The following is a 115701-nucleotide window of genomic DNA, read 5'->3' on the forward strand; positions in this document are numbered from 1 at the left end:
ACGGAGGTGCCGTTCCCCTCACAGCTCCGTAGGCAAGCACCATGGTCTTGTAGCAGATGCGAGCTTCAACTGGAAGCCAGTGGAGTGTGCGGAGGAGCGGGGTGACGTGAGAGAACTTGGGAAGGTTGAACACCAGACGGGCTGCGGCGTTCTGGATGAGTTGTAGGGGTTTAATGGCACAGGCAGGGAGCCCAGCCAACAGTGAGTTGCAGTAATCCAGACGGGAGATGACAAGTGCCTGGATTAGGACCTGTGCCGCTTCCTGTGTAAGGCAGGGTCGTACTCTGCGAAAGTTGTAGAGCATGAACCTACAGGATCGGGTCACCGCCTTGATGTTAGCGGAGAACGACAGGGTGTTGTCCAGGGTCACGCCAAGGCTCTTTGCACTCTGGGAGGAGGACACAACGGAGTTGTCAACTGTGATGATCATGGAACGGCCAGTCCTTCCCCGGGAGGAAGAGCAGCTCCGTCTTGCCGAGGTTCAGCTTGAGGTGGTGATCCATCATCCACACTGATATGTCTGCCAGACATGCAGAGATGCGATTCACCACCTGGTTATCAGAAGGGGGAAAGGAGAAGATTAATTGTGTGTCGTCTGCGTAGCAATGATAGGAAAGGCCATGTGAGGATATGACAAAGCCAAGTGACTTGGTGTATAGCGAGAATAGGAGAGGGCCTAGAACTGAGCCCTGGGGGACACCAGTGGTGAGAGCACGTGGTGCAGAGACAGATTCTCACCACGCCACCAGGTAGGAGCGACCTGTCAGGTAGGACGCAATCCAAGAGTGAGCCGCGCCGGAGATGCCCAACTCGGAGAGGGTGGAGAGGAGGATCTGATGGTTCACAGTATCAAAGGCAGCAGATAGGTCTAGAAGGACGAGAGCAGAGGAGAGAGAGTTAGCTTTAGCAGTGCGGAGAGCCTCCGTGACACAGAGAAGAGCAGTCTCAGTTGAATGACCAGTCTTGAAACCTGACTGGTTTGGATCAAGAAGGTCATTCTGAGAGAGATAGCGAGAGAGTTGGCTAAAGACGGCACGCTCAAGAGTTTTGGAGAGACACACACACACATACACACACACACACACACACACACACACACACACACACACACACACACACACACACACACACACACACACACACACACACACACTATTCACCTGTAACAACGTAAAGATTACTTGTCAGCCTATGAGGCATTTCTAGGATTTTCATTAGACAGTGTACCTCATTGATGCAATTGGGTTTCTTTCTGACAATGATAGTGGCTGTCAGCTAATCTCAACAAAGGTTAACGGGACAGTTCAGCTAGGTCTATATGCCTCAATTAAAGTGAATAGAAAATATATTATTTTATTTGGTGCTTATCCATCTATTCATTTGGGGCATGTAGCTGGATCTACGCAAACATTGCCGTGGGACATGGAATCATAATGACATTAGACTACTTTTGAGGTCTGAAAACGTTATGATTTCGAACTGAACTGTCCTTTTAAAGACAGCATTGTATATTTGTGTATGTTACCCTTTTCTTGGAATTCATATTCCAAGTCATGTTTACAGAAGACTAATCATATTAAAGGTAATCTCGGCAACCCAGAACCAAATCTTGCTTGACCGCTGGCTTCCTGCCAGCTTATAGATTTGGGTCTGGGGGGAAAGGCTGAGATGTTTCGCCAAGTACAAGTGGCGGAACTTTGGCGGACAAGTCGGTAGCAGACAAGTAAACTTCCCCTCCCCTCTTAAAGCCTCAGTCAAGTCTATGGGCCAAATGAATCCCTCCTCTTTCCAAAATGCAAAAGACGGCAGCCAGGTGTAGGTGAACTCATGCAAAATCGTGATTGGTCCAAATAAACAGTGACACAAAAACCAGCGCACCAGTAGAATTGTTCCTCATAATACTCATATCTCACAGAATATGGACAGATGTACCATTTTACAGTTTTATGCTATTCATGTTGTTTATTGCTGTGTTTTGTGGCGAATTGCGTTACATTTTGCCCACACAGCTCACTAATGTAGGACCACTGACCTAGTTCAAACAATGTAATGTAACTAAAAAACATATTTGAACTTATTGTACCGCATGCTGAGAGGCTGGTTGAGGGGTATTATTTATTTATAGTTTTTGAAGGCCAAGCCAGTATTCACAAGTTTGAGAATTGCGAGCGTTGACAGTTTTCTCCTTGAAAGGCTGACAGGTTTGAGGCTGTATGTCTCTATGCTCTGCAAATATTCCAAATCAGCAACTTTGGGGAAGGATGTTTGGCAAACCTTTGAAATCTGTATCCTTAATAATTATTGAGAAATAGGCTAACTAATTAAAGTTTGGAAATTTGTGACATTTTGGCCTTACCCAGGCCTTATTTTAGACACTACAACGATAAAGGCCAAAATGTCACAAATTTCCCAAATTGAATCAATTCCTTCTCAATAATCATGTTGGATACAGACTTATGCAAAACATCCTTCCCCCAAATTACCTTTCTATGGATTGGTAATGGATAAAAGCACAAGAACTACAGCACTTAGGTTTGTCCTCTAATGCACTGCCCTTCAAAACTACCACATCCATGATGCCATGGGATACATTTGTGCTTTTGTGCTTTGTGATGCTCAAGGTACATAATAGAAGAGGGGTCCCTTAACCACAGATCTAGAATCAGATAACCCTACTCCCAATTCTAACCTTAACCATTTGTGGGATAAAAAAATATGTTATACTGTATCAGTTTTTAGGAACTTCAATGTCATTGGAGGAAGGGGAGGACCATTCCTCCTCTATTTGAATTTAAGAAAAAATTAAATATATACAGTACCAGTCAAAAGTTTGGAGACACCTACTCATTCAAGGGTTTTTCTTTATTTATACTATTGTCTACATTGTAGGATAATAGTGAAGACATCAAAACTATAAAATAACACATATGGAATCATGTAGTAACCAAAAGGAGAGTGATGGAGCGCTGCATCAGATGACCTGGCCTCCACAATCCCCCGACGTCAACCCAACTGAGATGGTTTGGGATGAGTCGGACGGCAGAGTGAAGGAAAAGCAGCCAACAAGTGCTCAGCATATGTGGGAACTCCTTCAAGACTGTTGGAAAAGCATTCCAGGTGAAGCTGGTTGAGAGAATGCCAAGAGTGTGCAAAGCTGTCCTTAAAGCAAAGGTTGGCTATTTGAAGAATTTCAAATATAAAATATATTTTGATTTGTTTGTGTGTTATTTCATAGTTTTGATGTCTTCGCTATTATTCTACAATGTAAAAAATAGTAAAAATAAAGAAAAAACCTTGAATGAGTAGGTGTTCTAAAACTTTTGACTGGTAGTGTATATATATATGGGGAAAAACATAATGTTAGATTAATCTATACTGAATAAATATCATGTCTTGTCACTAAATACAGTATCTGGATAAAAACACTGTTTTGCAATACAGTATCTGGATAGAAAACTGTTTTGCGATGGTCTACAGTAGTCTCAACAGCACACCCTATTTTCTGTCCTCCTCTAGGTTCCTATTCAGTATTTAAAAACTTTATAATTTACACATTCCTGAATTCCCAATAAGTATGTTTAGCCAAATAGTTTGAAACCTCTCTGGTTTAACTGTTCATTTAAATAGCTGATGACGTGGTTACATCAATACGCGAATATTTAACGTTAGCTAGCAAGCAAACACAATCTGATTACACTTACGCTCAGTGACTTTCAACGTGGCACCATCATAGGATGCCACCTTTCCAACAAATCTGTTCTTCACATTCTGCCCTGCTAGAGCTGCCCCTGTCAACTGTAAGTGCTATTATTGTGAAGTGGAAACGTCTAGGAGCAACAACGGCTCAGCCTTGAAGTGGTAGGCCACACATGCTCACAGAATGGGACCACCGAGAGCTGAAGTGCGTAGCATGTAAAAATCATCTGTCCTCGGTTGCAACACTCACTACCGAGTTCCAAACGGCCTCTGGAAGCAACGTTAGCACAATAACTGTTCGTCGGGAGCTTAATGAAATGGGTTTCCATGGCCGAGCAGCCACACACAAGTCTAAGATCACCATACGCAATGCCAAGCGTCGGCTGGAGTGGTGTAAAGCTTGCAGCCATTGGATTCTGGAGGAGAGGAAACGCGTTCTTTGGAGTGATGAATCACGCTTCACCATCTGGCAGTCCGACGGACAAATCTGTGTTTGGCAGATGCCAGGAGAACGCTACCTGCCCGAATGCATAATGTCAACTGTAAAGTTTGGTGGAGGAGGAATAATGGTCTGGGGCTGTTTTTCATTGTTCGGACTAGGCCCCTTAGTTCCAGTGAAGGGAAATCTTAACGCAACAGCATACAATGATTCTGTGCTTCCAACTTTGTGGTAACAGTTTGGGGAAGGCCCTTTCCTGTTTCAGCATTACAATGCCCCCGTGCACAAAGTGAGGTCCATACAGAAATGGTTTGTTGAGATTGGCGTGGAAGAACTTGACTGGCCTGCACAGAGCCCTGACCTCAACCCCATCGAACACCTTTGGGATGAATTGGAATGCCGACTGCGAGCCAGGCCTAATCGCCCAACATCAGTGCCCAGCCTCACTAATGCTCTTGTGGAAGCAAGTTCCAGCAGCAATGTTCCAACATCTAGTGGAAAGCCTTCCCAGAAGAGTGGAGGCTGTTATAGTAGCAAAGGGGAATGAGATGTTCAACGAGCAGGTGTCCACATACTTTTGGTCATGTAGTGTATGTCTTGAATGTTCCCTACTGTTCTACTGCTTTCGGCACCCGTATGTCTTCATCTATTCATTTTTCTATAGTTATTAAAGTTATCGGTGGGACATTTTGCAAGTTTCTGGTCAAACTACCCACCATCGCTGTTTTGAAAGGTAACTTGGGGAGAATGAACAGATAACCGTTCAGAGCTCTTGTAGTAGCAATTGAAATCTTTCACATCCAATCAAATGATTGAATGAACTGACATGGGCAATTCAGAATATTTTTTTATTTGGGAGCAGATTTTGGGGAGAGACAATAATTGTTGCTAGATACTGGTGTTAGGTGCTGCTTGCTGATGTAAGACTTAAAGGGGCAATCAGTAGTTGAAACATTAACAAAGCACCATCCTGCCACTGTTTCAGTAAAAGGCTAAGGGATGGGGCTAGAGAAATGTAACCACTCTCAAATTTATAGACTTAGCTATGGATGCAAGGACTGACCATCCAATATATAAAAGTATAAATGTAACCATTGTTTGAGGCTATGCAGTGTTTTACATTTACTTTGTTTACAAACATTGGAGTAAAAAAGCATATATTTTGGGTTCTGATGGGGTGCGACAGTTGAACTAAGCTCATGAGGCATTTATAAGTTATATTCTTCATGAATCAATCAGAACATATCATCAATTTATAAGTACAAAAATGGATGTAGCAACTGCAGATTGCCGATTTAAACAAATTTGCACTTTGGTGCTGTAGCGTCAAATTAAAATGAGGTATTTTTCCAAATAATTTACCAAGTCTAAATCTGACATTGATATGAATTTACAGAAACACACAGTATGCTCTACCATCTGCAACGGGACACTTGAACTCATCAAACGTACTCTCTCTGGTGGTGAATAGTGGTACTGACATAATTTCTACTTCTGTGTAACCTCCATTCATTTGCACTTTGTTACAGCACTGTTACTGTATGACTACGAATATAAGCCTTGCTGGATCATGACTGCTTGTTAGTTAAGTTGTCCATTGTTAGAAACAAATGTAGATGTCCTCAATAATTCCCCACCAAGCTAGTGGAAAGATTCAAGCACATCTTGGATGGAGACAGTCTGTGAAAACAGAATAGTATTTTTTTTTTACAACCCAGTCGACTCTAAAGGATCTATTGAACTTCAAAGAGTGGTATGAAACTGAAAAGTTGGTAGCAGAGAATTACAAACTATGATTGCATTATTAACACATTATTATGATCAACAAAATAGTTGTGGTTTGGTAGTCACTATAACTCAGTCTATGGCCAGTAGATGGCAATGTTATCTATAATACATTTACAGTACATTTTAGTAGACGATCTTATCCAGAGCAACTTACAGTAGTGAGTGCATACATTTTCATACTTTTCCCCTGTGGGAATCAAACCCACAACCCTGGCATTGCAAGTGCCATGCTCTACCAAGTGAGCCACACGGGACTAATACAAAAGCATCGTAACAGTGGTCACCAACTCTGGTACTGTTAATACTTTTGCTCAAGCCCTGCACTGAAACACCACATCCAGCTGACCAACCATTGTCTCCTGAAAAGTGTGTAATTCCTTCAACCTTCTGTCAACTGACCTTAAATGGCAATGATTAAAAAACTACTGTGAAATGACACTGTGTGCCTGCCATTGCTATCATGTAGGCCTATAGCAGGGGTGGACTCTGTTACACATGATACAAAGCAAGGACAAATCTAAACTACATTTGTGGTTCAAATGTTTTACAGTAAGTCATGTGGTAATACTATCATGTTGACTGTACTGTCATCTTGCAGTTCTCTAAACTTAGCTTATCTTCTATGTTTTTGTCTATGTAATAACACATATGGAATCATGTAGTAAGCAAAAAAGTGTTAAACAAATCCAAATATATTTTCTATTTGAGATTCTTCAAATAGCCACCCTTTGCCTTCATGACAGCTTTGCACACTCTTGGCATTCTCTCAACCAGCTTCACCTGGAATGCTTTTCCAACAGTCTTGAAGGAGTTCCCACATATGCTGAGCACTTGTTGGCTGCTTATCCTTCACTCTGTTGTCTGGACATCAGAACAGCGATTACTCACCTTGAATTGGACTAATAATTTTTCTTTAATGAGTCAGACGAGAGGGATTTGCTCCAGACACCCGATAGGGCCCTCATCCCCGTCATTCGCAGTAGAAAGAAAAGGAGATATCGCGGAAGGAGATCAGGGTGCTTGGTAAGGATCCGGCGACGAGTGGCTAATCTGCCTTTGCCATCGATACTATTGGTCAATTTACAATCACTTGATAATAAAGTGGACAAACTACAGGTACGAATATCCTACCAACGGGACATTCAAAACTGTAATATCTTCTGTTTCACCGAGTTGTGGCTGAACGAAGACATGAATAACATACAGCTGGCGGGTTATACACTGTATCGGCAGGATAGAACGGCAGCCTCTGGTCAGACAAGGGGTGGCGGTCTATGTATATTTGTAAACAACAGCTGGTGCACGATATATAAGGAAGTCTCAAGGTTTTTCTCGCCTGAGGTAGAGTATCTCATGATAAGCTGTAGACCACACTATCTACCAAGAGAGTTTTCATCTATATTCTTCTTTATACGGCCATAAGCAAACAGGAAAACACTCATTCAGAGGCGGGAACGTTATTGCAGGGAAACCTAAATCTGTTTTACCTCATTTCTATCAGCATGTTAAATGTGCAATCAGAGGGAAAAAAACTCTAGACTACCTTTACTCCACACACAGAGACACGTACAAAGCTCTCCCCTGCCCTCCATTTGGCAAATCTCACCATAATTATATTCTCCTGATTCCTGCTTACAAGCAAAAACTAAAGCAGGAAGCACCAGTGACTCGGTCAATAAAAAAGTGGTCAGATGAAGCAGATGCTAAGCTACAGGACTGTTTTGCTAGCACAGACTGGAATATGTTCCGGGATTTTTCTGACGGCATTGAGGAGTACACCACATCAGTCACTGGCTTCATCAATAAGTGCATTGATGACGTCGTCCCCACAGTGACTGTACGTACATACCCCAACCAGAAGCCATGGATTACAGGCAACATCCGCACTGAGCTAAAGGGTAGAGCTGCCGCTTTCAAGGAGCGGGACTCTAACCTGGAAGCTTATAAGAAATCCCGCTATGCCCTCCGACGAACCATCAAACAGGCAAAGCGTCAATACAGGACTAAGATCAAATGGTACTACACCGGCTCCGACGCTCGTCGGATGTGGCAGGGCTTGCAAACTATTACAGACTACAAAGGGAAGCACAGCCGCGAGCTGCCCAGTGACACGAGCCTACCAGACGAGCTAAATTACTTCTATGCTCGATTCGAGGCAAGTAACACTGAAACATGCATGAGAGCATCAGCTGTTCCCATTCTCATCGAAGGGGCTGTAGTAGAGCAGGTTGAGAGCTTCAAGTTCCTTGGTGTCCAAGCACACCAAGACAGTCGTGAAGAGGGCATGACAAAACCTATTCCCCCTAAGGAGACTGAAAAGATTTGGAATGGGTCCTCAGATCCTCAAAAGGTTTTACAGCTGCACCATCGAGAGCATCCTGACTGGTTGCATCACTGCTTGGTATGGCAACTGCTCGGCTTCCGGCCGCAAGGCACTACAGAGGGTAGTGCGTACGGCACAGTACATCACTGGGGCCAAGATTCCTGCCATCCAGGACCTCTATACCAGGCGGTGTCAGAAGAAGGCCCTAAAAATGGTCAAAGATTGTCTCCTTCTTGGTAAAATAGCCCTTACAGAGCCTGGAGGTGTGTTGGGTCATTCTCCTGTTGAAAAACTAATGATAGTCCCACTAAGCCCAAACCAGATGGGATGGCGTATCACTGCAGAATGCTGTCGTAGCCGTGCTGGTTAAGTGTGCCTTGAATTCTAAATAAATCACAGACAGTGTCAACAGCAAATCACCCCCACACCATAACACCTCCTCCTCCATGCTTTACGATGGGAAATACACATGAGGAGATAATCCGTTCACCCACACGGCGTCTCACAAAGACACGGCGGTTGGAACCAAAAATCTCCAATTTGGACTACAGACCAAAGGATTGCTCGTGTTTCTTGGCCCAAGCAAGTCTCTTCTTATTATTGGTATCCTTTAGTAGTGTTTTTTTGTAGCAATTCGACCATGAAGGCCTGATTCACACAGTCTCCTCTGAACAGTTGATGTTGAGATGTGTCTGTTACTTGAACTCTGTGAAGCATTTACTTGGGCTGCAATTTCTGAGGCTGTTAACTCTAATGAACTTATCCTCTGCAGCAGTGGTAGCTCTGGGTCTTCCATTCCTGTGGCAGTCCTCATGAGAGCCAGTTTCATCATAGCGCTTGATGGTTTTTGCGACTGCACTTGAAGAAACTTTCAAAGTACTTGAAATTACGTATTGACTGACCGCCATGTCTTAAAGTAATGATGGACTGCTTATTTGAGCTGTTCTTGCCATAATATGGACTTGGTCTTTTACCAAATAGGGCTATCTTCTGTATACCCCCCTACCTTTTCACAACACAACCGATTGGCTCAAACGCATTAAGAAGGAAAGAAATTCCACAAATTAACTTTTAAGAACGCACACCTGTTAATTGAAATGCATTCCAGGTGACTAGCTCATGAAGCTGGTTGAGAGAATGCCAAGAGTGTGCAAAGCTGTCATCAAGGCAAAGGGTGGCTATTTGAAGAATCTCAAATATAAAATATATTTTGATTTATTTAACACTTTTTTGGTGTTATTTCATAGTTTTGATGTATTCACTATTATTCTACAATGTAAAAAATTGTAGAAATAAAGAAAAACCCTTGAATGAGTAGGTGTGTCCAAACTTTTGACTGGTAGTGTACTTTACAGCTTACTGCATTTTATATAACAGTGTGACCTTATGTGAATTCAGTCAAACCCGCCATAGCAAGTTTATTTACTAGCGGAGTCTGAGTCTGTGCACAGTCTTACACACACACACATACACACTACCTTTTCTGGAAATCCGAAGACATCTACCTTTGAGCAGAGCCTAACTGTTAGTAATAGTAGTATAATATCCAGGAACATTCTGTTATTTTATTTGGGGACATATGGGAAAGAGCGTTGCGCTACATGTGGGTTTTATTGAATTGAGCCCTAAGTTTACAGATGTAGGAGCTTAATTTGAGCTAGTTTGCTACAGAAGGAAAATAATCCTGCAGCAACAGGAAATGTGAATTATTATGTGGATTATAATTAATGGACATGTTTTTGTAGGGGTTGATGCATTTTTCATTAGGGCAAATCAAGTCTGACATTTTATAGTGGAAATTGCTAACTTTAGAAGCCTTTTTAAATCTCGAATAGCCTACAGGTTTGCATTTCCTGCTGTGCAGGAAAATTCTCGGCAACAAAAGAGTGATCAAATGAAGATTGTACATCTATATGTAAGAGAAGGCCTATATAAAGTTATTCAGCTGTATGTTTTTTAAATACCAGAGGCAGTGTGTCATCCATATCAGACTTTGTCTATCAGTCTATTGATCATGACTCACCTCTATACATTATGAAGTATGTCTCTACCTTTTAGAAATGTGAGAGTAGAGCGACATTGCTATTGCATATTGCTCTCTGGCCGGGCAAGCAGGCAAAGGAACCACAGAATAGAGGTCATTAATGTTATACTATGGATTATGGTGCACTCAGTGTTGGTGTGTGGTCAATGATCATCTTGGTTTGATGATCATCTTGGTTTGTCATTGAAATGACACAATAAACTTTCTCTTGGATATAGTTCACATAATCTAGGACAGTGATAGTAAACTATACGTTAGGATGACTGTCATTGTCATATGGTTTAAAAAAATATTGAACAGGTTCATTGACCTAAATGACACCCAGCAAACACATGGCAGCTTTTGTTTCTAGAAACAAATATGTTTGATCCTATTATGTTCTATTTGCTACTGCTCTTAAATTTCCTGTAGCTTCTTTGTTTCCAAATGACCAATGGTATTATATAGGCCTGTTATATAATTGGGTAAATATATTGAATATTGTATTTGTAGAAGCAAATACCTCTTGCTGTCAACAGCTAGGAATGTTCTTGATTCATCTCACAGAATGCCATTATCATTAGGCCATTATCAGCGGTTTGTTTGTCTATATCTCATTGTGGATGTTGTCATTGTTGATATGGATGTTGTTGTTGTCGTTGATGTTGTTGAACATTCCTCCTGGCCACGTCTCTCAACCATGTACCATGACAGAGAATGTGTGTGTATGTGTGTGTTTGTGTGTGCATGTGTGTAACAGAGAATGTCCAGTTATTCCACTCCACCTTGCCTGACCACAGTGACCAGTGGAAAACTCCACTGTTTCTGTCCCTACCTCCATTAGAGCTTTAGTGATCCCAATGCCTTTCTCAGCTCTTATCTCCTACCCTGGGATAGCCTGGCAACAAGGCATCCCTCAACCCCTCCCTCTCCCTCCCTCCCAGCCAGCCTAGACTGTTTACTCTCTCTGGGGGTTAACATTTAACATTTACACCGGAGCACCACAGCTGACTGCAGCATCAGAGATAGTGGACAGCAACTTCCCAAGTTACTTGGCACTTTGGCTGGCAAACCTTTGAAGTGAATTGAATTGTATGATGGGACCTCGGACAGTTGGTAAGGGCTACTTTTATTATGTGAAAAGTGTTGATTTTAGGTTTACTGAATTTGTTTTAGGTTTACTTGCTATGGCTAATGTAATATTGTGTCTCTTGTTAAATCATAAACATTGGTGTTGTTCACCTTTATGAGTGCTGTGAATACAATGGTATCACAAGTGACTGTGGAACTGTTTTCAATGGGCTCTTATTGGGCTCTTATTACATTTTTTTTAATGATCACATTTATTCGTTTTTTTTTTGTTAGATTGAGATCAATTTGATTGATGCCGAATGATAGATCAGTCCAATTATATTCAACCATAAATTAGAAGAGATACAGAACATAGATGAAAGCATTTTTGCATTGAGTTTGACTGGGGGTGAATTTGACATTTATTTGATGTGCCATCATAATAGTATGCTGGTGATTGTTATGTAACTAAGTGTAGTATCTATAGCTACCTGGATAGGCTGGTAGATACACATTAGCTTGTCAGGAAGTGTTATTATGATATCAATCAGGTCAGGGAGTGTTCATCAGCACATTGTGTGGCTATATTTGATTAGCAGCAGACGCTTAGTTCTTTCAAAACACTCAGATATGACATGGTAGGCAGTGGGTTATGTGGTGTGTGTTAGTGTTCTACCGTAGATACTACAGCACAGTAAACAGTTCTGAAACTGGAGTGTATGTGTGTGTGAAATCTCGGAATGAATAACATGGTGGCTTCCTTTTGTTATTAGTGCCTTTTTCCTCTTGGTACACTTTGTCAATCACTCTCAATCATACAACATGCCAATGTTCTCTCTGTGTGATATCTCTATATATTATTATTCTCCTTCTCTCAGTCACTCCATCCAAGGAAAGAAAGGTGGTGTCTCGGGGGCATGATAACAGTCGTAGTAGTGGCAACAGTGGGTATTGTAACAGAGGTCCCATGCTTAACCCTACCTCACCAGTGCTGTCAAACCCCAAATCAGGTAAGAGTCTCTCTGGTCTTCACCTAAAGCTGTATCATGTCCTCTCTACTGTACAGATTCAATGTAAACACCAATGTTCATGATTACACTGAGAACCTGCTAATTATGTGTTTGTTCCATTGACAGTGCTGAAGAGACAAGTGAGTCCAGAGGAGCTGCAGAGACCAGGAGGTCCATACATAAAGAGGACGTTTACGGTACGTTTCCACAGTGTTATCTCTTATTCATGCTAAAAGCATGAAACTCAACCAAATATCAATAAAACCTTTTTCATGAGTACATTATATTTGTGATTTTATAGAGTATTTTCTTTGTAAGTAATGTGATAAATCTTTCTCCAGATTGTTGGTGATGCGGTGGGCTGGGGCTTTGTGGTCAGGGGGAGTAGGCCATGTCACATCCAGGCAGTGGACCCCAGTGGCCCTGCAGCAGCAGTAGGAGTGAAGGTGAGCACCATGGCATTGTGGGACATGTAGTGCAAAGAGCCGCTCCAGTGCCTACAGATTGATAGCTTTGTCAAATCAATATATTTGTTAGATGGGTAATCAATAAACGTCTCCTCTGCTGTATGCAGCTCTCATAAATTCTCTTCAGTACGTACAGTATTTGACCAAAGTCTGTTTTCCAGGTGTGCCAGTTTGTGGTCTATGTCAATGGTCTGGACGTCCTGTCTCTGGACTACAAGATGGTCAGCAACCTCATCCTCACTGGACCGCGAACCGTGGTCATGGAGGTTATGGAGGAGTCTGATTGTTGAGGATGAGGTTGTATTGTATTTGGTTACAGTCAACTTAAGGCCTCAGTAACCCATTGGCTCTTGGAGGCGGAAAGCTTAGAGTAAGAATGTGGACCATTTCGGCCCAAATAAATCCATAGAAACCTTATGACCTTGATATGGAGCAAATCTTAGCTACATCTTCGACCTGAGACGGGGGTCACAGCAACAGTGACTCCACAGAAACCTGATGAGCCCCATTGTGAAGCCATGTGTGCTTACATCATCAGTCTGAGACTCTGACCAGTGTTCCGTGGTTAACATGGACCAAGTTTGTGTTTTTGTTCTCTCGCGGCGGTTTAGACTTTTGACCTGTGCGCCTACTCATTGCCATCCCCCTGCTGTTTGCTTTTCCATCCACTCCCTCGTATGCTCCAATGGAGGGTTCCTTCCTAGAAAGACAAGTATTTAGGGAGTTGTTGATAAGTGAGGTGGCACATACTGTAAACAACTCCACGCTTTCTGACGTGGCAGATGTGTTTCTAAATAGAAGTTGTTTTGTTGAATTAGCTTTGCATTTTGCTTTGAATATGTTTGGCATTGAATTCTTAAGTTTGGTAGCAGGAGCAATTTAAACCTTGTATTCATATTGGACTGAAAATAGCACAATACTGTCAAACTACAGACCACTTTCTAGCAGCATAAAAAGGCTTGGATGTCATCTTGGTTTCTGATTCCACTGCAATGTTTTTGGAAACCCATAATACTGATAAAAGTTCAAATAATCAATCAGTAGTAGCCTATCAACATGTTAATCTTTTTTTATTTTTGAAAAAACTAATTAATGTATTATGTCAAATGGAAATAGGTTATTGCAGTGACATTGTGCATTTTGTAAAATATTTCAAGTGTAATGCATGATTACATGGTCCAACATAAGGTATGAAGGACCAAAATCACTAAAGGATTTGTACTTGTATATAGCCATATAGCCTGACCCTATACATTTGCCATGATCAACTGATCTTTAGAGGGTATTAGTGCAGCCAGGCCAGCAAAGAGTATCTACATTTGTGTTAGTGTTTGATCAGTGTGTAAATATTCAAATTAGCCAATGAATTAATAAAATAAAGTAATTCAATTCAAAATATTAGCAAATGTGTATTTGAATGTATCAATGTTTATGATTTTAAAGCAATTATATAATTCATCACGCAAATAATCAATCTTATAATCTTTTTTTTTTTAAAGGAATCACATCTAATGAAGCAAATTATTTTAGCAACATCACTGGACAAAATCATATTTTCATCCAGATTATGGCTAGAATTTTTACTCTGCTTCAATCTAATGGCAATAAAGTGAGAGCATTTATTGAACCATGGCAGGAACTTGAAACTGCAATAAAAGTTGAAATTACCTTGAAGATCAAGATCGAAAGGATCACATTGGCATTCCTAGATTAAGTGGCAATAATATCTGGTTAAGGAGTGCATGGTGCTATAATATCTGTAGATGGCATATGAACTACAGTATAAGGAACAACGTTCAACAATGTAAGCAGAGCCATAGACTCTATATGGCTCTGACCACCAGGTGGCAGTATGTACCACATATACAACTCGTATCCCCAAATTGGATCTCATTGACTAAATATCCAAATCTCTTTTACAGGCTTTTTCCTGTGAAGACCTTTTCAGTACTTTAAGATGTTGTTTTTTTTGTCATCATGTTTGTTTGATGTCACGTTTGCCACAATAATATTACAATCAATTGATCACATTCATTTATAAAGCCCTTTTTACATCAGCAGATGTCACAAAGTGCTTATACAGAAACCCAGGCTAAAACCCCAAAGAGCAAGCAATGCAGATGTAGAAGCAAGGTGGCTAGAAAATACTCTCTAGAAAGGCAGGAACCTAGGAAGAAACCTAGAGGGGAACCAGGCTCTGAGGGGAGGCCAGTCCTCTTCCGGCTGTGCCCGGTGGAGATTATAATAGTACATGGTCAATAACAAACCACAAGCTTTTCCTCTGCATTATATATTTTTTCCTGCATTATTATTAGAGTTGCTATCACTACAGAGTAATAGAGGGATACTAAAATATCCAGATTTGCGCCTGTTAGTGTAGGAAATGTATGTTAAAATAACTCTCTTGAGGGCATTAGAGGGGTTAATGGGTCAAGGGCTTAAGTGCAGTAGCATGGAATGCTCTTTAGATGGGTCAGGGCTTGTGTCAAGGGCAGAATTGTGAGCTATTTCAAACTCCATCTAGTGGGGAGCTCAGCATTATAAATGCACAAATGCACAAGGTATTCAGAACCAAAAAGAGTAACAGATAGAGTGTAACCCAGAGCCATGTGTAACCATATCCTACTGCAACTACTGTGACTACTGTCAATCCCATAACTGCAGGAATGTGAAACCCATAAGGGGCCTCCAATAAAGACAGCTGAAGAGGGATTCCACTGGTAATAGATTTTTAAAATATTATTCTTTATCACCTCTGTCATGACCATGACCTTGCTGTCATGGCGATGCCTAAAACATGGCGTTTCTAACTACCCCTCTGTGCTTGTAGAGAAACATTCGACATCGGGCCAACTGGGAAAGGTGTGTAGCCTGAGGGGCTCCTGTAGCCTAGCCCCTAATACTGCATGGGGTTACCCATGCTAACACACTGTACTGCATTCAGTCACAGCCATCCTTTAGTCAATGACGTGTTAACTGTCCACTGATGAATGAGCACAGGTTTGATGTGAGATAGTCTAATCAAAACAGCTATCCCGAAGTTACTCAGATAAGTCAAAACAACTATATTTTTCAATATAGTGTGTTTGGAACCATTTAATTAAAAAAATACAATATTAATTGTGTGAAACATTAAACTTGATTGGATATTCATTCAAAAAATTTTAGGCTGCATTGGAGTGCCATCCCACTCATAACACCATTGTGGCAAAGGGTTAAGGTTAGGGCTAGGTAAGGGTTATGGTTAAGGTTAAGGTTAGGGTAGGGGTTAAGGTTATGGTTAGGGTTTTCGGGTAGGGATGTCCCAAGGATCCTAGGATTCCTCTGACTCTTAACTTGACATAGATTTTATGAAAGGCATTAACACATTTGATGTGGTCAAGATAGGTAGTTAGTTTATTTTTTAACAAAGTCACTTTCCAGAAATTATTTTATCTCTTACCCAACCATTCAAATAAAACATAGACTGATGGAACATATTTTGGTTGCATAAGCATAAGATTGATAGACACTTTCATACATGTCCCATTGCATATTGAGCCAAGAACAACTTGCTGCACCCTGATGATAGTGACAGCCAGATAGATGGAATGCAAACAAATAACAGAGCAGAGATGAGGATGGAGATATTACAAATTGAAACCTTGAAACCTGAAATTGGTTTTGAGAGGACTAGGCTACTCAGAAACCATGCATGTAGCAGGTTCACATGTAAATATTGTTGTTATAGGCCTACATAACAACACTTATGTGTGTGTGTGTGTAATATAATAATAATAATAATAATAATAATAATAATAATAATAATAATAATAATCTAGACTATGCCAAGATATCATATGGCTGGCTGATTAAGCTACCTAAAATGTTTCAGCCACAGTATATTCTCCCCTAAGAAGAGGAACGAACAATTGCACGTAGGTAGCACTCGTGCTGTCTAGAAGAGCGCGAAAAAGACATACTTGAAAAAAAGCTCGCCGACGAATGGTAAAAACAGAGTTTTCGCAGCTTGTCACCTCTTTTATATTGGCTGCAGCCGAAACACATTTATCTGCCTCAATCGAGATTAAACGAGGTGAAGGAATGAATAGCTCAAGGGCTGGGTGAATGAATAGCAGCGCGGGATACACCCACCTTCGCAAGTCTGAAACTGAAGGAGCGCGAGCTGAAGATAGTTTGCCAACAGCCGGCGAAGGAAGACACGCATGAAGGGTCCATTGGGAGCAATATTACCTGTAAACATATGTTTTGAAAAGGTATGAGATATTTTCTTTAGTTTGGGATAAAGTCAGTGTATTATTTCTACACATTCAAAGTAGAAGTGGTAGGAAGTGGAACCTCACCTGTCATGCGACAGTGGTGGTCGTGGGGGCGCATGTTTGACAATTTATGCAAATGTAGTTTAGTCGATGTACTATATCTATTGTATTTCGTCGATACTGTTTGTTTATCTAATTTATCATTAAAATATAATGTACAGTCGTTTTCAATGTTTTCCTAAATCTGTAGGCCTACACGAACCATCATCGAGGATAGTTGACTACTACTGGGGTTTGCCTGTAGGTTACTCCTGCAATTTCTCAGAATGCTAAGATTAGAAGGCTATTTAGGCTATTTAATAGCTGAGGAGAATGATTAGGCATAGAGAATTGGAAGTGCTGCTTTGAAATGTCAGCTAGCCTAATGATTAAGTATTCCTGTTGAAATGTTTGCATAAGTTTGAGATAAAGGTAAAGGTGTGACATATTTTATTTTACATCCTCCAATTTTTTGAGAAAATAGTCATTCATTTTACATAATTGCCTGCATTTTATTCCTGCCACAGTACTCTGCAGGAGCATGCCACGTTTCAAATATGCTTTGAGTGGTTTATGGGTGTCAGTATGGTTATGTCAAAGTTTAGATGCTTTGATGAGTTATTTCCAAAGTTATTTGAAATTTAAATAGGAATCAACTTTTGTATCTACATTCTTTGGAGTTGATCAATGATAGTAATTGTATTGCTCTATAACTTATAGGGATGTGAATATTTCCCTTTCAAGACGATTCGACCATGTGTTTGATGTATTTGATACCATTCCACTGATTCCTCTCCAGCCATTACCACAAGCCCATCCTCCCCAATTAAGGTGCCACAAACCTCCTGTGCTAGATACATGGGCTCCAAAATGAGCGTTTTAGTTTGAAATGATTAGTTGCGAATCAGTTTGATTAGAGAACGAGTCGATATGATTAGGTTTGATGTAATAAGATTGGATGCACTAACATTTGTTGCATAAACACATTAATTGTCCATTCTAAATTAAAATCTGCTGCAGATGGAGCTCATGAGCTGGGCCTCTCTGAGCTGAATCTGTCTCAGCTGACATCTGTGTGTGTGTGTGAGTGTGGTGTGTGTAAATGATGTATGTATTTGGTGTATGTACTATGTAGGCACCTTAGCTGAGTCATAAGGGAGACTAGGCATCTACCATTCCAATACCACTATCAGATTAGTGAGGGCAATGTAGCCTTGGTTCTGAAATCATCACCCACTCATGAAATTGCCAAGTGTTTGAGCTAGTAATGTGTCAATATTTGTCGTTTACAAATTAGCTATGACATAGCCAATCAATATATAGCACAACTTTGGATTTCACCCCCATCTCAAAATGGAATGGTTTTGACCGTTTGGACGTTTTAACTGAAGGATCTTCTCTTCTCCTCTTGCTTCGACCATGCAGTGCTTCTCGCAAAATAGGGTTACTGTCCTCACTCTGAAATGATCAACTTTACCTTGTATATCAAAAAAATTATCATATACACTGATTGTTTAAAGTAAAACTACCAAAACTATTGCTGATGGTGAACCTGAACAATCAAAACAAAATCTATTGTAGTAAGCGCCGTTCAGCAGGTATAGCCAGATCAGAGTTCCCACTGGGCACAGACCTCAGTTCAACGTCTAGTTTTGGGGTCCACATGCAAAATGACTTTTAGATCAATGACACAGTTACATGCAGTTCGACACTGAAGGACAGGACGCATCGGTTGTCACAAAATATTATAGTTTTTTTTTCAGAAGGTAGAAAGAATGTAATATGAGCAAAATACATTTGTGAACCAGCGATTTGTAACGTTACTACATTTGGATCTGTTTGGATTCCGCAGACCTACGCACTTGTATCTTAATCGTGGACCTATGCATATCGGTGAATTGTTACATCCTTAAGAACCAATTCCATTCCTTACTTTGAAATTGCATTAAAGGGATAGTTTGAGATTTTCAGTCAAGCTGTTCCTCTAGACCAGCCTTTCTTAAAGTATGGGTTGCGACCCAACGTGGGTTGCGGACCTGTTCATGCTGGGTTGCGACGTGTCAGAGTAAATGTATAATTATTTTATTCATTACTAGAATTGATTTGGCTAAGTGCAACTGCGCTCTCTTTTTAGTGCGCTCTCTGCTAGTATCGGTGTCTCTGCTCAGTTTGGCAGCTGCGCGAGTGGGAAGATGAAGATGAACAATGATCAGGTCTACTGATCTTACTGAACAAATTATTTGTGAAAAAAAGTCTATGTTGGAACTTTTGCTGTTAAAATACAATAAACTGATTGAAGCAAGATGCTTTTTAAGAAAAACACTCTCACAGTTCTGGGTTGCTCCTCTCTTTCTTGTCTAACTGAAAGCAGTATATGTTCTGATCCAGTTTGGCACAACATACCTATGCGAGTCAGGGTTCTCAATTCTGCTATACTTTTTTAAAAAAAACAGTAAAAGTACAGAAACAGACTCAATGCTGAGCATGACCTCAGGGTTACACTATCAAAAGCTGAGCACAGAATATACATGCTTGTTGAAAACTTCAACCAGCCACACACCTCTCATTAGGACTGTGTGTGTGTGTTTTCTGGTCTACATCTGTGTGATGTGATCAATCAGTTTATTCCAATTCAGAATAAAAATGATTTATGGTATTTTAACAGCAACAATTCCAACCTAGACAGATATATAAGGGTTTTTAATGGGAGAAAATAAACATGATTAGCTATTTATATGGGTATTTCATTTCATTGTTATTTGTTTTAGTCTATATTGCATTTGTCTTAGGCATATGGGCAATGAAATGTACCGATATGTACGTATAGTTGCATGCTTTGATAAGCTTGGGTCTCAGGAAAACACAGAATTTCTAATTTGGGTCCCAGGCTGAAAAAGTTTAAGAACCCGTGATCTAGACTTCCAGTCATTTCGTTAACGCTAGTTAGCATTGGCTCGCGACACTACCTCTAACTTCCTTCATACTGGACGCAGATACATAAAAATTGTATCCACAAGTTCATCTGACTCTGGGGAAGTATAGATAATGATGATCCCATTAATAATGGAAGTTATTTATTTCCAATAGCATCAAGCATTGTCATTCCCTTTGCTGTCTCCTCAGGTATTCTGAGCTCCTCTTCTATACCAGTGTGAAGGATGCAAGCTATAGGACTGAAGATGTGGGTATGGAGTCCTGTACTCTGTCTGGCTCTTATCTCTGTCTTACCTGTGCCAGCTCAGGGTCAAGGTAAACACAATTATATAGGCTGTTTCTTATTCTTTGTCGTCCTGTGTGTGTCTTTTTGATGTGCAGTTTTTGTCGAAGCATTTGTCTTTGTGTCACTGTCACTTTGTGATTATTTTACTTCGAAGGGAAAAGTCACTATTTTCTGGTAATATAGGCTCATTTTTGTGTGTAAAATCACATCATTAACATTCCTTTTGCAGTTGACTCAAGTGCTTTCAGAATATGCTTTGACATGAACTATCTACCCTTATATATCTGCCTTTGACCTTAACCTTGTTGATGTGAAGACGAACAAGAACTGCATCCTCAAACAGCTGCAGTTTGTTTATCTGGGCTTGTCTAGACAACGTTGCCCAGTCCTCAAGTAAGCATTTCACTGTAAGGTCTACACCTGTTGTATTTGGCGCATGTGGCAAATACAATTTGATTTGATTTGATTTGATTCAAGTGAAACAAACTACAGCATTCCTGTGCTAAGAGTGGACTCTGCACTGTGCTAACCTGGGCTACAGTATAGTGCTGCTTTGCGTTGTATTGTAGCATTACACCTTGGACAGCATCCATTGGGTTTCGGCGGAAGCCTTCTGCTCTGAAGGGCTGCCCTCTGGTTTAAGGTAAACAACCTGTCCCTTTTACAGGTCAGGGTGGGCTGTCAGTGGGCTTCTATAGAAGTTTCCTTCAAAGTACACCACAGAGGTTTAACTGAAAGCATCCGGACCTTAAGGCGATAAACAAGGGAAGGAGGTCTGGGAACACATGCCACTGTCACCCAGCGGCATGTGGCCACATGCCCATCCCTACAGTGTCAGTATCTCACCCAATATGGCCCTCCTTATAACACATTTTCACAGATAATTTAAAATGCATTACACTTTCCATGTCTGACTTGTTCCAAACTTCCCATGGGTGCTTGAGGCCTCTTAAACCCTCACCAGCCTGCCGGCTGTTTGCGCAAGACAGCTATGAAAAATATATAAGAATTTAAGCCCATCTTCACACAGGCAAGTCCTTAGTCTTGTAGATGTTATACTACTAGTCTGTTCTGGAAATGTGCAAATTAATGAACCAAGTCTCTGAAGGTAAAAAAAAAAACGCACACAAACAACACACTTTCTAATTCTCTTACTCGGGGAAGCGACATTCTTCAGAGAAGACGTATCTTTTTTTCAGAGAGAGTTAAGCCCTGCTGAATACCCACCCCCCATTTTCAGGTTGGTGAGCTCGGTACAGTATTATTATTCGCCTGTTAGCACCATGCACCATCTCCGGGCTCTTTACCCTCCGATGAGTTACTCCATTCTATGTGCTTGATCGTATTCTTTCCCTACCTTGATTGTATTCTTTCCATACCATTAATGTCTGAAGGTATTTAAAGAATACATTGGCAAAATATATCTTGCCTGCTCTTAATGAGGACACAAACAAGACCAGTTTGTGGGACTGTTTGCAGTTCTTTCCATTGTTACCAAATTGGATGGGAATGTTTTTTTGGGGTTTGTTTAGTTTTTCTCTGGGATTTGGTAATGCCTATTATTGCCTGCTTTGCAGAGCTGATGGGATGTTGACCCAAGAGGAAGTGGTGAAAGTGGTATATCGCTCGACTTGCAGATAGATATCTTCTTGAAGACAGGAATAAATGCTATTCCAGTGCCTTTCAATTTGTCGCTGCTGCAATTGAAAAAAAAGGCACATTCTACTCTGAAAAGGCCCCAAAGTAAAGAGCACACTCTTTGTAATACAGTCTCAATTCGACTGCTCCGGCGAAATGCAATCATGATGAGATCGGGGATGGTACTTTAATGCTGAGATAAGTGCTGCACAAAAGACCCCCCATCAAAAGAGATATGAGCGCTATCAATGGCAAAGGAAGGGAGAGAATGTGACTTTGCTTTTAAGTGACATCTGTGGTACTCTTTGAATCTGTATCTTTTTAATTTGGCCAAGATACACTCTTTTAGGACTGTTGAAACACAGATGGAGAGTGCCTGTTACCTTGCCAAACTCTGGCTGGAGTTCAATCTAGCTGCTAACTGTTTCATAATCACTTTTAACTGGGGAATCTCAAGTTTCATGCATTTCAATTGGCTAAAAATCTTTTTTCAAAGAACATTGGTTTTTACACCTGATTGAACCCCAACCACTGTCTTGGTGTCATTAACCCTGCATTGAATATTACTATAGAATACTATATACAAACGCTTCTTGAGTTAGTCAGTTATTGTCTTTTTTTGTCTAGTTGCCACCCCACGAAGACTTCGTTTCAAAGTCCTGAGCGCAACCCAGCTGCTTGTGTCATGGAAAGAACCGAAAGGAGACTTTGAAAGCTACAGATTTATTTATAGCACACAATCAGGTAAGGTCCAGCAATGAGAACAAATGATCAAGTTAGGATTCGGCCTTGAAGGATGCTCTCTAACTTATGTTGCGTGTTTCACAACAGCTTCATACTTGCAGTGAAGAAAACATAATTACATATCAACTATCAATCAGATGATAATGTAATCAAACAACCATTTTGTAATCTATATTAATCACTATGATTGATGCACCTATTAGGCGATTGACTCACTGTGTAGTACAGCCTACCATTTCACTTCTCATGTTGTTCTTAAGGAAACATATTTATAAATGGCCAATTCTCAATGTATAGATAGACTCCATGACATTCCACCATGGCTTTTACTTTGAGTCCTTACCTGCAGCTAGGGGGAAGCTGCAGCTCCAGTGGCTTGCCTGGCCTTGAGCTGGTAATGTAGTAAGCGTCAGATAAGACCCAGTGAGCAGAGCACAAGCAGCTGTATCTAAACTGCCTGAGGCGGGCCGGGGCGGGGGACACAATCTCATCCCACCCCTGGCACCCTGCTGAGGAGCACATCTCCCCACCAAGCCAGTTTCATTTGGTGAACTTCTCTTCATGCCAGCTGCAGCATGGAGGATATTTCATCCGTTTTCTTCCAGACCTGGGTTCAAATAGTATTTGTTTGTCTTTTTAAATGCTATGAGCTCTTGATCTGCCTGCCTGGAGTATCCTATGGGTGGCGAGGTTTGCACTTTTGGGGCTATTCCGTTGGTTCCTTTGAACCAGACAAGCTCAATCTAGCGCAGCTGAAGTATTTGAGTATTTTAAAGAAAACGAATGCTATTTGAAACCAGGTCTGATTTCCCTCTTCTCTCTTTCTCTCCACCCCTGTGGTTCAGTGTTTGTCATTGCTCAGAATGGCATTCCAATTGCGGAGTCAGTCAGAGTTTTCATATTCCGTGTGGGTTGAAATGGGAGCTCATGCGAGAGGCTAGTCAATGAGCCTATGTTCATTGAAAAAGAGTTGCTTTGACAGAGAGCGACACCCGCAGACATACACAAATCATCATGATTGGGGTGAAATTGAATGCAGCGCTGGATTGTGGGTAGTAATACTTACTCCCTTCTCCAACACTTAGGGCTCTATTTTAACAAACCTAATGCAATGGTAAATCTTAGCGCTGGCAGTAGCACTATAGGTTTAGGGGTTTGTCAGAAATATTTTTGCTATTTTCACAACCAGAATTATTGGCGTAGTAGCTGGCGGTGGCACGAAAGGGGTGGGGTTTGATGGATAAATAAATTGGAGGTGTGACGAGGGCTTGGCCACTCACTGCCAATCAACATGCTTCATGGCTTAATACTGCATTTCGTTGTCCCAAAATCTGTAGGTTATTGATAGTCTTTGCGTTGTCGTCAACTCCAATTCGGGTGGTGGCACTAAATATTCTCATCCTAGTCCATTGTGGATTGATACTACAGTTTATTAAATAACTTAGGCCACAGTAATGAGTAATTGACAGTCACATTGTTGAAATTGGCTTCAACGAGCATAGGCCTAAATATATTTACGCATCGCACTTACCACAAATAAAAAATACTAGGCTCCCATAAATTGTTTTGTATGTGTGAGGCACGTTCTCAATAAGCAAGATATAGCCTACCCTTAATATGATGTTATAGGACTGGCTGGATAATTTGAATATGTTTGGTGGAGCACGTCTTTGGTAGCCGGACAAGAGGCGCTCTTTGGAAATGGGGATGAATACAAGCCGAATGGAGTATGCATTAATACAGCTTTGGTGATTAAGATGTATTTCAAAGCGGTCTCACGGGCCAAACCCTTTATCGATAGTCTTGACTACTTGGTGAATGCATTGGGCAGGACAAAAAAAACTGCCTTCATTGAGAGGAGGGGAGGCTATGCTTGGTTTTTAATCAAATGAAACGAAATGGGATTTTGGCAAATTGGAAAATTGTTGCACGTTTTTAAGGGCACACCTCAGATATTGCCACCCCTCCCACCTCAGCACAAGCGAGCTCATATAAGAAAGGTCAATTACCAATCCTGGCGCAAGTGTTTGAAAATAGCAGAGCGCCGGTCGAAATTGCCAATGAGCGTGCTTTTGACACTGCGCTGGCTTAACACCAGACGAAAATAGAGCCCTTACACTCCCATTTTTGTCAGGTTTCAAAATGCACATTGACTTGACCGTTATAAGATGCAGGGTAAGATAAGTGTGATCACTGTGCATTTCTGATGCATTATGTATCATGTATACTGAGTGTGCTGTAATCACACAGACATTTTGCTGAAAAATATAAAATATCAGTGCTTTTCAAGTATGCTGTGGTACATTCGGAAGTATTGGTCAATAAAACCTATGAATGACCTATGATGGGCGCACCCCTCACTAAATAATATTTTTAATCATCTTTAAGCAAGATCTGACAAGGCTTGACACCCCAATTTCTACAACATGCCCACACACTTCCATTTGCAACATGTTGCCTTCAGGCCGTGCTTAGCAGATATACCATAATTGTAATAAAGGAGGAACAGTACGTGTCAGTGAACCTGTGAAAGATGAGTGTTAAATGTCAGGATAATTATAATTCCGTAGTTCTGTTCTGATATGCAGAACAAGAATGATGAAACTTATGCATACAGTGGGGGAAAAAAGTATTTAGTCAGCTACCAATTGTGCAAGTTCTCCCACTTCAAAAGATGAGAGAGGCCTGTAATTTTCATCATAGGTACACGTCAACTATGACAGACAAATTGAGAAAAACAAATCCAGAAAATCACATTGTGGGATTTTTAATGAATTTATTTGCAAATTATGGTGGAAAATAAGTATTTGGTCACCTACAAACAAGCAAGATTTCTGGCTCTCACAGACCTGTAACTTCTTCTTTAAGAGGCTCCTCTGTCCTCCACTCATTACCTGTATTAATGGCACCTGTTTGAACTTGTTATCAGTATAAAAGACACCTGTCCACAACCTCAAACAGTCACACTCCAAACTCCACTATGGCCAAGACCAAAGAGCTGTCAAAGGACACCAGAAACAAAATTGTAGACCTGCACCAGGCTGGGAAGACTGAATGTGCAATAGGTAAGCAGCTTGGTTTGAAGAAATCAACTGTGGGAGCAATTATTAGGAAATGGAAGACATACAAGACCACTGATAATCTCCCTCGATCTGGGGCTCCACGCAAGATCTCACCCCGTGGGGTCAAAATGATCACAAGAACGGTGAGCAAAAATCCCAGAACCACACGGGGGGACCTAGTGAATGACCTGCAGAGAGCTGGGACCAAAGTAACAAAGCCTACCATCAGTCACACACTACGCCGCCAGGGACTCAAATCCTGCAGTGACAGACGTGTCCCCCTGCTTAAGCCAGTACATGTCCAGGTCCGTCTGAAGTTTGCTAGAGTGCATTTGGATGATCCAGAAGAGGATTGGGAGAATGTCATATGGTCAGATGAAACCAAAATATAACTTTTTGGTAAAAACTCAACTCGTCGTGTTTGGAGGACAAAGAATGCTGAGTTGCATCCAAAGAACACCATACCTACTGTGAAGCATAGGGGTGGAAACATCATGCTTTGGGGCTGTTTTTCTGCAAAGGGACCAGGACGACTGATCCGTGTAAAGGAAAGAATGAATGGGGCCATGTATCGTGAGATTTTGAGTGAAAACCTCCTTCCATCAGCAAGGGCATTGAAGATGAAACGTGGCTGGGTCTTTCAGCACGACAATGATCCCAAACACACCGCCCGGGCAACAAAGGAGTGGCTTCGTAAGAAGCATTTCAAGGTCCTGGAGTGGCCTAGCCAGTCTCCAGATCTCAACCCCATAGAAAATCTTTGGAGGGAGTTGAAAGTCTGTGTTGCCCAGCGACAGCCCCAAAACATCACTGCTCTAGAGGAGATCTGCATGGAGGAATGGGTCAAAATACCAGCAACAGTGTGTGAAAACCTTGTGAAGACTTACAGAAAACGTTTGACCTGTGTCATTGCAAACAAAGGGTATATAACAAAGTATTGAGAAACTTTTGTTATTGACCAAATACTTATTTTCCACCATAATTTGCAAATAAATTCATAAAAAATCCTACAATGTGATTTTATGGAAAAAAAATTCTCAATTGTCTGTCATAGTTGACGTGTACCTATGATGAAAATTACAGGCCTCTCTCATCTTTTTAAGTAGGAGAACTTGCACAAATGGTGGCTGACTAAATACTTTTTTTCCCCACTGTAAATGGTACATTTTAGATACATAGCTACATTCCCTTAAGTGCTTCAATGCTCTGCCTGGCTACACAGCAGGCTACACAGTGAGTGCTTTCTCTCCTGTTTTCTTTTAACAAACAGCCCTGTTAAGTTGTTTTTGAAGATAGAGACAGTTGAGTGAGTCAAACTGAGGTTCTTCATGTCCTGTGGGTACTGCTTAAAATAATTCAGGTGTGTTAAGCGCAGAGGCCTCTCTTTACTTGTCCTGCAGCAGCCGTTTAGCCGCTGACTAGTTCGTTTACTGCCAATATACCCCCGTAGCAGTAGTATCCTTCATTGCAACTAGTACGTCAACTCAACATCAATACCATTCCTGACATTCCACATGAAAAGGAGATTTCAAAATAGTCGAACTCAAAATAAAATGATGGTAAACTCATTTTCAATAGAATGCATTTAACAAACAATCAGAACACAAGTGAAAACAATTTCTTGAATATTGACAAAGTTTGGTCTTGTTTGTTACTTTCTCCCAATGACAGATGCAGAGGAGACTGAACTAGAGGTGACAAAAAAGGAAGCCAAAGTGATCATAGACTTAGATCCCAGAAAGTTGTACACAGTCAAGGTCACTGCTGTGAAAGGTGCTCAGGAGAGCAAGCCACTCCTAGGAACATTTGAGGGTGAGAAGAGCCTTTGAACTTTTACAACTTATTCCAGGATTTAATGAGGTTGTTTAATCAAAGGAAATAGCTGGTCTGTGTGATTGCCATTGTTCAAACATCTTTGACAAAATGTATTCTACAGTATAATGTGTCAATGGAAATGTATTTGGTTTGTTTCAGCCCAACTTTCAGAGCCTGACAATGAGAACGTACAGCCCCAGAATGTACGACCCAAGAACCAGAAAGACACCAGTGTCACCGAGGAGAACAATGAGATATCTGAAGGTAAGGTGGAAGGTATGAGTGACCAACCTCTGAAATCTGGAAATTGCCGTGGCTCAGTCTTCAAATCACAATTCAAAACCTGGATTTCAACCAAGATTTCAACATAGAGAAGATTCACTTGACAACATTCAGGTAAGTTGAAACTCCAGAGGCCTCTTGGTTGGTGCTGAGGCTATCCCTGGCGGTGGAGTGGACTGCTGTAAATTTTTCATTGGGAGTGGATGCGACAATTAGAAAACATTGCCCTTGTGATATTTTTGTTTAAACTTTTCTGAAGAAGAAAGGCCTTGAATGTGATCCTCATTCCCACTCGAACCCAGGATCTAAAAACAGGAATGACAAAGTTTACAAACATTCATCATGAACCACCAAACATGGATGTAGATGTCTATACAATTTTCAGAGAAGATACAACAGTAAAATACACACATAAATTACATCAAAGGAATAGTGCATTAACCCTGATACAAAACTGTAATGTCATAAGAGTCTACAGTGATGTCTCAGGGCTAATACTGTATAGGAGGATTCAGCCCCAACTGAAATAACCTTTACCCTGACAGATGTTATGTATGCAATAGTTGCAGAGGTGTTTTAACACGCACTTCCAGTTGAGTTTAAACAGATTAAAGAGACCTAAGGGACTAAGTATAGATTCTTTGCAAAGGATTGATCTCAAAGTGTATAAACATAGGAGTTGTCTGCAAGAAACCAATTTTCTGGCACACTATTGCACCTTGTCTGTATCCAGCGTCATTTAAAAAAAACAGCGATATTGCAAGAGCTGTTGGTGGGCTGAAACAGGCTATTAGTGGGAGATTTAGGAGTTTGTTTTCAGACAAAGATCGTAACAGTGTTTATGAAACTCCTGTGGTGTGTGTGTCTCATGGTGACTTGGACCTCGTCTGTGCTTCTGGCATAAAGAGCTATGATTTGACCGAGGTGTCAAAAAGTATTTGAGGGAAGGCTTTGCAGTTATGGAGTGTGGTGTAAGGATCCCTGTGGTGCTTTGAGATCTGCGATGGATCACCTGCCGTCTCTTAAAATGCCTATGGGTAAAAGACAGAAGGGGGAAACTAACTCAAATATAATGATGCTGCTTTGCTTTCTCCCTCACTCTTTCTCTCTCTTTTCCCCCTCTTTCTTTTCCTCTCAAGCTCTCATTTCTTCCTCCTCACTGTTTCTCTCCTTTTTCTCTTTCTTCCTCCTCCTCTCTATTCTCTCCATCTCTCTCCCTTTCTCCCTCACTCACTCTCTCTGCTCTCTCTACTCTCCCTAGCTCTATCCATTGCATGTAGACAATTGACACAGGCAGCTATCTCCTTGACCACACTTGCAGAATACCATTGCTATGTTATCACGGGGCCCATTCAAGGACGGCTCCAGCCTTGCTAAGTAAACCCCCTATAGCTCCCTGCCTGGGTGTGCAGGGATGCCAGAGGGCATACAGGCCTGGCAGACGCCTCAGTCCCACACAACCTAGCACTTAGCTCCATGCCTACCCTCTCTGAACTGGGCCCAGGAAGGATATTAGACCCTGAAATGTATGCCCTAATTGAAACTTCTGGGGCTATGCTCCGCAGAGTCGGTGCTTCCGGCGGTGGCGAGGGTGTCATAAGGGACACATACAGGTGATTAAGGCCGGATGACTCATGCGTCACCATGGCAGCGCTTATGTTGTGCAGGGGCTGGGGTTTGGGACCAAGGCTCGGGGGTTGATTGACACATTTTTTTGCTAAAAATAATTGCTGTCAGTCAGTTAAGGGATAAAATGGCGTAGTTTACAGTTGAAGTCAGAAGTTTACATACACCTTAGCCAAATACATTTAAACTCAGTTTTTCACAAATCCTGACATTTAATCCTAGTAAAAATTCCCTGGTTTAGGTCATTTAGGATCACCGCTGTAGCTCAGTTGGTAGAGCATGGCGTTTGCAACGCCAGGGTTGTGGGTTCGATTCCCACGGGAGGCCGGTATGAAAATGTATGCACTAACTGTAAGCTCTGGATAAGAGCGTCTGCTAAATGACTGAAATTTAAAAAATGTCAGAATAATAGTAGAGAGAATTATTTATTTCAGCTTTTATTTCTTTCATCACATTCCCAGTGGGTCAGAAGTTTACATACACTCAATTAGTATTTGGTAGCATTGCCTTTAAATTGTTTGACTTGGGTCAAATGTTTCGGGTAGGCTTCCACAAGCTTCCCACAATAAGTTGGGTGAATTTTGGCCCGTTCCTCCTGACAGAGCTGATGTAACTGAGTCAGGTTTGTAGGCCTCCTTGCTCGCAGACGCTTTTTCAGTTCTGCCCACACTCTTTCTATAGGATTGAGGTCAGAGCTTTGTGATGGCTACTCCAATACCTTGACTTTGTTGTCCTTAAGCCATTTTGCCACAACTTTGGAAGTATGCTTGGGGTCATGGTCCATTTGGAAGACCCATTTGTGACCAAGCTTTAACTTCCTGACTGATGTCTTGAGATATTGCTTCAATATATCCACATAATTTTCCTTCCTCATGATGCCATCTATTTTGTGAAGTGCACCAGTCCCTCCTGCAGAAAAGCGCCCCCACAGCATGATGCTGCCACCCCCGTGCTTCACGGTTGGGATGGTGTTCTTCGGCTTGCAAGTTCCCCCCTTTTCCTCCAAACATAACGATGGTCATTATGGCCAAACAGTTCTATTTTTGTTTCATCAGACCAGAGGACATTTCTCCAAAAAGTACGATCTTTGTCCCCATGTGCAGTTGCAAACCGTAGTCTGGCTTTTTTATGGCGGTTTTGGAGCAGTGGCTTCTTCCTTGCTGAGCGGCCTTTCAGGTTATGTCGATATAGGACTCGTTTTACTGTGGATATAGATACTTTTGTACCTGTTTCCTCCAGCATCTTCACAAGGTCCTTTGCTGTTGTTCTGGGATTGATTTGCACTTTTCATACCAAAGTACGCTCATCTCTAAGAGACAGAACGCGTCTCCTTCCTGAGCGGTATGACGGCTGCATGGTCCCATGGTGTTTATACTTGCGTACTATTGTTTGTACAGATGAACGTGGTACCTTCAGGCGTTTGGAAATGAACCAGACTTGTGGAGGTCTACAATTATTTTTCTGAGGTCTTGGCTGATTTCTTTTGATTTTCCCATGATGTCAAGCAAAGAGGCACTGAGCTTGAAGGTAGGCCTTGAAATACATCCACAGGTACACCTCCAATTGACTCAAATGATGTCTTCAGCTCAGTGATCAGAAGCTTCTAAAGCCATGACATCATTTTCTGGAATTTTCCAAGCTGTTTAAAGGCATAGTCAACCCACTGGAATTGTGATGCAGTGAATTCTAAGTGAAATAATCTGTAAACAATTGTCAATGACAAAGTAGATGTCCTAACTGACTTGCCAAAACTATAGTTTGTTAACAATAAATGTGTGGAGTGGTTGAAAAACGAGTTTTAATGACTCCAACCTAAGTGTATGTAAACATTGATTTTCAGCCCCTTTTGGCTCAAGATGAATAGACGGGTATGGGCCTGTGTCGTGTGGTATATTACAGTGCCATAACATTATCATAGCCATTATCTAACCTCTTAATTTCTTTCCAGGTTATGTTTCCCCTGCCAGCTTTTAGGTATATTCTATATGCAGCGGCATAAGCAGTTACCAGTATATCTGAACCGATAACCGCAACCAGTACCAGACCATATCCTTTACCTTTCAGCTAGACTGCTTTCAGTTCCCGCTGGCTACACTGCTACCTGCTCAAGTTAGCGCAGATTGCATTAGCTTATCATCCGCCCTGTCAAGTTGGGGTCAAGGAAAATATTACGCTTCCTCAATGTTCCTTAACTAGCAGGTGGTTGGGGAGGGGGTGCAACCAGACAGTATTGCGCTGCGATGACATGGCCCATTTGTTTAACTTTAATTACACGTCATTTGTTCACACTGAGGCAATTGGACCGTATCCGGAGAGGCCGGCGAGATAATGAGATCACAGCATGTTCCTGATGTCCCCCACTCATCAGGGACCCTAACGAGCTGTAGTGTCAACTCCAGGAACCACAGTTAAAATTTTAAGCATGAAAGACTTTCAGTGGTCTCCAGTAGCCTACAGGCAGGGCTGCTTAGAGGACAGAGATGTTCTCTCTAGGCTCATGAATAACAGCTAAGAGATGGGGACAGAAGATGTAATGGTAGTGGTATCGTTTGAGGCAATGTTTAGTGAAGGAGGAGATCGTTATTTTGCTTTTCTGTTGGTTAAGATTTGATTGAATATCTGTGCAGTAGTGGATAAATATGTGCCAATTTGCACTAATTCAGCACTGACAGGAGCAAACTAGTGTTTTGAGGCATGGCTTACTTTCCCATATCTCTTGGCTGTCTGGAAAACACAGTGTTTTCATAAGACATAAGAGCAACCCGAGGTAAAATAATGTAACTACAGTATCTCTGTAACCATGGGCACCGTCACAGGCATGGTTTTGAAGTCTGAACTAGTACAATTGTTGGAATTCTCTGTTTGGTGTCAAAGGCACAGGATTTCATCAATGTTAATTTATAATTCCTTATAATTAATTTATTTTGTAACAGGCTGTACAGTACCTTTGATATCCAGCCATAATGCTGTCCATGTAAGACATGCAGGAACAATGTTATGAAATGGAAATAATTTAATGGACAAATGGAGCATTGGAACTTTTATGCTGGACACTAGGGATACTGCTTCCTATTGAGTGACAGGAATTATGTAATTCATTGGATGGTGTTATAAAAGGTTTCATGGCAAAAATATGGCCGCAGTGGCTCGCGGGGCTGCGTACCCACATTGATTCCAGCACATACAGTCAGAGTTGGCCCTAGCCTTTTGGGGGCTCTAAGCAACATTTTGTTGGGCTAATTGAGTGACTGTCGGTGACTGACATAACAAGAGAAAAACTGCTGTTGCACAACTACATTTCCAAATTGCATCTTGTGTATTCTGCTATTGATCCGCGGGCCTACAAAAGGGGGGCCGTGAGCCGCCAGTTGCCCATCCCTGCTCTAGCTGATGGATACATTGCAGACCACTGCAATAAACAACTCAACGCAATGTAATTTCCCCATGCTACAAATCACGATTAATCAACAAAGCATGCCTCATCGCAGACGGATGCACTGTTGATATAGCCAAATTGAAAGTGAGCAAGAGAATGATGTAGCCTAGACTGAGAGAGAGTCTGGGATTCCATTAATGCAAGTGCAGGTTTTATTGAGTTATGAATCGTGGAAAGAAAGCTCCATCAATGGAACTTGACATTGAAACAGAGTCATTTGGAGTCCCAAGTGGAAATGGAAGGGATAGGAATGTGACAGGTGACGGATAGGCAGGCACCAGTTTAAAGGCACCTCTCCTCCAGAGAGAAGATCTCACGTGATCACGTCCATATGTTCAGGAGGAATTGGCTTCTGTTGACCAGCATCATTCATTAGGTGTTTAGCCTCGGAGGCTTGGACCTTTGCTGACAGTTTTCTTGTAAAAAATGTTTTATGTTTCCTTTGTTGTTGTTGGTTTTGGGTGAGTGGCAGGGAGTGTTCACTTTCTGAGATGTCACACATACACATTCTCTCTCTCTCTCTCTTACACACACACACACACACACACTCACATCACCCAACTCCTCCGGTCTGTCGTTAATTGTTTCTAGCGACAGAAGTGCATTTGAATATTCGCAGGATGCATCTGACTTACAGTAATTTCCCCCGGGTTCCCACTACAACGTCTGAACGTTGTCACATTGTCTGTTCATTGTTTGTTCTTTGCCGGATGGTGCTGACAGATAAACTAGTAACATCTTCGCTCGATCGACAGCGCAGCCCTTTCTCCATATGCTGCATTGCCTCACAATCACAAAGCCAATACCCAGAGGTGAGGCTTTACCTGTTCCACTCTGCCCTAGTCGCTGTAGTCACATCACTCACTGGGAGTGGGGCCGTATGGCCTCTCAGCTTAACATCTTCACAAATAGGCTTATGGTATGAGGAAGTATAGTGGAAAATATGCAGACAGAAGGCCATACATTCTGTAGACACATTTTGGATTTTATTGGACAAAAGGCTTTAAAGAAGCTGATTTTTCTGTCACAACAACCTTCATCAGGCAGATTGATGAAGTCGATTTTAAGTTGATTATTTTTAAATTACCCATCGAAAAACATTAGCCTGTACCTGCATTGTTTATAGAAATGCATGAGGGAAAATCCACCTTGATCCCCTAGGGAATAATGAATGCCATAGAGACCTATCATAATCTGATATCATTGGACCACTATGAACCATACACCATCCCATCACTATTAATAAGGCACTGCCCATATCTAATGCCTTACATATTTCAGCCACATATTCCAATATTCCACATACTAGCATAGAATTAAGAGAAAACTAGCATGGCTATATTGAGGCTTGTATTATTGGCTCTAGTCTGTGAGATGCCTGTGGGAGGGAAGCATGGAGATTCCTCATGATAGTATGGTCTGCATGATTTCATTATTCTCCTGTATGGTGGAGCTCCTCGGAGACAGCTCCTGTGAATAATATCAACCCTATGAGATGATTAGGGTTTGATTTGCCACTGGGGGAGGAATGTTGGTGTTGAGCTCCACTGGCTGATCACATCTATTATTTATTGTCAGAGGGAGCTATAGTAGTTTGTTTGGAGTAGTTGAATACATTCATGATATATGTGACAGGATTCTATATTCTTCTTACTTACTTATTTATAAATGTGTCTGTGTGTATGTGTACGCACGTGTCACGTTTGTCACGTGTAGCTTTCACTAATCAATCACTTTAACCCTGCAATTTGTTCATACTGTAGATGAATTAGCAGACCTTTGAGGATACCTGGCTAGTTGACATACACGTGTGGAATCTGCAACTGGCTTCTGCACACAACTATTTTGCCCTTTCATGTATTTGGAGAGGAATGTTAGGCCCTTAGCTTGAGGTGATGGTGACTTCTCTCCTCTGTGTGTGTAAATTACACACATAATACATTTGGATGCGGATGAGAGAAAGGTGCATGGACCAGCTTTGACATGGAGGAATGGGAACTCTTGGCTCCCTCTCCCCCTAGGTGTTACCGCAGTCGCCTTAACCCTGACCCGCCTTGGCCTTGACTGTTGACACTGTGACCCGTCAGAGCCACAAGCGCCTGAGGTTCTCCACTAATAGCTATGTTCTAAAATAATCTCTCCCTCCCCCCTTTCTCCATTCTTACTATCCACTCTCTACTTTTCAGTATCCTTCTCTCTCTCTCTCTCTCTCTCTCTCGCTCTCTCACTCTCTCGCTCTCTCTCACTCTCTCTCTCTCTGTCTCTCTCTCTCTCTCTCTCTCTCTCACTCTCTCTCTCTCTCTCTCTCTCTCTCTCTCTCTCTCTCTCTCTCTCTCTCTCTCTCTCTCTCTCTGTCTCTCTCTCTCTCTCTCTCTGTCTCTCTCTCTCTCTCTCTCTCTCTCTCTCTCTCTCTCTCTCTCTCTCTCTGTCTCTCTCTCTCTCTCTCTCTCTCTCTCTCTCTCTCTATGTCTCTCTCTCTCTCTCTCTCTCTCACTCTCTCTCTCTCTCCCTCTCTATCTCTCTCTCTCTCTCTCTCTCTCTCTCTCTCTCTCTCTCTCTCTCTCTCTCTCCCTTTCTCTCTTTCTCTCCTTTCTCTCTCTCTCTCTCTCTCTCTCTCTCTCTCTCTCTCTCTCTATCTCTGTCTGTCTCTCGCTCTCTCTCACTCTCTCTCTCTTCTCTCTCTCTCTCTCTCTCTCTCTCTCTCTCTCTCTCTCTCTCTCTCTCTCTCTCTCTCTCTCTCTCTCTCTCTCTCTCTCTCTCTCTCTCTCTCTCACTCTCTCTCTCTCTCCCCTCATCTATCCACCTGGCTATATTTGCTGCCCTGCTATTAAAGGCACTCAGACAATGCTCTTTCACTCACTCCAAAATGGTGCCCTGCCATTCAATTGAATGTTCAGAAAACAGAATGGTATTTTGGGAGGTTATTTTATGAGGTTGACACACATAAAGCACTTTATTTGATGTTTTACTTACTTTACTAAGGTCTATTATGCTGATATTGATTGGTTTTCTGGTACAGTCTGGAAACTGAAATTCCGGGACTGTACAGACTTGAAGGTAGACTACTCTGTTTCTGTCAATGGCAAATTTAATTACTCTTAAAAAATGCAGTTCCACTCTTGGTTTCGTAACATGTTCCAGCCTGATAAGCAGTCTTTAATTCTGGGGGATAAGATTATTATTGAATTATATTCTATCTTTTCCAACCAACTGTTTAATTTGTGTGTTTTGCATGGATTTGATAACTGAAACAACGCCTTTTTGATTGTAACAATGTTTAAGTGATGATCTCTACATTGCCTTTATTTACTGTACTGTATTTCCTCTCTCCCCAGAGATAATGAGCAATACTTCCAGAAGATATCTGTTCTCTCAACTCTGAGACTGAATTTGTGTGCCACTGCAGCTGTGTGCATGGAATGCTCAATGGGAAAAGTGGCACATACAGTGCCTTCAGAAAGTATTCATACCCCTAGACTTATTCTACATTTTCTTGTGTTACAGCCTGAATTCAAAATGGATTCAATATAATTTTTTTCTCACCCATCTACACACAATACCCCATAATGACAAAGTGAAAACATGTTTTTATAATTTGTTTCACATTTATTGAAAATGAAATACAGAAATGTCTCTCATACATAAGTATTCACACCCCTGAGTCAATACTTTGTAGAATCACCTTTGGCAGCGTTTACAGCTGTGAGTCTTTCTAGGTAAGTCTCTAAAGCCTTGTTCCCACTGCAGGTCTGAATGCTCAAATGAATTTTGTTTTTCAAATCTGTTTTGGACTACTGACTGTCCAAACAGCAAGTTACAAGTAACCAAATTGGATTTGTGTGTGTTCAGACAACAGTCATTTGCTGACAAAGCTATGCTAGTTGTCATAGTAACGGGTGTGTGTTCGGTGGTTTAGGCTGATTGGTGGTGGTGCTCATGCCTCCTATCACTCAGAAGTTATGTAGCAAGATAAGGTGACAACAATGCCTGCCAATGACGTTTCTCAGTTGCTTTGAATGTTCAAAAACATAGGGTAAGAACACTTTTAAAGCCTCAAAGGACAAGATGATCCAACTTTCAAAACGAGTCCTTGCGAGGTAGCTGTTTAGCTTTCTAGCACATTCACTAATTTGTTTGTAAAAAATGAACACGCTAGTTAGCTACCACATGTTCTTGTCAAACTGTCAACAGAGTAGCTAGCAAGCAACAAGATATGCCAAATAACAGTCTAAAAACCACTTGAGGGCAAATAAATCAGATTTGACTGTTCAGACACGTCACATGGCCAGGAATCAGATTTGTATCTGACTTCAAACCCCCCATGAAGGTGGTTTGAAATGTGGCTTGAAATATCAGATTCCATTTTTGGCTATTCAGACTGCAGGAAAAGTAACAGATTCAAATTGGATATGCAAATAAATAGCATTTGAGTCACTTCAAACTGCCAATGTGAAAATGGCTTTAGAGCTTTCCACACCTGGATTGTGCAACATTTGCCCATTATTATTTTCCAAAATGTTCAAGCTCTGTCGAATTGGTTGTTGGTCATTGCTAGACAAACATTTTCAGATCTTGCCATAGATTTTCAAGTAGATTTAAGTCAAAACTGTAACGCGGCCACAGGAACATTCACTGTCTTCTTGGTAAGCAACTCCAGTGTAGATTTGGCCTTGTGCTTTAGGTTATTGTCTTGCTGAAAGGTAATTAATCTCCCAGTGTCTGGTGGAAGGCAGACTGTACCAGGTTTTACTATGATTTTGCCTGTGCTTAGCTCCATTTCGTTTCTTTTTTATCCTGAAAAACTCCCTAGTCCTTAACGATTACAAGCATACCCATAACATGATGCAGCCATCACTATACTTTAAAATATGGAGAGTGGTACTCAGTAATGTGTTGTATTGGATTTGCTCCAAACATAACACTTTGTATTCAGGACAAGAAGGTTTTTTCAGTATTACTTTAGTGCCTTGTTGCAAACAGGATGCATGTTTTGGAATATTTTTTTTCTGCACAGGCTTCCTTCTTTTCACTTTGTCAATTAGGTTAGTTGATCCATCCTCAGTTTTCTCCTATCACAGCCATTTAACCCAAACTATTTTAAAGTCACCATTGGCCTCATGTTTCCTTCCTTTCCGGCAATGACGCCTGTTAGGAATGACACCTGTATCTTTGTAGTGACTGGGTGTTATGATACACCATCCAAAGTGTAATTCATAACTTCACTATGCTCAAAGGGATTTTCAAGGTCTTATTTTCTTATTTTTACCCTCCCTGGTCTTTGTGGTTGAATCTGTGTTTTGAATTTTTTATTTTATTTATTTATTTCACCTTTATTTAGCCAGGTAAGCCAGTTGAGAACAAGTTCTGGCCTGCGACCTGGCCAAGATAAAGCAAAGCAGTGTGATAAAAACAACAACAACACAGAGTTACATATGGAATAAACAAAATGTACAGTCAATAACACAATAGAAAATCTATATACAGTGTGTGCAAATGTAGTAAGTTATGGAGGTAAGGCAATAAATAGGCCATAGTGCAAAATAATTACAATTTAGTATTAACACTGGAGTGATAGATGTGCAGAAGATGATGTGCAAATAGAGATACTGGGGTGCAAATGAGCAAAATAAATAACAATGTAAATAACAATATGGGGATGAGGTAGTTGGGTGGGCTAATTACAGATGGGCTGTGTACAGGTGCAGTGATCAGTAAGCTGCTCTGACAACTGATGCTTAAAGTTAGTGAGGGAGATAAGTGTCTCCAGCTTCAGAGATTTTTGCAGTCCGTTCCAGTCATTTGCAGCAGAGAACTGGAAGGAATGGCGGCCAAAGGAGGTGTTGGCTTTGGGGATGACCAGTGAGATATACCTGCTGGAACGCATACTACGGGTGGGTGTTGCTATGGTGACCAATGATCTAAGATAAGGCGGGAATTTGCCTAGAAGTGATTTATAGATGACCTGGAGCCAGTGGGTTTGGCGACGAATATGTAGTGAGGGCCAGACAACGAGAGCGTACAGGTCACAATGGTGGGTAGTATATGGGGCTTTGGTGACAAAACGGATGGCACTGTGATAGACTACATCCAATTTGCTGAGTAGAGTGTTGGAAGCTATTTTGTAAATGACATCGCCGAAGTCAAGTATCGGTAGGATAGTCAGTTTTACGAGGGCATGTTTAGCAGCATGAGTGAAGGAGGCTTTGTTGCGAAATAGGAAGCCGATTCTAGATTTAACTTTGGATTGGAGATGCTTAATGTGAGTCTGGAAGGAGAGTTTACGGTCTAACCAGACACCTAGGTATTTGTAGTTGTCCACATATTCTATGTCAGACCCGCCGAGAGTAGTGATTCTAGTCGGGCAGGCGGGTGCAAGCAGCGTTTGATTGAAGAGCATGCATTTAGTTTTACTAGCGTTTAAGAGCAGTTGGAGGCCACGGAAGGAGTGTTGTATGGCATTGAAGCTCGTTTGGAGGTTTGTTGACACAGTGTCCAATGTATAGAAAATGGGGTCGTCTGCGTAGAGGTGGATCTGAGAGTCACCAGCAGCAAGAGCGACATCATTGATATACACAGAGAATAGAGTCGGCCCGAGAATTGAACCCTGTGGCACCCCCATAGAGACTGCCAGAGGTCCAGACAACAGGCCCACCGATTTGACACATTGAACTCTATCTGAGAAGTAGTTGATGAACCAGGCGAGGCAGTCATTTGAGAAACCAAGGTTATTTAGTCTGCCAATAAGAATGCGGTGACCTTTATCTTTTGACAAAATTTAAAAAAAAGGTAAAATCTTCATAAATGATATCATCGGTAGGACTGGTGGAGCTATGTCGCACATGCAGCTAACAAAAACATATGGAAATGTCTGCTCTACCCAAAATTACAACCAAATAATTGCAGCCTTACTGCAAAAATGGAAGAGGAAAGTGGAAGGGGGAGAAAGTAAGGAACTTGTCTGTTGGCCTTTTATTAAAGAACATAATTGGTTAAGGAAAACTGTGATAAATAAAAAAGTATTTCAGTTTCATTTAAGGACCAATGGATTGACAGCCGTCCCATATAGATTGCAAAATAGTTGGGAAGAGATTTTTGACGTACCGATCCCATGGCATAGTGTTCATGAACTGACACGCAAAACGACACCGGATTCAAAAATTTGAATCTTTCAATTTAAATTATGATATAATATTCTTGCTACCAATAGAATGTTATTTATATGGGGGATACAATCTTCCCAGCTCTGCAGATTTTGCTGTGAAGAGACGGAATCATTAGATCATTTGTTTTGGTTCTGTCCATTTGTAGCTTGTTTTTGGACACAGGTCCAGGAATGGCTAAAGGATTGCAATATTTACTTGGAGCTAACCTTGCAGATAGCATTACTGGGTGATCTGAAAAGTCATAATCGATCAATCAATAATATAATAATACTTTTAGCAAAAATGTTTATTTTTAATTCACAATCTGTAGAAGCAATGAGAATAGAAAGGTTCAGAACTTTTGTAAAACATCACAGTACAGTTGAAATATATATGGCAAATAGAAATCCTATATGGATGGTGTTAAGAGATAGATGGGAGGTGTTGAATGGAGTTGAAGGATGGGACTAATAACAAATAACAACAAATAATAACAAGATAACTAATAATATAAGCATACTGTGTCCATAATAAGTATATAGGTTGTATGTTGGGAGCTTTTGGGAAAGAGCACAGTTAGAAAGATATGGCATATAGAAGCAAACCGGATGGACATCATGAAAATGATCGGAGAGGTTGAGAGTAGAAGAAGTTCAGGAGCAAAAACAAATAAAATAGAATTATTGTAAAATTGACTGTGTCCATAAAATGTAGATAGTAAGTATAAGCTGGAAGTAGAGGCCTAAGCATTGTTGTTCACTAATTTACCCCAAGTAGGGAAAGGATGGGCAAGTTGCAGCGGAGGGTGCAGAGCTGGTGGCCGGGGTAGGGGTAGCCAGGTGGAAAGCATGGCCAGCCGTAGCAAAATGCTTATTGAAATGTTCGATTATCGTAGATTTATCGGTGGTGACAGTGTTTCCTAGGAGAACGTGCTCTTATTCTCCATGGACTTTACAGTGTCCCAAAACGTTTTGGAGTTAGTGCTACAGGATGCACATTTCTGTTTGAAAAAGCTAGCCTTTGCTTTCCTAACTGCTTGTGTATATTGGTTCCTGACTTCCCTGAAAAGCTGCATATCGTGGGGACTGTTCGATGCTAATGCAGTACGTCACAGGATGTTTTTGTGCTGGTCAAGGGCAGTCAAGTCTGGGGTGAACCAGGGGCTATATCTGTTCTTAGTTCTGAATTTTTTGAATGGGGCATGCTTATTTAAGATGGAGAGGAAAGCACTTTTGAAAAACATCCAGGCATCCTCTACTGACGGAATTAGGTCAATATCCATCCAGGATACCCGGGCCAGGTCAATTAGAAAGGCCTGCTCGCTGAAGTGTTTTAGGGAGCGTTTGACAGTGATGAGGGGTGGTCTTTTGACCGCGGACCCATTACGGACGCAGGCAATGAGGCAGTGATCGCTGAGATCCTGGTTGAAGACAGCAGAGGTGTATTTAGAGGGTAAATTAGTCAGGATGATATCTATGAGGGTGCCCATGTTTACGGATTAAGGGTTGTACCTGGTAGGTTCCTTGATGATTTGTGTGAGAATTCACTGCTCGACTGAGGGACCTTACAGATAATTGTATGTGTGCGGTACAGAGATGAGCTAGTTGTTGAAAAATCATGTTAAACACTATTATTACACACAGAGTGAGTCCATGCAACTTATTATGTGTCTTGTTAAGCAAATGTTTTACTCCTGAACTTGTTTAGGCTTGTCATAACAAAAGGGTTGAATATTTATTGACTCAAGACATTTTAGCTTTTCATTTTTAATCAATTTGTAAAATTTTCGAAAACAATAAATACACTTTGACATTATGGGGTATTGTTTGTAGGCCAGTGACAAAAAAAATCTCAATTTAATAAGTGTTCAATTCAGGCTGTAACGTAACAAAATGTGGAGAAAGTCAAGGAGTGTGAATACTTTCTGAAGGCACTATACCACCTACAACTCATTTAGAATCTGAAATCAATCATTGTAATCCACCATAAAGGCTGATGGAATCTGGAATCACTTTTACAGTATTTTACTTTTAATCAATAAACTGCCCTATTCTAGTTATCTGTGTCTTTGCTGGTCACACAATTTCACAATTCTCTCTCTCTCACACACACACACACACATACACCCCCACACACACACACACACATACACCCCCACACACACACACACAACAATTGGTATAGGAGAAATATACTGTACAAAAAAAAGGAGAAATCTTGATTACGGGTATATTATTTATTGTGCAAGACTGAAAGTCTGACAGTTTTTTCCTGAACTTAAGAGACATAAGCATATTCAATGCAGGTTTGTGCATATCCTGCAGAAACCTGAATCCACACAGAAAGTTCTGGCTCAATGGCATTCCCTCACGCTATCTGAGTGTGTTGGGTCAGGATAATAACCAGCGCATTGCTGTCATGTCTGTTTGTGGTCTAATGACAGGCCTGTCTCTACTTTAATGGATCGGCACAGACTGTGAGAGGAGGCATAATGAGATATATTATTATGTGAAAGGCTATGTAGCATAGAGTGTCGAAATAAAATGTCAACCAATTAAGGCATATTTTATTTCATTGATTGGGTGTATTCGTAAGCACCAGCATTATTTAGTATGAATTATACTTTTGTGGGTAGATGGGTTGAACTGAATAAACAAATGCTTTGGACCTAAGCTGCACTTCAAATAATTAAAAATGATTTTTAAAAATCATGATAACATTGTAATTGTTTGATGTTTGATTCAGTTGACCTGTATTTGATAAGTTACTCTCTTCAGTGACCTTACTTTCCCCTTTACGCTACAGTAGTGGTGTGTTGTGTATTCTTGTGTTTTATCTAGACTAATGTTTTAATGCTATGTCATTAGTATGTTGGTATAAACATATCTGGTCTGTATTACTTTCCTTTACAGAGCAGTTTATGTGTAAAACCCCGGCCATAGCGGATATTGTGATCCTGGTGGACGGATCATGGAGTATCGGACGGATAAACTTCCGTCTGGTCCGCATGTTCCTGGAGAATCTGGTTAGCGCCTTCCATGTGGAGTTTGACAAGACACGGATAGGTGAGGAAACCATCCGTCAGCCATTTTACTGGTTTATTGATGTTCTTTCCCTATCATTGTCATCATCATTATAATTATGAGAAAGCAGTATTGCTAAAGCACTCATGATTAGATGGTGATAGCCAATTAGCCATATGGTCATGGCCATATCCTGTCTATTCCACCCACTGGAGTCACAGGTACTGTAGTTTCTGTGTTGTTGTGCTGCTGTGTTTCATCTGAGTAATAAATTATTATTGTCAGTACGCATGTGGATGTGTGTTGAGAGAAGCTCATAGTGTTGATACCCTGTGCACAGGTCTAGCCCAGTACAGTGGTGACCCCAGGATTGAGTGGCACCTGAACACTTTCACCACCAAAGAAGCAGTCATCAACGCTGTGAAGAACCTGCCCTACAAAGGAGGGAACACACTGACGGGTACTGGAAAGGAATCCTTTCTTCCTCTGTTCTCTGTAATACTACTGAACTCCACGTAATACACATTACCCACAGACACAAATTACGCTCATAATGTTATTCTACCACAATGTATTAGATGTCCAGATAAACAGATTGTCAATCAGGTTTGCATTACATTTTGACCATATCTTAGAGATTTAGACAGGCAACCCAATAACCTAACAAAGACGCTAATACTGTATGTGACACTCCTCAAGAACCCCTGTGTATGCAGGAGTTAGACAGTATGCTGATCTTTTTCTCTCTAGGTCTTGCATTGACGTACATCCTGGAGAACAGTTATAAAACTGAGTCAGGATCCAGGGCCGGCGTTCCCAAAATTGGAATCCTGATCACAGATGGGAAGTCTCAAGACGATGTCCAACCCCCGGCTCAGAGTCTGAGAGAGGCGGGAATAGAGCTGTTTGCCATTGGTATGAGAAAAATACGCATCTTAATTCTGTCTAAATGCTCATATACTAGTGTAGTTAAAGAGATAGTTGAATGCAGATGCACTTTTCTTGAGGAATGGAGGAATTTTTTTTCACCTTTAACATTTATATTTAGGAAAACTGTTTTGAGTGTGAAGCCACCTGTTCTGACACCTGCTTAGTGTAGTGATATGTCATCTAGAGATGTCTCATTCTACTCATCCTACTCATCTCTCCCTCTCTCTCTTTCTGCCGGTGTCTCTCTCTCCCCCTTTTCCTCCTTCACTCTCTCTACCTCTTTCTCTGTAAAGGTGTGAAGAATGCCGATGAGAAAGAGCTGAAGGCCATCGGCTCGCCTCCAGAGGAGACGCACATCTACAACGTGGCCGACTTCAGCGCCATGAGCTCCATCGTGGAGGGTCTGTCCAGGACCATCTGCGACCGGGTCGAACAGCTCGACAAGGCAATCAAAGGTGAGCCAGATTCAAGTAGGGTAGTAGATTCAGAAAAGAGAATTGAAAATGTTAAATCCAGACCTGGGTTCAAATACATGTGTAATTCACCATCTGGTATTTAAAATCCATAGTATTGAGTATTTTGAAATGCACAGCCCAAAACAAATACTTCTATTTGAGTAATTTAATGGTTATTTGTAAAAACCAAGTTGTCTGCCATAATTGTATTTGACAGCATTTTCAAATACTTTTCAAGTTTATTTCCAAATACATTAACATATTCAACTACTTGTCTTTTCAACAAAAAATCAATCTGAATACTTACTTTGAATGTATGTTAAAGTAATTGAGATATTTGAAACAGTATTTGAACCCAGGTCTGGTTACATCACAGGTGAGCATTAAAGACATTTAGTCATATAGTATCCCTTTTTACAAACAGACAGTGTTTGAAATGTGTCACTTCAGTCATTTTGGAAAAATCCACACGAAAGCAAACAAATCCATCCTCTCATCCTCTCACCCTTTCTCTTTCTTCACCCACCCTACATCTTCTCAGGCGACAGAGGCCCAGAAGTCACCATGGCCGCTCCCAGTGACCTGGTGACCTCAGAGGTGACAGCCAGGAGTTTCCGGGTGTCGTGGACCCACGCACCAGGGACGGTGGAGAAGTACCGGGTGGTGTTCTACCCTACCAGCGGGGGCCAGCCCGAGGAGAAGGTGGTGCAGGGCACAGTAGACACGGTGGTGCTCAACTACCTGCTCTCTCTGACTGAGTACCAGGTGGCCGTGTTCGCCATCTACGCCAGCTCAGCTAGCGAGGCCCTCCGAGGCAGCGCCACCACATGTAAGTCTAGTTACAAAACTGAATCCCACCTTGGATATCTGTGTTTACTAAGTACACAATTGACCTTATGCAAAGTTAAAGGGGATGGTGAGTAAACTACCGCTGTCAGACTGACATACAGATGGAGGGGGAACAAAGACAATTTACCCCATCCAGTAATGCTGTAAATGCTCTCACCTTTGGAGCGCTTAAGTAGCCCGTATTGCATTTAGGCCCACCATTTATGTATTTCTATAGACAGGTAATTTAAGTGAGGGGATGTGGCCACTCGTGGCCAAACAGGTTAACGGGAATGGAGATTACTTTGCTGTGTGAATTGTGAATTATGCCTGTTGACTTCATTGTTTACAATTTGACTGTTGTTTCTCCATTTACTATGTTACAAAACTGGTTAGCAAACCTACACTCTTAGAAAAAAGGGTTCCAAAAGGGTTCTTCTGCTGTCCCCATAGGAGAACCCTTTGAAAAACCCTTTTTGGTTTCAGTTAGAACCATTTTGGGTTCCATGTAGAACCCTCTGTGAAAAGGGTTCTTCATGGAACCCAAAAGGGTTCAACAGTACCTGGAACCAAAAGGGTTATTCCTGGAACCAAAAAGGGTTTTTCAAAGGGTTATCCTATGGGGACAGCCGAAGAACCATTTTAGGTTCTAGATAGCACCTTATTTTCTAAGAGTGTATATAAACACTGGCAAATCAGGGGAAACTAGGACATGCTAACAAGTCTGTAACCTCTCCGAGTCGAGGTAAGTGAACAGGGTGTTGTATGTCTTTGTCCCTAGTGGAGACAGCATAGCCTACTCTCCAGGGTCCAGGGAGAGCTCAGTTGGGACTCCGTTGTCGCCTAGCCCAAGCAGGTTATTAGGTTCAAATGGTGACAAAGATAATAGTCTACAAAAGGAAAAACAAAAATGCATGCCAAACTAAGGAAAAGGATTCAGACACAAATGGGAAAGCCCTACCTGGTCAGGAGGCTACTCCCAATCAGCTTCTCAGCTAGGTAATCACTCCCTACCGGCACTCCAAGCACCTGGCCCAGCTGCTGCTGGGATGTGAAGAGGGGAAATGGACTGCTAACTGTGTCCTAACCTCCTCCCTACCTCTAACCCCTGATTAGACAGAGCAGGGCCGGAGCAAAAACCTGCATATGCGGTAGGTAAGCATTTCACTGTTAGTCTGCACCTGTTGTTTACAAAGCATGTGACAAATAAAATTTGATTTGATTTGAGCTCTCCATTAGGAGGGTTTTGCTAACCCTGGTCTACTAGTCTAAGTCATTTCCTAGTTTTAACCCTGCGTGAACTGTGTGTGACCACTGTGTGACCCATAGAAATACAATTACTAGAATGGGCTAAAGCCCCTCTGACCTCAGCAATTTGACTGCACCCTCATGGGTACACTCAATTTGACTGACATGGAATTGTAATCCTGAACATTGACTTGAATGTTGATGCCTGTTCTAGTAATTATATGGTGTGGCCCGTGTATGACCTATGTGACCCTTGTGTGTTGCAGTGGCCCTGCCCATGGTGAACAACCTGGAGCTGTTTGACATCACCCACAACACCATGAGGGCACGCTGGAGGGTCGCAGAGGGGGCTTCTGGCTACATGATCCTCTATGCCCCGCTGACCGCGGGAGACGAAGTCGACGAGAAGGAGGTGAGAAAAAAGAGACAGAAGGGAGGATGGAGAGGATAGAGGATGAGAAAATGAGAGAGAAGAGGAATGAGATGGTAAAATAAAGACAGAGGGGAGGAGAAATGACTGTCAGAAAGGAAAGGAAAGAAGAAAGATGGACAGATGGAGAGGGAAGGAGAGAGAAGAGGATATAAGAAATGGAGTGGCACTTTTAAATACAGATGAAAGTAAAGAAGTAGTAGGAGAGGGAATTTAGACTCAAGGCAATGAAATATTTATTATACACTCTAACTCAGTGGTCACCAACCTTTTCTGAGTCAAGATCAGTTTCTTAGTCAAAATGCAAGCCAAGATTTAACATGACTTAAAAAACATAAGCCTATGCAACATTAACCAATTAAAAACTGTTTTGTAGCAATGAGGTTTGTGTAGTAGGCTATAGGCCCAATACATTATCACTGCATATTGGCTATGCTTGAATTGCCCTGCCAATGTTGTTCTTCTCAGACCATTTTGAAATTATCTTTCAAAATTGTAGGTATATGATCACACTGGTAATAGATCATTTGTTGTATTACTTGTGAGGCACAGCTGAGTGAGCATAATAGAGAAGTAAAATATTCCTCGATATAAAAAAATACACAAGCCGCTAATAATAACAACGCAAGCTTATCAAAACACTTTGCTATACTGCAGTACTGGCGTGAGTGGAAGTAGCGAGCGCGCATTTTATGGCTTATTAAACTGTTGAACAAAGTGTTGACAGTGCTGAATACCAACTTAATCATGAACTTACTCAGAAAAACAGCAGCTCTTTGCTGTATTCGTTGAGTCTCTAGTCGTGATTTTAAAAGTTTTAAAATCTCACATTATCAACTTTGCTGTGCGTTCAATGCTTTTAACAGTCTATGGTGAGAGGAAACTGTGCAGACACGGTGATCTGAGCTATCTGATTGGCCAGTTGTAGGCCTCTAGGTGCACTTGATTTACTCTCTGGGCCTGCCGGGTAGGTGGAGTTCTACCTTCAGACACATGAAATGGTTCATAACCTTCCCCGCTCTAGGGCTGCTAAATCAAGTGCACCTACCACCAACAAGGCTTTATCGTTGTTTTTTTTACAGAAATGTTTGGTGATCGACTAGGAATGACTTGGAGATCGACCGGTTGGTGACCACTGCTCTAACTAGTGCAGTGGAACGGGGTGAGGAGAGATGGAGAGGGAGAGAGAAGTTCCTCCACCCATCAAATTCCACCCATCCTGTTAGTGCTCATTAAAAAATAACACTCCCTCCAGGCACAGTCATCAGTTCAGGTTCACAGTTTCACTTGCTCAGCCTGTTGGGGCACAACACAAGACCTTCTGGGGCTTTTCTCTCTTTTTTTTCTCAAAGGGAGGTTTGAAGTTTTTGTATCTTTTTCAAATAAAGTTACACTGGCTGTTGTCGATCGATCCAGACAGGTTTTAAGTGCATATCTCGGTTGTTTAGTTAAATGCTGCAGCCTCTAGCTAGATTAGCATAAAACTAATGGAATTCTGGGGCAGTATGCTCCATTCTCTAAAAGGCAGGAAATGGCACTTCTTTCACACACTTATGTATCACGTCTGGCTGGCTGGCTGGCTGGCTGGCTGGCTGGCTCGCTGCCACTTTATTTGGCTGTCTGACCGCCTTGCCCTTGTCTATTTGATGGTTGATTCTGTCTCTATCAACCCCCTGCGCCTTTGCCAACCTCTCTGCGTACCTGTCTGTCACCTCGTCTAAGGTCTCTGATGACTGTTTGTGCAGGTGAAAGTGGCTGAGACGGTGAATGAAGTGGAACTGAAGGCCCTGACTCCAGACACAGAGTACACAGTGACCGTGTACGCCATGTATGGAGAGGAGGCCAGTGACCCTTTGACCATTCAGGAGACCACCCGTGAGTAACCGCCTCATACACTCGTACTCATGCACGTGCACGCACAGATTCACACACACATGCATAAGCAGGCACTAACACATACGCACACACACACACATGAGAATTTCAGAAACACTGAGCTACCCGTAAGAAAACAGTTGGGACACTTGTAAAAACGTGAGTAGAAAAAGCTGTCATAATAAATGTGAATCTCTATCAGAACATGGGATGAATATTTCCTGGCTGAGCATGAGATATTTACTGTAGGTATTTACAGTAGATGTTTGGTTAGCCATCCGGCCTAGTGAATTTGCATAATTCTGCCTGCATCTTGTAGGAGCGATATCAAGCCCTGGCAAGCTTTAGAACAAGACCTAACGAACAGGCTGCCAAAACAATGGTGTTTGTGCTAATTTTACATTTCAGAGCTATTTGGGGGCATCAATTTAGTGTTGAAGTTGACGATCTGTCAATCATCACTTTGCTAATTCATGTGTTATTAACTTTCTTCAAATGTTGATTAGGGAGGTGTCACGACATGTACAGCAGATTTACGGGTCATTCCACGAAATGAGTGCCTTTTGATATTTTAAGGAGAAATTGTGCACCAATATTGCATTTTTTAAAACTGTTATATTAAATGAAGTTCCCTTTAATATAGACCACATGGAGAATTCAATCAATCTGATTGAATCACATGTCCCTCCATGTACTCTCCGTGACTTCTAGGAAGATATTAACCCACTTAACACCAGCATTTCTCCACGTTTTCACCATCATTGTAAAGCCCTAGTTATTTTGTTGCTTTGACAAAGTCATTTCTGAAGATGATTATTTATTTAATGTGATTAGGGATTAATTTACCCTGTTATGTGAACTGAACTCTCATTTTAAAATTGTGAAACTGTTCCTTATTATTTTTGTATTTTTTTAAGAAACATTGAACATCTAATAGTCAAATCATAGTGTTAAAGGTGGTGAGCTGGTTCTACTGTTTTTGTAAATTTTCTGGTGTTTTGTCGTGTAAAACAGCTGGTCGAGCATAACATGTCAACCCTGTTACGTATAGATAGACTGGCTAGAAATTTTTTAACAATTTCATTTGTTTTGTAAAGCTTGCAATAAATTGCCACTCCCTGTTGCACACATCAGGCTTCTATTCCCCCTGTCACAATGACTGATTTAAGATGAAATCGTCAACCTTGTTACGGTCAACCCTGTTACAGTCAACCCTGTTACATATTTGGCGCTTAATAGGCACTTACAATAGTCATTTTTTAAATGTAACCTCTTGAGATGGGAAAATGTGTTTTTTATGAAGTTGAACATGTGCTCTTTATGACAGAATGTTAAAATGAAGTGAAATCAAACGTTTTCTTTTTTACCAAGTTACACTTCTCAAAAGGCACCGAATTGGTGGAACATACAGAGGCTTGAAAACAGTTTAGAAAGTAGTTGTCCTTACACATTTTGTCTGTTATAAGGGTACAGGATAGTGCCTTAAAGGGAAAGTTCACTCAAGAATAAAACTTTTTTAGATGTTGTGTAGATCCAGTTTATATGTCTCAACCACAATAGAATGGGAAAGAAAAACACTGTCTTAAACACTGCTAGTATTTCCCAATTCATTAGGAATTGAGGTATGTAACATGATCTACTGTAAATAACAGATTGTGTGTTCTCAACTCATCTCAACATTAGATCACTTAGGACATCTGAAAACATCTGAAAAATGGATTTTGGAGTGATCTGTCCCTTTTAGTAACGACAGCATTGCAGTATACGTAGTACAATACGATATAAACTCAGCAAAAAAAGAAACGTCCTCTCACTGTCAACTGCGTTTATTTTCAGCAAACTTAACATGTGTAAATATTTGTATGAACATAACAAGATTCAACAACTGAGACATAAACTGACCAAGTTCCACAGACATGTGACTAAAATAAATTGAATAATGTGTCCCTGAACAAAGGGGGGGTCAAAATCAAAAGTAACAGTCAGTATCTGGTGTGGCCACAAGCTGCATTAAGTACAGCAGTGCATCTCCTCCTCATGGACTGCACCAGATTTGCCCGTTCTTGCTGTGAGATGTTACCCCACTCTTCCACCAAGGCACCTGCAAGTTCCCTGACATTTCTGGGGGGAATGGCCCCTAGCCCTCACCCTCCGATCCAACAGGTCCCAGACGTGCTCAATGGGATTGAGATCCAGGCTCTTCGATGGCCATGGCATAACACTGACATTCCTGTCTTGCAGGAAATCACACATAGAACGAGCAGTATGGCTGGTGGCATTGTCATGCTGGAGGGTCATGTCAGGAAGGGTACCACATGAGGGAGGAGGATGTCTTCCTTGTAACGCACAGCATTGAGATTGCCTGCAATGACAACATGCTCAGTCCGATGATGCTGTGACACACCACGCCAGACCATGACGGACCCTCCACCTCCAAATCGATCCCGCTCCAGAGTACAGGCCTCGGTGTAACGCTCATTCCTTCGATGATAAACGCGAATCCGACCATCACCCCTTGTGAGACAAAACCGCGACTCGTCAGTGACGAGCACTTTTTGTCAGTCCTGTCTGATCCAGCGACGGTGGGTTTGTGCCGATAGTCGACGTTGTTGCCGGTGATGTCTGGTGAGGACCTGCCTTACAACAGGCCTAAAAGCCCTCAGTCCAGCCTCTCTCAGCCTATTGCGGACAGTCTGAGCACTGATGGAGGGATTGTGCGTTCCTGGTGTAACTCGGGCAGTTGTTGTTGCCATCCTGTACCTGTCCCGCAGGTGTGATATTCGGATGTACTGATCCTGTGCAGGTGTTGTTACACGTGGTCTGCCACTGCGAGGACGATCAGCTGTGACCTTAATTGCCTACCGTCTGTAAGCTGTTAGTGTCTTAACGACCGTTCCACAGGTGCATGTTCATTGATTGTTTATGGTTAATTGAACAAGCATGGGAAACAGTGTTTGAACCCTTTACAATGAAGATCTGTGAAGTTATTTGGATTTGTGTGAATTATCTTTGAAAGACAGGGTCCTGAAAAAGGGACGTTTCTGTTTTTGCTGAGTTTACTTAATTGTCCATTTACATGGAAATTCATTTTGTGGTGTCAGCTTACAAATACACAAACACAACACAATATATTACATGCAGTACGAAAAACTAGATATTTTGAAAGTTAATACTCAAGTCACACATTTACATTTTCACTGATTCAAAGTCTCTACGGCCTACTGTCCAACCGTGTATTGGACCTGCATCTGTCCTATGTCCCACTGTTCAGCAGCCTGATGGAATGAAACTTGCCCTGCTCCTATTCTTGCTGAACAGTGGGACCCTTAATCTCCTTCCGGATGGCAGCTGCTCAAAACATTGGGCAAGATTGTTGGTGGGGTCCTCTATGATGTTCCTGGCCTTGTCTCTTGCCCGTTTATCATAGAGGCCCTGAAGCCCCCTGCACTGCAGCCTGCAGAGCTTGGACCCCAGGTTCACAGTCTAGCTGAGGATACCATTATTAGCCACTGACTGCCCACTACCAGGCCAGGAAACAGAAAGTCAGCATACTCTCTATATGACAGGTGGAGTAGTATCCGGGTGTTGACATTCAGTTGTCGCAGTTTGCGCAGGAGGTACGGTCATTGTTGGCATTTTTTTATTGATGTTCTGAGTGTTGGCATTAAAAGAGAGTGTGCTGTTCATGATGGTTCTCACCCACTGGGAAAAAACTGTTTGAATCAACGTTGTTTCCACGTAATTTCAACCAAAAAATTCAATGTGATGACGTTGAATCAATGTGGAAAACTGATTGAATTTGAAAAATGTCTTCAACGTAAGGAAATTTCGTATTTTTTTCACACAACTTTTAACCTAAATCCAATGACATGGTGAAGCTTTTTGTTGATTTCACATTGAATTCACACCAGTTGACAACCCAACCAAATGTACATCAAAACTAGACGTTGAAATGACGTCTGTGCCCAGTGGCCAGGTACTTAAAACTCCCCACTCTCTCTACCTGTTTACCACCCAGGACTAGGTGGCTCACTGGGTCTGCATTCCTCCTGAAATCAATGAGCAGTTATTTTGTTTTGTTGATGTTGAGTGTGAGGAAGTTGTTATTGCACCAGTCATGGACCCTGTTTACTTCTGTTGGGAAATGCAGTCATCTGAGAGGTCGACAAGGGCGCTGTCATCTGCATATTTCACTGCCAAGCAGTCCCCTTCTGAGCCTCTCAGGTCATTGTTGTATATCAGGGGTGTCAAACATCCGACCCGCGGGCCGGATCAGGCCCGCAAACGGGTTTAATCCGGCCCGCGAGATGATTTTGTAAAGTATAAAAATGAGCTGCAATCTTTCAATAAAATAAACTGCTGTTCCAATTGCGTCCACTGGATGGCGCAATAGCAATTGTGTTAAGCAAGCAAACTGTTTATACCGGGGCAGAGCAAGTAGGTCAAGCAAGTGCAGCCAGTCCGGATGAGCTACTTTGTTTTGCCCGCGATATTTATTACGGCTTCTACTTTTAACATTATGTGCTTTGGCACCCTCATTGCCCCAATATGTCTCTGTCAAAAAAGAGAAAAGTGGACGCAGAGTGCAGAGTGTTCCAAGAATAATGGTCATCCTCCTATTTATTCACGGAATTGAATGGGAAAGCTGTATGTTTGGTGTGTTCACAGCATGTTGCAGTGCTGAAAGAATATAACCTTCGTCGCCACTATGTGAGTCTTCATGCCGACAAATATAACAACTTTCAAGGACAGCGGAGAAGAGAGAAGGTGAATGAACTGTTGGCGGGTCTGAAGAAACAGCAGTCTGTGTTTACTCACAGCCAAGACATCAGTGACGCTGCAGTGAAAGCTAGCTACCTCATTGCTAATGAAATCGCAGTGGCTTCAAAACCATTTAGTGAGGGTGAATTTGTAAAAACATGCATGATGAAGGCAGCGGAGATTGTGTGCCCTGAAAAGCGCAAGGCTTTTGCAAATATCAGCCTGACAAGAAACACAGTTGCAGACAAGATTTCCGATCTTTCAGTGGATTTGGACAGCCAGTTGAAGCAAAAAGTAAAGTCATTTATTGCGTTTTCGGTTGCAATTGATGAAAGCAGGACATTACAGATGTTGCACAACTGGCCATTTTCACCCGCGGAGTTGATGGCACATTGACCATCACCGAGGAGTTCGTGGAGTTGGTGCCGATGACAGATACAACGACAGCAGCTGATATTTTCACCGCACTCGTCGGCGCGCTGGACAGTGTCAGAGTGGACTGGTCCCGCGCTGTCAGCCTGGCTACAGATGGTGCGCCCTCAATGATCGGGAAAAAGCAGGCGTTGTGACAAAGTTCAGAGAGAAAGTGCAATCTGCAAATGGAGGATGTGATTTTTGGACTTTTCACTGTATTTTGCACCAGGAGGCTTTGTGTTGCAAGTCATTAAAGATGGATAACGTCATGAAGGTGATCATCCAAACTGTTAATTTCATCCGATCCAGAAGCCTGAATCACCATCAGTTTGACAACCTTCTCAGAGAGAAAGGCCACATCTATGGCCTGCCATACCACACTGAGGTAAGATGGTTAAGTCGAGGTGCTGTGCTGAGGCGTTTCTTTGATTTACGAGAAGAAATTGAACAGTTCATGGAAGAAAAGGGCAAACCAGTGTTAGAATTTCATTCCGCAGAATGGATGCAGGACCTTGCATTTATGGTGGATGTTACAGAGCACCTGAATAACTTGAACAAATAGCTGCAAGGGCGCAACAAAGTTGTCACGCAGTATTATGACAACATACGTTCTTTCAAGTTGAAGCTGTCATTGTGGGAGACGCAACTCGCCGGTGGTGATGCAGCTCACTTCCCCTGTCTGAAAAATGTGTGCGCGACCCAACATGTGGCAGACATGAAGCGGTTCAAAGATAAAATAACGGGAATGTTACGGGAGTTTGAGCAACGCTTTCAGATTTTTGGTGAACAGGAGAAAGACTTCAAAGTTTTTTGCTCGCCATTCACCGTGAATCCCTCTGATCTGCCCGTCAGCATCCAACTTGAAATAATAGACTTGCAGTGTGACTCGGATTTGAAGGGCAAATTTGCCGCAGCTGGCTTGGACACATTTTATCAGAATCTCTTGCCAGGTTACCCCAACTTGACAGCCCTCGCTGCAAAACTGTTGTGCATGTCTAGAACCACATATCTTTGTGAGCAAGTTTTCTCTGTAATGAGCATAAATAAAACAAAGCTGCGCTCAAGGCTCACGCACAAGCACTTGAATCACATCCTGAAGTTGGCTGCCACTCAGGATGTGACGCCTGATATTGATGCGCTGGTGAAAGCTAAAAGATGCCAGGTATCAGGAGTCAAATAATCTATGCAACCCCACTTAAAGTGCTGCATGAGACACCCTGATATAGTTCTGTGATCTGTGATATACTTCTGTGAATCACTGAGGCATTGTGTGTTTGTGTGTTATTTTTCTTTAGAATTTTCAAATAAACTTGAGGTGTTTTATGATTAATAGTGATGTTGTGCTTGTACTATTTTGGACACACTGTCCTCAGGCTCCAGCTTTATGTTTTATGTTGATCGTATTAAAACAAAGAAAACAATCTGAAGTTGTTGTTTTTAAGTTATATATACCATGGTTTTACCCGTCCGGCCCACTTGGGAATAGATTTTCCTCCATGTGGCCCCTGAGCTAAAATGAGTTTGACACCCCTGTTGTATATGGAGAATAACACTGGGGAGATGCCAGTTCCTTGGGGGGAACCGGTAGATGTACACAGAGGAAGGGATGTTGTGTTGTTGAACTGGGCATACTGCCCCCTGTCACGATCGTTGGAGGAAGTGGACCAATGCGCAGCGTGATGAGTGAACATACTTTTATTTGATTCACCACACGAAACAAAACAACAAAACGATACGTGAAGTCCTAGGTAACAGACACTTACCATACACGGAACAAGATCCCATGAATACCAAATGCACAAACGGCTGCCTAAATATGGTTCCCAATCAGAGACAACAAGCAACAGCTGATTCACGTTGCCTCTAATTGAGAACCACCCCGGCCAACATAGAAACACATGAACTAGAAACTAAAACATAGAACACAAAACATAGACTCTACACACCCTGGCTCAACATAAAAGAGTCCCTAGAGCCAGGGCGTGACAGTACCCCCCCCCCCCCCCCAAAGGCGCGGACTGCGACCGCGCCAACATAACCCAACAGGGGAGGGGCCGGGTGGGCATTCCTCCTCGGAGGCGGTTCCGGCTCCGGGCTTGACCACCACCCTCTAACAACCCCCCCGTAGCGCCCCTGGTCTGGTCCCGCTGGCTGGAGCTGGACTGGACATCAGTGGAGCGGTTTGCTTAGGCTCCGGTGTGGAGCAGCTGACCGGTACCTGACCAGGCACCGGTGAAACGGGCACGGGCTGTGCCAGACTGACGACGCGCACCACAGGCTTGGTGCGGGGAGCAGGGACGGGCCGGACCGGGCTGACGACGCGCACCATTGGCTTGGTGCGGGGAGCAGGGACGGGCCGGACCGGGCTGACGAAGCGCACCACTGGCTTGGTGCGGGGAGCAGGGACGGGCCAAACCGGGCTGACGAAGCGCACCACTGGCTTGGTGCGGGGAGCAGGAACAGGCCGGACCGGGCTGGCGACGCGCACCATAGGCTTGGTGCGAGGGGCAGGAACAGGCCGGGCCGGGCTGGCGACGCGCACCATAGGCTTGGTGCGAGAGGCAGGAACAGGCCGGGCCGGGCTGGCGACGTGCATCACAGGCTTGGTGCGAGGGACAGGAACAGGCCGGACCGCACTGGGAACACACACCACTGGCCTTATACGGGGATCAGGAACGGGCCGGACCGGACTGGCAACACACCTCAGTACCTCTCGCCGTGCCTCTACATTTTCCTTCCCTCTACTCGCCAATGGCTCCCGTAACCCGGTGGCCTTCTCTCCTCGTCCACTAACTCGCCCCTTATCTGCCTCCAGCAGCCCCGTCGTCCACGGTGTGAGCCCCCCCCTAAAAATTTATTGGGCTTGTCTCTCCCCCGTGGATATGGCCTCCATGGCTCTCGCCAGACTCTCCATCCTCTGCTCCCAAGTCCAACCTATCTCCTCCTCACGCTGCTTGACCCAGTCGAGGTGGACATCCGCTAAAGTTACCTCCGGCGTGTACTCCTGGACACGCCGCTCGGTCCAGTATTGGTGGGATCTTCTGTCACGATCGTTGGAGGAAGTGGACCAATGCGCAGCGTGATGAGTGAACATACTTTTATTTGATTCACCACACGAAACAAAACAACAAAACGATACGTGAAGTCCTAGGTAACAGACACTAACCATACACGGAACAAGATCCCACGAATACCAAATGCACAAACGGCTGCCTAAGTATGGTTCCCAATCAGAGACAACAAGCAACAGCTGATTCACGTTGCCCCTGATTGAGAACCACCCCGGCCAACATAGAAACACATGAACTAGAAACTAAAACATAGAACACAAAACATAGACTCTACACACCCTGGCTCAACATAAAAGAGTCCCTAGAGCCAGGGCGTGACACCCCCTGTTCAGCAGGCAGTCCAGTACCTGCTAGGTATGGTCCATCTGTAGGTGGGAGAGAAGGTGAGGCTGCATGCAGTTAAAAACAAAGTAGAAGTCCAGGAAGAGGATGCGCACATAAGAGTGAGCCCTCTCCCAGTGTGTCATGGCACTGTGTAACACCGCCAGGACTGCATCCTCCACTGATCTGTTCTTCCTGTATGCAAACTGCATTGGAAAAGATCCTTGCCAAACTTTAAAACCCTTCTCTCCAACTTTTTTATTTCCAATTCCCTCATGAAACCAGTTCACCTTCACTGCATCCTTTTCATGCTCCCTGCGTCTAAAGTTAAACGCTGACCCTCATTTAAAATGAGCTGAATGAACCGCAGCAAGAAAATCCAGGGAGTAATTCTAAGCAGGAGTTTTAGCCCTACCTGAAGTAAAGCTCCTTGTTAAATAAAAACTTTTCCAGAGAATGTGTTTTGTGCGCAAAAGGCCATTATTCTGCCCTTTTGTTCCTTGGAGAGGAACTCTCAAACAAAAAGAGTCATGTCACGCACCGTATTAGGGTTGACCCGTGAGCCATGTTCCTGTTCTCTGCCCCCCTCTTCTCTCAGTACCCCTGACGCCGGCGCGGAACCTGCGCTTCTCCAACGTCGACCATAGCTCGACCAGACTCACCTGGGAGGCGACGTCCAATAAGGCCAACGGCTACCGCATCATGTACGTCAAGACTAATGGAGTGCAGACCAATGAGGTGAGTGCTCACGTAGCTGGACTTTAAGCCCATAAATATATTGTGTTCATGTTAATGTTGCAGACTTTCCCCCTAAAGAAAGAACTTTCCAAAGACAGTTCTGTATTTCTGCAAGAATAGCATCTTGCTAACATATTAACCTTATAGAATGTGATATATAATCTGATATATGATTCTGACTGATGTATAGAAAAGTAGGCATCACTGGAAGGATACCACCTTTATGAGATGAATAAAATAAATACAAATATGTATTTTATATTGTCACATAGAGGGACTCACACTGACCGTTAACCCTGACCTCTCTCTTCGGTGGCCATAGATAGACGTTGGCCGCATCACCACCCTGTTGCTAAGGAACCTGACGTCATTGACGGAGTACACGGTGGCCATCTTTGCTATTTATGACGAGGGCCAGGCAGAGCCACTGACTGACAGCTTCACCACTAGTAAGACTGTCTCTACCCGTATAAGCAATGCTATTGACAGCTCTTGGCTTTCAACAACAGCCTTTATAATACAAAAAGGCTATAAATGCTGTGGCTTGTAGAAAGTGCCATAGAAATAGAATTACTAGAACGGATGTTCCCATTTAATTCAACGTTCCGTGATGGATGGGCATTCTATTTCTATGGAAAGTGCTACCAAATTATCTAGCTGCATTTGAAGATGAAACACTGATGTAAGTCATGAACAGAATCTTACATGGGATAAAGTGTATCTAAAAGTGAGTGCTGACTGTGAATATGACCACTCATATGGGGGATGCCAAAGTGATGTGGAACTCCTTCCATTCTTTTGAGGCTTCTTTACCCTTTGTGTCTAATCCAGAGACAGTCCCAGAGCCTCTGAACCTGAGGAGCAGTGAAGTCTCCACAGAGAGCTTCAGGGTCACCTGGGAACACTCAGCCCAAGACGTGGTCCTTTACAGACTCACATGGACCCCAAACAGAGGAGGAGATACTAAAGAGGTCTGTGTCTGGCTGTCTTGTCTGGCTGACTGGCTGGTTGGTTGGTTAGTTGAATGGATTCATAGTTCTCTTTCCGTCTGTCACTGCAATTATGTTTCATTCTGGTGTCTCATATCAGCTAAAGAATATATGACTGCAATTGAATTGTCTCTGCTAGCAGATTTTCAGCTACGTGATTTCTCTCAGGTTATGTATGCTGTATTGGAAGATGTACAACTCACCTCCCATACTTTCTATCACATCCCTGAGCAGTTCAAGATTGACCATCTTGCAGGCACTCACTGAATATTGACACAAAGCCAGTTATGCTAGATACAGAAATTGATTGCCTACTTACCTTCTATGTGTTTTGTACCAATAAATCCTGATGCGAGCAGTACTTCCCTTTTTTTTTTTTTTTACACGACTCACATCTTGATTCATGCGTTCAAAAACAAAACACCACCCATACGTAAAAATGTATGCACACATGACTGTAAGTCGCTTTGGATAAAAGCGTCTGCTAAATGGCATATTTATTTGTATTTATTTTTTGAAGTGCTATTTTGAAGCCCTTTTGGTGACTGTAGAATTCCAGTCCATAAGTGCATTCGGTAGCAGCAGAAATATCTGACATTGACTTAACTTCTCTCTACATTCCCTCCCTCCCTCCCTCTATGGTGAAGATGCTAGTGAACGGTAACATGAACAGCCACCTGCTGATTGGTCTGAAGCCCATCACTGAGTACGAGGTCTCTCTGATCGCTGTCTTCAGAAACGAGGTGGAAAGCGACGCCGTGACCCTCACAGAGTCAACAGGTAATTAAGGGAAACGCCACTCCAATCAGGGTTAATTGAACATTGGGGATTGTATTGATTATTGTATTGATTTGGTGTTGCCTCTGTGCTACTGCTTGCTCTTTGGGGGCTTTGAGCCAGGTTACGATTAAGCACCTTGTACCTTTCAATGCATTTGTTAGAATCGTGCATGTCCACCACACAGCTTTGATACCCATGTCTTGTATGTTTGCTACAGTGCATTGTTCATTGAGACTGGTCTTGAGAAAGACCTTTGTGCTGAAACATTGTCATTAAACAGTCTAAACTATATCCCCTCTTATTCTTCTTTTGAAGGCTCAATATACACATTTGCTTAACTGATTGATTGATCTGACCATTTTGTCTGTTTTTCAGTGGCAAGAACAACGACTACCACAAAAGCTACTACTACCACAATTACCACAAAAGCTACCACCACAGCAGGTAAATTAGATTTTTTTTGGTCATGTACTGTATAGATTTTTATAAAGTGAATTTTGTGAGCGCTTTTAATAGTAATTTCCCCAACTTGTCCTGTTGATTATAATAGTGATGGTAATGATAATAGATTGTGTTTAAATAGTGCTTTTCACTTTGTTTAAAATTGCAACTCACTTCATCCATCATCAATAATATGTAGCTATGATCTCACCAGGATCTCTGTGTTTTTGTTTGCCGTCTCTTTCTGCACTGTTGCATCATTAGTCTAATGATATTGTGTTTATTCAAATGTATGCATGCACCCACACGGTCTGCATAGTAAAGCCACCTGGTGTCTCTATCCTCTCTCCATTTTCCACCTCCCTTTCTCAACCCCACCCTTACTCTCTCTCACTACCCTCTTTTTCTACCTTCCTCCAACCCTCCTTCACCCAGTTGTGCGTCTGGGTGTGAGGAACCTCCTGCTCAGCGGTCACACCACCTTCAGCATGGGGGTATCCTGGGAGCTGCAGGACAGCAATGTGCGTCAGTACCGCGTCGCCTATGTCACCGCCAGGGGCGATCGTGCCGAGGAGACGGTAAGATGCAGACCGAGGAGACTTCCTTTCTTCGCTATTAGTATGATTCCCGATATCTCCACAGCCTAGCTCTTTACAATGCTAATTAATATTTAAGATAAGAGTATGACTACCCAACAGCCCCCCTATCACCTAAACCCATTGCACTGCCATCTCTCTCTATCTGTTCTCTCTTTCTCTATCCCCCCCCCCCCCCCCCCCCCCCCCCCCCCACTACAATAAAACCAGCTCCTCGCTCTTACGTCTTGCTTTTCCTTAGCGATAAGCTTACATTTTCTGAATGGATTAGTGTTGTATCGACGCCAGTCATTCAGCCAGTGTCTCTTGAGAATGCACTGCTCTTGGTGTCCTTCCAATGATTAGATATGTATGTATGGGAGAAATTGGGGTTGTATGGTAGTCTTTAAGCGTTTATGCCAGATGCATAGTGATATAGTGTTTAGTCAGATTCCTTATCTATTGATATCAGAATGTTGTAGTCCGCTTTGTATTTGGAAACTGATCAGGTGGGAATGTAGTCGATAAGTAATACTTATCTCTTGTATAAACCTATATAACCAATGTTACAGCCTCATTGAAAGATAACAGTAGAAAACAATACAATGCAATCATGTCTTCAAATAGAATTTCAATTACAAAACACCAATTCATTCCTAGTCCACTGCTTTAGTACAGGAAAACCAGGAAAAGTCACTGAAGCCTTACATTTAGTTTCTCAAATCACGGGCAACTTTCAGCACCACAGCCTGAACAGCTCCCATCCAAACACAGTTCATTGAAGGCCAGCCCAGCAATAGGAGCAGTAGAGTGGAACCCCACAGCCCTACTCTGTAGCAAAATCAAGGGGATTGAGTTTGCATTCTTCACAGATACTTCATTCCCAACTAGATTGAACCGGCCAAATTATAAATAGTTTGAGGGAGCACCCGCGTTATAAAAAAAATCTAATTTGGCAACAGCGGTGGCATTGGGACTCGGCTACTCGGGTCGCACTCCGTCCTGCGGTCCCCCACTTCGAAAAAGCTAGCTGCTATTTTCATCACGTTGGCCTGAAATTGATTTGTCAAGTTCGCCGCTTGTCATGGCTGTGGAACTTTTTTGGACAGAGGCGAGGCTAGACCGCACACGCTCGGAATGCAAACAGGAATGAGAGGAGGAATGGAGAGTGGATGAGAGAGAAACAGAGACGGAGAGAAAAAGAGGATGACTGTGGTGGAGAGAGAGAGAGGGAAGAGGAGGAGGAGTGGCTGCAGTCCAGAAGTGACAGACATTCTAGGTGATTCTGAAATTAGACAGCCTACATTACGAAGTCACAGTGTTCACATGTCGAGTTATGCATTGCGCCATACATTACTCAATTAACTTCTATAGCCTAACTCCTGAAAGTTTAAAAGTATCTTGTTTAACTGTTTTTCCAATTAAATTGACTGATATCAATATCTAGGTAGTCTACACCTTCATTTCAACTTCAATGTCTATTAATAATTAAATATGTACAAAAATTGGGGGCAAAAGACAAAAAAAAACATACTTGTTTACTTTTGTAGCAAAGCAAACTTAGCATGATTTGCTTAATGCTCACTCGCTTCATGTAGATTTCTATGAGTGTTTGCTGTTTGACTTTGCAATGAATTGCTGTTTAAAACTACAGAGCCTTGCAAAAGTAATCATCCCCCTTGGCGTTTTTCCTATTTTGTTGCATTACAACCTGTAATTTAAATTGATTTTTATTTGGATTTCATGTAATGGACATACACAAAATAGTCCAAATTGGTGAAGTGAAATGAAAATTTTTTTTTCAAAACATTCTAAAAAATAAATAACGGAAAGTTGTGCGTGCATATGTATTCACCCCCTTTGCTATGAAGCCCTTAAATAAGATCTGGTGCAACCAATTACCTTCAGAAGTCACATAATTAGTTAAATAAAGTCCACCTGTGTGCAATCTAAGTGTCACATGATCTGTCACATGATCTCATTATATAAACACCTGTTCTGAAAGGCCCCAGAGTCTGCAACACCACTAAGCAAGGGACACCACCAAGCAAGCGGCACCATGAAGACCAAGGAGCTCTCCAAACAGGTCAGGGACAAAGTTGTGGAGAAGTACAGATCAGGGTTGGGTTATAAAAAAATATCTGAAACATTGAACATCCCATGGAGCACCATTAAATCCATTATAAAAAAATGGAAAGAATATGGCACCACAACAAACATGCCAAGAGAGGGCCGCCCACCAAAACTCACGGACCAGGCAAGGAGGGCATTAATCAGAGAAGCAACAAAGAGACCAAAGATAACCCTGAAGGAGCTGCAAAGCTCCACAGCAGAGATTGGAGTATCTGTCCATAGGACCACTTTAAGCCGTACACTCCACAGAGCTGGGCTTTACGGAAGAGAGGCCAGAAAAAAGACATTGCTTAAAGAAAAAAATATGCAAACACATTTGGTGTTCGCCAAAAGGCATGTGGGAGATTTCCAAACATATGGAAGAAGGTACTCTGGTCAGATGAGACTAAAATTGAACTTTTTGGCCATCAAGGAAAACGCTATGTCTGGCGCAAACCCAACACCTCTCAACACCCCGAGAACACCATGGCAGCATCATGCTGTGGGGATGTTTTTCATCGGCAGGGACTGGGAAACTGGTCAGAATTGAAGGAATGATGGATGGCGCTAAATACAAGGACATTCTTGAGGGAAACCTGTTTCAGTCTTCCAGAGATTTGAGACTGGGACGGAGGTTCACCTTCCAGCAGGACAATGACCCTAAGCATACTGCTAAAGCAACACTCGAGGGGAAACATTTAAATGTCTTGGAATGGCCTAGTCAAAGCCCAGACCTCAATCCAATTGAGAATCTGTGGTATGACTTAAAGATTGCTGTACACCAGCGGAACCCATCCAACTTGAAGGAGCTGGAGCAGTTTTGCCTTGATGAATGGGCAAAAATCCCAGTGGCTAGATGTGCCAAGCTTATAGAGACATACCCCAAGAGATTTGGAGCTGTAATTTCTGCAAAAGGTGGCTCTACAAAGTATTGACTTTGGGGGGGGTGAATAGTTATGCACGCTCAAGTTTTCTGTTTTTTTGTCTTATTTCTTGTTTGTTTTACAAGAAAAACTATTTTGCATCTTCAGAGTGGTAGGCATGTTGTGTAAATCAAATGATACAAACCCCAAAAAAATCCATTTTAATTCCAGGTTGTAAGGCAACAAAATATGAAAAATGCCAAGGGGGGTGAATACTTTTGCAAGCCACTGTGTATTCGTGTCAGCTTTTAGATGTGGATATTAATTAATCATTATTTAATTAATGTTTGTTATGACATACAGAGATTCACACTCAACCAGAGCCAATATGATTCAAATCTAGTTTTCTGCTCAAGTGCAGACCTGACATGTTCTTAGCTATTTTTGGGAGGTATTCTTCTTTGTCATTCACTGATCCCCCCCCCCCCCCCCCAAAAAAAAATATGCCGTCTTGTCAACTCATATGGTCATTGTTTGGCATGACAATGACCAAAGGAGTTGTCATGACAGCACAGACAGGTCTGGTGCAAGGCTACCTACTAGCTGAATCTGTTCCTCTGATACAACTCCAGTACATTTAATCACCAGTCACATCAACCCAGCATGTTCATTCACCAACCTCCACTCCAGACAATACCAGAACCTTGTCGTTCTGATATCGTGATTGGCAGCTGTGTGTGTGTGTTCTAGAAAATGGTCCCCGGTGGTAAGAACAGCCTCCTGCTGCAGCCACTGCTGTCTGACACGGAGTACAAGGTGACCGTCACCCCAGTCTACGCCGACGAAGACGGCCCCGGTGTCAGCCGCATGGGACGCACCTGTAAGTCTGTCTGCATGACCTTCTCTCCATGGTGACGCGGACACTGAGATATATGTCCTGTTCTGTTCGGGACAATGGAAGCCTCTGTGCTTCTGTATTCTTCTTTCAGGTGGAATATGAACTTAAAATATATACCCTGAGTGTACAAAACATTAAGAACACCTGCTCTTTCCATGACATACAGTGAGGGAAAAAAGTATTTGATCCCCTGCTGATTTTGTAAGTTTGCCCACTGACAAAGACATGATCAGCGAGTTGAGTTGATGCCAAAGAGCTCGATTTTGGTCTCATCTGACCACAACACTTTCACCCAGTTCTCCTCTGAATCATTCAGATGTTCATTGGCAAACTTCAGACGGCCCTGTATATGTGCTTTCTTGAGCAATGGGGACAGGTTAAAGACAGATTTTTAAGCCTTGAGACAATTGAGACATGGATTGTGTATGTGTGCCATTCAGAGGGTGAATGTGCAAGACAGAAAATGTAAGTGCCTTTGAACGGGGTATGGTAGTAGGTGAATTTGTGCATTTTTATTAGGATCCCCATTAGCTAATCTTCCTGGGGTCCAACACCAATTAATAAGACATTACAAACAATTACAAATTAAGACTTTACAAACGTTTAACAACTAGACAGTACAGACAATTAAAATACCTGACAGGTAACACATTTAACATTCAGTTGATGCTTTCTATTTCCTGTCATATGGTCTATCGCATTAGATGTTCTTTTATTTTTTTCTTGAAGGTGGATGTACTTTTTGCATGACAAATATGGATTGGTAAAGAGTTCCATTCAGCTATGGCTCTATATAAAACTGTAGATTTAAGGCGATTATTCCTTGGCTTGGGTTGTCTTAGATGCCCTGAATTTACCTGTCTGGTTTGGAGCCAGGCGCACCAGTTTGAGTGTGTCAAGAACTGCAATGCTGATGGGTTCTTCACGCTCAACAGTTTCCCGTGTGTATCAAGAATGGTCCACCACCCAAAGGACGTCAAGCCAACTTGACACAACTGTGGGACGCATTGGAGTCAACATGGGCCAGTATCCCTGTAGAATGCTTTCGGGGGGGAGGTTGCAACTCAATATTAGGAACGTGTTCCTAATGTTTGGTATACTCAGTGTATAATGAAGTACTCACTCACTCTTGATAAACCCAGGTAAAACTGGGCAAACCTTGTTGAATGGTTGTAATGACGTCATTTCAACCACTGTTGCCCATTGGGAATGAATGAGTTAGTTAGTTAGTCCATGAACCCTCACCGTAGGTGAGATATCCATACTCTGTATATCATTGACACATACTGAATAATCCAATGGAAGCTCTTTACCTCTACATTATAGAGCTCTCATTGGCTTAAATCAGCTATTGATTGACAGGAGATGGTAATCCCGCCCCTGGTGTTTGTCAGAGCTGAAAGGACCCACATCATTACCAGACATTTTTTAATGGAATTCACATTTGCATTCTTCATCTTCCTCAAATGCTTACATGAGTAGTTGCTGATTATTTTCCCTGCTCTGAAAACGACAGTCCCTGGACACCACTTTGAAATGTATTGCCCCCTTTAAGAATGAAAAATGAGGCAATCCCTCAAACAACACGTCACATTGGATGTGTGTGTGTGTGTGTGTGTGAATGATTTGTATTGAATGGAACAGGTCTGGAGAAGTAACGCTAACACTACTGAATACAGTTGTAATTCAGTCCAACGCTGTGAGTCTGTGACTCACAGTTAGTCAACTAAAAGCCCATCAGACATGTATCGTGTTTAATTTAAGAACCCAATGTGCTTCTCTTTTTAGGACAGGAGACTGAGAGACTCATATGTACAGTGCCTTGCAAAAGTAATCATCCTCCTTGGTGTTTTTCCTATTTTGTTGCATTACAACCTGTAATTTAAATGGATTTTTATTTGGATTTCATGTAATGGACACACACAAAATAGTCCAAATTGGTGAAGTGAAATGAAACAAATAACTTGTTAAAAAAAAATCTAAAAAATAAATAACGGAAAAGTGGTGCATGCATATGTATTCACCCCCTTTGCTATGAAGCCCCAAAATAAGATCTGGTGAAACCAATTACCTTCAGAAGTCACATAATTAGTTAAATAAAGTCCACCTGAGTGCAATCTAAGTGTCACATGATCTGTCACATGATCTCAGTATATATACACCTGTTCTGAAAGGCCCCAGAGTCTGCAACACCACTAAGCAAGGGGCACCACCAAGCAAGCGGCACCATGAAGACCAAGGAGCTCTCCAAACAGGTCAGAGACAAAGTTGTGGAGAAGTACAGATCAGGGTTGGGTTATAAAAAAATATCCAAAACATTGAACATCCCACGGAGCACCATTAAATCCATTATTTAAACATTTTAAAGAATATGGCACCACAACAAACATGCCAAGAGAGGGCCGCCCACCAAAACTCACAGACCAGGCAAGGAGGGCATTAATCAGCGAAGCAACAAAGAGACCAAAGATAACCCTGAAGGAGCTGCAAAGCTCCACCGCGGAGATCGGAGTATCTGTCCACAGAGCTGGGCTTTACGGAAGAGTGGCCAAAAAAAAGACATTGCTTAAAGAAAAAAATAAGCAAACACATTTGGTGTTAGCCAAAAGGCATGTGGGAGACTCCCCAAACATATGGAAGAAGGTACTCTGGTCAGATGAGACTAAAATTGAGCTTTTTGGCCATCAAGGAAAACGCTATGTCTGGCGCAAACCCAACACCTCTCAACACCCCGAGAACACCATCCTGATGAATGAAAAACATCCCCACAGCATAATGCTGCCACCACCATGCTTCACTGTGGGGATGTTTTTCATCAGCAGGGACTGGGAAGCTGGTCAGAATTGAATGATGGATGGCGCTAAATACAGGGAAATTCTTGAGGGAAACCTGTTTCAGTCTTCCAGAGATTTGAGACTGGGACGGAGGTTCACCTTCCAGCATACTGCTAAAGCAATACTCGAGTGGTTTAAGGGGAAACATTTAAATGTCTTGGAATGGCCTAGTCAAAGCCCAGACCTCAATCCAATTGAGAATCTGTGGTATGACTTAAAGATTGCTGTACACCAGCGGAACCCATCCAACTTGAAGGAGCTGGAGCAGTTTTGCCTTGATGAATGGGCAAAAATCCCAGTGGCTAGATGTGCCAAGCTTATAGAGACATACCCCAAGAGACTTGCATCTGTAATTTCTGCAAAAGGTGGCTCTACAAAGTATTGACTTTGGGGGGGGGGTGAACAGTTTTCTGTTTTTTTGTCTTATTTCTTGATTGTTTCACAAGAAAAACTATTTTGCATCTTCAAAGTGGTAGGCATGTTGTGTAAATCAAATGATACAAACCCCCAAAAAATCCATTTTAATTCCAGGTTGTAAGGCAACAAAATAGGAAAAATGCCAAGGGGGGTGAATACTTTCGCAAGCCACTGTATGCAGAGTATCTCATCTACAATTGATTACTGTACTTGATGAAAATGTACCTTATTTCTGAGTGAGTTATGTTCTCTCACTCTGTCCACCGCTCACTCACTCTATCTCTCTCTCTCTCTCTCTCTCTCCCTCTAACTTTCTGTCTGTCTGTCTGTCCTTCTCTCTTTCTCTTTCCCTCTAACTGTCATTATGTCTATCTGTCTCATGTCTCCATACTTATTTCCCCTCTATCTTCTCTTCTTTCATTCTCTCTTTCCCTTGCTCTTTCATTCTTCCTGCAGTGCCACTGTCTGCTCCTAGGAATCTGAGAGTGTCAGAGGAATGGTACAACCGCTTCCGTATCACCTGGGACACGCCCCCATCCCCCACTATGGGCTACAGGGTAGTCTACAAACCCATCTCTGGTATATACTCATGCATTCATGCCCACACTCACACACACACACAAAAGCACACAAACACACACACAGTACTGCTTATTTCTAAAGATATCCCGTCTTACCCACATAAACCCTACAACACACATCAATACTGCTTATTAAAAATATCTGTCATACAGCCCATCTACAGAGGGGAGTGTGTATGGCCCAGTACATCACTGGGGCCAAGCTTCCTGCCATCCAGGACCTCTACAGTGTGGGAAAAAAGTATTTGATCCCCTGCTAATTTTGTTTGTTTGCCCACTGACAAAGAAATTATCAGTCTATAATTTTAATGGTAGGTTTATTTGAACAGTGAGAGACAGAATAACAACAAAAAAATCCAGAAAAACGCATGTCAAAAATGTTATAAATTGATTTGCATTTTAATGAGGGAAATAAGTATTTGACCCCCTCTCAATCAGAAAGATTTCTGGCTTCCAGGTGTCTTTTATACAGGTAACGAGCTGAGATTAGGAGCACACTCTTAAAGGGAGTGCTCCTAATCTCAGCTTGTTACCTGTATAAAAGACACCTGTCCACAGAAGCAATCAATCAATCAGATTCCAAACTCTCCACCATGGCCAAGACCAAAGAGCTCTCCAAGGATGTCAGGGACAAGATTGCAGACCTACACAAGGCTGGAATGGGCTACAAGACCATCGCCAAGCAGCTTGGTGAGAAGGTGACAACAGTTGGTGCGATTATTCACAAATGGAAGAAACACAAAATAACTGTCAATCTCCCTCGGCCTGGGGCTCCATGCAAGATCTCACCTCGTGGAGTTGCAATGATCATGAGAACGGTGAGGAATCAGCCCTGAACTACACGGGAGGATCTTGTCAATGATCTCAAGGCAACTGGGACCATAGTCACCAAGAAAACAATTGGTAACACACTACGCTGTGAAGGACGAGCAAGGTCCCCCTGCTCAAGAAAGCACATATACAGGCCCGTCTGAAGTTTGCGAATGAACATCTGAATGATTCAGAGGAGAACTGGGTGAAAGTGTTGTGGTCAGATGAGACCAAAATGGAGCTCTTTGGCATCAACTCAACTCGCCGTGTTTGGAGGAGGAGGAATGCTGCCTATGACCCCAAGAACACCATCCCCACCGTCAAACATGGAGGTGGAAACATTATGCTTTGGGGGTGTTTTTCTGCTAAGGGGACAGGACAACTTCACCGCATCAAAGGGACGATGGACGGGGCCATGTACCGTCAAATCTTGGGTGAGAACCTCCATCCCTCAGCCAGGGCATTGAAAATGGGTCGTGGATGGGTATTCCAGCATGACAATGACCCAAAACACACGGCCAAGGCAACAAGGAGTGACTCAAAAATAAGCACATTAAGGTCCTGGAGTGGCCTAGCCAGTCTCCAGACCTTAATCCCATAGAACATCTGTGGAGGGAGCTGAAGGTTCGAGTTGCCAAACGTCAGCCTCGAAACCTTAATGACTTGGAGAAGATCTGCAAAGAGGAGTGGGACAAAATCCCTCCTGAGATGTGTGCAAACCTGGTGGCCAACTACAAGAAACGTCTGACCTCTGTGATTGCCAACAAGGGTTTTGCCACCAAGTACTAAGTCATGTTTTGCAGAGGGGTCAAAAACGTATTTCCCTCATTAAAATACAAATCAATTTATAAAAAATGTTACATGCGTTTTTCTGGATTTTTTTGTTGTTATTCTGTCTCTCACTGTTCAAATAAACCTACCATTAAAATTATAGACTGATCATGTCTTTGTCAGTGGGCAAACGTACAAAATCAGCAGGGGATCAAATACTTAATTCCCTCACTGTATACCAGGCGGTGTCAGAGGAAGGCCCTAAAAATTGTCAAAGACTCCAGCCACCCTAGTCATAGACTGTTCTCTCTGCTACCGCACGGCAAGCGGTACCGGAGCGCCAAATTTAGGTCCAAGAGGCTTCTAAACAGCTTCTATCCCAAAGCCATAATACTCCTGAACATCTAATAAAATGGCTACCCAGACTATTTGCATTGCCCCATATTACCTCAATTACCTCGACTAACCGGTGCCCCCGCACATTGACTCAGTACCGGTACCCTCTTTTTTCTTTCTTTTTGAATGTTTTATCTTTTTATTTATACTTTTTGTTTTATATTTTGTATTATTTTTATTTCTTTATTTGTTGTATTATTCTTTTTTTATTATTATTAATCTTCAATTTTTTTTTGTATTCTTTTTCTTAAAACTGCATTCTTGGTTAAGGGCTTGTAAGTAAGCATTTCACTGTAAGGTCTACACCTGTTGTATTCGTCGCATGTGACAAATAAAATGTGATTTGATTTGATCTCTTCCACCTGATGCTTTACTACTACGACTACTACTACTACTACTAGTACTACTACTACTACTGTTACTATTACTACATTTACATTTTAGTCATTTAGCAGATGCTCATATCCAGAGTGACTTACAGTTAGTGAGTGCGTAACTTTTCATATATATATATATTTTTTTTACTACTACTTCTATTACTACTACTAGTACTATTGCTACTATTACTCTTATTCTTACTACTACTAGTGCTACTACTGCTACTACTACGACGACGACGACGACTACTACTGCTACTACTGCTACTACTACTACTGCTACTACTGCTACTACTACTACAGGGATGTAGCTCAGTTGGTAGAGCATGGCATTTGCAGCGCCAGGGTTGTGGGTTCGATTCCAGTATAAATTTTTTTTAAATGTATGCACTCACTAACTGTAAGTCGCTCTGGATAAGAGCGTCTGCTAAATGACTAAAATGTAAATGTACTACTACCAGTACTACTACTGCTACTACTTCTACTACTACTACTGCTACTACTGCTACTACGACTGCTGCTGCTACTACTATTATTACTACTACTACTACTACTACTACTACTACTACTAGGGCCCCGTGTAGCTCAGTTGGTAGAGCATGGCGTTTGCAACGCCAGGGTTGTGGGTTCGATTCCGACGGGGGCCCAGTATGAAAAAATGTATGCACTCACTAACTGTAAGTCGCTCTGGATAAGAGCGTCTGCTAAATGACTAAAATGTAAAATGTACTACTACTACTACTACTACTACACACGGTGGAAAAGTGCATGAATCCTCATTCAATATATTGTGTTAACTACAAAGGATAATCTTCTGGTCCACCTCCTACACTTGTGATCCCACTCACATGTGATCTGGTCAGTTCATCACCTTCTAAGCACTAAATGCTTATTAACAGAGAAATGCCTACTGTCCTATTGATAGGATGCCCACTGGGCCCTCCGGTAGAGAGCAAAACCGCATTGACACAAAACTTTCCACACAATGATGTCTAAAGCTGTTTTCTGACTGACAACCCACTACACTCAACTCCACTTCACCCTTAATACAATGCAGTATTCATGAAATTCGAGCAATCACGGACAGCTGCAAAAAAAATCAATAAGGTCTTAAATGCTCCTTAGGCGAGAGTAGCCTACGAGTTCTGTAAGCACTGTGCTGTAGTATGTGTGGTGGTGAATGTGAGCGCTCTCTCACACACACACACACATACACACACCCCTCTCTTCTCCACATCTCCAGGACCTGCTCTGGAGACCTTTGTGGGCGAGGACGTGAACACCATGCTGATCCTGAACCTGATGAGCGGTACTGAGTACGGCGTCAGGGTTATCGCCTCCTACACTACCGGCTCCAGCGAGGCCCTCACCGGCAAGGCCAGGACATGTGAGTAGATTATCAGCAGCCCCAGGTAGAATGGGACTCGAGAATGGATACTTTGCTTAATAAACAGTTAATTAATCGATTATTCAACTTATTTAACTTATTCAACACAGTGCCTCCAGGTAGAACAGGACTCCAGAATGGACACTGTGTATACTGTAACTGCATAATTACTTACTTATCCTCTTCGTGCCTACAGGCACATAACAAACTTTTATACTAAACAGTTTAATACTTACTACAAGATTTTTGGTCACATTGATCGCTCATCAGAAACAAGACACTTTACATAAAATATAGACATTTTTAGATGTTATACCTCTTTTGTTTCCATGCCAATGTAAGGTTGAGTTAGATCCCTCTCTACATTTACATCATTTATCCAGAGCGATTAGGGTTCAGTGCCTTACTCAAGGGCACGTCTACAAATGTTTCACCTAGTTGGCTCAGGGATTCGAAGCAACCTTTCAGCTACTGGCCCAAAGCTCCTAACCTCTAGGTCACCTGCCGCCTCCTGTAGGTCAACTGGAACTATCTGAGTCAGTGTGAATTATTGAGTAGCACAGCTTCACTCCATCGGAGACTGAAGACGCCACAATGATATCAAGTGGCCAGGCAGGCGTGCCTAATGTAGTACCAGTGTCAGCGACTCAGCACTGTAACGGAGATCATTGTCTTATTAGGGCTGGCAGCTCCCAGATAATCAGATTGTAGTGGGGAGTGGAGACTAGAGACTCTCATTCGTTTGCATGACTATGATATCACCTTGTGCATAATAATTAAGCAAAGCATGCTTGGGTAGCGCGTGATTTGAAGGGCATAGATAGCGATATAGCCATCAGGATAGGGGTGTCTCTTGGGTGGAGTTTGATGCCTGACTCTGACATACAGTGAGCATGTTAAAGAACACTGCACTATAATAAGAGAAAATGTCATGTTCAAGATCTCCTTGTCTTACAGTTATTTTTTAGTATAGTTGTGTTGTGAAAGTTAATGAATGGTTATATTTTATGTTATGTATTATGTAACGCAGTCTACCTTAAACATTAATAATTTATTCATATGCGTTGTGAAATGTGCATGTTCCAAGATATGTAGATGAGATTATTTACCAAACAGTTGTGGGTAAATTTGTTTTTGTGACTCTCAATACAAAACATGGACATAATTTACTCCGAACTCCCCAAAACAAATGTTTATTTCCAAAACGCTATATCCACCAATTTTTCACATTTGTGTTTTTTCATCAGAAATGATTACTTATGGGTACTTTCATGTGTGTGTAAAATATTACTGTTCTCAGATTTTTTATTCATATATTTTTGATGTGTAGTACAATTATTTAATTTTAATCTTTTGATATATATTTTTGCAAAACGCTATATATCCATTGTTTAGCTGGATGGAATGTTAGTGTCCTGTATATTTGACTGTGATATGTGGTTGTCTCACTTAGCTACCTTAAGATGAATGCACTTACTGTAAATCGCTCTGGATTAGAGCATCTGCTAAATGACTAAAATGTCAAATGTAAATGTTTTACATACAGATCTCATATTACTGTATTGAATTATTATTATTTGTTTAAAATTTAAATGTTGATGTCACAAATGTATCATTTGTACATTTCTTAGTTAAAAATGTAGTTATGCCTCCCGAGTGGCGCACCGGTCTAAGGCACTGCATCGCAGTGCTTGAGGTGTCACTACAGACCCGGGTTTGATCCCGGGCTGTGTCGCAGCCAGCCGTGACCGGGCGACCAATGAGGTGGTGCACAATTGACCTAGCGTTAGGGGTTAGGGGAGGGTTTGGCCGACCGGGATGTCCTTGTCCCATCGCGCTCTAGCGACTCCTGTGGCAGGCCGGGCACATGCACGCTGACATGGTCGCCAGTTGTTCGGTGTTGTACTGGCTTTCGGGCTAAGCGAGCAGTGTGTCAAGAAGCAGTGCGGCTTGGCAGGGTCGTGTTTTGGAGGACGCATGCCTCTCGACCTTCACCTCTCCCGAGTCCATACGGGAGTTGCAGCGATGGGACAAGACTGTAACTACCAATTGGATATCACAAAATCGGGGAGAAAAAGGGGGTAAAAATACATCATTATTTGTCTCTGAAATGAAACCATCAAGTGATAGATTTTAAACAAATACATGTCTGTCAATGAACAACCCCCTGCCATGATTAGATAGTGAAAAAACACACCAATCTTTTTCTAAATGTAAAAAAATAAAAAATAAACCTAATTTACCAAAATGTCTGAAAATGGATAATAAGCGTTTTGGAATGAAACTCTTCAAATGTACAGTATGTCCCGTTGAAATATTCAAACCCATAGCAGCGCGCAAGAATGAGATTAAGAAATGCATGCATACATTTACAATGCATTCGGAAAGTATTCAGACCCCTTCACTTTTTCCACATTTTGTTACGTTAGAGCCTTATTCAAAAAATTATTTTTTTTATAACTCTCATCAATCTAAACACAATACCTCATAATGACAAAGTGAAAACAGGTTGTTAGAAATTTTTGCAAATGTATTAAAAATAAAAAACAAAAACCTTATTTACATAATTATTCAGACCCTTGCTATGAGACTCGAAATTGAGCTCAGGTGTATGCTGTTTCCATTGATCATCCTTGAGATGTTTCAACAACTTGGAGTCCACCTGTGGTAAATTCAATTGATTGGACATGATTTGGAAAGGCACACACCTGTCTATATAAGGTCTCACAGTTGACAGTGCATGTCAGAGCAAAAACCAAGCCATGAGGTCGAAGGAATTGTCCTTAAAGTTCAAGACAGGATTGTGTCGAGGCACAGATCTGGGGAAGGGTACCAAAAAAATTATCCAGCATTGAAGGTCCCCAAGAACACAGTGGCCTTCATTGTTCTTAAATGGAAGAAGTTTGGAACCACCAAGACTCTTCCTAGAGTTGGCCGCCCGGCCAAACTGAGAAATTGGGGGAGAAGGGCCTTGGTCAGGGAGGTGACCAAGAACCCGATGGTCACTTTGACAGAGCTCCAGAGCTCCTCTGTGGAGATGGGAGAACCTTCCAGAAGGACAACCATCTCTGCAGCACTCCACCAATCAGGCCTTTATGGTAGAATGGCCAGACGGAAGCCACTCCTCAGTAAAAGGGACATAACAGCTCGCTTGGAGTTTGCCAAAAGGCACCTAAAGAACAAGATTCTCTGGTCTGATGAAACCAAGATTGAACTCTTTGGCCTGAATGCCAAGCGTCACGTCTGGAGGAAACCTGGCACCATCCCTCCAGTGAATCATGGTGGTGGCAACATCATGCTGTGGGTATGTTTTTCAGCAGCAGGGACTGGGAGACTAGTCAGGATCGAGGGAAAGATGAACGGAGCAAAGTACAGAGAGTTCCTTGATGAAAACCTGCTCCAGAGTGCTCAGGACCTCAGACTGGGGGCAAAGGTTCACCTTCCAACAGGACAACGACCCTAAGCACACAGCCAAGACAATGCAGGAGTGGCTTCGGGACAAGTTTCTGAATGTCCTTGAGTGGCCCAGCCAGAGCCCGGACTTGAACCCGATCGAACATCTCTGGAGAGACCTGAAAATAGCTGTGCAGCGACGCTCCCCATCCAACCTGACAGAGCTTAAGAGGATCTGCAGAGAAGAATGAGAGAAACTCCCCAAATACAGGTGTGCCAAGCTTGTAGCGTCATACCCAAGAAGACTCAAGGCTATAATCGCTGCCAAAGGTGCTTCAACAAAGTACTGTGTAAAGGGTCTGAATACTTATGTAAATGTGATATTTCCATTTTTTTATGTTTTATACATTTGCAGAAAATTCTTAAAACCTCTTTTTGCTTTGTCATTATGGGGTATTGTGTGTATATTGATGAGGGGAAAAAACAATATAAATCATTTTAGAATAAGGCTGTAACGTAACAAAAAATGGAAAAAGTCAAGGGGTCTGAATACTTTCCGAATGCACTGTACATAAATGGATTTGTACTGTTGATCGTTAGGAGTAAGATACGGCACCATATTTCAACTCCCCAAATAACTTTTGCGGCATGAAAAATGAATGCATGGGTTAGGGAAGAGTCCATATGTTTAGAGTCCAACCCAAATGGAGACATATGCTGTGTGGCGATAGATGTACTGCCTGTCTGCTCATTATCGTTAAGGATATGCAGGGCTCGTGCTATTTCATTTTACCACTGGTGTTTTTACCGTCACTACTTTGGTTAAAGTCATGATGACAAGATTACAATCCACTATATTGCAGTATAGCATTACAATCTACTGAATACTGATCCATAGACATGCTTTTTAGTCTTAGGCCTATGGTGGATCTGCCACATGCAGGACAACAACAAAGGAGTTGGCTCAAGCAGAAGCAGATCTGGCATCCATGCTCACACTATGTATCTCCTTCAGAGGAGTGATATGGTTTCCAGTGTGATGTGGTGGATCTATTACAGTAATAATGTGCCTGTCTCTCTCTGTCACAGTGTACCTGGGAGTGACCAATCTGAACACCTACCAGGTGAAGATGACCAGCATGTGTGCCCAGTGGGTTGCCCACCACCACGCCACTCTGTACCGTGTGGTCATTGAGTCACTGCTCAGTGAGTACCCAGCACCACACAAACATACACTCTTATCAACTTGCCCTGTGCCTTTTGAACCAACAACAGTTTTTTTAAAGTATTGAGCTTACTAAAAGCAAGTAATTTGTCATGGCAGCACAATATCCAAACCCTCTCCTTGACAGTATGTCTTTACAGCTGTGTGCAGACTTACACTGTACAGTACATTATATGCAACCAAATCCACATTGGTATTCCCACACACTGACACAGAGCCACTCTAGTGGAAGGAGGTGATTTCCATGCGGCCACACGTCTCCATGTGGATAAGGCTGTCAGCTCCCCCCTAAAATCCACGTGAACCCGGTCAGAAATTATGCTCCTGGCAGGGAATCTCGGTCGGGACACGGAAGCCTGCAGGGAGGAGGATTCACTTGTAATCCTGACAGGGATTTCACACGTCCCCAACAGAACTGAATAAGGAACTGGAGGATAGTCATTTGTAACAATATTCAAATGCTACGATATACCATGTGATATGATGCTATATTATATACAGGATAAAGCATAAGATAAAACATCAGTAGGACAGACTGTACAGGTTTGGTACAGGGGGTTAGTATTTGGGGTTAGAGTTTTGGTTTAGAATCATATAAAATAGGCCTACAAGGCTTTTTAAAAGGCAAGCTGAATTGACATTTACATATCCTATAGTTCAAAAAGTCAACGATGGCTAGCCAAGTGTGAGTTGGGACAAGATATACTTGTTATGCGGATGACCGTAATTGCACCTCATTGCATCTTTTTGAAAAAGTTAGGATGAGAAAGAAAAACAATTGGGTTTCTTGTTCAACGTGCTCTGACATTGAGTTCCAGACACTTCTGTTCCAGCTTGTAGTTAACAAGATACTGAATTTGCATCAAAGCAGCACATTATTAGGCAAACAATTATATTTAGGAAAATATTCTAGGCGCCTTTTACCTTCTAAGTCATAATTATTACTTCACAGACGTGAGACTTCCAACCAACTGTCAGTGTGGGTGGGTGTCTGGAAGTTAAATTAAACCTGATGTCAAAGTGAGAGTTTGCTACTCAGTCAGTGCGTAGTCCTAAATAGATATTTAAAGTTTATGAGAAGTTTTAATGCCCTCAAAGTGGTCTAAAGTTGCACTGAGACCATATTGTATGCCATTCCATATGATTATACGAAATAAGTCCGGAATTAATGAGATAACCTGGCATTAATCTAATTCTAGCCAATTAATGACATTCAATTAACAATTTCTCCTAATATACAGTTAGCATATAGCGGGATTTATGCAACAGATGGCATGGAATATTTCAGTTATAGAACATTTAAAATATCAATATCATATTAATGCTGTGTCGATCCCAATATGAGTATCATCTGCCAAATAGGAAAATAATGTGAGAAATTCATCAAGTTTAACACTAAGACCCAAACTTCATTATATGCAATTTCGCAGCATTACCTTTGGGAGCTCCTGAAATATTAGATCTATCAGCCGGCATTAGGCCCAAATTAGGATTTATGATGTCTAGATAAATATATAATTACCCAAAGAAAATACCACATCGGTGTATGTGGGAAAATGGGTTGCCAGATATTTGAATAAGCACCACAGTTTGTGTAAGAGGCACAGGTCTTGATACATGTTTAAGACACAGCTTTAGTATGTTCAATAAGTGCTAATACTGTGTGCATATTCAGCTTTGTCCTTTTTGATGTCTTAATACAGTGGTAGACACAGTAGTCATTGGAAATGACTATAGGATGTGTTTGAAATGAGGCTGTTACTTTGTCAGAATCTCCCCACCTCCAAATTCTATGTATTAGGCAGCTGCATTGTCAGTGATTACAAAATATGTCAACTGTACCCTGGTATCATCTGTCATTATGGCTGCCATAATACTAGTCCTCCAATTCAGAAGATGCTTGACTTGTGTCACTTGCTCAGATATTGATATTCACTTGATGCTTAAAGGGATACTTCGGGATTTTGGCAATGAGGCCCTTTATCTACTTCCCTAGAGACAGCTGAACTAGTGGACACAATTAGTATGTCTCTGTGTCCAGTATGAGGGAAGTTAGAGGTAGTTTGACTGGAAATCTATGGGTATCTATTAGCTTGCTTCGCTTCCCCATAGACTGCCAGGCATTTTCGTTAACGCTAGTTAGCATTGGCTCGCGAAACTACCTCTAACTTCCTTCATACTGGAGACAGAGACATACAAATTGTATCCACGAGTTCATCTGTCTCTGGGGAAGTAGATAAAGGGCCTCATTGCCAAAATCCCAACGTATCCCTTAAAGAAATAGACCCAAACCCTGGAAGAGAGGTTGTACAATAGAATGTGGACATCTTAGTATTGGAATTCATTACATACATTTCTATGGTGAACATGCTCCTGCTGATGACAGCAGCATTGATTGTGATGGTAACCAGTGGTAAACTATATATGTGATGGTGATTCTGTCTTCATTTTAGATGGATATAAGCAGGAGGCAAGGCTGGGAGGAGGAGCCACCCGGCACTGCTTCAATGACCTGACAGCTAACACGCAGTACAAGATCAGTGTGTACGCCCAACTCCAGGACACAGAGGGACCTGCAGTCACCACCACAGAGAAGACCTGTAGGTGTCCTCCTCAACAACTGCTTAGTATACACTCTACGACAGCCCTACAACCGACTTGCTACTATTCTCAGAAAGGTTTCTTACAATATTGTGACAATGTTGTGACAACGTCACCAGTGAGAAGACCTGTCAGTGTCCCCCGGCCTCAACATTGTAGCTTAGGGGTTGGCAACAGGCAGCTCGCGGGCCATAACCAGCCCCCAAGTTATTTATTTTGCCCCCCCAAAGTTTTTAGTAAAAAATAAATAAAAGACTGTAAAATCACCAGCTAAAAATGTGTTTAATTTAGGAAATCTGTTCCTAAGTATTCCCACAAATAAAAAATAGACTTATGTGATCATGTGTCAATGTAATCAAACTATGAAATGATTGTTATTTTGAAATACAATCTCTTTTTAGGCTTAGTTGTGGTCAATTTGCAGTGTACAAGTTATTATAATTATGTTCCCTGCACCCCGACCATGAATCTAGTTACCTACCCCTGGTCTCGCTGCTTAGTATTCTTTACTCTACATGCAACATACAGTCCTACTACAACCGACTCGCTGCATACTATTCTCACAGCATTATTACAACATTGTCACAATGTTGTGACAACATTAGTTACAACATCAGTCCACAGGGAGCTGATAAGAAACCTAAGAACAATTTACACATTTCTCAACATGGACACAACACTGAGAACATACTTGTACGAAAAATGATTCGCTCTAGACTGTAGCAACATTCTTACAATGTTATCCAAACCAAACATACAGCCACATGACTTACAGACAATCACAACATTTTCACAACATTATTAGCCTCCTGGGAGGGAATGCCTCCCTTAGGAGTGAATCGTGATTGGGTCTGTGGCCAACTCACAACAGTAATTAAGGCACTCTCTCTAACCCACCAGGCATTTGTTTGCATTGAGTTGATTTACGTCGAGTTTAGACACTGTTTTAAAGTTTTGTTTTGATACAGATTACAGCTAAAGGCCTTTTTAAATTGCCCTGTGTTTCTCCAGGCTGCCATCAAAAATAATTCCCAGTTTCACGTAGCTGAATTACTACGGCGGTAAAGTCTACGGTATAATTCATTTCAATTTGACTGCCGCTGTTGGTAGGGATCAAGCTAGCAAATTATATGGGTAACTTAATCATAAACTCGGCATGCTGCTAAGCATAAGCTACCATCTCGGATTTACTCTCTAAATTCCTTCTGATTCTTCTATCATCCGACTGATTATATATATTATGTTTGATGGTTTTATCAATGTGGTATCTTCTGTGTGAAGCCATTTTTTAACTGTAAATGAAAGCCTCACCAAGCATGTTTGTCAGGTGAGGTGACATAGACATGTAATAAGGATGTTATAATGCTTTGTGTGTGTCTTATGTCCTTGCTTTCATGCAGTCCCTGTTCCCACCCCGGCACCCACCAGGCCACCCACTACAACCCCTCCTCCCACTGTACCCTCAGCCAAGGAAGGTAAGGCAAAAGGCCTGTTGTAAACAAATACCTGTGGGTCCTATAGTGGTGCGATCGTCTAATAAGAGGGTATTTCCACTCCATTCCTATCACTAGCACAGAGAGGCTGCTGCCTACATACAGACTTGAAAATCACTGGCCACTTTAATAAATGGAACACTAGTCACTTTAATAATGCCACTTTAATAATGTTTTCCCTAGTAATATCTTGGGTGGGCTGCTGGAGAGAAATACTTTAGGTCTGAATTGTGTTTAGTAAGCTATAGTGCTTTTGGCTTGGTCTCAAAGCACTTCATGTACCTTTATGAGGTAAAGGGAACTCAGACTGTCCACCACCACTGTGAACATCTACCTGGGTGATGTATGGTAGCTATTTTGCGCCCGAATGCTCACAAGTCACCACCCATCAGTGAACAGATACTGTAGCGATATCCCCTATGGTAGATTATCTACACATGTATTTGAGTGCAACTCACTTTGAGTGGCATTAACCTTAACATAATTTTGTTTGGTGCTCAAGGAAATTCAAAGGGCTTTGGCTACCAGGCAATGCCCCCAGTTGAATAACTAGCACTAGCGCAGTCAAGACTAAAGATATTAAAGGTAAACCGGAGAGCCCTCAGAACAGGCAGTTACCATGGAAATCACTCTGTCAAGTTGCTAGGTCAATTTTCAACCGGTCCCTGACTGACATTCAAACCTCAAATGACTCCTGACACAAATTTGTGAATCTAATACAAGTTCATATACGCAGTGTCTATTGAGTACAGATGTCTGAAATGATAGTAAAGCTGTTTAATGTGCTTTTGGGATAATCACAAATCTTTTCAGACTTCCAAAAATTGTCCCATTATGAGCTTTTGAGTCTGATATAATACTGTAAGCCGGAACTTGTGTTACAGTCTTGTATCTTGAGTTTCAAGTCAGAATATTTCGTAGTTTACAATTCTGAAGATATAACGTGTAGAAAATAAGTATAAGTTTAACTTTATTTGCTGTTTTTGAGAACAATAATCTTAGCTGTTTTCTTTCTTCTTACACAGTTTTCTGGGATGAGTCTTGTAAAAGTTAATTGAAAACTCACTCCCCTCTCTGTCGGAACTCAGACCAAGTCAATTTCCAAGCCTGTAATTCGAATTGTTTTATTATTGTTATTGTTTGCCTAGGAAACATCAACAAATGCAACTTTTAGTTCACTTTGCTTCCCACATACTAGCAACTTGGTTATTATATTTGGTTCCTTTGAAAATCACAGAGCAGAACAAAACAGAAAACGAAAGCAAACAACAGGAAATGAGGTGTTGTACTGGTCAATCTGTCCCTGGCTGGCCCTGATATGAGAGAGGGAAGTTGTTGAGATAATTGCCAATCATCACAGCTCCTCTCTCGTAACCCGTGGAGAATGAGAACGCTCTCCCCGCTCTCCATTGTGATTCTTCCACTGCTGCCTGTGAGGCTAGTGTGTGTTGTTCTCTACCCTCTGTTTGTATTACCTCTATATATGCTGTTTATCGGAACTCTTATTGTATGCACTGAATTTAAATTGCTCTTGGTAAGAGCATGTTCTAATTGGCTTGTAAATGTAAATGCACTTTTCTGTCTCCCTATGTCTCTTTCTCTGTTTGTATATTACTTTCTCTCACTCTTCCACTCTCTACCCTCTCCCCCTCTCATTTTCTCACTCCTCATCCCTCCTCTCTCTTTCCTCATTTCTTCTCAACCCTCTTCCTCCTCCCTGCACCTACTTGTACCTACTTCTCTCTCTCTCTTTCTCTCTCCTCTCTCTCCTTCTTTCTCTCCTGACAGTTTGCAAGGCAGCCAAGGCAGACCTGGCTTTCCTAGTGGACGGCTCCTGGAGCATCGGGGATGACAGCTTCCTGAAAATCATCCGCTTCCTGTACAGCACCACAGGAGCCCTCAACACCATTGGACCAGATGGCACTCAGGTAAAAAGATTGACTAGACCAACCAATGGTCCTGTGGCCAGCTAGCATTTACAGATGTAGGATCTTAATTGGATCACCCTGTTGCAGGATAACTTTCCTGCAATCCAGGAAATGTAACATTTGTAGTGTATTTGAGGTTTAAAAAGGCTTCTGAAGTTTGTAATTTCAGACTTTCTTTTCCCTTATGAAAAATGTATCAACCTCTACAAAACTGTCCATTAATTATAATCCACATAATACTTCCCATTTCCTGTTGCTGCAGGATTATTTTCCTGCTGGACCAAACTGGCTAAAATTACGATCCTACATCTGTACAGTACTGTCATAAATGAAACACCTATGTTTGACTATATGTCACGTGTGTTTTTATGAACAATACATTTATGCCGTCCATTATTAGTCCACTACTTTACAACTACCCCCCCCCCCCCCCCACACACACACACACACACAAAATACTCTGAAATGCCACATTTTCAATTCAACTCAAAATATATTTTTCCCATCAGGTGGCCATTGTCCAGTTCAGTGACGATGCCAGAACCGAGTTCAAACTCAACTCGTACGACAACAAGGAGAGGCTGCTAGAGGCCATTAACCGTATCTCCTACAAGGGAGGGAACACCAAGACAGGCAAGTGGACAACAGGTCTTATTCACTTTATTAAAAAGAGTGTTTCAACCATCAAGGCACACCTTTGTCAACCTTATTCACTCTCTTACAATGTGGAGTTTTCATACTATTACTCTGAAGCATACATTAAAGGGACATTTCAAAAATGTTCTACTTTATATTCGTCATCTCCAGCACCACCCCAACATCAACATATGTGAAAATGGCACGTTTCTATGTCTTGTAGTAAAAAAGATTGAGAAAGATAAGTGTTTCTAATGACATCATCAACCAATTAGTAGACAATTAGTAGGTAATTAGTAGGTAATGCCTACTCACAATTGGTCAAAATCACACTATGCACACCGATGATGTCATTGGAAACACTTATCTTCCTCTATCTTGTTTACGACAAAACATAGAAACGCACCATTTTCACATATGTGTATGTTGGGGTGGTGCTGGAGATGATAAGTATGAAGGTAAAACATTTTTGAGTTTTTATTTAAGTTCCTATTTATTTTTCATAAAATGTCTAAATGGACTCCCATAACAGTAAATGAACAGGATAACTGAATCCCATTTAGACAGCTGTAGCTGCCAGATGAACAGAAATACCCCTTATTGACATTCCTTTTGTAACCTGCCGAAAAAAAATCAGTCATTGTAATCAGGCAGGCCAGAGTAATCAAGCGCGGCTTCCGAAGAACAGTGAGACGCTGACATTAATCAGTGTTTTTTTGTTGTTGTACCAAACCCAGGATCCCCAAGGGGAGCGATAATGCATTCTCCAAGTCATCTAACAATGTTTTCTTTTTTTCAAACGGATGCAACGAAGAAGTCTGCTTGGTAATGATAATTGTTGCATTGTGTTCTCCTTTGTAATGTGTATAGTTGCAGGTGGGATGGGACTAATAACGAAGAAAATGTGTTGTTGCTGAGATAGTGATAACCCAAAACTATGATCCTCTACCAAGTAACCTGGCTAGATCCTGCTGTCAATATCGCTTAATCTTCCCCTCCTTTCCTCCCTCTCTCTCTCTCTCCCTCTATCCCTCCATCCCTCCCTCTAATTCTCTTACTGTAGGGCTAGCCATCCGGCATGTGAAAGACAACATCTTCACAGTGGGAGGAGGGATCCGGAGGGGCATCCCCAAAGTACTGGTGGTGTTGACTGACGGGCGCTCCCAGGACGATGTCAACAAGGTCTCTAAAGAGATGCAGACGGAAGGTGAGGCACATGATGCAATAATTCAATTGAATAGAATGTGGCACATGAAAAGAACATTCTACAACACAGAAAAGTATCGATAGATGTTAATCCAACAAAATGTTATAGTTAGGTATGCACATTACACACTATTGGCAATACTGTATGCTTACCTTCTTCACAGGGTACATTGTTTTTGCCATTGGTTTTGCGGATGCGGACTACGGGGAGCTGGTGAGCATCGCCAGCAAGCCCAGCGAGAGACACGTTTTCTTTGTGGACGATTTAGACGCCTTCAAGAAAATTGAGGAAAAGCTGGTCACCTTTGTTTGTGAGGCTGCCACTGCCAGTGAGTCCTACAGGAGCACAATCTAAAATCTATGTTATTCAAAAACACAGGCGGCATATTATTGCCATGGAGTGACATAAATGTTTTGTCTTTCAGCTTGTCCTTCGGTGGTGATGAGTGGCAGTACCTTGCCAGGTTAGAGACTGGAGCATACTTACTTATTCATGCCTCCTGGCACACAGGGCACAGTCAAGACCTCTCTACTCTCTGACCCGTTGACTAGTTCCGACCCCAGTATAACTGTTATGCACAAAATCACTGTAAACTGGACAGGTACAGTACAGTTGACTGCTGCTAAGTGCACATCAGATAAGTGCAAACTCTGGACTCTGAAGTGCCAACCCATACCATTAACACTGCCTAAAATGGCCTCTTTCCGAGTGCACATTTAAGTCAGAATATCTTTAATGATAAGAAGTAGAAGCTCAGTATTGAGAAATCATGATAAAAACAGAGCCAGTCACAATTCAAACAAATGATTTTTTACTTATCAGTAGGACTGTGTATGGATATATCTTCTTTTAAACCAACTCATGGTTGTTTATGTTGTGGCTGCAGGTTTCAGGATGATGGAGATGTTTAGACTGGTGGAGGGTGTGCATGGACATGTATCAGGAGTGTCCATGGAGCCTGGCACCTTCAACAGCTTCCCATGCTTCCGCCTGCACAACAACTCCCTCCTCGCCCAGCCCACCAAGTATGGACAATAGCATCTTAACTAAAAGGCATAACAGTACATTGCCTTCCATCAATCAGCTAGAATTTAGTAGACGCTCTTGTCCAAAGCGACAAAACGTCAGTGAGTACAATGAGCATGATGCAGGTTGCTTAACAGTATATGACACTTCACATAAAGCTACTTTACCCAATGATAACATAAGGTAGCCTAGTGGTTAAGAGCGTTGGGCCAGTAACCGAAAGGACGCTGGTTCGAATCCCCAAGCTGACTAGGTGAAAAATCTGTTGATGTGCCCTTGAGCAAGGCACTTAACCCTAATTGCTCTTGTAAGTCGCTCTGGATAAGAGCGTGTAGAAAATGTAAACATTACAACATACAACTTACCCTACTCCCCTGAATTGAATCTTATTTTCCTGTCACTTGGCCTGAAAATGCTGCTATTACAATGAAGAGGTGGTGATAATGACAGACAGCTGGCCTCACCTGGTTTATTTCCTCTCCTTTATCTGCAACAATCCCACATCACAGAAAACATAGTCATTTTGTATCTCATTCTCAAATTAAAATGCAGGAAATATGGTCCATATACAGTATGAAGAAACAATAGCTTCCTGCTCCTGACCTCTCTTTAGAATTGAATGACACTAATGAAATAATTGAATTGGCAAGTTGAAACAGCTTTTGAAATGGTGTTTAATAACAGTTTAACTCTGTGAAGGTGCTTCAACAAAAGCCATTGTATGTTCAGACTAGAGCCTCCTGTTCTGTGAACTTTCCACCCCAGGTTTATCCACCCCGAGGGTTTGCCCTCCGATTACACCATCACCATGCTGTTCCGCCTGCTGCCTGAAACCCCCAAGGAGCCCTTTGCATTGTGGGAGATCCTCAACAAGGACAACGAGCCCCTGGTGGGCGTCATCCTGGACAGTTAGTAGAATGCTGGGGGACGGGGCTGGGACTTAGCTGGGACCGTGTGTCAAGTTCCCACTGTTTGGTTGCTGTCATAAGATAGACAAAGCAATGGACAGTCTCTGCTTATTTATCAATTGTGAGCAGCACAATGATTTGTGTGTAAATCATTCGCATGTTCAAACATTTTCTCAATGTAGGCTACATGTCTACTAAACCGTCCATGCCTCCTCTATTTGAAACGAGAACATTCCTCACTATATTCGAGTTGTACTGAATATGTTATGAAACTGCAGAAAGTAAGGCAAACGTTCTCTTTCCAACTCTAGACGGTGGCAAGACCCTCACCTTCTTCAACCACGACTACAAAGGACAGTTTCAGACTGTGACCTTCGAGGGACCTGAGATCAAGAAGCTCTTCTACGGCAGTTTCCACAAGGTCAAAGTTCAGAAACACTCACTTATCTCACTTCCTCAGTGCATCGCTGCTACAACATCACCCTAACACCTCAGGGAATGTCCTGCTTCCTGGCTATAAGCCAGCTTGTTGTGATGTTAAGTCACTCTTGTCTGGCTATCAGTGGAGCTAACAATACCTTAGGCCTGAGACATGGCTGTAGACTCCTATGTTATCAGGGCTAACAATACCTTTGCCCACATATATGGCCTGCTGCTTAAGTGAATGAGGATATTAGGAGAACACAATGCAACAATTATCATTACCAAGCGGACTTCTTCACTGGCACAGTTATCTGATAGTGTATTCAGGTCACCCTGAATACACTTTCTATGGATGCCAAAACTTTGCTTGGCAACTGACATTATCATCCATGAGTGAGATTTAGCACCTGAAACAAACACCTACCTTTTTTGATGCAGTTTGTAAATCACTTATGTTTTGACTGTTCAAATTTCTTCAACTTTTTTGCTGCACAATAATAATATGCCAATTAGCAGACATTTTTATTCAAAGCGACTTACAATCATGCATGCATATGGGTGGCGCCAGTGGGAATCGAACCCACAACTCTTAGCGTTGAAAATCGAACTCTTAGCGTTGCAAGCACAATGCTCTACCAACTGAGCCACACAGGACCACTAAACAGTGTGTAGCTGTAGCATTAATGTATACTGTGGGTAATACTGTGCTATTATGACGCTCAAAAGTAATGGCCATCGTATTTCTGCTGAAATAAATAAAACATCTTTAAAAAAATGCAAACCATGTGGAATGAAGCTGGCACCCCAAATATTGCCAGGATAATATATGCAAATTTGAATCATAGCCACTTCCAAACAAGCTAAACAAACTTAACTATGCAGGGTGGAGGAAATTGATGTGACTGAAAGTGACTATGGCCTGTATTCAAGGAACGCACTGTTGCCTTTTTCCTCAGCAAATTATCACCAGTGATTTCTGCAATTCTTTCCCCTGCCAATCCATAAGTATTCTCATGTGTCATCTTGTCAGCACTTCGCCCATCAGGCTTGGTGTTAATGCGGTAACATTTTAGATTACCTCTCAAGAAGACTTGATTGATGGCTAGATACTTCTCTGACTCCTTGCATTGCAGTGGGTGTTTAAAACATTTTTGTTGCCTAATTCAAATGATTCATCAGGAATCTGTTTTTGTAGGAAAAAAGGGATAAATGCAAAGGAAATGCTACAGTTCTGTCCTTATCAGAGATTTAGCATAGTAATGCACCAATGTCAAACAAAGCTGAAAGTGCTGTTTCATAAAGACAAACATTTACAGTTGATATTCAGGTATGAATAGATATGTGATGTTGCTAATGTCTTGAAATTCCCCCATATATTTCCCCACGAGACATCCCGTTTCCAACAAAACATACAGTAGAAGCTTGATGTGTCAAAGGTAGAAAAAAAGCAAATATTTTATTTGGCACAAAAACGTCTGAAATCACCCGACTTCAAAACCGACTCTTTTGTTTCGGGTGACTGGTGGAATGCTCACGCAGAAATCTGTCCGAAATGATAAAGCGGTCCTTATTTTACAGCCTGTGTCTCTTTGAACCTCTGTCTGTTTTCGGAAAAAATTATGTCCGTCCACAACTCTGTAATGCTCCCCGGTTGAGATTTATTGAGAAGCACACATAAGACTTTTCAATCCCACTGCGTCTGTGTTCCAAACAGACTTGGGTTCAAATACTATTTTAAATAATTTAGGATAATTTAGCTGTGTTTAGGATTGAGCTTGCCTGGCGCCATGGAACCAATAGAATAGCCACAAAAGTGTAAACCCTGCCGAAGTGGCACTCCAGGCAGGCTTTTACAAACGCTCAAACTATTTGAAAGATTTCAAATAGTATTTGAACCCAAGTCTGGTTCTTAATTTTCCCTGTAGCTGCACGTGGCTATTAGCAAGACCAGCGCCAAGGCTGTCATCGACTGTAAGCTAGTGGGGGAGAAGGCCATCAACGCGGCGGGCAACATCACCACGGATGGCCTGGAGGTGCTGGGACGCATGGTGCGCTCCAGGGGGAAAAAGGGCAACTCTGCACCGGTAAGCCTCATAGTCAGAAACTGTGCCAGATAGATCAGAGAGGGTATACAAGGAGCCATTTTGACATAGATGTGAAATTACTAGAATATACTGTAGTTCTAAGGACATCCCCATTCAATATCCATGTAAATATTCCGTAATTGGATTTCTATGCATTTTTAAACCCTTGATTCGCCTTATACAGACGGGCTGAATTCTAACGTGCCTTACAGTACAGTATGATGTTTAGTGTCATACAGTATTCAATACAGTGGGGGATAAACTACCTATGACCTAGGTTATGAATTCTTAAAACAGCATTAAGACAGAGGGTTTGAATGAAGTATAATCACATCAGCACTTCAAGATCCATTTTCCACTAAATAGAAACAAGTCATAGAAACAACTGTACTTTTCATATCCAATCTCCCAGTTCCATAAATAGCCCAGATATTCTCATACAGGAATAGCAGTGAGATGTACTCTCTGATAGGCTTGATCATTTTCTTCCTTTGACAAAAACTCTTCACATTTTTATTTCAAATTGACCCCTTTCAGCACAGGAGGAGAAAACAGAGCAATCTGTTTGGAGAGACCAATTATTGATTCTTCCTCCTCAATAAGAGATGTGCAACAATTCTGTTAGCAATGCGTAATACTGCAGAATGATCGTACTTTCTCTCAGGTCATATTTAGGAGATTCACAGCTTGCTGCTGGTTTTATCAAGAGACTATTAGTAAAGTAGCACAACCTGTTTGTAGTGAATGTAAAAAAAGATGTGTGTGTTTGTTGTTATTTTTTGTCCTCAGTTTCAACTGCAGTCGTTTGACATCGTCTGCAGCACATCCTGGGCCAGCCGAGACAAGTGCTGTGAGCTTCCTGGTTTGGTGAGTTCAAGCCTCACTACTGATCTCATCTATTGACTGACACTGAATGACCTTAACCTTTGTTGTGTAATGTGTAGTTGCATGTCGTAGGATCGTGTCATATATGTCATATTGGGTCATCTTCTTATTGTGTTGTCATGCGGTCATTATCCTATTTTCATCATTATCCTCATTATCAGTACGCTTTGGTCATTATCATAATCATTAGGTCATTGCACTCTTGTGTTGCATGTACTGTCATGTGGTCATACAGTAGCATAGTCATGTTATGGTGGTATTTGTCTCATCTCTAAGAGGAAGGAGGAGGACTGTCCTGCCATGCCCCGTGCCTGCACCTGCACCCAGGAAAGCAAAGGTCCCCCCGGCCCCACTGGACCCCCTGTGAGGACCCTCCTTCTCTCCTTCATCAGCATCATGTGTTACTTACAGCTGTTGTTGAGCTAGGAACTAATTCATTGCATTCAGTGGCTGATGAACAGAACACAGTGTGACATTTGGGGATGGAGAGGGATATATACTGTACATAGCTACAGTACATACACCCGGTGTGTGATCGTCTGTTTAGGATGTGTTGATAGTGTGTGTCTTTAAGGTCTGTAGTCCTTATGTTGATGGAGTGTGACAGAGGGTGTGTGTTTGTGTTATCAACAGGGAGGTCCTGGGATCAGAGGAGGGAGAGGGGACCGTGGAGAACCTGGAGCTGTGGTACAGTATACACACACACACACACACTCACACACACACACACACACATACACACACACACACGCACACACACACTCACACACACAAACTCACACACACACACACTCACAAACTCACACACACACTCCCAAACACACACACACACAAATTCACACACACTTACACACACACACACACTCTCACTCTCACACACACACACACACACACACACACACACACACTCACACACACACTCACACGCTCACTCACACACACACACACACACACACACACATACTCACAAACACACACACACACACTCACACACTCATGTAAATAAAAACACAATGAAAGTCAATGCAGCTTGTAACAATTCCACAAGCACAGACACATACCCTCATTGATGGATACCTCTCTTACATAAAAATATCCCTTATATACTGCTTGGCTGAAAACCCACTCTCTCTGAAAATGCTCATTGCAAAGTTCTAATCTTTTATTCATTTCTCACTCTCTCATGCTATTCGACTCGGATTGCACGGGTCTTGAAAGTCCCAGAAATGTGGTACTGGTGGTTGAATGGGGTGTTTTTATAGCATGTAAAGGTCCTTGCAATGCAGGCGTCCTCGCAGTGCACCCATGCGTTCTTTCTACTCTCATGAATTTTATATTAATCGGAGACGCGGCGTGCCCCCATGAAAGTCAATGATCTGTGACAAGACAGACAGAGAGTAGCCTCGCGGGTCTCTGATTTGCAGTTAAATCACAGAGTTAGCCTAAAGCCCCCTCTCAGCCGCCCAGACCTGGGTCAGATAATGTATAAAGGATGAAGACAGTTGTATGGAATAAAATATATACACTTCAGTGGATTCGGCTATTCAGCCACACCAGTTGCTGACAGGTGTATAAAATCGAGCACACAGCCATGCAATCTCCGTAGACAAACATTGGCAGTAGAATGGCCTTACTGAAGAGCTCAATGACTTTCAACGTGGCACTGTCATAGGATGGCACCTTTCCAACAAGTCAGTTTGTCAAATTTCTGCCATGCTAGAGCTGCCCCGGTCAACTGTAAGGAACAACAACGGCTCAGCCGCGAAGTGGTAGGCCACAAAAGCTCACAGAACGGGACCACCGAGTGCTGAAGCGTGTAGCGCGTAAAAATCGTCTGTCCTCGGTTGCAACACTCACTACCAAGTTCCAAACTGCCTCTGGAAGCGACGTTAGCACAATAACTGTTCATCAGGAGCTTCACGAAATGGGTTTCCATGGCCGAGTAGCCGCACACAAGCCTAAGTTCACCATGCGCAATACCAAGTGTCGGCTGGAGTGGTGTAAAGCTTGCCGCCATTGGACTCTGGAGCAGTGGAAACGCGTTCTCTGGAGTGATGAATCACACTTCACCATCTGGCAGTCCCACGGACGAATCTGGGTTTGGCTGATGCCAGGAGATAGCTACCTGACCGAATGCATAGTGCCAACTGTAAAGTTTGGTGGAGGAGGAATAATGGTCTGGGGCTTTTTCATGGTTCGGGCTAGGCCCTTTAGTTCCAGTGAAGGGAAATCTTCATGCTACAGCATACAATGGCATTCTAGACGATTCTGTGCTTCCAACTTTGTGGCAACAGTTTGTGGAAGGCCCTTTCCTGTTTCAGCATGACAATGCCCCCGTACACAAAGCAAGGTCCATACAGAACTGGTTTGTCGAGATCAGTGTGAAAGAACTTGACTGGCCTGCACAGAGCCCTGACCTCAACCCCATCGAACACCTTTGGGATGAATTGGAACGCCGACTGCGAGTAAGGCCTAATCGCCCAACATCAGTGCCTGATCTCACTAATGCTCTTGTGGCTGAATGGAATCAAGTCCACGCAGCAATGTTCCAACATCTAATGGAAAGCCTTCCCAGAAGAGTGGAGGCTGTTATAGCAGCAAAGGGGGGACCAACTCCATATTAATGCCCATGATTTTGGAATGAGATGTTCGACGAGTAGGCGTCCACATACTTTTGGTCATGTAGTGTATGAACATATTGCTGGCCCTCCATGAAACCTTGCACAGCACACTATTGATATTCATATCGTCAACTTTTGTAAGCCTTATATTGCAGTTCCAGTGTTGTTATAATAATAAAAGAATAATTTATTAAACTTCTATAGCGCTTTTCATAACAGAAAATAAATCTCCAAGCACTTCAAAAGCAACAGCAAGCAATACATCATCATGAGTAGCCTAGCTGTACCTAGCTAGGTTAACCGATAGTGGCCAGGTCTTTGAGGGCATGCATCCTCCAAAGATGGAGAGGGACAGTTTATAGCTTGATCAGAGGAAGGTGGTCAGGGAGATGGTTGATTAAAATTATCTTATTATCCGCCTATATGTAATTCAAAAATGTTTACAGTACTACTGTTCAGTTAGAGCTTGCAGTTCAACATTCACACATTTTTACAGTTTTTTACAATCACTTTGGCACTAATTTCAGAACCTTGATGTCATTTTTCAAAACTCTAGACACAAAACTCAAAACGGTCATCACTTGTAACACAGGCTGTCCAATGTTCAAAACATTGCATTGTGCATTCATATCTTTAAAGAAATCTTGCACTTGCACAATCATTGGTTCAAAAAACAAATTTATTGTGAAATACCAATGAAACGTTAATTTAGATCACCCACACACAAGCAACCGATAGTTTCACTGTGTCATTGTTCGTACAATCATTAAATATTGTAGTACAAAATAGGTGATACATGTTTCATTATGGTACTACATGTAAATACATCCCTGTAAAAGTACTGCAGTAGTAGAGAGAATACTACAGACACAGTGGAATCATTGAACAAAATCTGAAATATATTGATGAAAAACAATATACACTGCTCAAAAAAATAAAGGGAACACTTAAACAACACATCCTAGATCTGAATGAATGAAATAATCTTATTAAATACTTTTTTCTTTACATAGTTGAATGTGCTGACAACAAAATCACACAAAAATTATCAATGAAATCAAATTTATCAACCCATGGAGGTCTGGATTTGGAGTCACCCTCAAAATTAAAGTGGAAAATCACACTACAGGCTGATCCAACTTTGATGTAATGTCCATAAAACAAGTCAAAATGAGGCTCAGTAGTGTGTGTGGCCTCCACGTGCCTGTATGACCTCCCCACAACGCCTGGGCATGCTCCTGATGAGGTGGTGGATGGTCTCCTGAGGGATCTCCTCCCAGACCTGGACTAAAGCATCCGCCAACTCCTGGACAGTCTGTGGTGCAACGTGGCGTTGGTGGATGGAGCGAGACATGATGTCCCAGATGTGCTCAATTGGATTCAGGTCTGGGGAACGGGCGGGCCAGTCCATAGCGTCAATGCCTTCCTCTTGCAGGAACTGCTGACACACTCCAGCCACATGAGGTCTAGCATTGTCTTGCATTAGGAGGAACCCAGGGCCAACCGCACCAGCATATGGTCTTTCAAGGGGTCTGAGGATCTCATCTCGGTACCTAATGGTAGTCAGGCTACCTCTGGTGAGCACATGGAGGGCTGTGCGGCCCCCCAAAGAAATGCCACCCCACACCATGACTGACCCACCGCCAAACCGGTCATGCTGGAGGATGTTGCAGGCAGCAGAACGTTCTCCACAGCGTCTCCAGACTCTGTCACGTCTGTCACATGTGCTCAGTGTGAACCTGCTTTCATCTGTGAAGAGCACAGGGCGCCAGTGGCGAATTTGCCAATCTTGGTGTTCTCTGGCAAATGCCAAACGTCCTGCACGGTGTTGGGCTGTAAGCACAACCCCCACCTGTGGACGTCGGGCCCTCATACCACCCTCATGGAGTCTGTTTCTGACCGTTTGAGCAGACACATGCACATTTGTGGCCTGTTGGAGGTCATTTTGCAGGGCTCTGGCAGTGCTCCTCCTGCTCCTCCTTGCACAAAGGCGGAAGTAGCGGTCCTGCTGCTGGGTTGTTGTTGTTACTGGCCTGTCTCCTGGTAGCGCCTCCATGCTCTGGACACTACGCTGACAGACACAGCAAACCTTCTTGCCACAGCTCGCATTGATGTGCCATCCTGGATGAGCTGCACTACCTGAGCCACTTGTGTGGGTTGTAGACTCCGTCTCATGCTACCACTAGAGTGAAAGCACCACCAGCATTCAAAAGTGACCAAAACATCAGCCAGGAAGCATAGGAACTGAGAAGTGGTCTGTGGTCACCACCTGTAGAACCACTTCTTTATTGGGGGTGTCTGGCTAATTCCTTATAATTTCCACCTGTTGTCTATTCCATTTGCACAACAGCATGTGAAATGTATTGTCAATCAGTGTTGCTTCCTAAGTGGACAGTTTGATTTCACAGAAGTGTGATTGACTTGGAGTTACATTGTGTTGTTTAAGTGTTCCCTTTATTTTTTTGAGCAGTGTAGTACTGTAAAACATCAAATGCAGTGTTCCTCAACTTACTTGCTTGTACTGTAAAAAGCAAAACATAGGAGTGATTACTGTACTTCTACATTTTCATCAACTCTGTCTTGTGGATTTGGCCACAGGTTCTCATCTACATCACAATGGATGTTTTCATTAGCCAAACATCTTGGAAAAAACCTTTGGCCATGGCGAATCCAGGCCTGACACTGGTCTGCCGTGATGTCATTGCATGCGTCATCCATGGCCTGGAGAAGAGTGACTTGTTCATGAGGGCGCCTATCATAAACCTTCCATCTCCATGTGGAGAAAAATTCCTCAATCGGGTTAAGGAAAGGAGAGTATGGGGGTAAATACAGGGTGGTAAATTGTGCATGGGCCTGAAACCATGCTTGCACTATATGAGCATGGTGGAACCTGACATTATCCCACACAATGACATAGGTCACGCCATCAGCTCTACAGACCTGATCGAGCTCATCAAGGAAGGTTACAAGGGGACCATAGAAACGGTGTCTGATAAAGAATGATGATGAAATATTACATCCATAGATAATGTAGTCTAATTGGTTCATGCTCCACGCTAATTGGTGACAATGAATCTCGTTACTTTGAAACTATCATGATCTAAACATGGAATATTGTTTGTCTGTTTCCATACAACTATGCATTAAGAGCAATGCAACAGTTACTTATCATTTTGAGCAGTTGTATCAATTGATAGTTGGATAATTGTAATGAAATGAATAGACACTCATCTGAAATGTAATGTGTGAATTGCCTTTTGAAATAGTAGTACTTTGATGTTAAGTTGTGTCATATTGAACAGGTGATTTTTGTTAAATGAACAAATGATCTTAGTTTTATGTGTATTGTATCCAAGCAATTGAAAAAAGTGTTAGAGTTTTGAAAAATGTGCATTTTGATCATTGGTTGTGAGTTTTGTGTCTAGAGTTTTGAAAAATGACGTCAAGGTTCTGAAATTAGTGCCAAAGTGATTGTAAAAAACTGTATATTGTTGTTGTTTCAAATTGTACTTTGTAAATAAGTGTGTATTTCCTCTGTTTGTTCCACTGATACTAGATTGTAGTAATAACTGTAGATAGTAGGGAATTTAACTATAACTGTAGTAAAATGGATCACTTTATCTCTTTGTTAACTATATTCAAATCTACTTTATCAATGTGTTCTTCTGTCTCTGTGACAGGGGCCGATAGGTCCAGTTGGGGACGCTGGTAGTCCTGGGCCGCAGGGGCGTCCTGGCCCCCAGGGGCCCAGCGGACGTACCATCATGGGCCCTCCGGTAAGACACACATACACATGCGTAAACACACACACACATTCATTCACACACATTCATTCACACACATACACCATCTAATACTGCACATATTAAAGGAGTCTAGTATCCCAACATGCATAACATGCAGTAGCTACGATACCTGATTTACCTAGGCATGCTATAAAGTCTAGCTTGTAAAAGCTGTTGTAATACTCAGATGTTGATTCTTTCTCTTCCAAGGGATGTTGTTAAACGTAAGCCATAAAGGAGGGAGGATGTATCGTAACCTAATAGACTGTAAACAGAACAGTAAAATATGAAGTACTGGGTTACACCTGCATTGATATTAACATATCAATGACAAATTAATGACAGGTAAAACGTTAAAGGATACGCCCAGATGTCTTAACTTTACTAAGGCCAGGTTTAAGCCAACCTATGGTAAAGTATTCCGATGGTATAACATACACAAGTGCTATATTGATGACATGATCTATTTGTTGTTAATTCAGGATTATGGTGACAGGTAGAGGATGAGGAAGGGTACAGCTACTGTATGTGAGTTTGTGAAACAAATGGCATTTGTAGTTAGAATGCACACTGTGACCAGATCGTGACGACCCCAACTCATGAAATAGCTTCCAAATAAGCTTGATATTTGCTGTTGATATTTATTGTTGTTTTTTCCAACTTCAGGGTGGCCCAGGACAAAGAGGTGAGAAGGGTGCAGCTGGCGCTCCAGGAATACAGGTAAAGATCACCATTCACTTCCTGCCCTTTCACAAAATGGCATTCAGTCTTCAAATTACACCATTGCAACAAAGGGAGATCTTTGAATGCCATATTGAATATATATCTCTGTAAGGTAGCTGTCAATAGGAACATGTCATTCTGAGTTCTGGTGAGAGAGTTGCTGCATAAATTGAGTGAAAGGGCTTCTGCTACCATTTGGTTTCACAGGTAATAAGAGGAGAAGGTAGAAGTTTGTTTTAACCACTGATACAGGGTCAGATATCTTTCCATCCTCCTAATGGTACATCTGAGCATTAGTGGTTGGGTAACCTGATCCTAGATCTGTGGTTATGGGCAGCGCCTGCATGGACCGTAACAAGACATCACAGCAGTTTTTACAAAACAATAGCTATTTCTCCTCTGTTGTAATGACTCATGCCCAAGATGCAATAAACTTTCATTATAATCAATCTCTGAGCTCAGCCAATAAAGATGGATCCTGTCAATTACTGTAGAAGTTGGGAGATGTGTACTTTTGTTTGTAAGAGACTTTGAGCCATGCCATTAGCATTCAGTACTCGTTGTGTCTGAGTGAGGGAATTTGACTTTGACGGCTGTGAAGGTCATACAAAGAGACTGTGTATTACAAACAGCTCAGGCCTCACAACATTAATTATCTGGAATGAGTTAGGATAATGGTCCAACCAACCGAGCCTGTCAATACAAATTTATTCATGCTGACACCCTTAACTGGCCTTTTTGTTTTCACACGCTCTCTCTCTCTCTCTCTCTCTCTCTCTCTCTCTCTCTCTCTCTCTCTCTCTCTCTCTCTCTCTCTCTCTCTCTCTCTCTCTCTCTCTCTCTCTCTCTCTCTCTCTCTCTACGGTTGCAGGGCATTCCTGGATCTCTTGGGTCACCAGGTCGAGCGGGACAAACAGGAACAAGGGTAAGGTCTCGTTTGTCTGTTTACTGTAATCAAAAGGAATAGATTTATGTGAATATAAAATAATAATAATAATATGCCATTTAGCAGACACTTTTATCCAAAGCGACTTACAGTCATGCGTGCATACATTTTTGTGTATGGGTGGTCCCAGAGATCAAACCCACTACCTTGGCATTACAAGCGCCGTGCTCTGCCAGCTGAGCTACAGAGGACCACAAGTCGTGGTAAATGAGCTGCCATAATAGCACAGTCTCATAGGCATTAATATGTACTTGTAATAACTTTCCACAGGGACTACCTGGTAAAGATGGACCCCAGGGGCGAACAGGACCTCCAGGGACTATAGTAAGTATGATTGTGTGTGGATGGAGCATCAGAGACTAATAAATGAATTTGATTTAATATCATTGAATTATAAAATACATTCATTCTATAACTTTGAATTGTGAAATTAAATCTGCAACTTACAATACTTCCTTGTCAAAGGTACTGCCCCTTTAGGTTACTTGTTTGTGCTTCTTGGCGAATGTGACTGTTTTATTTTTTGCTTCTTGGCCAAATGTTTTGTAGTACCTCAAGTTACCACAGGACAAACGAAAGTTACACATTGTTCCTTTGAGTGATTGCTTAATCAGTGAGATGACAATTTGTTTGTTTGTGTTTTCCTCCTCCTTCACCCACAGGGCAATCCAGGGGCTCCTGGGTCACCAGGGTCAAGTGGACCTCCAGGGTCACTGGGAAACCAGGGACCTCCTGTGAGTCATCTGACCTCTCTATGTCCATGCATGTTACTACTACTGAAGCAGAGCTGACCCACTAGCTGAGGAAATACCCAGCAAGCGGAACTGATTGAAATGACATCATTACAACCAGATACGTCAGTATGACGTCATTTCAATCAGATTTGCCCGCTGTGTGTATGATTAGGGAGGGAGGTCTTGGGAGACAGCAAAGCCATATAGTATATAAATATATTGTACATAATCCTACAGTACAGTGTCTCTATCACAATTAGACCCAGAGTTGTTCCTGATTTCATGACTTGACCAACGAAAGTTACACACTATAACGAGCACCAGGCATTACTCTAGGGCAGGTCACATGGTCAGGAATATGCTGTATTTCTATGTGTATGTATAAGGATCTGGGAGAGAGGGTAACAGTTCAATGGGGATATTCGGAGACAGGAAAAATAATTGAAGGAACTATACAGTGCATTCTGAAAGTAGTCAGACCCCTTCCCTTTTTCCACATTTTGTTATGTTACAGCCTTATTCTAAAATGGATTACATTTTTTAAAAATCCTCATCAATCTACACACAATACCCCATAATGACAAAGTGAAAACAGTTTTCTTTTTAAATTTGTGCAAATTTATAAAAAATGAAAAACAGAAATACCGTATTTGCATAAGATTTCAGACCCTTTGCTATGAGACTCGAAATTGAGCTCAGGTGCATCCTGTTTCCATTGATCATCCTTGAGATGTTTCTACAACTTGATTGGAGTCCACCTGATTGGACATGATTTGGAAAGGCACACACCTGTCTATATAAGGTCTCACAGTTGACAGTGCATGTCAGAGTAAAAACCAAGCCATGAGGTCGAAGGAATTGTCCGTAGAGCTCCGAGACAGGATTGTGTCTAGGCACAGATCTGGGGAAGGGTACCAACAAATGTCTGCAGCATTGAAGGTCCCCAAGAACACAGTGGCCTCCATCAAAGTTTTGAACCACTAAGACTCTTCCTAGAGTTGGCCACCCGGCCAAACTGAACATTCAGTGGAGAAGGGCCTTGGTCAGGGAGGTGACCAAGAACCCAATGGTCACTCTGGCAGAGCTCCAGAGTTCCTTTGTGGAGATGGGAGAACCTTCAAGGAGGACAACCATCTCTGCAGCACTCCACCAATCAGGCCTTTATGGTAGAGTGGCCAGATGGAAGCCACTCCTCAGTAAAAGGCACATGACAGCCCGCTTGGAGTTTGCCAAAAAGCACCTAAAGGACTCTCAGACCATGAGAAACAAGATACTCTGGTCCGATGAAATCAAAATTGAACTCTTTGGCCTGAATGCCAAGCATCACATATGGAGGAAACCTGGCACCATCCCTACGGTGAAGCATGGTGGTGGCAGCATCATGCTGTGGGGATGTTTTTCAGCGGCAGGGACTGGGAGACTAGTCAGGATCGAGGGAAAGATGAACGGAGCAAAGTACAGAGAGATCCTTGATGAAAACCTGCTCCAGAGCGCTCAGGACCTCAGCCTGTTTTATTTTTTATACATTTGCAAAAATTTCTTAAAACCTGTTTTTGGTTTGTCAATATGGGGTATTGTGTGTAGATTGAGGGGGGGGAAACAATTTAATCCATTTTAGAATAAGGCTGTAACGTAACAAAATGTGGAAAAAGTCAAGGGGTCTGAATACTTTCCGAATGCACTGTATATGCATCTAGTTCTACATCTAGAAAATATATTGTAAGGAGAAGGTATGTCAAATATGAATGTTATTTTCACCAGGCTTGAAAAGGGACAGGAATGCAAACAGGATTAAGTCTGCCTGCTTTTTGGAATCAACACCTCTGTTGTCTGTCTGGTATGGTGGACAGGGGTGTGATAGACAGAGATGCCTGAAGCCAAGGAGACTTCAGACTTCAGGAGATTGTTTTAAATGTAGGGGATTAAAATAGTGGATGTCTTGACGTGTCAGCATTGTCCCTGAAAGTCTTTGAAAACATTGTCCACACCATTTCCTACCTGTTATAGAAGCTAGTTAATGTTTTCTAAATGTTACTTTAACATTGATGTGAAGTCAATGGGGCACTCTGTTCACAACGTTGACATCAGCAAACTGCTCGCCCACACGATGCCATACACACTGTCTGCCATCTGCCCGGTACATTTAATCTGTGATGAACACATTTCTCCAGCGTGCCAGTCGCCATCGAAGGTGAGCATTTGCCCACTGAAGTCGGTTACGACACTGAACTGCAGTCTGGTCAAGACCCTGGTGAGGACCGCGAGCACGCAGATGAGCTTCCATGAGAAGGTTGCTGACAGTTTGTGCACAAATTCTTTGGTTGTTCAAACCCACAGTTTCATCAGCTGTCCGTGCGGCTGGTCTCAGACGATCCCGCAGGTGAAGTAGCTGGATGTGGAGGTCCTGGGCTGGCGTGGTTACACGTGGTCTGCGGTTGTGAGGCCGGTTGGACGTACTGCCAAATTCTCTAAAACAACATTGAAGGCGGCTTATGGTAGAGAATGAACATTCAATTATCTGGCAAAAGCTCTGGTGGACATTCCTGCAGTCAGCATGCCAATTGCACTCTACCTCAAAACTTGAGACATCTGTGGCATTGTGTTGTGTGACAAAACTGCATATTTTACAGTGGCCATTATTGTCCCCAGCAGAAGGTGCACCTGTGTAATGATCATGCTGTTTAATCAGCTTCTTGATATGCCACACCAGTCAGGTGGATGGATTATCTTGGGAAAGGAGAAATGCTCACTAACAGGGATGTAAACAAATTTGTGCACAAAATGTAAGAGAAATAAGCTTTTGTGCGTATGAAACATTTCTGGGATCTTTTATTTCAGTTCATAAAACATGGGACCAACACTTTACATGTTGCGTTTATATTTTTGTTCAGTATACATTGGTGGCTTGCAAGGCACCAATATCTTTTTGTAGATGTATTTAAATGTATTTTACCTTTATTTTACCAGGAAGAAACCCATTAAGACATATTGTTTCTTTTGTAAGGGAGACCTGGCCAAGAAAGAAGAAACAGTCAATACAATATTACAAAATGTAAACATACAATACAAACAGCACAACAACACATCATTAAGAGCTGATCCGGCCTACAGGAACCATTTACATTCCTCCTCAACAGAGTTTTGGGCCAGAGTTTTAAACCCACTTAGTACATCTAGGTGAAGCGTATTTTGCAGACTGTTCCATGTCTCCGGTGCACAATAGGAAAAGGCAGTCTTGCTTAACTCGGTATCGGCCCTGGGGACTTTTAGTAGCAACCACCTAGTACAGTGGTTCCCAACCTTTTTTGGTTACTGTATCACCAACTGTTTTTTTCTCTGCCCAGAGTACCCCTGAAGTACTCACTCATGTGCATTTTACCAGTAAGCCTATTGTCTCATGGGTCTTCTTAAGTATCCCCTGTGGATAGGCCAAGTACCCCCAGGGTTCCTAGTACCCCTGGTTGGGAAACACTGACCTAGTAGACTGCGTCTGGTTACTGCTAGTGGTGAAGTAGAGCAGGCTACCAAGGTAGAGGGGGAGTTTACCCAGAAGGGCTTTGTAAATGAACACATACAAATGTAGCTGTCTGCGTATGTAAAGCGAGGTCCAGCCCACCATTTTATACAAGGTGCACTGGTGGGTAAGCGACTTGTCATTTGTAACAAAACGCAAAGTTGCATGATAAGTCCAGCCTCTTTAACACAGAAGAGGCTGCATTAATATACATTAAGTCACCATAATGAATTACAGAAAAGAAAAGTGGCTTGAACAAGCATCTTTCGAGCCTCAAACGGGAAGCAAGCCTTATTACGAGAATAAAAACCCAATTTCAGTTAAGTGCCCTCACAAGAGTATCTACATGAACTTTGTAGGACAGCTTATCGTCCAACCAAAGACCAAGGTATTTGTAGGATGACACCTTTTCAATTGGTGTGCCCCCAGACGTCAAAATGGCGGAGAGCCAGAGAAGGTTAGCAGTTATTACATAGTAATTACATAGGCGTGCATACTATGTAATTACTATGTAATTACTGGTACTGCGTAGTTATTATTTGTCATTATATGACCTTTGCAGATAAATGGTTATGCCAGGGTTCAAATAATGACCCTAGCAAAAAGGAATAAGATGACAACAGAAATGGACAACTCAAACAATTTGTACAGTTTTACTTCATTGTTTTCTGTCCATTGTCATTCTGCCTCTTGTTCTGTTGCAGGGTCCCGTCGGAAACAAAGGAGAGAAGGGAGAAAGAGTAAGTCATAGAGATAACAAACAGATTGCTTTGGCAGCAGTGGCAACCACCCATTCATGCCAATACAGCATTTATTAAATTGAATTGAATTGAGATATCTTATGATACTTATCTTGTTCTGTATAATATCATTCTGTGGCGTAAGTACTGTTCTTAACATCAATGTTCAAAATAAGTAATGCCCTTTTTTCAAGTAATTGCTGCTGCTCAGCTTGGGGGTATAGGTGTTATCTGACAGTCTGACAGTAAACAATTACCATTACAACAAGTTTTCTGAAGAGGAATATCACACGGTGTACTGCACCCAGAACACATTTTGCATACCTTAAAGCTTTAGAGCTGTGTTACTCAGCTGTAGAAAATGGGTTTCTACTTTACAGCAGTTATATTTTAAAGAGCTATTGTTCTAGTCTTAAGTACTTTATGGATTGGTGTCGCCCCTAACAGCGAACAGTGCATGGCTAATAAGGTTTTTAGACAAGGCTCAAAAGGCAACATCTAGGCTTGGCCACAACAGCTATGTTTTCCAATTAACAGAGTTGATGCCAAATTCATGGCTGGCAGGCTTTCTACCTAAGTAATGGTGGAGGATATTTTACCTTTGGGGACGATGAAACAGGTTGGAGTGTAGCCATGGACTTGGTATCACCATGTGTTTTTGCCTCTCCAGGGTGACCTGCAATCCCAGGCATCGGTCCAAGCAATCGCTCGGCAGGTCTGTGAGCAGCTGATACAGAGTGAGTCCTTTTTTTATCCTCCATCTGGCCCTCTTCCTGTGTGTGTGTGTGTGTGTGTGTGCGTGTGTGTGTGTGTGTGTGTGTGTGTGTGTGTGTGTGTGTGTGTGTGTGTGTGTGTGTGTGTGTGTGTGTGTGTGTATATGGATGTGGGATTACACAGGTCTTGTGTCTTTGAGTGTAAGTGTATTCTGTGGAAGGTGTGTACAGTACATGAAAATGTGAGTGTTTTTAATTTAAATTTAATATGTGTTAATTTTTTTTATTTAATTTTTTTGGGGGGAAATGTGAGTGTTGTCTATTTTGCCATTGGCATCCATTCGTGCGCCACTGACCTCAGTCTGACGTCTCTCCCACAGGTCACATGGCTCGCTACAACTCCATCCTCAACCCCATCCCCAGCGCATCAGTCTCCGTCCGCACCGTTCCAGGACCCCCAGGAGAGCAGGGGCGCCAGGGTGGCCCAGGACCACAGGGAGAGCAGGGGCCCCCGGGCAGACCAGGGTTTCCCGGCTCAAACGGAGAGAATGGACAACCAGGAGCCAGAGGTACTGTATAGAGGAGACTCAGATTTAACTCAAGCTTTCAAGTAAAGATATAGTAATGTAACTTATGCCATAAGCTTGTGGGAGACGATATTACAGTAAATGATACTGCCAGGTAACGTAAGAAAACATCACTAATATAATCAGAATAAAAGGATTACACATTAGGTAGATCTACAATATTGTTCATGACACTTGTAGTGCTGAAGGTGATATAATATGGAAAGGAGATAAGCATGCCCACTTCTCTACATTTTATCAAAGAGTGTGTGTCCTCGGTCTCTGTCTGCCCAGGTTTGTCAGGAGAGAAGGGCGATAAGGGAAGCCCAGGCGTAGGAGTCCAGGGTCCCAGAGGCCCCGTAGGACCCCCAGGTAACCAAAACAATGCCCGCTGAAAAACACCCCCAAAACCAAAAACTGCACAGTTCCGACTTTAATTTTCCTCAAGGGACTTCCTTTGCCACCGAGCCTCTGCAGAGGAAATCAAAATCTGTTGAGCGGATGGATTAGAAAATGGGAAGTCATCCGATCTGTTTTTGATTAAGCGTTCCCGTCTTGATTCAAGGGTAGAATATGAAATGGAGAGGGTAGCTTGAGTTTTATTTAATTTACTTTTGTTGTTTTTCATTAAGCTGCCCCTACTGGTTTAATGAAACATTATTAGAGGGCATAGCTATTGACTCCTGTATTGATTCTAGTCTAGCTTATGCAGTGTGTTGATTGAAATCTTGAAGCAGTTGCCAGGTTGGGCCACAGGAGAGAACTCTGAGAGAACACTTCAGAATCTAGCATGCGGGAGATGAGTGCCCTCAAGGATATTTGAAAAAGGATATTCATAGCCGCTGCTGATGCTTATTGGTACTGACCGCTGGGTAATGATAAATGTGCTGATTCTCTTCCTTTTTTGGAGAGATGTGAGGAAATCTGGCCAATCAGTGGCCTAATTATGGACTCAGCTAATTTTCTATTTCAAAGCACACTACTAGATTTAAAGGGATAGTTCACCCAAATTATAAAATGACATATTGGTTTCCTTACCATGTAAGCAGTCTATGGATAAGGTATGACAGCAATCCATGCTTTGGTTTAGTTTCCCTGGCACTGTTTCCACATGCTAATGTTTTATCATGGGACCGATAGTAGTATTCTTCGCACATTATGTTCAAAATATCTATAAGTGACTTAGTTGAGCTTTATAATACATTTGAGATACTTTGGTATGATTTGGACATGATGCGCAAAAAATGCTAATATCGGTCCTGTGACTTGAATGGGATAGGCGCCACAAATGGGTAAGGAAACAAATGTGGAATTTTGTAATTTGGGTGAACTATCCCATTAACTTGGTGAATTCAAATCAAATCAAATCAAATTTTATTGGCCACATGCGCCGAATACAACAGGTGTAGACATTACAGTGAAATGCTTACTTACAGCCCTTAACCAACAATGCATTTATTTTTTAATAAAAAAGTAAAATAAAACAAGAACAACAAAAAAGTGTTGAGAAAAAATTGAGCAAAAGTTAAATAAAATAACAGTAGGGAGGCTATATATACAGGGGGGTACTGGTGCAGAGTCAATGTGCGGGGGCACCGGCTAGTTGAGGTAGTTGAGGTAATATGTACATGTGGGTAGAGTTAAAGTGACTATGCATAAATAATTAACAGAGTAGCAGCAGCGTAAAAATATGGGGTGGGGGTGGGGGGGCAGTGCAAATAGTCTGGGTAGCCATGATTAGCTGTTCAGGAGTCTTATGGCTTGGGAGTAGAAGCTGTTGAGAAGTCTTTTGGACCTAGACTTGGCACTCCGGTACCGCTTGCCGTGCGGTAGCATAGAGAACAGTCTATGACTAGGGTGGCTGGAGTCTTTGACAATTTTGAGGGCCTTCCTCTGACACCACCTGGTATAGAGGTCCTGGATGGCAGGAAGCTTGGCCCCAGTGATGTACTGGGCCGTACGCACTACCCTCTGTAGTGCCTTGCGGTCGGAGGCTGAGCAGTTGCCATACCAGGCGGTGATGCAACCAGTCAGGATGCTCTCGATGGTGCAGCTGTAGAATTTTTTGAGGATCTGAGGACCCATGCCAAATCTTTTCAGTCTTGGAATAGGCTTTGTCGTGCCCTCTTCACGACTGTCTTAGTGTGTTTGGACCATGATAGTTCGTTGGTGATGTGGACACCAAGGAACTTGAAGCTCTCAACCTGTTCCACTACAGCTCCGTCGATGAGAATGGGGGCGTGCTCAGTCCTCTTTTTTTTCCTGTAGTCCACAATCATCTCCTTTGTCTTGGTCACGTTGTGGGAGAGGTTGTTATCCTGGCACCACACGGCCAGGTCTCTGACCTCCTTCCTATAGGCTGTCTCATCGTTGTCGGTGATCAGGCCTACCACTGTTGTGTCGTCTGCAAACTTAATGATGGTGTTGGAGTCGTGCCTGGCCATGTAGTCATGGGTGAACAGGGAGTACAGGAGGGGACTGAGCACGCACCCCTGAGGGGCCCCCGTGTTGAGGATCAGCGTGGCAGCTGTGTTGTTACCTACCCTTACCACCTGGGGGCGGCCCGTCAGGAAGTCCAGGATCCAGTTGCAGAGGGAGGTGTTTAGTCCCAGGATCCTTATCTTAGTAATAAGCTTTGAGGGCACTATGGTGTTGAATGCTGAGCTGTAGTCAATTAATAGCATTCTCACGTAGGTGTTCCTCTTGTCCAGGTGGGAAAGGGCAGTGTGGAGTGCAATAGAGATTGCATCATCTGTGGATCTGTTGGGGTGGTATGCAAATTGGGTGGGTCTAGGGTTTCTGGGATAATGGTGTTGATGTGAGCCATGACCAGCCTTTCAAAGAATTCTACCTCAATATGCAGTGTTCTTAGTCACAATGAAGACAATAATAATGCCATCGATGTTTCATAGGTTTGCCTTAACATTTCACATGATGATTTAACTTCGGAATGTAGCTCAAAGTTAAAACCTTCATTGTTCATTGAAAATGTATTTGTTGTATCAAAACACACTCCTCCCTTTCTCTGCCTTCTCCTCACCACCTTTCTCTCTCCTCCAGGACCAACGGGTCAGGGCCAGACAGGTAGCCAGGGTCCATCTGGTCGGCCGGGGAACCCTGGAACCCCTGGGCGGCCGGGTATCCCTGGACCAGTGGGGTCGGCTGGGCCTCCTGGATACTGTGACCAGAACTCCTGCGTGGGCTACAACGTAGGAGGTAATTATGACAATCATCATCCCCTACCACTGTAAACACACCAAAACACAACAAGGCAACATAAGATTTGTATTATATAAAATACAAAGTCCAATACATTAGATCTAATTGTTTTTGCCATATATAGAGGATTCCATTGTCATTCCCATCATGTTGTTGGGTAGATAGCCCTTACCTGAGAATACACTCTCTGAGAATGCTTTAAAAACCCTAAAGTCTTGAGCAAGGCTGAGGGTTTGTAATCAGAGAATAGGTCAAAGGGTTAGGACTGAATCTGGCCTTTTTTAAATGTCTGTATATCTGATGTATTGTATCATACCCTGTCAATCAATCACCAACTCATTTAATCCAACAGAAGCTCTTTGATAGGGAGACCTGAGCAAAGAGCTCTCATTGGGTTAAATCCGCCAGGGGGTTGACCTGAATCACCCCCTTATCCACACTCACTGTATTTCAAGGTGAAGCTAAGACAACATGACTAGGGTTGAATGGCGGGAACCCGGTTACCGAGATTAACTGGGATTTACCTCCCAAAATCACTCCCTTTTCCCAGGATAAATAACTGCGAGAAAACTGTAAATTATTATAAATTATTTATATGAACAGCATGGCGTGAAATGGAACTGTTAAATTATATGCAATGTCTAAATCTGGCTTCTCTACAGCCTCTGCATGATGAATCAACGCTCAGGGTGGTGACAGACAGCCCATCTCAGTATGGAGCTCAATTCACAATCTTATCATGGTCACTTTTTTTCTTGAGACAGGTAGGCCTACATTTGCTGCAGCATATCTTATGCTACAGTAATATAAAGACCGAATGCGCGTTTAATTTACCCATCTCCATCTGGCTTTCGGGGGTCACCTTGTTTTTAATTGTAAAGATTTGTATTTATTTTTTGCAGCTGCAGAGTTTTAAAACAGCCTATCACTTGAATATTGTTGCTTTAAATCAGTGTACGCGCGAGCACTCTCTCGCAGTCTTTATTTCTCTCCATCAACTCCATTCAAATTGCATCCAAAATAGATAATCCTGTTCTAGATTTAATATATAGCCCTATACAGTGGCTTGCGAAAGTATTCACACCCCTTGGCATTTTTCCTATTTTGTTGCCTTACAACCTGGAATTAAAATGTTTTTTGGGGGGGTTTCTATCATTTGATTTACACAAAATGCCTACCACTTTGAAGATGCAAAATATTTTTTCTTGTGAAACAAACAAGAAGTAAGACAAAAAAACAGAACACTTGAGCGTGCATAACTATTCACCCCCCCAAAGTCAATACTTTGTAGAGCTACCTTTTGCAGCAATTACAGCTGCAAGTCTCTTGGGGTATGTCTCTATAAGCTTGGCACTTCTAGCCACTGGGATTTTTGCCCATTCTTCAAGGCAAAACTGCTCCAGCTCCTTCAAGTTGGATGGGTTCCGCTGGTGTACAGCAATCTTTAAGTCATACCACAGATTCTCAATTGGATTGAGGTCTGGGCTTTGACTAGGCCATTCCAAGACATTTAAATGTTTCCCCTTAAACCACTTGAGTGTTGCTTTAGCAGTATGCTTAGGGTTAGACCTCATAGATATTTGTGAATGCTTGTGGCATGCATTTATGTACAATATAGTTATTCCAACTCTCAAAGTCTTATCATGATAAGTCATATTTCAGTATTTTCATGTACAGACCACACTATTGCATCAAGTATGGACACATTTTACCAAGTTTCAAAAATAAAATTATGCATCTTTACAGTCATGTGATCATGATTTATTCAACATTATAAACTGGGTGGTTCGAGCCATGAATGCTGATTGGCTGACAGCCGTGCTATATCAGACCCTATACCACGGGTATGACAAAATATGTATTTTTACTGCTCTAATTACGTTGGTAACCAGTAATTTATAATAACAATAAGGCACCTCGGGGGTTTGTGGTATATGGCCAATATACCACAGCTAAGGGCTGTATCCAGGCAATCCGCGTTGTGTCGTGCATAAGAACAGCCCTTAGCTGTGGTATATTGGCCATATACCACACCCCCTCCGGCCTTATTGCTTAAACGGTTCATCATCTAATATAATGGATATTGTGAGTGTGGATACAATCTGTAGCGCCCTAACTGTAAATGCATGTGTGCATGGACACCCAGACCATCAATGATGTCTGTCTCTATCACCCATTTTCTCTGAGGGAAAGGCGATACGGTGAGCACACTGTACGGCTAGAAAGGCCGGCGGTGTTCTCCATGTACGCCACGGTGTGAGTAATACCAGCATGTGATTTTGTCTCGTCTGTCTGACCTGTGGTATGTGTGTGTCTCCCTCTCTCTCCCTCGCTCATCCCTCTCTCTCGCTACTTTCTCTTACTCAAGTCCAACAAAAGTATTGGTAGTGAGCAGCGTTCAAAAAGGGTTGTAGTGGAGGCTTGTCCCTTGATTCTACCCCCTTGCTATATCCCCTGTTTTCTCAGTCAACAACAACTACTGCCTTGTTTCCTATAAAGCTGTTCAAAGTCCCTCTCTTTGTAGAAACACATTCTACCTGAGCCTGAGACAAAAACTAATTTAGCCATAAATGCATTTTTATGTCTCAGCGTATATAAGCTAGTATATATTTTATCCAAGGCTTCTCTATGCTTCTGCAGTGAATGTGTACAGTTTTTATATTCCATAAGGAGCCAATGGTTGACTAATTCTGATTGTCATTTGATGTGTTATTCAATTGAGCTGTCTCATATACAGTGCCTTCGGAAAGTATTCAGACCCGTTGACTTTTTCCACATTTTGTTACGTTACAGGCTTATTCTAAAATATATATTTATTTTTATAATCCTCAGCAATCTACACACAATACCCCATAAAGACAAAGCAAAAATAGTTTTTTAGACATTTTAGCAAATGTATTAAAAATAATAAACAGAATACATTGTTTACATAAGTATTCAGACCCTTTGCTATGAGACTCGAAATTGAACTCAGGTGCATCCTGTTTCCATTGATCATACTTGAGATGTTCCTACAACTTGATTGGAGTCCACCTGTGGTAAATTCAATTGATTGGACATGATTTGGAAAGGCACACACCTGTCTATATAAGGTCCCACAGTTGACAGTGCATGTCAGAGCAAAAACCAAGCCATGAGGTTGAAGGAATTGTCCGTAGAGCTCCGAGACAGGAGGCACAGATCTGGGGAAGGGTACCAAAACATTTCTGCAGCATTGAAGGTCCCCAAGAATACAGTGGCCTCCATCATTCTTAAATGGAAGAAGTTTGGAACCACCAAGGCTCTTCCTAGAGTTGGCCGCCCGGCCAAACTGAGCAATCGGGGGAGAAGGGCCTTGGTCAGGGAGGTGACCAAGAACCTGATGGTCACTCTGACAGAGCTCTAGAGTTCCTCTGTGGAGATGGGAGAAACGTCCAGAAGGACAACCATCTCTGCAGCACTCCACCAATCAGGCCTTTATGATAGAGTGGCCAGATGGAAGCCACTCCTCAGTAAAAGGCACATGACAGCCCGCTTGGAGTTTGCCAAAAGGCACCTAACGACTCTCAGACCATGAGAAACAAGATACTCTGATCTGATGAAACCAAGATTGAACTCTTTGGCCTGAATGCCAAGTGTCACGTCTGGAGGAAACCTGGCACCATCCCTACGGTGAAGCATGGTGGTGGTAGCATCATGCTGTGGGGATGTTTTTCAGCGGCAGGGACTGGGAGACTAGTCAGGTTTGAGGCAAAGATGAACGGAGCAAAGTACAGAGAGATCCTTGATGAAAACCTGCTTCAGAGTGCTCAGGACCTCAGACTTGGGCGAAGGTTTACCTTCCAACAGGACAACGACCCTAAGCACACAGCCAAGACAACGCAGGAGTAGCTTCGGGACAAGTCTCTGAATGTCCTTGAGTGGCCCAGCCAGAGCCTGGACTTGAACCCAATCGGACATCTCTGGAGAGACCTGAAAATAGCTGTGCAGCAACGCTCCACATCCAACCTGACAGAGCTTGAGAGGATCTGCAGAGAAGAATTGGAGAAACTCCCCAAATACAGGTGTGCCAAGCTTGTAGCGTCATACCCAAGAAGACTCGATGCTGTAATCGCTGCCAAAGGTGCTTCAACAAAGGACTGAGTAAAGGGTCTGTAAATGTAATATTTCTGTTTTTGATTTGTAATACATTTGCAAGAATTCTAAAAACCTCTTTTTGCTTTGTCATTATGGGGTATTGTGTGTAGATTGATGAGGGGAAAAAAATATTTAATCAATTTTAGAATAAGGCTGTAACGTAACAAAATGTGGAAAAAGTCAAGGGGTCTGAATACTTTCCGAAGGCACTGTATTTAATAAGAGAACCACTTAGACCTCCTTACCCTGTCAGTGTAGCTCCTCCCTACCCCTCTTTAACTCTTCTGGCCGCTTTGATGTCGTCGCTAACACTGTTCCTCCTGTGTGTCTCTGCCTCCTTCCTGTCCCTGTCCCGCTAACCCAATCAAAAACAAACAAACACATGCACGCTTCGGGGTGGCCGTGGTGGCTTTAGAGGGTGGCATTGGTGGTGACACATCTGACCGCCACAATCTTCCCTTAGTCCAATTGCCCCCCAACACCTACCAGAACTATGACGAGGCGGAGGAGGAGGACCCCTATAGGTACGGCGAGGGGGGCTACCCCTCCGAGTACTATCAGCCCAACTACCCGGCGCCCCAGCCGGTCGTGCCCGAGGACCCAGCCCTCACCCAGGGCGACGAGGTGCTGAGGTCCCCCGGGATCCACCGCTCCACCAGGAGCCTGGCTGAAGAGGAGGAAAAGAAAGAAGAAGAGTGGCCGGAGGAGAGGAAGATGGTCGTCCCATGAGGGAGAGCAGGCTAAGGAGAGCCTTGAGGAAGTCGGGGACACACGACTGAGGAGTTGGGACTGTTCAGTTCGAGGGAGAAATATCCAAAGGGGGGTCTAAGGACTATCATAAAGTGCCTGATGTCTATGTCAAAGGGACATATGGGAGGGGAAGGGTGGAGGAGGTTGGAGGAGAGAGTGGGAGGGACCATCGTCTTCTCCTTCTCTTCTCTCTGGAAGTGTTGTGGTTGGTGGTGTAGATAGGGGGTGTGTACTGTTGGTTCCAGTGTGGTCAGATTTTTGGGTGTGTAAATCGGTTACATCAAGAGATACTTTGTATTGTTGTTTTCTTTACGTTTTCAGCATACCACCTAGTCTCATTTCATGCAATTGATCAATTTCCTGGTCGCTGTTTACTTCAAGTGCTTGCATATGATCTTAGTAAATGCTGGAAGGCCTACAGTGTAGTGTAGTATAATATAATTTAGTATATTATAGTATAGTAGTAATATTTCAGTTCAATGGGAGCTTTTATTGCTAGGATATTACTCAAGAATGGATAGCAAGTGCTATTTGAACATTTTGAAAATATAATTGATTAACGATCTACTACTTGGACATATTAGTAGTGAATATAACTACCTATATTGATAACTATCCAACTAACATTATAGATAGACTCAATATGACCAGTTATTCTCCAATTATTATAATTGATTTAGATGAAATGTCCCATATTGTAATATTTGCATGTGTGTTTGTTTATCATCTAATCATTCCATATCAATTTATAGTTCTATTTTGTCCCCAGCCAAATTATGCCATGTATAGGGTGGCAGATAGCTTAGTGGGTAAGAGCGTTGTGCCAGTAACCGAAAGGTCGCTGGTTCTAATCCCAGAGCCGACTAGGTGAAAAATCTGTCGATGTGCCCTTAAGCAAGACACTTAACCCTAATTGCTCATGTAATTCACTCTGGATAAGAGCGTCTGCTAAATGAACGTAAATGTATATGCGTTCATATCTTGACAGGGTCATTCAAGCTACCAGTTAAATAGCCCAACTAATACCCCCATTGCAGTGTTACGCTACAAACATTTCGCTCTTTGTATTTTTACGATATGTCTTCAAAGGGTGTTTGAGAAGGCGCTAAACATGTAATATAACAACATTATTAATTAAAATATTTTGTGATATATGTTTGTTTTATTGCAAGTGTCTCGGAATATGGTCTCCAGAATGGGAGCGTTCAGCCTACAGTATTGTGATGAGTTGTTAGGCCTGTGGTCTATTAGCCTTGCAGAGCTCCAGAGATAAACTATGTGGAACAGGCGACTGTGGCCCCTCTCATCAGAACATGGTTCAATCAAGGAAGTCAATTATTTTACTTGGAATTGATTTTTCAAACAATAAAATTGAAGTACAACCATTAGTCACGGTGGGTACTCTCAACACTGCTTCTTTGTTCATATGGATGTGTTTGTTTTCTCCGACTAGTAGGCCTAATAGCATGCACTTCGATTGAACCAATGGTAGAACTTAAATTACATTTTCAGTTATAAGACTTTTCATTACTAGAGGATCCACACAGATGGCAACCCCAAAGCAATGTGTACTTGCTATAGCTGAGAGTCTTCTAGATGACATCCTTAATCCTTGTCGTGGTTCTCTCAGCTATCGGGACTTGAAAAGGGATACACTCACTTACACACTGAAACTTTGTAAGCAAGCAGTGTGCAATACTTTCTTAATTTGAATCCCTAAACTATACACTATCGCAGCTTTTTCAGTACATTGCCTTTTGCCCTTTTCTACCTTTGTCATCAGCATCACTCCACATAGGACTTACAACCAAATGAACTGATGGAACTGACGCACACTGAAACGGTGTGACGCAAGAAACTTTCTCCCTCTGTCTAATTGCAGAGTGAGAGTAGAGTCTGCCTCGCTATTATTTCTGCCGCCTCCCGAGGTGGGGTGTAATTACATGATCTGCACCCAGGAAGTCTCCAGGCCTGATGTTAGATCCCCTGGTGTCACGCTGCTAAGTGGGCCCTAGTGACAGACAGACATGTGCCCCTGTACATAGGTCTGCCTTTTTTCTCCAGGTGATGAAAGATTGTTGCTTTGAACACCATGGGCTGAATGTAATTGCCACAGTCATGACAGATGCACACCGTAATATGTGCACATAAGTGTGCAAGGCTTTCAGTAAGTAGTATCTGATGAAATCGCACTCCTCTTCCACCACCTTCTCCAACCATCCTCTTCCTCCATTTCATCCTGCTGCTTCCCAACAGCCAGCCAGAGCGAAGATTGAGCAACTTGCCCTCAAACCCATAATTTCCAAATGATTAGCCCAGCCCAGGCATTTACTACATTTACCACCATTCAAGTGCTCCATAGCCATAGGGAAACCACTACCATGCCTTAAGGAAAACTACAGTAGGTGATGACACTTGGCTTTACAGTGGAGCTTTGAGGCCATCTGATGTCCCTTGGTGTGAATATCTCCTGCTGCTGCTTCCGAAACAAAGGGGGAAGTACTTATCTTCTCTGGAGGCCTCCACCATCCCAATAACAAAAAGAGGCCTCCATCATCCCACTAAAAAACAGAGGCCTCCACCATCCCAATAACAAGCAAACAGCCCCCCTGTATACCGTGTGGCAGGTAGATGGTAGATCATTCATCTGGCTAATGTTCAGGGAAGATCATGGTTAAATAACTTCCTTTTGGTAGATATAAGTGCAATTACAGTTTTGGAGGTTGAATGCAAGTGTAGACTACTGCAATGTGCTATTTACAGGCTGTAATAGTTCAGATAGAAATTCAGATAGGTCAAAGTTGGTCTATCAATGCATAATGAAGGCTTTAGGTTCATCATAACACCCCTCGGGCCATAAAATAACATTATTGTCAAAGTGTACCTGTGAATTTCATCTTTAGAGATAGAAAGCCTGACTAATGTCTGACCTTAGACTTCAGTAACTTGTGGGATATAAGGGAGTTTGAAATGTGTAATACGAACACTGATAGTGTGAAGAGGAGTCTATCTAACTGCCTCCATAATCAAAAAAAGGATCCCCTAAAGGCAAAGTTATAA

General features: G+C 42.3%; 2 protein-coding genes across 2 annotated transcripts; both read left to right on the forward strand.

Annotated features, from left to right (window-relative positions):
• The first annotated feature begins 11240 nt into the window (after nt 1-11240).
• On the forward strand, nt 11241-14491 carry LOC311132785 (DEP domain-containing mTOR-interacting protein-like). Its single transcript, XM_084166108.1, has 5 exons — nt 11241-11385; nt 12219-12350; nt 12477-12547; nt 12692-12796; nt 12979-14491. The coding sequence occupies exons 1-5, from the start codon at nt 11364-11366 to the stop codon at nt 13105-13107; spliced, it is 459 nt and encodes a 152-aa protein (XP_084022234.1). The 5' UTR covers nt 11241-11363; the 3' UTR covers nt 13108-14491.
• Nucleotides 14492-20273: 5782 nt separating this feature from the next.
• Nucleotides 20274-112620, forward strand: LOC311132202 (collagen alpha-1(XIV) chain-like; the record flags this gene model as incomplete). The annotated part of the gene is made up of 46 exons (XM_084165427.1): nt 20274-20364; nt 22601-22717; nt 27451-27591; nt 27754-27858; nt 42993-43145; nt 43444-43563; nt 43854-44018; nt 44327-44488; nt 45030-45317; nt 46831-46976; nt 48740-48869; nt 58035-58174; nt 58497-58623; nt 59006-59145; nt 59811-59943; nt 60319-60387; nt 60820-60962; nt 64685-64814; nt 68540-68662; nt 72262-72405; nt 76888-77004; nt 79477-79623; nt 81025-81099; nt 82906-83045; nt 83555-83678; nt 84745-84888; nt 85052-85216; nt 85313-85351; nt 85775-85913; nt 86680-86822; nt 87134-87243; nt 89171-89329; nt 90119-90196; nt 90491-90577; nt 90848-90901; nt 96516-96611; nt 97287-97340; nt 98215-98268; nt 98560-98613; nt 98952-99023; nt 103242-103277; nt 103948-104014; nt 104371-104559; nt 104851-104928; nt 107617-107772; nt 112307-112620. 46 exons carry the CDS (start codon nt 20274-20276, stop codon nt 112618-112620), a joined length of 5658 nt encoding a protein of 1885 aa, XP_084021553.1.
• Nucleotides 112621-115701: the final 3081 nt, after the last annotated feature.

This window comes from Coregonus lavaretus (genome assembly GCF_964263955.1).
Source record: "Coregonus lavaretus genome assembly, chromosome: 7".
Classification (NCBI taxonomy): Eukaryota; Metazoa; Chordata; class Actinopteri; order Salmoniformes; family Salmonidae; genus Coregonus; species Coregonus lavaretus.

What these genes read in the sequence shown, in the direction of transcription:
- LOC311132785 (XM_084166108.1), top strand. Translation starts at nt 11,364, where the DNA reads ATGATGGGACCTCGGACAGTTG. An exon ending in GATGGGACCTCGGACAGTTG is followed by an intron (nt 11,386 to 12,218) that starts GTAAGGGCTACT and finishes TCCTTCTCTCAG; the next exon opens with TCACTCCATCCAAGGAAAGA. An exon ending in ACATAAAGAGGACGTTTACG is followed by an intron (nt 12,548 to 12,691) that starts GTACGTTTCCAC and finishes ATCTTTCTCCAG; the next exon opens with ATTGTTGGTGATGCGGTGGG.